The 110,883-nt window shown below is 44.3% G+C and overlaps 1 protein-coding gene and 1 long non-coding RNA gene across 3 annotated transcripts; one reads left to right on the top strand and one right to left on the bottom strand.

Annotated features, from left to right (window-relative positions):
- Nucleotides 1-6,589: 6,589 nt before the first annotated feature.
- Nucleotides 6,590-19,774, bottom strand: LOC126061239 (uncharacterized). Its single transcript, XR_007513719.1, has 3 exons — nucleotides 19,503-19,774; nucleotides 8,130-8,279; nucleotides 6,590-7,667 (listed from the first exon to the last, which is right to left on the bottom strand). It is a non-coding gene; the product is annotated as an uncharacterized LOC126061239 (long non-coding RNA).
- A 381-nt stretch (nucleotides 19,775-20,155) lies between these two features.
- ETS1 (ETS proto-oncogene 1, transcription factor) lies at nucleotides 20,156-93,065 on the top strand. 2 transcript variants are annotated; one of them, XM_049857669.1, is made up of 8 exons: nucleotides 20,156-20,434; nucleotides 59,083-59,202; nucleotides 60,806-61,006; nucleotides 63,929-64,006; nucleotides 65,376-65,624; nucleotides 70,138-70,398; nucleotides 88,585-88,703; nucleotides 89,778-93,065. In XM_049857669.1, the coding sequence occupies exons 1-8, from the start codon at nucleotides 20,353-20,355 to the stop codon at nucleotides 89,991-89,993; spliced, it is 1,326 nt and encodes a 441-aa protein (XP_049713626.1). In that variant the 5' UTR covers nucleotides 20,156-20,352; the 3' UTR covers nucleotides 89,994-93,065. The 2 variants fall into 2 exon arrangements, with proteins under 2 accessions (XP_049713626.1, XP_049713627.1); XM_049857670.1 differs by lacking the exon at nucleotides 70,138-70,398.
- Nucleotides 93,066-110,883: the final 17,818 nt, after the last annotated feature.

Raw genomic sequence — 110,883 nt, 5'->3', positions numbered from 1 at the left:
TTGGTGTTGAATCTAAGAAACCGTTGCCTAATCCAAGGTTATGAAGATTTAGTCCTATGGTTTCCTTTATGAGTTTTATTGCTTTAGCTCTTATATTTAGGTCTATGATCCCTTTTGAGTTAATTTTTGTATATAGTATGAGGTAGGGGTCCAACTTCATTCTTTTGCATGTGGTATCTGATTGTCCCAACAATATTTGTTGAAAAGACTATTTTTTTCCCATTGTCTTGGCACCCTTGTATACAGAGATTTTTAAATATCCACAGAACCAGTTTTCCAGCTGTGACCCCGTGTGTGTCAGAATAGGACTGTGTTTTTTTTTTTTTTTTAATTGTGCTCAAACAAAAGTTTACAATTCAAGTTAGCTTCTCATACAAAAACTTATACACACATTGTTATGTGACCCTAGTTGCTCTCCCTACAGTGTGACAGCACACTCCTTCTCTCCACCCTGTATTTCCTGTGTCCATTCAACCAGCTTCTGTCCCTCTCTGTCTTCTCATCTTGCCTCCAGACAGGAGCTGCCCCCACAGTCTCATATGTCTACTTGAGCTAAGAAGCACACTCCTTACCAGTATCATTTTATGTCTTAGAATCCAGTCTAATCTTTGTCTGAAGAGTTGGCTTCAGGAATGGTTTTAGTTTTTTGCTAACAGAGAGTCTGGGGGCCATGTCCCCTGGGTTCCCTCCAGTCTCAGTCAGACCATTAAGTCTGGTCTTTTCTCCTGCACCATCAGGGACTGTTGTGTTCCCTGTCAGTCATTGTTGGTAGCCGGGCACCATCTAATTCTTCCAGTCTCAGGCTGATGGAGTCTCTGGTTTATGTGGCCTTTTCTTTCTCTTGGGCTCATATTTTCCTTGTGTCTTTGGTGTTCTAGAACTGTGGTTTTCAATGGCTGATTTTTTGGAAGTAGATTGTCAGGCCTTTCTTTTGAGGACCCTCTGGGTGAACTTGACCTTCCGAAAAACTTGTAGTTAACATCCAGGCACATTAACCATTTGCGCCGCCCAGAAATTCCAGCTATCTACATACATAGACCATCTGTATTTATGAGTGTCCTTCTTGATCTATGGCAGAAGTTTAAATTTATATTAAATGATTTTTCATCAGTGCCCATTATGGTAAATGATGATTTTTGGATGTATAGGGGCTTTTTTTTTGGGGGGGGGGCTTTAGTGAATTGAGGATACCTGAGTTCCAAGTCTGGTTCGGCGTGTGCTTTATTTGGAACCTGGGGATGGAGGGTGGGGAGTCGGACCTGCCATTTATTGTTTACCTTGAGCCAGACACTGACAAACATTTATATACATTATTTTACTTCAATCTAACCAAAATTCTTTGTTATTATTAATCTCATTTTACAGATGAGCAAACTGAACTTTACCTAGGTGAGGTAACTTGCCAAAATTTACACTGTTAGTAAGTGACAGACCCCAAATTCAAGCTCGGTCAGCCGGACTGCACAGCCTAGTGCTAAATAAACACTCAGATGGGCCTTGAGCAAGTGACGTGAAAGAACAGTAAACCAGAAAAAATAACAATGTGAAGCCATCACTATGTATATTATTTGTGAAGAATTTTACAAAATCTGGGACTCTAGCTAAGCTAAATGATGATCAATTTCCTCATCTCTAAATAGGAACATTAACATCCTCCCCTGACTGCCTAGGAAACCCTGGTGTCATAGTTGTTAAGAGCTACAGCTGCTTACCAAAAGGTCGGCAGTTCGAATCCACCAGCCGCTCCTTGGAAACTCTACGGGGCAGTTCTACTCTGTCCTATAGGGTCGCTATGAGTCAGAATCGACTTGACATTAGTGGGTTTGGTTTTTGGTTCTGACTGTCTATATTACAATTAAACCAAAACAAAAAGTATTTCGTTTTTAAGTTCCTTCAGCATATTTGAACTACAAGAAAAAGAAAAAAATCAGCTGACTTTTCTAGGATAATTTTATGAATCAATTGTGTAAGTCTCATTTAATGCAAGCTTGTTCACCCAAAATATTAATATTGATATTTCTTTTATACTCTTTTGTCTTATCTTTGAGTGTTTGTTTCAAAGGAAGTCATAAACAATTGTCTGAAAAATACTCCAAAACTATAGATTTTACCACATAAAAAACTTTAAATAAAATTAGTGTATTTGACTTGGGCATCTCAAGGGAATAAGTTCTGTGAATCCAAGCGGAACTACCTCTTCGCTTGAAAGTGTTAATAATATTACACCTGTGATCAAGCCACCACGCCCTCTCCGCCTTCTCTCTCTTCTTGCCGCTGTGTCTTTTCTCCTTTCTTGCAGGTGCTCACTTGGCTCTTTGGTGAAGAATGTGGGGTATGTGACTTTAGAACAATGGAACCTTTCCGAGAGTGTATTGTTTATGCATTTGTAATGCCATGTCCTGCTAGTCTTGATGTCTCTATTGGAACATGTTACTGCAAAATCCCAATATAAATGTATAAATAGGAAAAAAAAATTAAGAGTATGTGTTTTGTGACCAGCTGTTCTGTCTTTCTACTGCTTCCCAACGCTTTCCTGCTGCAGCTGTGAGGGAGATGTGGCACAGACAGTGGACGGTCTGAGCACGGCAGTTTACTTCACGTCAGTTTTCCTTGCCGCTTAGCTCCCATAGAAACGAAGCTGAGTCCTTCCTCTCCTTTTCCCTAATCCCCGACACTAATCACATACCTCCTCTGCTTCAGCTTTGAAGCTGGAATCCTACTCTATCCACCCTGCAGTGACACTCCACTTGTTGCTATTCCTTTGGTACCCCATGGAACATATGGTATTCTAACCACTTTTTATGCCTCTGGAGTTCTTTGGTAGCCCAATTTTAACATGGTTAGCCTCAAGGTGGGGGCATTTTGAAATGAATGAAACTCAAGAACCCTGACTTGGAGCCTCACTTTTGTGTAGGTTGAGCATTGTCTTAGATCATATCTCTAGGACGTGTGAATTTTCTAAACCTTTGACAGGTTTGCATTAATTTCTGTGAGATAAGCCTCCTCACTATGTTTTCCTGTTATTATATTCTCTGAGAATGTACTTATTGTGAGAATAAGCTATTCCCAGTCTTCATCCAGTCATCGTGGCCATGTTCTTCTTGATGCCATTCATTGTTTCCAGGTGTTACTGGCTCCCTGCTTTTCTAGCTTCTGAATGGTAAATAATGCCTTTGCAGAAACACATAATGCATTGCAGTGATACTTTTCAAGAGACTAGAACTGCTCTAAGTTATTCTCACCCTGCATTCAATCATAGGGCCCAGTCATTCCTTCCATATGTGACAGGTGGAATGCACCACTATTAGCAGGTCTGCAGTGTTCCAGGGCAGCTGTTTCTGCTTCTTAGCCGTTAGTACTTCTTTTGTTAGAATGAAAAATACATAGCGGTGGTAATTTTCCTGAAATTCAAATTCCTTTAGTTGTATTTGGCCTGTAAGTACTGCTTTTGCAGGAAGAAAAAATGCATTGTACCATATTTTGAAAAGTTTCGTGAGAAATAAAAAAGCCTAAGAAGAAGGAGGCTAGAATAAAATGTATGTGCAGTCATTGCCAGGTGCCTTCATGTTTTACCTCATGTTTTGCAAATTTTCAAGGAAGAAAAAAGGATTTTTTGTCATTGACGCATATTGGCAGGATTTACGGCGTCTGGGGTCCATTGGGACAGTGGGATCCCAGAAAATGGGTATCAAAATCCACAACTTGTAACAAAAGTTCTGTATTGGTCCTTTAATCAGCATGTTTCCCATTAGTGAAAACACATGGTATCAACAAAGAATTCAAAGCAAAAAATAATTCGGTCACCAATGGGTCATTCTCGATGGAGATTGGTGGGAATTAGTGTATCTTCCACTGCACTGTCTCTCCCCACCCCACCCCCCAACCTTCTTGGTGAGAAAATGATGACTCAGATGGTTTATGGTATATACATGATAAGAGGTTTATTAAGAAATTCAACAAATGATGACAAAAGATTTATCAGGATAGAACCCCCATTTGAAGGTCTTCCTTTGAGTAGCAGGTGAGAGATTTTGGACACATGAGCAATTTGAAGTTGCTGAACTAATGTGTGTCTTTAGTACTCTGCAAAGACGACTTGGATCAGAGTTTTGCAAAACATTGGAGAGAGACTGTAGACTCTGGACAGACACATACGTGCAGAAAGGCTGGGCTGCCTGCCCCTCCTTTTAGCCATTTCTCCGAGGTGCTGTGAGATAATATTGGAAGTGCTCTGGGACTTCCCAAGGTAAGGCATTATTGTTATTTCTGTCAGAGTAAAGGAGTAATGTGTATTCACATTGAGTTATGAGGTTTGGCACATAGAGCACGTAAAATAGCCCAAACTCTATAAAGATAAGGTGAATGGGTGTCTCCTAACTGTAATTCTAAGAGACTCCATTTGCAGAATTAGATGGTGAACTTACTCTGAAGTTGTTGTTTAAATAAGCTGCTGACTGGAATGTATTGACATGAACTATCAACAGGGCTGCTCCCTACAGTCAGTTCTGAGCTTTTTTCCTCCTAATGAGAGGTCTCTTGTGTGTCTTGATTTGTCTATACTATGCCTTTTAATATTGCTCAAAACCTCAACTGAATTTAAAGTAGCTATTTCTATCCCACATAACATATGCTATTCTATAAGACCTTATTCACAATTATTGTATTTACCAGTGTAGCCCTGGTGGTGCAGTGGTTAAGATCTCAGCTGCTAACCAAAAAGTCAGCAGTTCAGATCCACTGGCCGCTCCTTGGAAACCCTATGGGGCAATTCTACTCTGTCTTGTAGGGTTGCTATGAGTCAGAATCGACTCAATGGCAATGGGTTTGGTTCTTTGGTTTTTTAAATTATTGTGCCCAATATTGCCAAGACAGTGCTCACAGTTACAATACATATTTCTTGTCTTATATCCTTACTCTTTGATTAAAGCTCATGTCTAACCATTCTTTTTCTACCATGTTCTGTTTAACTTTCCCGTAAAGGTTCATTTCTGCCATGCAGTTTATTTGATCTGCCCTTGATAAATTAACAGGTGTGATTTTTTTTTTACATGATGGCTGCTTTTATTTATGCCAAGCTGTATCTGGGGGTATCAAATCTATATAAAAATGCAGCTCTATTAGTCTTCATTTATTGGCCTATTGTCCACATATCTTAAAGGTCTTGAATTAGCCTTTCTTAAAGATCTGAGAATGGAGGCCAACTGTGGTAAAGGAGAGTAATAAAGAGCTTATTGCTAGCCAGAGTCTAATTTTATCAGCTTCCAATCCATTATGATCATTAAAAAATGGGCATTCCACATTAGCATGTCGGAGACTTGCCAGAACAAAGTGACTGCTAAATGAATGGCAGTGTTTTCTCTCTTAGTATCATGTTGGAGGTCATGGTCTCTACTGACAGGATTACTTACTGTGGCATGCTCATGGACTCTTTCTCTGTCTCGTTTTTCCTTGACATCTCTGTCTATATGGAAGGTACCCTCAACTAGCTAGGAAAACACATTGTTTTAAGTTGAGATTGTGATGGTAAAAAACACCAAGGAAGAACTGACCCCAAATGTCATCAAGCCCAGCATTGAAATTACACAAGAATCATCAGACAGTGACTTTTGCTACAAGGCTTTATGTTTTAGGGATGGAAATCATTCAGTGACTTTGGCTGCTTGGGGATTTGGCAGAGCTCAAAATCTATTTTGCCAAGTGCCTTAATTTTTTTTTTTTCCCTGCTAATTTTGAAGCCCAAGAGTATTTCGTTGGAAACTTAAATTGTATATGGGATTACTTTATGATTTAGTCATCCACTCATCTGTATGGATGTCCAAGAAGACTGGTGGATCTTTTCAAAAACACTTTGTAGGAGAGGTTTGTATGGTCTAAAGAGTAAATGAACTAGAAACCTCAGACTGGTGTTGGTTGGAAAAGTTATGCTCTAGAACTATTGCATGTATTTAGAAAATGACTGATCTGGTCACCTTCCATTTTTGTTATTAAAAAAAAATTGTATAAGTGTGTGTGTGTATGTGTGTGCGTGTGTATGAAATCTGAAATAATTTTAAATGGAGAAAACCAAATTATAAAATGATAGCCTTTTCTAAGCATTTGAAGCCATCTGTAGTGAAGCTGGAAGCAGACCTGAATGTACCATCCCGGATCACAGTTAATATGAAAGAGTGGTTCCTTTCACTCATTCATTTATTTATTCATACATCCTTTTTCATTCACTTGCTCATTTATTCAGTAGCATATTCTTTTAACACTTATTAAGCGTTTTAAGCTTGAGGTTCTAATTTGAATGGAATATCGTTCCTGCCCTTGAGGAGCCTGAATTATTTCAGCAATGTACTAAGTGCTAGACTAGAAGCCTGTATGTACTGACTTGAAGGGAATGTGTTGTGAGGGCTCAGAGGACGAAGTGCCTGATTTTATCTGGGTTGGTCTGGGAAACCTTCACAGGGAAGGCGATGCTTGCTGCTGAGTTTTGAGGAATGAGTGGCACACGTTGATCAGCCCGTAAAAGTTCCCAAAAGTGTAAACCACTAAAAAAAAAAAACAAACCACTAGGTTTGTTAAACGAATACCAACAAGTCCAGGATGTTGGCGAGCAGGGTGCCTCTGCAGGAAAGAAGGTGAAATGCAGCTGAAAGGTAACCAGCTGTTGTGGAGTCAGATCCGACTGGTGGCAACCTCATGTGTGTCAGAGTAGAACTGCTCCATAAGGTTTTCAATGGCTGTGATCTTCTGGAAGTAAGTCACCAGGCCTTTCTTCCAAGGTACCCCTGGGTGGACTTGAACTTCCAACCTTTTGATTAGCAGCTAAGTGTCTTAACTGTTTGCACCACTGGCTTAAAGGTGGACTGATGCTAATCATTAAAGGTCTTTGCTATAAACTGGATTTTATCTTCTTGAAGGAATTTAACCTGAGGGGTAGCATGATATTTTTGCAACATATTTTAAAAAACTTGCTTGAAATGTTTTATTTTATCTCCGCTTTCCTACATACCGCCCTTCTAAGAAGTTGCACTCCATCTTTCACAGGGGTCTGAGTGCATCTACAAAGAGTGGAGAACTGCCTCTGGCCATCTTGTTTCCCTGGCTCCGCATCCTTTGTGAAAGTCCTTGACAAATGCTCTCAACTGCAGCACTTTCCCACTGTGAGGTGGGTGGATTCCCACCAAAGATTTTCTGTCTTGACAGAAACTTTTGCTTTTCCAAATGACTTATTTTTAAAATAATACAAATTTTATCTGTCCATGTGAACTAGAAGTGACAAGAGGCAGAGCTACTGGTGACTAGTGCATGATGCATGAACAAACTCCACACTATTGATGAGGGTGGCTTTTCAACTAACTGCTTGCAATTGGTGATGGGGGACGCAGGGGACTTGGAACATTGGCCTGTCTATCTCTAGGCTCTTTGCAGAGGTTTTTGGACAGAGGAAAGTTAATCAGGAGACCAGCATGGGGAGAGAGGCGTGTTATTTAATTAGCTTTACAATGGGCTGACTTGAAGGCACGTGGTGGTTTTAATAGAGGGAGATAGATGTCCTTTTTGCAGGGCTAATTGTTGGGAAAAAGCAGGGTCTTTGTTCCGGCCCAGCATGACGGCTCTGATCTCTTGGAGCCTAGGGCTGCCCCTGCTTATAATTTTAGACAGAGCTATTCAAGGCTGCCCTGCAGAGAAAAGAAGAACAAGAACAGTATTGTGAATGCAGGATCAGTGCCCAAACCTCCCCAAAGTCACTGGTTAAAAAAAAAAAAAGAAAAAAAAAGGAGAGCAGAAGACCCAGCCCTGTGCACATTGGAGGAATTCCTCCTTGGAAAGGGCAAAGCTGTACTTTAACCAACTTGGAGATGAGGTGCAGTGACTTAACAAAACACCCCCAGAAAGCCAATTAAGTCTGTTATCCCAACGATATGGCATTTATCTTACCAAAATGGAGTGGGCATCTAGTGAGGAGACTTTGTGCCCCATGCTGCCAGCCAGCCACCCGTGGCCAGGTGCCAGGCTCTGGCAGTGGCAGAATGCAAATTAACGTAGCTGATGCCCCTAAATAGCAACATGTGTGTTGCTAGAGGGCAATACTAAGAGCAACAGTGGTTCTGATGCTCAGGGTAGGGGATAACATGAGATACCTTTCCCAAGGGTGCTTCTGGGCAACTGGTCAGCACATGTATTTGACACCAGCAAGTAAATGCTTCATTTGTTCCAGGTGGCAATGAAAGACTAGCTGCTTTCTGGAGGGATGTCCAAGCTTGGAGGGAGTGCTACACTGGTCCAGAACTCTGTAAGGAAAAGGCATGGACGTGATGGCACGATTAGATATGGCTAGGGGTTCAGGCTTACAGCACTCGTCAAGCTGTTAGAGAACTTGGCTGTCAGAAAAAGAGACAGCCCAGGTGGGATGATATAAGGAAAGAGTTCAGGGAAGCGAATTCAATGCTCTGCAACCCCGTGAGGGTCTGATTGAGGGGATGTCGCAAGAGGCATAGTAACGGGCATGGGTTGAACAGTACATTGGATTATACTAAATTACTGCCCCGCTTGAAAGCCACATGGTCAGGCCCGTTGCTTGAGAAGGTTTTATTTTGCTCAGGTTATACAAAATCATTGAATGAGTACCAAACTGCAACCCGAAGGGAAAAATCCAGTATTGGAAAAGGAGTGCTAAAACCCAAAACCAGACCAAACCCAGTGCCGTCGAGTCGATTCCGACTCATAGCCACCCTATAGGGCAGAGTAGAACTGCTCCATAGAATTTCCAAGGAGCGCCTGGAGGATTCAAACTGCCGACCCTTTGGTTAGCAGCCGTAGCACTTAACCACTACGCCACCAGGGTTCCCGAAGGAGTGATAGAGAGTACATATTTCTGTCTTTGCCCCTAATTTGTAATGTAACTGTGAGCATATGGTTAGCGCTTCTATAACCTTATTTCACGTCTGTACAATGGGAATTGTAGCCTCCTTCATCTGAGGTGGATAGTATCAGGATTTGTGTGATTTTCATATTCAGGTCTAAAATGATCTATTATTATATCATGATTTTAATGGCACACACCAAGAGGGGACCCCATCTCCTAATCTCTTTGTGATAACACCATACACCCCAGCTTTGATTTACTTCCAGGAAAATGTTATGCTCACTAAGGAAATCACAATTCTGATTTTTTTTTTCTAAATTAATAATAATAGCTAAGGGCTGTTGAATGACCATGCTGCATCAAGCATGATGCAAAGCACTTTGCATCATTTCAATTCATACTCCGCTCAACTCTGAACAGGGCACAGTTGTTAGCTCCATTCTAAAAAAAAAGAATCTACAGATGAAGAAATCCAGGTGTTTTGAGGCCGAAGGACTGAAAGCTGGAGGGTGGCTAAGCTCCAAGGTGAACTTAGATGCCAGCTGCCACAGCTTGTGCTCTAACCTACCACTACGTCCTCCCCAGTTGTTTTAGAATTTAAGTGCATTCTGTAACCAAAGCCTGACAGTCCATTTGGTAAGAAACTGCCGGCCTTTGTATGGGCTATTTGGGAGCAGGAACATTTATTTGGGATTGTGTCCTTACTTCTAAATCTTAATTCAATTCAATTCCAAAAAATTCTCTCCACCAGAGAAGAGTGAACTTACTAAAGCCAGGACGTAGGTGGGCCTTGTTACCAGCCATCTGGTCTCTCTCAATGCTGTGGAATTCCCTAAAAGAAAGGACCATAATCTTTTTGATTTTTAAAAATTCTCAACATTATTTAGAATTTTTAATTCCTGGAAAGGGTTCTCTCCTGGGAACCTGCCACAAGAGAGCTGACCTGCCGTTTGTTCTTTCCTCCCACAGTCTACTGCCAGCTCCCCACCCAGCTGCACCTCCCTCCCTTCCCTTCCCAACGGGTCCCTTGTGACTCTTCCACCCAAGGCCTTTTTGTGATGAGGTCTTTCAAGATGGTTTCCCAATCTGGGAAAAAAACACACGTTTCTGTTCAATCTGATGAAATAGATTTCCATTAAGAAAGAGCTTCTCTATTTTCTACTTTCTTAATTCTCCACGTTACCTATCATTTCCAACCCTGAAGACCTGAAAGCATTTCCCTGGCCTAGCTGATTAAATGGTATCTTTTTGCACGTCACACATGTAAGTTTGCTTCTCTCCTCTTCACCAACTCAAAGGAAGAAAAATGGGTTTTATGATGCGGGAACCAGCCCAGACAGAAGAGACGTGAGCTGGGGTCTGTTCCACCTCAGGTGTCATCTCCCGACTGTCCACTATATTCCAGCTTCTCCCCAAGCCATGATACACAACGTGGACGGAGCACAGCTGGCTTTTTGTAAATGAAAAAAAGACTTCATCATTTTTGGGCCTTCAAGAAAAGAGAATTAAATGTGAGCCGAAATCCCAGAGTAGCTGATGGATCCCTTCTAGAGGTTGTCTTCATCTGTCAACTTTACATCAGAGGCGTGTTTGGTTCTCAGTAAATTCTAAATTCTATTGTCCTATGGATTTATGTTCCAACGTATTCACAAAATGGAGATGCTGTGCGTACTTTTCAGGAGAGTGTAAAAAAGAAGAGGTTTGAAATAGCACAGGAATTTACAAAGGGCTGTGTATTTCCAATCCTCTGCTGCTGGACTTAACATTGGCCAAGGTACGATTGATAGTGATTCGTTAGAGCACAGTCATGTTGTTCAGAGAAGCGACCTTAAGGTGAGGCAGGAGTTGATCCCTGACGGGGATGTTTGTAGATAACTGCAATGACGCTCTCCAGGAATGCCGGCTTTACTGGCTCCAGGTAGACGGTAAGGTGTTCTCAAGGTGACGCGCTCAGTTTTTCTTGGAACTGTTACACGGACCCAGTAATGGAGGAAGCGGTGTAAAACGATGCATGTTTGTGCTCCTCACTGCAGCTCAGCAGCAAGGATGGACCCTGACCAAGCCCGTTCTTTCCTGGGGTTCTGCAATTTAAGATCAGCCAGCTTTTCAGTTGCAGTATCTTGGTTATCCATTATCAAATAGAAATAACGAAGTGCAGGGAGTAGTCGTCTAGCACAATCCAGCCGGCAAGAGAGGGTAGGCCTTCTTGTTACGTCTCTGTGCCACCTGCTGAGTCACAGCAGCTCGGTTAACTCTCCCTGCCCTCTTCATTCCCAGCTCCACTCTCGCCCTGTCTCCATCCTCTCACCCATTCCCGCTCCCCACCCATCCCCTTCCTATTGCAGGGGATGCCCCTATGGCAGGAGACATTCCAGGATGCATTGCTTCTGAGGACCTGACCAGTTAATACAAATGGGGAAAGTGGAGCTGACTATAACAGGCACTGGTTTCCCGTGTAATATATTTAAAGTCTATTCTTTACAAAGCTGGTGGAAGTTGGGTTCATTCCATGTCTTTCCCTTATATACTCTCTAATAATATATTTAGAAATTTTACTTCTTTACCTTTATGGCAATCAGTGAAATAAAAGATTAAACTTGAAGTTGAGAAATTCCTGAAGATTACTTCTGAGCAGCAGTCTGAGAAATATAAACTATATTCTGTATAAAATGTTAAGACTAAACAATTTGTTTGCTTTGGAGCACACCAAATGCCAGTTTTCATAAGTAGCTATACCCATATATATTCAGATAAAAAAGAAAATGAATATGCTGACCGTAGGCAACACTTTCCTTCAAGGAGATGGGAGCAGGGAGATGGGAAAAATAGACTAAAACTTTATAAAGACCTTTTCAGTTGGAAAATAGTCACTTGGTTAGCTCTGTAGTCTTAAACTTTGAGAAATTTTTGAGTCTCACGTTAGACCAAAAAAAAAAAAAAATTACTGATATCTGAGTTTTATTTTCCTATGGGTATTCATATTTGGGAAGTTATGAAGTTATATATTTATTAATTAGATTGTTCAACATAATTTACTGAGCCTCCGTTATCTTGAACTAAACACCAGGGGTTATACTAATGACGAACACTTGCTCACTGCCTTCAGGGAGTGGAGGGGACAGATACACATATTCAAATTCATAGTAGGGACGTGTTCAGACTGCCAGGCAGGAAAGAGGTACCTATGGGCAGGGACGGGTTACCCAATAAGCAAGGTACGCATGGGCTTACTTGTGCTTACTTACTACCCCGTAGCGCACAATTTCACCTGCACACTACAGAGTAGTAAAAAAAAAAAAAAAAATAGAGTAGTACGTAAACACAATTAAGCCCGTGCGTACCTTGCTTACTGGTTAATCTGATCCTGCTTGTGCAGATAGGGTGAAAGCTTCTGAGACAGGAAAATTCTCTGCATACGAGTAGTAAATGTCCCTGTAGGGAAGAGGCTGAGAAAGACTCTCTGTGTCTGTGTGGATTTTCAGCTTGACCATCCCTTGCATCTTTTGCGACCTCATGAGACCCTTTCATTTCCCTTCCACCCTGTGTCTTTTGCTGCTCTTCCAGCATGGGGGTCTCCCATTGACTTGTTCTATTGCAGTTCCATGACCATTGGCCAGGGAGGATTATTGAATTGGCTCTGTGAAGATACTAAGTTACTAGGCCTTAATTCCATTTTGGAATCTTGGGGATTTAGGTCCTCTGCATAAGAGGAACATAAAACCACTGTGACTCTTCCTCCCTCTTTTCTCTCCTTCCCTAACTCTTCCATTGTCCTCAGAGGAGGCCCCTTCTCCTGCTTCCTCCTGTACTCCTGTATTATCGTCCCTTTTCCTGCCAGGCTATTTTTTTCTTCTAGTGTTATCTGCTTCCTTTGCTTGACTCTCCACCCATCTCTGCTCCTTTATCTCTAGGGTGGTAAATGCTAGTCCTTTGGGGCAACTGCCTTGGCATTTCAAAATGAAAGAGGGAAGGGGGAGAGGAAAGGTTCCACAATGAAATTATCTTAATTAAAAATTCAAACAACAATTGCAGAGAACATATGTTTTGGAATTGGGTGTTATCTTTGGAACCCAAGAGAAAAGCCAGGTAAAAGTCAGAGGAAGGCCTTAGCTTTCCATCCAGATGCAGCCACCTGTGGCCTGGGGACTGGGCCAGGATGCTGCTCCCCAGGGAACGGCCCTCCTCTATAGAGGCCTGGTCCTCTGTTTCTGCCATGTGATTAAAGCACATTGGTTCTTCTTGCCATCTGTGCTAATGCCATCACTCTGCTACTTCCTCCAGAGGCCAATTTAGGACAACTTAAATTGGAATCCAAATTGCATGATCCCAAAGGCCTGTATGGTAGCCTGCATTCTGCATTATTCAGGGCGAGGCAGGAGCAACAATTCCAGGAAACATGCTCAGGAGGCTTCAGGGAGGCAAACTGACCCTGGACATGGAGGAAGCCTGAGGAACACTGTAGGCTTGAATGGCAGCTCCTGGCCTTTTTCTGTCTGAGCGGAGCCTGATTTGTTGCAGGAAGAATATATGATATCTAAACTAGGGGATTTGAAAATGTCGCTTGGTCTGTGAATTAGGCCAATCCATCCCACATTGTTGGGGCTGCAGATGCAGCTGAATGGTTCATAATTATAGTCTGAAGAAACTGCAGACAGCAATAGATCCAACCCAGACCTTTTTTCTCCTCCCAGTCCATGCCAAGCTGCTTCCCAGAGGGAATGATAGTGTGGTTATCCTGCAGTGTACTTGGCCAAAGACAATACATACAGTACAGGGAACAGCATTAGAGCCCTAGAAGTTGAGTCTGATCACCCAGATTTCCTATGTATGCCGTATCCTGCTTTGCGTTGCAAGGGTGTCTGGTGACACACCAAGCAGAATGGCAGTGACTTCTGCCAAAGTGATACCTGTAAACATGAGAGGCCACCGAAAGTACTGCAACTGGGGGATCTGGTCCTAGTACTGAGCCTGCCTTTCTCCAGCTCTGTGGCCTTGGGGAGAATGACCTTATCTCTCTTGAACTTGGTTTGCTTCACTCCTAAGTGGCAGGGGCTGGACCTGAATGCTTCTCATAGAGTTTTATCCACCTCTAACATGCCTTGGAGACCTAAGATTTGTTGTATCTGTAGAACCAAAAACTCGTCAGTGAGTTGTTTCTGACGCATGGCGACCCTATGTGTTACACAGTAGAGCTGCTCCGTAGGGTTTTCTTGGCTTAATTGACTCCACAGCATCAAACAACAACACTTATGGAGGCAGATCGCCAGGCCTTTCTTCTGGGGCACCAGTGGGGTGCTGCTGGGTGGATTTGAACTGTCAACTTTTAGTTAGTAGTCGAGTGCAAATTGTTCGCACCATCCAGGGACCCGATCTCCAAAGAAGTACCATGAATGTGATCTTCCTTCAGAACTTGAACTGAAGTTTTTCTGTGACTCTTCATACAAATCTGCAGGTTTTTTTTTTTCTAATTGTGGAGCCCTGGAATTCATCAGCAGAGGCCAAAACCAGACAGACTCCCAAATCAGGACCTGAGGAAGAGGCCTGGAGAGATCTTTAAGTTAAACTTGCTAGTTCTCCCTTTCTCTCCCTGGAAGGAGTTCAGGTAAATACAGGGTCCAAGCTACTCTGCAAAGGGATGGCCATAGAGAGATCGGAGTGATTTCCTGCATATTGCACCTACCTGGATCTAATAACAGTAATCATGATTTAACAGTTACCCAGTACTTCCCCTGAGCTAGACACTGCGCTAAAATACTACCCATGCGTTATCTCACTTAATCTTCCCAACAGCTGTCCAAGGTGGGAGCTGTTATCATCCCCACTTTACACAGGGAGGTTCGGGAGAGTTCAAGCGACTTAAAAACCAGGTGCTGTGGAGTTGACTCCAACTCCTGGGGACTTTGTGTATGTCAGGGTAGAACTGTGCTCTATATGATTTTAAATGGCTGATTGTTTTGGAAGTAGATTGGCATACCTTTCTTCCAAGGCGTCTCTGATTGGACTCGAATCTCCAAAGTTTCGGTTAGAAGCTGAGTGTGTTAGCCATTTGCACCACCCAGGGAGTCCTTTAAGTGACTTAAGAAAAAAAAAAAAATCCAAACGCACTGCAGTTGAGTTGATTCCAGCTCATGGTGACTCCATGCATTACAGAGTAGAGCTTCTCCATAGGGTTTTCTTGGCTGTAACCTTTGCAGAAGCAGATCACCAAGGCTTTCTCCTGCAGTGCCCTGGGTGGGTTTGAACTGCCAACCTTTAGGTTAGTAGTCGAGCACAAACCGTCTGCACCACCCGGGACTGGTCATTTGGTAGACGTAGAATTTGAACTTGAAGTCCCTCTGATTACAGAGCCCATGCTCTTTTTTTATAGAGATTTCCAGGTGCAAAGAGGCCCCCAAGTCCTACTCTCTCCCCCTGTCCCCCCCCACTTCCCTCCTCACAGCAGCTTCTCTTACCACTCATTGTTTATTGTACCTTCCAAACAATAAGTAATGAGTCTCTGCTACTTGGTGGGGAGAGCTGGGGCGATTCTATTCCCTGAGACAGCGAGGGGCTGTGACACAGGAAGGTTAAGTGCCTATGGAGAGGTCACAGACCAGCTTGCCGTCAGCAGGAGCGCAGTTCTGAATCCCGATTGGGGTTCTTGAACTCACCCCACGGCCTCCTGCCTTTTGGCAGCCAAATTTAATTAAGAGTTATTTTAATTTTCCTTCCTAGCTCTGATTTTTGACTTTATTGCTGCTTGATAATGGTAGATATAGAAGCCCCAGGTGTTTTTCTTCCCCACTATGCTTTTTACTGACTAAACTCATCACACAGAAATTACTAGCTTTAGAGTTAAGCTTTGGAACCCTGTTTCTGTATGTGACAGGGACTGCTGCTGTTTCTCTGAGAAAGACGACCACAAAGGCAGCTCAAACAGGTTGTTAATTGAGGACCTTTTTTTTTTTTGAAATCTTACATTTATACCAGTAAGTTAACATCTGTGAGTCATAAACTCTTTCTCGATCAGCCGTTAGTGGTCTGGATGTTTTTGCACCTACCTTCAATAAAACATATTCTAGCTTCAAACTCAGAGACTCTTTGGTTTGGAGAAGTTACGTATTTAGGAGTAGACAAAGAACTTACTCTGGTACCCTTCTGGTGGGGGAATCTGTCTTTAATGATTGTTTTAAATTAGGTGTATTTTGGCTTTTTTTTTTTTTTAATTGAGGTTGGAGGAGTTGAGAAAAAAAAGGGGGCAGGGTGTAAATACAGGAGAAAGTTTATGTCATTTACATTCTCCCTGTGTTTGAAGAAATTCATGTATAAAGGCAACTGTTATTAACGTATAGCTCCCCCTCCATAACAGCCTTTTCTTAACCCTTATTGACAGGACATTCTCAGCCTATGGAGTTTAAGCACTTGGCTGGATGTAATTAGCTAAAGTCTAAGGAATGTTTAAAAATACAATTCTGTTTTCTCCCAAGTGCATGAGGACCAGACTTGTGCACTATGAGGAAAAAACAAAAACAAAACAAAACAAAAAACCAAACCCATTGCTGTCCAGTGGATTCCGACTCATAGCGACCTTACAGGACAGAGTAGAACTGCCCCAACGGGTTTCCAAGGGGCAACCGGTGGATTCAAACTGCCGACCTTTTGGTTAGCAGCCGTAGCTCTTAACCACTGCACCACCATAGCTCCACATACTATAAGCAAAATAAAGTAGATTTCCTTGGTTGAATTCCTCCTGATATAGATCTGAAACATCTTGCCTGAGTGGATGGAAGGCAAGGCTAAACTGCTCTTGTTTTGCTGGTGGGGAAACTGAGGCATGAGTGAAGCTGAGTGAACATAAAGGCTGGGGAATGGAGGTTCTATGCTGCCACGAGAGACAAAGGACAGACCTAAAGGCCAAGTCACTGAAGTTTTTGAGTTCAGCTTCCACAGGCCATAGCGTATCAAACTCACTTAACCTTGAATTAGAAAGGATTGGGGGCAAAGTAGGAACCCACAGTGACCAGAAAGCTATGAGTTCATCCGTTCCACACCTACTTATTTAAGCATCTGTTAAGTGTCAGGCACTGGGCTAGGCATTGTTTTCTAGGATACGGTAAGATAGAAACGTCATTTGAAGTCCATAAGCACATTTAGAAATATTAGCTTGTGTCCTAAAGAGAATACAAATTTCATTTATCAAAACTGATTAATGAAGTATGACACTGAAACGCCTGATTGAAATGTTCAATATCCCAAACATCTAAAAGATGTTTAACTTGATTTCTAAATCAAAGTCAAAGGATGTTCAATGACTGTATGGGAACTTAGTCCAGTTTTCTGAGCTAAGCAGCAGTGGTTCAGTGGTAGAATTCTCACCTCCCATGAGGGAGACCTGGGTTCGACTGCTACCAGTGTACCGCTGGCAGAGCCACCGCCCTTTGGTCAGTGGAGGCTTGAGTGTTGCTACAATGCTGAATAGGTTTCAACGGAGCTTCCTGACTACGACAGATGAGGAAGAAAGGCCTGAAGAGCTACTTCCAAAAAGCAGCCGATGGAAAGCCCATGGATCACAATGGTCCGATCCACAATCAAGCACGGGAATGGCACAAGACCAGGCAGCATTTCCTTCTCTTTTAATGCTCTTTCATTTTCAAGTGAATTTCTTAACTCTGCCGACGAGACGTATTCATTCACAGACAATAATTTATCACATCTATCACCATCATCGCATGACCTTCCTCACTCATCATTACTGATGCTCCTTGTCCAAAGTGACGTTTCAAAAGGTCCCAGGTTAGACGCATAACTTCTGGTAGCATAAATACCAATAATTAGTATCGCCTAGAAGCAATTTTCCTGAAGGTCTGTGGTGGCTGCTAGCTCCTCATTCCTCCTCCGTTTAAAAAAAAAAAAAGCAAACTTGTTGCCGTCAAGTCACTTCCCACTCATGGTGACCCTATAGGACAGAATAGAACTGCCCCATCGAGTTTCCAAGGAGCACCTGGTGGATTTGAACTGCTGACCTCGTGGTTAGCAGCTGTAGCACTTAACCACTGCCCGACCTCATTCCTTAATGTAGCCATTGGTACCTTTAAGCTCCTATGCTGGATTAGAAAAAGGATGATTGATTGGTCAAGCTGTAACTGTTAAAGAATTAGAAGGAATAAATCCTCTCATTTCTAGAGTGGAAACTGTTTATGGTTTAATGGTGGTGGGCTCTTTTAGTGTCTGAGTTGGGTGGATGTTAGCAGTAGTGTTGAGACTAGTTGGGGGAGAAAGAGAAAGGATTTACTCTGAGAGGAAGCTTCCTTTGAAAACAGAGAAGTACTAGTACTTGGATTAAAAAATACCAGCATTTTCTTAAAACATCAACAAAACAAAATTTCCCAAAGCAACTCTTGATTTGCTCGCTTCTTCTACTGATGCATTCATGGTAAGACAGGGCTGATTCAAGATCCTTTTCTTTGTTGCTCATTTGGGTGTGTAAATGCACAATTAATTCATCAGCTGTTTCCCCAAGATTTTCCCAGGATCAGAAGTGCCTGTTCTTGTCATCTGGGGGCCAGCATTGTTTTCTCATACCTTTGGGAAACACAGCTGGATTGCAACTGTCTTTGTTCCTTTAAAAATCAGGGCTATCCCATACAATTCTTTTCCTCTGGTCACTGAAGGAGGGGTGTAAGGTGGAGGTTGAACCAGGAGCCGGAGATTGATTTTCTATTCCTGGCTCTTTCCCTGATTTGCTGTGGGGAACCTGCAAGTTAGTAATGCTCCAAGGAGACAAAACTGGGTTTTGATGAAGTTAGAAACCCATTACGGTGGAGTCAATTCTGACTTACAGTGAAGACAAGCAGGTGCATTGAAAGTCATCAGAGGCCATATGGAGAGTTCAACATCAAAACAGACATCAGGAAACTATTAAAAAAGCTTTTTCTGGGATTGTTCAGGAAGACTTACATTAGTCAACCATGGGTCTCAGTGCCTGGCGCTAGCGTATTTATGTCTGTGTATGTCTGTGTACGCACCTCTATACCTACCGGTTCATTAGTTAATTCAAATAAACTATCTCCAGTTATGATAACTCATGTATCAGTGACAAATCCTGAATTATCTGGGATCATGTTGTGTTATCGGAAGTGTCTGGAGTTCCCAAATGGAATGGGGCTATGCACTGGGATTCCATATGGCTGCTGGAAATGCTACTCAAAACCACAGAGCCTCTGCATGACTTTTTTGGTGGCAGTGGGAGGGCTGTTAGCTTTAGTAGAGGAGAGTCTATGAAGGGAAAGATGAAGCTTTGGTAGTTGGTGATATGATTAGAGAAAGAATAATGTGAGAAATATCGGAATGGACTCGACGGCAATGGGTTTTTGCATTCACCCACTGCTGTGGGGTAAACTGGAAACTTACGGAGGCACGTGACTGGGTTCTAGTTTGGGGGCATCGTCCCTGACTCCCAACAGTATTTGGGAATACGGGCCTTCGTTTTGGGGTCTCCAGAAGGCTGCCTTGGACTTGGTCCTGAAGAAGGGCAGTGACACAAAGCTTCTGAATGCGGACGCCCCTGCGGTCATTTCTTAACCACTGCTGTACAGGTGGATGACACGGGTGGGCTCCGAAACCCCGAAGGCTCCCCCAGAAACGCGGTGCCTACTCCAGACTCACTCACCCGCCGGAGTCCAGACTTCGCGGAGCCCTTTGGGGACGCTGGCTGCCGGACCCCGCGCCTCGGCACGCACGCCCCGCGGTCCCCATGCCTCACGTCCTGTGTGTCAGTCTTTGTGAATGAGTGATGGACACGCACTGGGAAAACTATGCCGCCACCGGGAGGGGCTGACCAAGCCCGAAAGAATGCGTGGAGAATCGGACAGCCCTTCCCGAGAGCAGCCGAGGCCGCCTCTCCGCGCCCCAGCCCCGCGCGCTCGGGGCCGTCCCCGCCCGGCCCGCCGGCAGTGGGCTGGGCGCCGGCTCCGCGCGGCTCCCGAGCGACGGCGGGGCGCGGGGGGCGGGGCTCGCCCGCCCTGCCTGTCACCGGGACCGCTGGCGGCGATTGGTCCCGGCCCGGCCCCGCCCCGGCCGCCCCGGCCCCGCCCCGCTCCCGGCCCCGCCCCGCGGATCTCCTCGCCCCGGGCGCGCGGAGCCCGCGCCGAGCCCGCCGCCGAGAAACGCCCTACGGAGGAGGAGAGCGCGGGCGAGGGCGAGTCAGCCAGCCAGCGAGCGAGCGCACTGCCTGCCCGGGGCCGCGGCGGAGAGGGCGCGGGACGGGCCGGGAAGGGGGACGGAGCGCGGCGGGCCGGCCGGAGCGCGCTCGCTGGGCCGCCAAGTGCCAACTTTCCCCGGAGCGAGGGAGGGCGCGCACCGTTAGGGCGCGGGGCAGTTAGTGGGAATTTGAGAATTTAGGGAAGGAAGTCCGATCCCCTTGCCCCCTTGCCCCTGCTCCAAATCCCCATTAAAAAGACAAACACCAGCTGTAACGACAAACTTGCTCTGACTCCGTCTGTCCCGCTCCTGCTGGCACCATGAAGGCGGCCGTCGATCTCAAACCAACTCTCACCATCATCAAGACGGAGAAGGTCGACTTGGAGCTTTTTCCCTCCCCGGGTGAGTGGTGACTGCGAGGCCCCCGCCCCAACTCGCGGCCGGAGCCCGGTCCCCTCCGCTTTCCCCTTTAGCTGCTCCTCTCGGTGGTGGTGCAGGAGCGGGCAGCGTTGGCAGCTGGAGAGGGCGAGACAGGAGGAGGACTGTTGGTGGCCCGGGGCCCTTGGTTTCGGGGGTATTTGTTTTTACAGCTGTGTTTTCGTGGGCAGTGGGAAAAAGCTTATTGAATTTCCAGCAACCTCATCCCAGCTTTTTCACTTTTCCAATTGAGCGAGGAGCCTCTGGCTTTCTTCATATTAAAGGGGATGGATTCTACCACAGGGGGCATCGTTGCCGGACACGGTGTCCCCTGGTCCTGGGCAGTAGCAGAGAGACAGTCTGACTGACCGGCCTCGGAGCAGACTTTCAAACATCGTTTTGCCTCCCCATACTCCTGTAAATCCTCTCTTCTGCATTGAGGGCGAGGCGATGGGAGGTTAACAAATTATCCCTTTAACTTCAGGAAACGTCCTGACCTTATTGATGCAGGTTCCTCGCTTTACCCATGTTTTTAATCTGTCATAAATTTGTCCTCTGGTATCAACGTTAGAAGAGAGGAAACACCCCAGTACCAAATGTGACTTTGGGTCTTTGGCTGCAGTGGTGTCCAAACTCTTTGACTTGTAAGGACTTGAAGAGGAGTGGGATAGGAGAGAAATTTCATTTTGTCTTAGACACATTTTGGCGCTAAGCAGTTTCACAGAGTCCTGTTCTACAGAATTCCTGGAACAAATGCAGTTTGAGAGGGAATGACGCTTTCTTTTAGAATTTGGGAACTGCCAGCCATCCTTACCAAAACCAAACCCTTTGCCATCTAGTTGTTTTTGACTCATAGTGACTCTATACGACACAGTAGAGCTGCCCCATAGGGTTTCCAAGGAGCGGCTGGTGGATTCAAACTGCCGACCTTTGGCTAGAAGCTGAGCTCTTAACCACTGAGCCACCAGGGCTCCTCCAGCTATCCTTAGAGATGAGTGATTTTGGAAGTAAAGAGCTGCAGAGAGAAGAGGATGCATTCTTGAACGTAATTTACTGCAGCAGCATGCTACTCTCTTATATCTGATTGTCAGTAAGTAGCTGCTGCTCCCTGTGGCTACCAGTTCTCTGCCTCTTCTGCCATAATTAGTCACTTATTTTAACCTTTTATTTATTTACTTTGTTTTTGTTACTGTTGAGAATATACACACATCAATTTGACAATTTCTGCGTGTTCAGTTCAGTGATCCTGACTGATTACATTCTGGTTGTGCGACCATTCTCACCCTGGTTTTCTGAGTTGTTCCTCCCCTGTTAACATAAACTCACTGCCCCCTAAGGTTCCTATCTAATCTTTTGCGTTGCTGTTGTCAATTTGATCCCATATAGATAGTTCTTAAAAAAGCACAGTGCTTAGGGCAGGCATTCTTTACTAGTTAAGCTATTGTTTGGCTTTATAAAAACTTCAGGGAACATTTTTAGTTTAAGGTTTATTTTAACTCTTGCTTAAACTGCTTAAGCTTTCCACACAAGCCAAGCTGATGTCTTGTCCTTCAGAGATCCTTTAGAAATGCTAAATAGACATTGGCCTGTCCTGTCCTGGACCCCTGACATTCAGCGCCAGTCTAGCTAAGTATGAAGAAGCTAAGCTTGTTTCTTGTCCCAAGGCTGAAGGCAGAACGGTGGAGACATTTCAGCCACTTACAGCCACAGTTCAGAAATGAGGCTGCTGCAGTGGCTGCGTTTGGGGGTTCAAAGAAGCCAGAATAAGTTCTGTTTGTTACAATTGATTCAAACCTTATATAGGAGAAGCGAAAGGAGGGTTCCCAGCAAAGATATAAACTCAGCTAGTGGGTCCTTTCCTTACAAATGGCTTGTTTATATGTGTGTTTATGGGGGGAGAGACAGACTTGGTCATCTGGGAAATATCTTGGGGATATGTCAGTTTGCACACCTCTGATGTATTGTGCTCGCTGGTAATGAAAAAGAGCCCATGGCAACACGTGTTTTAGATCATGCTAAACGGCTGCAGCCTTTGTGTGTGTGTGTAATTCAGTATTAAGGATTAGAAATTTTGAGTGTATGGTGCTATTACTACAATTATGGATAAAAATAAACCTTGATCAAGTAACTTCCCTTAGTTTTCCCATCTGTAAATTGGGGTCAGTAAGGCCCAATGCCACAGTCCACTTCCATTATAATAAGCACTTTTACAATGGCTCTCTCTTTCAACAAAGGTTTCCAAGCCATAGATCAGGTTTTGTAAGTGACCTTCAATATAACAAAATTTCAACTTGCCAAAAAAAAATTAAACAGTCTTCTGCTATTCATTGTAATGGGATTTGATTACTGGTACTATCTTGGGAAAAATTGAGAAACTAGAAAATATATCTAGAATATGATGACTAAGTTTTCGTTAAATTTTTTTTCCTGGAAGTTTAGTGAATGTTATACCCATACCTCAGAAAGTGACGTGGAGGCACTGAGAGGGCATGCAAGTTACCCAAGATTATCCAGCTAGCCAGGGGCTGAAGTGAGGTGAATCCCTGTTTGTGAAGTTGAGTAATGTTGCAATGTTACTTTTGAGAAGCCTGACAAAGAAACTTCAGTTGAGACTTAAGCTGGCAGGTGCAAAGGAGGAGGAAACATTGGCCGTGTTGCCTGCTTTTTGTTGGTGGAAGGACAGTCTCCTGGCTAAGTAGGGATTTGTTCTGCCCATCAGACCATATAGGGCATATATTTAAAGTTTAACTTTTCACGGCATGGCTTTGTGTCCACAGCTGTGACTTAAATATTTGTCACAATTATTTCTTTGGGTTGTGTTGTTTCTTATGTGTGGAGACAACTAGTTTGGGATCTTATGTGGCTTAAATGATTAAACCAGTGTATCCTATACCCCTACCCCTGTAATACATAAGAGCCAAAGGGAGACAGTGTGGAGGCCGGGTCAGCACTGAGATGCAGAAAAAAAAAAAGTAGAGACCTGAGTTATTTGCCTGTCTTTGTGACTAGGGCCTGACCAATAGCTTTTTTCACCTTTATTCACCACCTCATCTGTATTGAGACCTCACAGGATTTTTGACAGTTTTAAGAACCAAATTAACATATATCCTGAAAGAACATTGGAATTGAATTTTCCTTGTACATGTAACCTGGAGTATACCAGTTTGATAGCGACAGTGCAACGGGGTTTTCAGATCTTAAATAGGCTAACAGCAGTCATAGCCATTGAGCGTCCATCAAGTTCCCTCCTGGTGTGGAGCCTGCTGAGAGGGGCGGAGGCTGGATGCCAAAGCAAATACGTGCATTCCCAAGCCCAAGCCGCTTGGTCTGTCCTCTCCTTCTCTACTACACCTTCTGGGTGAGGTGAGCGTAATGCCCAGAGGAGAGCCCACATTCTCATTCTGGTTGTTTGCTTTTGGTAGAAGAACAAAAACTGGCAGCAGATCTTCCCCCTTTCCCCTGGCCTTCCACCCCAGCAACGGGTGCCTTTCTGGGGACCCATGTTGACCTTAGAGTCGGAAAGACGCTTTGTCTCTTTCCCAGCTTGGTCAGTCTTTGTGTCTTCATCAGTGTGGACAAGAAAGAAGGCAGAGACAGTCCGAGGTTCGATGCTTCCGCTGGTCTTGAGCCCAGGCTGTTAGGATCACTGTGCTTGCAAACTCCTACTGACCGTGCTCCATTAGCGACTGAAGAGCCCCTGGTTACCATCAGGGACTCCAGAGCCGGCCTGCCTGGGTTTGAATCCCAGCTCTGCCACTTCCTAGCTGTGTGACATTGGACAAATGACTCCATCTCTCTGTGTTCCATTTCCTGCATCGGTAAAAGGAGTGTAGTAATAGTTCTACCTTATTGAGTTGGTGTGAGGATTCAATCAAATAATAAGCATGAAATGCTTACAACAGTACCTGGCCCATAATAAATTCTGTTTAATAATTAACTGAAAAACAGACCGACAAAAAAATGATCTAGGGTAGAATTTCCAGGGATCTTTGCAGTGTGTAGAAGGGGAGATGGCTGCATTATGCCTCTCCCATGATTTCTTATTTGAGAAGGAAAGAGGAGTGAAGTTAAATGGCACTTTTTCACCTGCTTCCCTGAGAGCTCATGTCATGCAGCTTCGCTCGGTGCCCTTGAGAACACACAGGGAGCCAGGTACCTGTCAGAGTGTTGGAGTATCTGAGGCCCTGACTGCCACCATGAAGGCACAAGGACTGGTTAGTTATTTTTGGTGATGGAGGATGCCAGTGTGGCTTCAGAGCTGGAAGGCCACCAAGACTAGGGGCAAAGGGGATGTTTGCAGGGCTGATGGAAAAGTTGAGTTTTTCAATTCTGTAGTGTTGAGAAATGCATCTTGTCCAGTTATTATGAGGCATCTCACATTTTATTTATTTACTTGGTTGGCAGAGCTTGCATTCCTTGCATTTTTGGGTGGTTTGTATTGCTGTTTCTTGTCTGTGTAACTTTTTTTTTTTCTTTTTTTAATCTTAAAGAGGCCAGACCACCCTGTAGGAGCATCATATCCCTCTAGGAGACAAAGCTGCCCGTTGTCACCCTCCCAGAGCCTGCAGTGCTCTGGGCTCTATCAAACCCTCTGCAATGCCGAGTGCTGGTTAGTGTAGATCAGGATTTTTCTGGAAAGCTTCCTTCATATCGGAGAACACAGATAACTCTGCAGTGTTACAGTGCCAGTGTAGTTGCAAACGCCTGTCTGGTTTGTGGAGTGAATAACCCCTGGAGAGTCCCATGACCGTGATGGTGTCCCACTGGCTGACACAGCAGGTAGGGTCTCGCCATTCAGAAGTTAGAGGGGTGTTCCTGAGACACGCATTGAGTCTGCAGGGTGTGCAGAGCTTCACACCTGTTCTGGAAGAAAGGTGCTATTTTATCCATTTTTCAGATGAGGAAAATGATATTCCCAGGTGCGCATAATTTGCCTAAAGGCCCCACTTTTAGAAACTTCCTTGCAAACTGGTGAGCTCTGGTTGGCATCTTATACCTCAAACAAAGGTGCTGTGTTACTCTCAGCAACTCTGGAGCAGTGGTGGTTGGTGCTCTGGGGGTTCAGGAGGTGAAGGGGCGCCCCACTGTCCCTGCCTGACACCCATACGACCTGAGTGTTCGGGCCGCCCGGGGGTAGGCCCTCCTCCGTGGGCTGTACTCGGGCCTCCAGCCAGAGGTGTTCCTTTAGGAGAATGCTTAAAGGGGTGAGCAGTGCTTTCGTGCAGTCCTGAAGTGGAGGACCGGGGTTCTTGTTTTCCCAGTGTCTTCCAGATGGCCTTCCCTCTCTCACAGGTGGCAAGGCAATTATGTTCACTTCCAGCATCACATCCTCCCCGAGCCTCCCAGTTCTCCCCATTCCTTGCTGACACTGCTCTGCATGTAATCTCGCAGCCTGAATGATGAGAGACGGAGATCAGCAAGCAGCTAGTTGACTTTCCTCATGCAGTTGCAGTTTAATTTCCCTCTAAGCAGTGCGTCTCTTATATGGTTTACAAAGAGGTCATAGGTAGCTACGTTTGCTGTGTCTGCAGCAAGTAAGTTTTTACTTTTCTAAAATTTAGTTTTTTTAAATCCATTTCATGTGTCAAGGCACATTGTTTGGGGTTAACAAGGCACAAGCTAAGGAAGGAGAGCCCTGGAATTCTACGGGTAGGTCTGTCAGCCACCCACAGCCCTCTAGCCACTTGTCTTGGCTCAGGTGTTGGCTCTTCTATCACTAATTAAGATTCTTGCACACAGACTGATCAGAGAGGAGTTTTTATATTAACAACATAGTCTCCATGTTTTTATCTAACTGCTATGTAATGAAATGTTGGCCTTATCTCCCTGCTTAGATGAAATGTTGGCCTTATCTCCCTGCTTAGATGGAATCTCTGATAGAATTTACCTCTGTGTCCACAATCCTCTAGGTCTACACTGTGCCTCCAGCTGTTAATATTTCTTAACTCAAGGTTAGGAATGTCAAGGCTATTCCCAAATCTGTCATTTTTCCTTGCCATGTGTCTGTAGCTACTTTTTCAGTTGGGTCGAAGATATCTTTTACTTTGGGGGATGTTTTTCAACTAGTATAAAGGGGTTGTTTCTATTTGGCTACTTTCCTGAAGCTCTGTACCTATCTGCTTTCCTTTTTTTAAATTGTGTAGTTTATATCCTCTGTACAGATACAGAAAGAATCAGTCTGTAGTACTGTAGTGTAGGTTGTGATAGATCCAGTTTCATTGGCAGGGAGCCATGCTTACAGTCAATCTCAGAATTTTGTTGTCCAAGCAATAAATATTTATTGATTATTTGACCAACTCCATCTTTCCCAGGTGCGTTCCAGTTTCTGCTGCTTGGATTCAAGCCTGTCACTTGCCACTCCAAATATGGCTTCTTACTGTCCCTTCAAATGTTATTCAGGTGTTCTTTTATGTAGCATTTGGTTTTGTCCCTAAGAATTGTAAAATATTAACCCAGATTGTGCTTTTAGACCCAAAGTAACATTGGAAATTTTTTGGCTAATGGATTTCAGTCTATTAGTAGTTCATGGGTGGGGAGACCCTATAACTCACCATCCAAACGGGGACACTTTTGAGAGTATGAAGGGGCACTATTAATAATTACACCAGGACCACAGACGTCAGTTGGGGCTCTTTCAGCAAATGGGGGCCACTCAACACAGACACTAAATTTGGAAGATTAACACTTTTGGTAAATTCTACTCTCAGTTGCTAATCTATAGGGTTTAGACCATCCAAAGTAAGCTAACAGGACCAGATTAAGAGTTTGAAGCAATTCGAGTTCACTGTGGTTTCCCCAAACCATGAGTTATATTTTTAAGTTTGCTTTTGATGCATAATTTAATATTTCTCAGCGCCTGAGAAACACTTCAGAATCAACCTCAAACATGTTCACTTTAAGCATTTGGAACCTCTCGGTAGCTTTTTAGTAGCTATAAGCTGTTGAGCTTTGCAAGATTCTGCAGGGAAGCTGTAAAGTTTTTGCACTCAGTGTGTTTGCATATGTGTATGTTCTGTGTGTATGCGCGCATGTGCACCCACGCATGAGAAAATGAACTTTTGAGTAGGAGAGAAATGCCATCATTTCATAAATGAAGGCAATTAAAATATTTGTTTTGTTTTCGTGTTTACCCAAGACGAGAAGTTTCTCTCGGAGGGTCAAAAGAGGCAAAAAAAAAAAAAAAAAAAAATTTTTTTTTTTTGGTACCATTAAAGTAGATAAAGTCAAAAACAAAAGTAAAAAACCAAACCCTCGATTCTTTAGGAAGGCAAGGAAGGAGCAATGGATTTAAGTGAAACATCCCTTTTAGCTAAGAAGAATAATGATAGGAAAGAAGCGAGGAAGTGGGAAAGAACCAACGAAAGAATGAAAGAAAGAACAAGGAGAAGGATGAAAAAAGAAATATAAGAATTTAAGTGCTAGTTCATAGACTGGGAAAGTCCTCATATGAATCAAGCGTTGCACTTGGCTAGGAATTCAGTCTCAGTTGCCGGGTGGGTAACCTTGGGTCTGTTATTTTCACTTTTTGTGTGAGCATTTCTAAATACATTTAAACTCCTCATGGATGTATGGTTAGTCAGAATAACTCAAGTGAAATATTCCCTGTTGTTTTAGTTATCTAGTGCTGCTATAACAGAAATACCACAAGTGAATGGCTTTAACAAAGAGAAATTTATTTTCTCACAGTTTAGGAGGCTACAAGTCTAAATTCAGGGTACCGGTTCTAGGGGAAGGCTTTTTGTCTCTGTTGGCTTTAGGGGAAGGTCCTTGTCTCTTCTGAACTCCTGCTCCTGGGTGACCTTCATGAGGGTCGGCTTCTCTCTTCCCCATCTCTGCTTGCTAGCTTTCATTTAATCTGTTTTATATCTCAAAAGAGATTAATTCAAGATATACCCCGCACTGATCCTCCCTCATTACCATAACACAGACAGCTAGTTCCCAAATGTGATTAAAACTTCAGGCATACAGGCTAGAATTTACAGCACATATTTTTGGGGGACACAATTCAATGCATAACATTTTACCCCTTGGCTCCCAAAAATATATGTCCTCGTCACGTGCAAAACACACTCACCCATCACATCATCCCAGAAGTTTTAAATCAACTCCCAGTTCAAAATCTCATCTAAATCAAATATGCATGAGACTTAAGGCATATTACATGCTTGGGCAAAACTTTTCATCTGTGAACCTGTGAAATCTAGAATACAGGTTATCTGCTTCTAAAACACAGGGGTGGCTCAGGCACAGGTATATATTTCCATTACAAATGGGAGAAATTGGAGGGGAAGAAGGGATAACGGGTACCAAAACCCAGCAGAACAGTTTATATTAGCTCTCAGAGGAAAATAATCCTCTGTTCTCTGAGACCATCTAGGCAATAGGCCCTGCCCTCCAGGCTCTGGCCATGCTCTCTGGATTCTGGGTGGAGGCCCCTGGGCTCTGGGCTTCAGCTCTGTCTTCCAGGCCTGCTGGAATGGCAACTCTGCTCCCTCGGCTTTGGGTGGCCCCATTCTCCTCGTCCATCTGAGTTGCAAACCCACTTCTTTGGCCCTGGCAGGCCTTTTTCTTCTGCCCTTTGGGCATGGCAACCCCACCCCCTCAGCTTTGGGCCGTGGCCCCATCCCCTTGGCCAAACTGAATGGCAACCCCACACTCTGGAACTGAGTTGGTGAGGATCTGACTCTTAGAAACCTAGGAGGCCATTACCCCACACTTTGAGACCCCAGAGGCCATGGCCTCGCCCTTTGAGATCCAAGAGACCTTAGCCCCACCCATTGAAATTGAGAAGGCCCTGCTTCCCATGGAAACCCTGGTGGCGAAGTGGTTATCGACGGCACTGGGTTTTCTGCTTCCCCTGCTTCTTCTAGCAGTTCTGCTCATCTCTGAGCTGCTCCAGGATGGTCCTTTTCTTTTCTTGGAGGACAACAGATGTCTCCTTTGACCTGTTTCCTGGCTGTAGAATTCCAGGAGGCATTCTTTCTCTGCCCCCTTCAGTCTAAGCTAATGGTTTTTCTGCTGTGGGACTTGGTTAGATCCATCAGTCACGGGCTTAATCTCTTTAACAAAAGATTGGGTAGCCACATCCTTGATGACCATTCTAGGACACATATTCTTAGTTCGTACAACAGAATTTTCCAAATCTTTTAAGTTCTGTTTTCATTTTGCACAATTCATTTTTAAGCGCATCTCTTTCCTCTCACATTTTACTATCAGTGGTAAGGAGAAACCACACAGCCTCTTTCAGATCTTGCTTAGAAATCTTATCAGCCAGATATCCACATTCATCACTTGCAGGTTCTGCCTTCCACCAAACATTTGAACATAGTTCAGACAAGTTCTTTGCCACTGCATAAAAAGCATCACACTTCCTCCATTGTCCAATTGCATGTTCATCATTTTCTTTTAAAGCCTTATCAGAAGCACATAGTGTCCGCGTTTCTAATAGCATTCTTTCTTTGCAGGCACAGTGTGTTTTCTCCATGGTGATAAGAGACTTTCTCTATAGCTCTTCTCACTTCCTTCTGAGCCCTCCTCAGAATTGCCTGACATCCATTATTTTACCAGCAGTCTCTTCAAGGCAGTCTAGGCTTTTACTGTTGGACACTTTAAGACTCTTCCAATCTCTGCCCATTACCCAATTCCAAAACCACTTCCACATTTTAGGTGTCTGTTAGAGCAGCACCCCACTCTTTCAGTATCAAATTCTGTCTTAGTTATCTAGTATTGCGTAACAGAAATACTGTAAGTGGGTGGCTTTAGCAAACAGGAGTTTATTTTCTCATAGTTCAGGAGCGTGGAAGTCTAAATTCAGAATGCTGGCTCTAGGGGAAGGCTCTCTTTCACTGGGAGCTCTGGAGGAAGGTCTTCGTCTGTTTTGAGCATCTGCCCCTGGGCAGTCTTCATGTGCTTGGCATTTCTCTTCCCCTCTCCCTATTTGCTCACTTGTTTAATCTCTTTTATATCTGAAAAGTGATTGACTTAAAATACAGCTTACACTAATCCTGCCTTAGTAACATAACAAAGACAACCCAGTTCCTAATGGGAATATAACAACAGACATGGAGGTTAGGATTTACAGGGCATATTTTGGCGGTGGGGGGTGGGGGGGTGGGGATGCATAATTCAGTCCATAACACTTGTACTCTAGGCACTTCTGTGGCAAAAAGTGCAGGAGGACCATTGTTTGAATTTATCAAAATATTTGTCGATTAATGATTATATTTCATGTGTCTTTTGGGCCCTTTCTTCCAACAGTCCGAGTCTAGAATGGTTTTCTGGGTAGGCTTCATGGAGGACATGAGCATTTCAGAAACATTTGAAGGAGGCATTCGAACAGGAAACAATTATTTGAGATATAGAGAGCGGCGTGGGAAGATACAGAATGTTTGAGCAAAAGAATGGGTAAAGGAAGTATGAAGATAGAAACAAGAATATAGAGAGGGGAGATAGCAGAAAGTGTGAGGCCAGGAGCTCTTGGAGTGTTTCAAATTTCAGGATGAATTTTGGTTTTGAAAGTAGGGGAATGTTCAGGAAAGGGCAGTTTCATGGCATTGGCTTATGAGAAAGGTGGTTTTTTTTTTTTTTTAAAGCATTATTTTCCCTCCCACTCACACTGTTAGTTGTTAAAACCTCTGTATCAGTTCATCAGAATAAGCGTTAAGCCTCAGAAGAGATGACAAATCAATCAGGTACGTATTTTTAAGGTCTAAATGGAAAATAAAGGTCTTGAGTCAGGCAAGAGAATCTCGTAATCCTAGTGCGTGTTTGTAGGGTTCAGTTTTTTGGGGCACTTAGGAATTCTTATGCCAAGGGCTATACCTGCTCTCAGTTAATTATGTTTTTATGTGATTACAGTCTTGTGCGGGGATAACTCATTATTTATCAATCATGTTAAAAGTAAGCGTATGATTTTAAAATACCATTCAAACCATTCATCTCAGGAAATTTTCGGTGGACGAGTGTGTGTGATTGACATTTACTCTTGTAGTATGTAGACATCTTTCTTATCTATTTGCTTGTCTAAAATTTAAATTAATTCTATACATACGCATAACCAGTGACCAGTTACTGTGGAGTGGATTCCAGCTCATGGCAGCCCCACGTGTGTCGCAGTAGAACTGTGCTTTGTAGGGTTTTCAATGGCTGATTTTTTGGATGTAATTGCCAGGCCTTTCTTCTGACTCATCTCTGGGTGGACTTGAACCTCCAACCTTTGGATTAGCACCTGAGTATCTAACTGTTTGCACCACCCAAGGACTCCACCTTATGCATGGGTTGAAATACTAATTAAATGCCCAGAATATAATCAGGAATCATGAATGATAAAGGGTGACCTGTCAGCACCGTAGGAGTAAATACGGCATACATGATAAGTGGCTTTGTACTCTGGAGGCCCCATCATTGCTGGAGAGCCTGGAGGCCTGGACTGTAGCCATGGCTTTGCAACTGACGGGTTGTGTGACCTTGGACGAGTCATTTTATTTTTCTGGACCTCATTCTCTTTATCAGTCAGATAAATTAATTGGAGAAGATGATCTATGAGTTTCCTCCCAACACTGCCATTCTGTGATGCCAGGTAACATTTACAGTAATTAAGGCTTGGAGAGAACATAGACAAAATGGGGGTGTTGTCATCCTAACCCCCAAATTCTGTTACTGTTGATGCAGTCATCCAGGAATGTTGGATCCCTTCATAAGATTAACTTTCAGAGAGCGATGTTAGGAATTGTGACCTGCCTTGCTTACAGATGGAGAAACTGAGGCACTTTGTCTCGGGGCTGATACGGGGCCATGAGTCCTGTTTTCCTCGCGGTTACCCTCCATGAAACAGCTTCCCTTTTCCATCAACCTTTGCTACAGTTGCAGCGGAAAGCAGCGCCTCGGCTGGGTCTGGTCTGGAGGAAGCAGATGTAGCTGGAGGTCTGGTAGGTGAAGCAGCCAGCTCCAGCTGCATCCTCTGAGCATGTGGGCTGAGTAATGAGCTTCGTTCGTCTGAGCTGCCCAGGCTCGGTGCACCGCCCACTGTAAACAGTTCCCTCCTGCAGCAGGAAGGCATCCCGCTGAAAGCCATCTCAGCGCTGCTCCCTAACCAGCCCAGTGAGCCGGCCGGCCTCTCGCTCGTGCCAGGGGAGGGCCCAGGCCAGGTTACTCCTGGCTGCTCACGGAATGCTGTCGTGGGCAGCAGCCAGCTGACCCTGCAGCGGGCTCGGGCTGCCCGGTGGAGTCGGAGCAGACAAGATGCCACCTGCTTTGGTTTCCCGAGCACACAAGAAGCGACAAGTGTACCTTGGCTTGTAAGCACAGGCCACCTTGCTTCTATAGCGTCAAAGAGCCCAGCTTGTACACGGTTTTTATCTGCAAACTCATTTTTTGATGTTTTTTCCTACACTTTGAGAACGGTCCGTCAGATTTACCCTTTTCTTTGGGAAGCATGATGCCAAGCCATTAGACAGACTTTTAGTAGGGCTGCACGTTCTCTCCTTCTCAAGAAGTGAAAAAAAAAAAAAAAAAAGTGAATTACCCTACAGGCCACTGGACAAATTTATGATTTCCCTCTCAGGTAGGTTGACTTTGGACTTTGAGAAGTACATTTATTTTTAAATCCAGGTAAGATTTGACAAGAATTCTTGTCCAGTCTGTTTTCCTATGTTGAGATATAGGGTATGTTGCTTTTCTCTTCTGTACCTCAGTTTACCCCTTTTAGCAAATGAGGTGCATTTTACTGAGTATCAGGAACTTCCGTTAGCGGAAAGAGCATTTCGGGGGAAATATAAGCCCACCTCCCCCTCCAAAAAAAACAAAAACCCACCTTTGAATTTCATACTGCATGTTATGGGAAAGAATTGCACCAAAGAGGCATGTAAGATTTAATGATATCTGACGAGTGGACTTTTTCCCGTTACGCAAACCAAACCTACTGCCATCGAGTTGATTCTGACTCATAGTGACCCTATGGAACAGAGTAGAACTGCCCCATAGTGTTTCCAAGGAGCGTCTGGCAGATTCGAACTGCTAACTTCTTGGTTAGCAGCCATAGCACTTAACCACTACACCACCAGGGTTTCCTTTTTCCTGTTACTTCCCTTTTAAGGCAGAGGGAATTAGCTGTGGCACCAGGTGTTATACACTCAGAGTTTAGCCAAGTTGTATTAGATGATCCCCCTAATGTAACAGAAGTCAGGCTCTCTGCTGTTCTCCTCCCTTTTTTGGTCATTCTGGAAGCTGGAGCGTTCCAAGGCCAGATGACAGTTTGTTACACTGTTTTTCTAGGAGTGGGTGTAAACCCTAAGGTCCAGCAGGGTCCTGGGACGCCTCTGGATTATTGGAGAAGAGGAGGCGGGGGTGGAATGTAAAAGATGGTACGGCTAATGGTAGGAAAACTGGAGATGATTGTTTTAGGCTTGGAGTTTTAAAACCTGGGCACTAACTTTAATAACTTGCCAGGAAAATTTCATCTTGTAAAGTAAATTCTAGCTTTGTGTGGGTTCAGGCCTCTAGCTTTGCACCCTTTGCTTATGAATAGTTTGGGATCAGGTCTCAGGGGTCTTTGGTCTTACGTTTTCCTGTTTTGAACATTTTCTATGTTATAGACTGGGTAAGACCTATTACCTTTTATTGCCTGGTGTCAGACTCAGGATACCTGGGTCTGTTTTTCACTCTAAGCTGCCAGATTATAGCCACATCTTGCATCGTCTTTGTACGCTCGGAAGAAGAAGGAAGCTGCTAGTGAGTGAGCTGCCCTTCATTGGGAGAGAGTGGGAACATTAATGAGTTACCGCTTAGAAAGTCCTCTGGAGTCACTGGTGATGCAAGGAGTGTTATTAAATTAGTGAGAGATGATACACAGTGGTGATGCTAAGTACATATGTACTCCCTAGGGGTGAGTCATGTGTGTATACGGGAAATGCCTCCTGGATTTTACATAAGATCAAGAGTTCAAACTTACACCTTTCTGGCCTCCTAATGGAAACTAAATGGTCTTCAAAACAGCTGTGTACTTGTTTCTGATCTCTGCATATCAGTGTCTCAGTTGGGAGGAGTAAGAAGTGAACTGAACATTTATGAAGCACCTACTATGTGTCAGGTCCCTTGTATGCTGCTTTACAAGAATAATCTCATCCTCCAGACAACCCTATGAGGTTGGTGTTCTAATCTGTTTTGTAAACAAGAAACTAAGTCTTGGAAAAGCTCAAAAGCCAAACCCATAGCCCTTGAGTCAATTCCGACTCATAGCAACCCTATAGGACACAGTAGAACTGCCCCATGGGTTTTCCCAGGAGTGGCTGCTGGATTCGAACTGCCAGCCCTTTGGTTAGCAGCCAAGCCCTTAACCACTGCACCAGGGCTCCCAGTCTTGGAAAGGTTCACATAATTTGTACAAGGCCATAGGGTTTTTCGAGTCACAAATTTGAATCTAACCAAGCCAAATCAAAGCTACTGTTATCGATTCTGATTCATAGCGACCCTGTAGGACAGAGTAGAACTGCAGAACTGCCGCATAGGGTTTCCTAGGCTGTAAATCTTTATAGAAGCAGACTGCAACATCTTTCTCCCGTGGAGCACCTGGCGGGTGTGAACCACCAACCTTTTGGTTAGCAGCTGAGCACTTAACCACTGTGCCACCAGGACTTCCCAAATTTGAATCTAGATCTTTCTAATTATGAGGTCTTATCTACTTAGAATCTGTTTGGGGAGGACATTTGCAAACATTCTCACAAGAGGCTTTGATTCTTGGGACCTTCTTCTGTGTAGTATGCTTTGTTTTAGGCTCCTTTTTATCACGCTAGAGAAGAAAACTTTTGGCCTATTTATAAATATTTACTATATTTACATATATATAAATATATATTAAACATAAATGTTTACTATATTTACTACTGGGATGTGTAGTAACAAGAAAGCAAAATATATACTTAGGGCTTACCTAATTTCCTCTGTGCATTTTCAAATCCAAAATGGCCAGATGAAAAGTGGCTAATGAAATTTACTCACTGGCATACAGATTGGTGCTTCAGCCCCCATTTTCCAGATTGGGAAAGGGAGGAATGAAGTAAGCACCCCACCCATGCTTGAGAAATCTCCAGGGAGGGGCTGTTCAGAGCACAAGTCTAGGCCTTGAGGCCACTTGATGCAGCAGGCATGTTTGTAGAACAGTAAACACATAGGGAGTGAATCAACGTCTCCAAGGTGGACCTGGAGTTAACCTCTGATTTAATTGAAGTTTTTTTTTTTTTTTTTAATAAAATGTCTATTCTGGGCTTCTGAAGGCTCTCTTGTAGGGACTTTCTGGCTTTCTGTGGCTGTACCCCTACTCTCCTGTGAGGGATGGGCTGAAGGGAGAACTTGGCAATTTCAGGCTGCCTGCAGAGTCTCCCAAGGATCTTGGATGCTAGGCAAACAAAAGAGCCACTTTGTGTCTTACATGAGCTTGGGCCCTGGCGCTGGGCTGCTTGATTCATGCGGCTTTGATCAGCATGTGCTACTTACTGGCAGGGCAGACAGCGAGCGATGAGCAAAGATGAGTCAAGTCTCCCTTGCCCCAATGGCCTCACTTTGTAATAAAATATTATTTTCAGTATCTTTATGGGCGGACCAATTCCAAGGAGTCAATCCGTGTATTTCCACAGGCTGGTGCAAGACACACATGAGGCTCCTTCTACACCAGCTAGCCCCAAATCTGGCTGTGAGTCCTCTCAACATACCTGTGGAAGTGGAGCCTAGAAGTCACCTGACTTAAGTCACTGACATTTGGTGCTTACACCTATCAGATGGATTTATTTTTGTCACGAGTTTCTTAGAGTACAGATAAATTCTCTTTTTCCCACTTGGCAGATGAGACCTCTGAGCCAAAGTGAAGAGATTTACGTTGAGGTTGATCCATAGTAAATAATCTTTGCCCCTAAATCACACAGCCTCTCAGTCCTTAAACCAGTTACCATTGAGTTAATTCCAGTGCACGGCAGCCCCTTGTGTGTCAGAGTAGAGCTGTACTCCATGGGCTTTCCAGTGACTGATTTTTTGGGAAGTAGATTGCCAGGCCTTTCTTTTGCGGTACCTCTGGGTGCACTTGAACCTCCAACCTTTCCGTTAGCAGCCGAGTGCATTTTCTGTTTGTCCTACCCTGGCCTTCTGTTCCTTATGTGGTTATAAGGATATTCCTCATTGAAGATGGCTTGGTATAATGGAAGAACCCTGGGTTTTAGAGTAAGACAGACCTGGGTTTAAAGTCAGGCTTGCTGCTTGCTAACTTAAGGAAATTATATAACTTCCCTAAGTCTTCTATTTCTGACCCTTACAATGGAGATCATAATAAAGAGCTTTTAGGACTATCGTGAGGCTTACTGATCCTTCTTGTAAAAGCCCTTTTCAGTACACGGTAGTTTATCACTATCTTGTAGCGCAGCAGATTCTGTACAAGCGTTCACTGTTGTTGACGCCGTTGTTATTTAGTTGTTAAAACTGTGGTTACCGTTAACCAGGTTACAGAAAATTTCCACTTGACAACCCCATAACCAAGTGGGCCAGAGCAGTCACTGCGGCCGGTGACATTTTTTCATCCTCTCACGCGTGCTTAACCAAACTTGGGCAGGGCTTAGGTCACCTTCCCAACTCTAAAGCTTTATTTTCAGGCATTACCCTTTGCCGCTTGGACAAAACAAGCCTGCTTCCTGAACTGTCGTTACCAGGTTGTGGAATTATTTTAATTGCCGAAGCACTCTGTTGTTCCCTGTGCCATTCTTTTTGGGCTGGGAGGTGACCTAGGTATATCAGGTTTAGGAGAAAAACTCCTGATAGCCCAGCAAACCTGTGGCTGAGCCAGGATTAGAACTTCCCTTCTCTCAGTTGTCACTTCCCAACCCAGGCTGCTTTGCACTTAACGGACTGTGAAGACCCCAGTCAGACTGTGAAGACCCTGGTCGTGAATTCATTTGGCCACCTCCTGAAGATAAGAAGCCTCAGAACTGAAAAGGCCCACTGTCCTCTCTTTCTGCTCTGAACCCCCTTCTCCTTCCCTGCCCGTCCCCCGGCGCGTGCCTGCTTGCTGTTAGACCATCCCAGTTCTAGGAGACTTTCCCTGAAGTGCTTTGCAGCTGAGGGTGCCTGTAGAACTGTGTGCCTCTGGGGCTTGCCAGTTGCCAATTGCCGTGGTTGATTTACAGCCAGGGGAAAAGGGGATCCTGTGTCTTTAAAACAGCTGTGCGCCAGTGTGTGTAATTGTGCCTGTTAATCCAGTGACTAATTCAGTATATTATAAGGCAGCCGTGAGTACGCTGCCAAGTCAGGGCTGTATCCCAGCCCGAGTTGTGTGTAAGGCTTAGAGAATTATTTCTTGAGTTCTGTCACACTGCCCATCTCTGAAATGGACTCCTTCGTCTGGTCTGTCCCAGAAGGTGGAGCCAGGAGTGGCCTTCTCCCTGCTTGGTTCTGCTCCAGCCTGACTTCTCTCTTTTTCCCTCTCTCTCCTTCCATTCCACTGGTCCTGTATTTGTTCCTCTCAGGGTGGAGCCATGCTCAGTTTGAGTCAGGGTAAGGGAACCAATCAGAGCTGCTCTGGGGCATTCCAGGGGACAGAACTCATGACCCATCTTGGGAAGGAATTTTCCCAAAAAGATCCGTTTTCATCACAGCATTGTGACTGCACCTTAGTGGATTCATGCCCAGTGAGCCTGCTCTGGGTTTGTTTGCCTCAAGGCTGTGTTCTGTCCCTCCTCCTTGTACCTCCCCTCAGGGGCTGGGAGTAGAGACTGCCAGCCAAGAGGAAAGGACCAGGTCTTCTTCTGTATTTATGTGGTGTTTGTTTCCCCTGTTAGATGCGAAGCTCTCTTAGCCACCACGGTGTTCCCGCTGCTTGGTGGCCCCTAGCAGATGCACCCAAAATCCATTGTAATCAAGTCGATTCTGACTCACAGCGACCCTATACCAGTAGCTCTTTAAAAAAGAATTTTTTATTGAGATATAATTCACATGCCATAAAGTTGACCGTTTTAAAGTGGTTTTTAGTACATTCCCAGAGTTGTGCAACCATCACCAATATCTAATTCCAGCTCTTTTTAATCCCCCCCCCCCAAAAAAGCCCCTATGTCCCCTAGCTCTTTCTGAATCAGTGAATGCTGGCTTGGCTGCCTAGCAGGGGGCATGAAGAGGCCAGCCGTGTTTCTGGGTGAGAGCCCCCACCCCTGAGCTGCAGGCTCTCTCCTGTTGCTCAGAGCAGACACCTGGCAGGGGGTGCTGTGTCTCCCTCATCTCTAAGGCCCTCTCAGCCCCTCCTCCCTCCCCACACCAGCGCAAACTTGATTGGGAGGGCTCACTTGGTTAGGCTCTGCCATGTATTGAGCAGAGTGTGCGTCTTGGAAGAGATAATGAGCGCCTTCACCAGCTGCAAGCACACATTTCAGTCCTGGGAGCTTGGGCTGTGGTGGCTGCAGTTTCCAAATGGCTTTCTGATAAGATAGAGCCATTTATTAGCAGTGGATGAGGGCTGCACGTCCCAGTCTCTCCTTTCCCACCTGATCCACGCGATGGAGAGAGGCTTCTGTTCCCTCGCCTTTACACTGGGCACCTTTTCTTTGCTTTCCAACGTTGGCCTATCACGTCCATTGATCTGAACATTGGGTCTGCCTGGCGACTTTTCAGTCTCTTGGGTTTGCTGCTGGGAGAGGCATCTGATGCTTTCTGCTCTGGAACAGTGTGGGTGAGACCCCGGGGCAGCAGCGGGATTGTCAGAAGGCAGCGGGATTGTCAGAAGGCTAAAGTCTGAGGTGTTAGTGGCCATTAGGAGAGGCCCAGCCTGAAGCGGGGGGAACAAAACCTTTCGGAACTGAAAGAGGTCACAGCTAGGTGTCTGTCCTTGAACTCCACTCTAAGTGCAGTTGCATTTAGAGCTGGAGCTGCTTGTATTGCTTCCGGCCATGGCCTTTTTGTTAGATATAGGGCCTCATTAATTAGATGCATCAAGTTCAACTTATAGGGCCAGTGCCTCTCAGTTTTTGTCATGGCTTTGTCAGTGGGGTTTGTTGCGTCTCCTTGTCTTAGTCATCAAATGCTGCTATAACAGAAATATACCACAAGCGGGTGGCTTTAACAAATTTATTTTCTCACAGTTTAGGAGGCTAGAAGTTTGAATTCAGGGTGCGGGCTCAAGAGGAAGGCTTTCTGTCTGTTGGCTCTAGAGGAAGGTCTTTGTCTCTTCTGAGTTTCTGCTCCTGAGGAATCTTCATGTGCTTGGCATCTGTCTTCCCCGTCTCTCCTTGCTAGCTTGCATTTGAATTTCTTTTATATCTCAAAAGAGATTGGCTCAAGATTGATCCTATACTAATCCTGTCTCATTAGCATAACAAAGACAGCCCAGTCCCAGATGGGATTATAGCCACAGGAATAGAGGTTATGAGGATTTATAGCACATAGTTTTCGGGGACGTAATTCAATCCATAACATTCTACCCTTTGGCCCCCCAAAATTCGTGTCCTTGCCACATGCAAAACACATTCACCCCATCACATCATCCCCAAAGCCTTAAATTAACTCCAAATCCAAAATCTCATCTGAAATACGCGTGAGACTTGAGGCATATTGCATCCTGGGGCGAAATTCCTCTTCACCCGTGAACCTGTGAAATCTAGAATATGCCTTATCTGTTTGAAGAGTGCAATGGTGGAGCATGCAGAGGGTATATGTTTCCATTACAAATGGGAGAAACTGGAGGGAAAGAAGCAATAACAGGCACCAAGCAAGTCCAAAACCCAGCAGAACAATTTACATTATCTCTCAAGGTTTGAAAATAATGCTCTGTTCTCTGGGATCATTTGGACAGTGGCACTGCCTTCCATACTCTTGGTATTGGCCATGCCTTCAGGATTCTGGGTGTGGGGCCCCTGGGTCCTGGGCTTCAGTTCTGCCTTCCAGGCCCACTGGGATGGCAACTCTGCTCCCTCTGCTTTAGGTGGCCCTATTCTACTAGTTCATCTGCGTGGCAAACCCACCCCCCCTTGGCCCTGGCAGTCCTCGTTCTTCTGCCCCTTGGGCATGGCAGTCCTGCTCCCTCAGCTTTGGGCAACAGTGTCACCCCCCTGGCATACTTTAATGGCAACCCCATACTCCAGAATGGAGTTGGCAAAGATCCAAATCTTTGAAACCTAGGAGGCTATGGCCCCACCCTTTGAGATTTAGGAGACTATAGCCCCATCATTTGAAACCTAGAAGGTCCTGTTTCCTGTGTTCCTTCCAAAAGTGCTTCTGACCTCCAAGCTACTCCAGGGATGGTCCATTTCTTTTCTTGGAGGACAACAGATGTAGCTCCTTTGGCCTGTTTCCTGCCTGTAGAATTCCAACGGGCAGACAGCATTCTTTCCTTTCATTCTTTCTCTGTTCCCTTCAGTCTAAGCTGATGGGTTTACTGACATGGTAGTTGGTTAGATCCATGTCACAGGCTTAATCTCTGTAACAGAAGATTGTGTAGCCACGTCCTTGGTGAACATTCCAGGATATGTGTCCTTATTTTGTACAACAGAATTTTCCAAATCTTTAAGTTCTGTTTTCATTTTGCATAGTTCGTTTTTAAGTCCATCTCTTTCCTCTCACATTTTACTATAAGCAGCAAGGAGAAACCATGTGGCCTCTTAGGATCTTGCTTAGAAGTCTCCTCAGCCAGATATCCCAAGTTCATCACTTACAAGTTCTACCTTCCACCAAACATTTGAACATAATTCAGACAAGCACTTTGCTACTACATCAAAAACATCACCGCTTTTCCATTGTCCAATCACACGTTCATCATTTTCTTTTAAGGCCTCACTGGAAGCACATTTAATGTTCCCATTTCTAGCAGTATTCTCTTGCTGGTGCCATGTGTGTTCTCTGAGATGATAGAGACTTTCTCTGTAGCTCTCCTCACTTCCTTCTCAGCCCTCACCAGAATTACCTTTGACGTCTATAATTCTATCAACAGCCTCTTCAAGAAAATCTAGGCTTTCGCTATTAGGCACCTTAAAACTTGTCCAGCCTCCACCCATTACCCAATTCAAAGACCACTTCCACATCACAGGTATTTGTTAGAGCACCACCCAAACTCTTCTGGTACCAAATTCTTTCTTAGTTGCTTAGTGCTGCTATAACAAAAATACCATCAATGGGTAGCTTTAGCAAACAGGAGTTTATTTTCTCACAGTTTAGGAGGCCAGAAGTCAGAATTCAGGGTGCCAGCCTTGGGGGAAGGCTCTCTTTCTCTGTGAGCTCTGGAGGAAGGTCCTTGTCGCTTCCGAATTTCTACTCCTGGGCAATCTTCATGTGCTTCGGCATCTCTCTTTCCCTATCTCTCCTTTCCAGCTTGCATTTCACTCTCTTTTCTATCTCAAAAGACATTGACTCAAGATACACCCCACATTAATCCTGTCTCATTAACATCACAAAGACAGTCCATTCCCAGATGGGATTATAACCACAGGCATAGAGGTTAGGATTTACAACACATATTTTTCGGGGACACAATTCAATCCATAACACACCTCAACTCTGTCCCTGTGCCTCAGTTGCCTTATTTGGAATAGCAGCAGGACTGGAATTACTTAGAATGACATAAAGGCAATTTTTTTTTTTTCCTCCTTTCAGTGCTTGTCAGAAAAAGGTCAAAAGATTACTGCAGTTAACTGCTGCCTTCCTCTTTCTGGATGGATATTAAAAGCATCCCCAAATTTCAGAGCCATCACACATAGTGGGTCCCTGCAGTTCAAGTTGAGTATTGAAGACTGCTTTATGATCCCTGGTATTCACCTGGAGTCTCTGCTGGAAGGAAGCTCCTCTGCAGTGTAGTTGGGCCGTTGTTACTAAAGACTTGTAACCTGCAGTGAGGATAGATAGTACCATGGGCCCATAAAATCCCCAGTTGTGTGTACTGGGTTTCTGGATGGTTGCTCCTCTGTGGTGCTTAAGAACTTGGGGAAGAGTAGTTTGTGTCTAGAACAATGAACCAGGGCTTTATAGTAGTGAATACCTGTAGAAGACCCTCCCTTTCAATCCACTGCTGTAAGTGAACAGCAATGGCGTAAGGAAAAAAAAAATACTGTCCAGGGAGTCAAGAAATAAAGTACTCAGGTGGCTTAAGGTAAGTTGACATCTCCTTCTTGACCTTCGTTTTCTCCATCAGTAAATGAAGGATTTGAACTTGATGATGTCTGAAGTCCTTTCTAATTCTGTGTTCCAGGAATAGTATAGGACCCCTGACTGGTGACAGAGCTTGGCTCCCTCCCCCTCTTCCCTGCTGGCAGCTTACTTTTCATTCATCTTACTATTATGTAGTGTTGCCAGGAAAGAGAACATCCCTCCAAGAGATGTTAAAGTTTTATAGCAAATTCTGTAAATTCTTCTCTTCTGCTCTTTGGCCCTGGGTGAGGTTTTATGCATCACATAGCCATAGTGAGGGCAGGATGGAGGCGCAGAGACAGGAAAAAGTGTGAATATACAAGTAAAGGACCCAGGGTGATAGTTACTGCCCTAGGGTATAAAAAAGGCCAAAGCTGATGAGCTATAGGGGCTAAAATTATAGATGAGGTAGGTCTAAACATGCCTTGGAGTGGCCTCAGATGATAGGTTTAGCAATGAAACTAATGGTTGAGGGAGAGTACCCATAATCCCATGGAAGGTTATCTCTCTGGGTCCTAAGTACCTCCTTAGCAGCTCAGGAAATTTGGGCTCGGACTCAAATTATTACCTGAATCCCACAAAGTAACAGGAGGATTTCTGACCCTTCATTCAGGACATACATTTAGATTTACTGAACTGAGCAGGGCCTTTATTTTATGAGTTGTTGAACTTATAGAGCCTGGTACACTAACCCCAGAAGTTCTGTGAGGGGATAGAGCATTTTTGAAGACTATGATAGGCTGAGAAAAGGACTATTTCCTTTGCTTGCCAGACATGTTATGGGTGGGAATGTTTGCGTCTTCTTTTATGTCAGCCTAGCTTCAGGGTAGGAATGGGCGGCTCTCTGCCTTTACCCCGCTGGTACCATGTGGTTCCCTTGTGGCTCTCTTGAATTACATAGGGATGATTCAGCAGGGCCCTCCCTTAGAGAAGAAGGAAAGGCTTAGCCTTTTGGGAGCAGAGGGAGGGGGAGAAGTCAGGGAAGCAGTGTTTGAATGAGGCACTGGACCAGGTCAGGTGACCCATCTGCCTATTTAGATCTTCACAGTTTGGTGTGCTTTAGGTGGTCATCTGGTTCATCTGGATTTCAGCCTCCACCATCTGCTTGGAACGAGAGACGTACAGTTTCTGCTAACTCAGGAATGTTTGCTTGCCGCAGCCTTCCATATGTTATCTCAGTTCTCCTGGTCATTCAAGTTTACCCGGGCACCTTGACTCCCTAAAGCCAGTGAAGAGAGGGTGGGGTGGGGAAGGAGCGTCAGTGCATCACTTTTATCCATTCCTTGGTTCCACTGGCCCTGGCAGTGTCCAGCACTTGTCTGCTCTGGGCTTGGGTTTTAAAATTAGAAAACAGTTACGTCCTTGCCTCTGGTTCCCTCCTAGGGTAGTGACATCCTCTAGGATATTCTCAGTGAAATACCCTAAGCTGTTTACATGAAAAGTACCTGGGTGGCAGAAACGGTTTGCACTTAGCCGCTGACCAAAAAGGTTGGTGGTTCAAGCCCACTCAGCGGCCTCACGGGAGAAGGTCTTGTTGATCTGTGTCTGTAAGGACTACAGCCAGGAAAACCCAATGGTGCTCAGTTCTACTGTAACAGACATAAGGTCACCATGAGTTGGAATTGACTCCAAGACAATGTTTTTTTTTTTTTTCTTCAAATTTACATGAAAAGGTGGAAAATGATCTTATTTAGGTTCCTTGGGTAGAGCAGGGAGTTAAGTGCTTGGTTTTTAAGATTGGTGGTTACAGAGGCTTTCTCAGAAGAAAGGCCTGGTAATCTTCTTGTGAAAAGTCAGCCATTGAAAACCCTATGGAGTACAGTTCTGCTCTGGCACACGGGGTTGCCGTGAATTGGAGCCAACTCATCTGCAACTGGTTTGGGTTTTTTCTGGTTTTCTACCTACTTGGGGGTTGATTTTCCAGGAGCAAGGAGGGACGTTAGTAAAGGGAACTTAGAGGCGTTGAGTAGAAAGTTGAAGTTACTCCTCAGGGGATCTGTGTAGTAAACCCAGAATTTCTTGCTTTTGGGTGATCCCAGCTTTGTACATAGGATTCTTAACCTCGGAGGTTGACTGGATCCCTCAGGTGTAGCTGTTCATTAGCGGTTGTCGGTTCCTGCTGAGGGCTGTGTGTGGAATGTCACAGTAAAGGCGGACGCAGAGGGCTGACTTGGGGCTCACTCTGGTGCCCCTTTGCCCAGCCTTTCCTTCCTGACCCGGGCTCGGTTCTCTTTCAGTTTAGAGTCTATCACAGGCTGATCTGACCATCGCTGACCCTTTTCAGTCAGCTTCTAGGAGCATAAAGAATATGAGTAACACAATTAGGAAGGAGTAACATTGATTATCACTTAAAAGTCATGTTAGAGCATAAGATGACATTTCTAGAAAACAGAGAAGCTGTCAAAAGCGGCTGAAATCAAAAGAAAGCAGAGATCATTTTTGAGACATGAAGGCATATATCCGTGAATTCGAGCTCTTGGCCTCTTTAGTCTTGCTCCGGAGAAGTGAAGAAGGGAATTTCCCCTGATAAAGCTCTCCCTAAACATGTGTGAAAGGCCCCTGGGTGGTGCAAACAGTTTGTGCTTGGTTACTAACCTACAGGTTGGTGGATCGAACTTACCTAGCGGCACCACAGAAGAAAGGCCTGGTGATCTTTTTTCCCATAAAGATTACAGCAGAGAAAACCCTTTGGAGAAGTTCTACTCTAACACATGGGATTGCCATGAGTTGGCATTGACTGAGTGGCAGTGGTGTTGGCTTTTTTTTTATGTTGTTTACATGTGTTATTAACAGATATCGTAGGACTATTGTTTCAGGAACCACAGAGTTCATTTCCATCTATTGACTTAGTTTTACCTTGGTATTCCTACCTTCCTGGGACCTTTGTAGAGCGAGGTTGTAATTGCTTTGGACTGGGCTGAGCTGAGGTTACATTTCGTATCTATCCCTTCTCAGCAGTAGCTGCATTTTAGCAGTAGGCAAACACACTTCTTCACTGGGCTAAAGAGATCCCTTAGGCTAAGTAGGAACTGTGTGAACAGAAAAGAAGCTTGAGGATGGCAACCTCATCTTCCTCACAGATTGCTCCAGCTGGAGCTGTGAATACAGGGCAGATTTCCAGTCCCTTCTGTCTGGAACTAACAGTGGAGGATATAAATAGAACAAGACTTTGTAGCCATTGTTCTCTAACTGCCCATTGTTTCTGGAAGCAAAGCGGTGCTGTGGCTCACTCTCGCTCTCTCTGTCATTCTCGGGTTGAGCAGAGCTCTGAGCCTCAGCCCAGCCATTTCTACAGCTGCCTTTGCCCCTGTCTAGTGCTTGGGGGGAAGCTGGCGGGGAGAACTGGCACCACAACAAGTTGATCAACTGAATCTCGTAGCTTCATAGTTTGATTCCAGTAAAGCTTTTGTCTCTGTCTTTCCATGATGCATTTGTGGTCAAGACAAAGATGTGTGGACTCACTGGTAGTAAAGTCAGGAGGATTTGTAGCTGATTGGGTTTTAATTAATGTGTCAGTGTTAATAATGCCTGGTCTCTGGAGTTATGCTGTGGGGCTCAGTACTTGGTCACTGCCATTTCACCATTTTTATCAGGCTCTTAGATTCGAGAAAGATGCAGAAAGTGTACTTAGTAAATTGCAGATGGTGCACCGCTGAGAGGGTAGCTGATAGGTTGAGGATAGACTCATGACATAAAAAAGAACTCTACATGGGGAAAAATGGATGCAGACACGCAAGGGGAAGCTTAATAGAGATACATGTAAAGCTCTACAGTGATTTTAATAACACCCAGTCAGTAGGTCCAAGAAAGGGAAGAACTGACTCAGCATCAGCTCACGTGAAGAAGGCCTGGCAGTGCACTTTGAATGACTTCTGTAGAATGGCTGTTAGAAAAATCAGTGTTGTCTGAGTCTGCAGCCACAGAAGCGTAAGGAGTAAGACGATAATCTCATTGTTCGCGTTTTCCTCCTGAGCATACACTGTTCACTTGTGCGCATTCATGGTGGTCTTCGGGAATGTTGGCATAGGGGAATGCTTCTAGGCAAGGGAGGGCCAGATCCGGGCCATCATCAGTGGGTGAAGGATCCAGTGACTTGGACCTTAAAACCTGGGCAGAAGTGACGACAAAGAGGAGGGGCAAAGCAGTTGAAAAGTTGATACGTGAAGATTAGATTTATACTGTGTCGTTTCAGCCAATAGAACGAAGGCTGGTGGGTAGAACTTATCAGAAGACAGATTTTAATTGAATGTGAAGGATCATTTTCTAATAATAGTTGCAGTTTATAAGTGAAAGTGAATGACTCAAAAATTAGGGGGCCACCAGATGCCATATAAGTGAGGGGTTATCGAAAGGACCCTCTACACACTGTTTGGGGGAAGTGTGGGGAGCTGTGTCCTAGGTCCTGGTCTAACTGGTTGTAATTAGTCACGAGCAGATGTTCACCTACGATGTGGGAAGTGTCCAGTTACGTATGTGGTGGATCGCTTCAGTGCCTGTGCTTGGCGTCTTGAGAATATTCACCTCCTGCAGTGGGAAAGTAAGGTTAAATATTCCTTATTTTTCATCGTGCTTCCCCTGGGTTGGGAGCAGACGGTTGCACTGTGTGAATGTGTATGAGTGTGCTTTTTCCTTCCCTGTCCTGATTTATTTATTAAAAGAAAAACACATCTGCATAAAAAAGCTTTAGAATGCAGGAAGAATGTCCACTTTGTTTTTCTTTCGGCAGCACCAAGACATGTGGGGGTTTCAGCTTCCTCTAAGGGGTTTTTGAAGACTGGCTTTCATCTCAAACAAGACTTTTTCCCATTGGAAAAATGGTCCTTTTTTTGGTTTAAAAAATGTATTTGTATAATGTATAAATAAATAAGAAAGTAGAGAAAAAATTTCCTTTCAAAACTTCTGGAAAACTGTTGCCTCTGACTGTCCTGAACGGGGAGCAAGTTGCTGCCTCTTTCCAGCTTGCCTCTGTACTGCCTCCCTGCCTTTATTCCAGTTTTCAATTTTCCAATATGAGCTTCTGCTTTGCTTTCTCCTTATTTTCTCTTGTCTTCCTTCTCTGCTGGCCTGCCTTCTCCTCACATCTTCCCTGCCTGCCCTTCCCTCCTCCTCCTCTCCTGGCTCCGGCCTACCTTTCTCCCTGTCTGCTGCCCCGGTGGCAGCCACCTGCTCCCCTGTTCTTTCTCCTCTCAGGCTCCCTTCTGCCCTTTTCAGGCTGCTCCAGCTACCAGATCGCTGACTGGAAGAGGTCTGTCTCTGTGTGTGTTTCCTGCGTGGGAGGAAGAGGCAGGCCTTGAGAAAACAGTTCAAAAGTGCAGAAAAACTTCACCTCTTCCAGCCTAAATAAACGGGCTCCACTCTGCTTGCTTGCCCAGATTTTTCTTTGCCCGTGGAGAAAACTCCTCATCCCCTACCTTGGTGATTCTCAGGAGCGCCCCTTCCCCATCACCTGTCTGGCTCCAGACCAGGTACCAAAGTGGACAAGGAGGCACCGTGGGCTTTTGAAGCCTGTAGTGGTGAGAGTGTCTGCGTGGAGGCCCTTCCCTTCTCCAGAAAGAAGTTTTTACATAAGCAAAATGATGGAGAAAATGAAAAGCAGTGTTCTTGTGCCCCGTCATGTCTGTCTCTCCTGCTTTTAACTTTGCAAATCGGTACAGGTGGGAAACACCTGGATTCAGTGTCTGGAGATCTGGGTTTGAGTCCCGGTTATATCATTTCCTGGCTTGGTAATCTAGGTTAAATCACCTAACTCACCTACATGATGGAGATGGAGTCCCTGGGTACCATAAACGGTTAGGCACTCAGCTTCTAACTGAAAGGTTAGTGATTCAGATCCACCTAGAGGCACCTCAGAAGAAAGCCCTGGTGACCTGTTTCCAAAAGATCACAGCCATTGAAAAACCCTATGGAGCACCATTTTACTTTGGAACACATGAGGACCTGAGTCAGAATAAATTTAAGTCGGTATTAACTTGATGGAAGCTGGTTGCTTGGTTGGCTATGATGGAGATAATACTGACCTTAGTATTAGAACATGTGAGAAAATACTTTTGAAAATAGGAAATTCTATTCAGATATCAGTAAGGATAATTATAGGTAAAAACTAAATTAACATAAATTGGTTAGCCCAATTTCTCAATATCTCTCGGATCTCAGAGGATGAGGTACAAAGACTGAAATGTAAACCAGAACTCCTGGAAGCTGGAATAATGGCAAGATGTAGGATGTCAAATATTTTCCTTTTTCTTCCTGACCGAGTTATCCTATGCCATGTTGGTATCAAAAGCCTTAAGACCGTGTATTTAGTTCAAGACAGTACAGGAGTTTGCTGTCCAGTGGGAACCAACAAGGCTATCTGCAAAGCCCTGGGATTGAAAGGACTCCTTCATGCTTTCCTCCTAAGTAATATGGAATCATGGCTCTGTGTTTTCCATGACAAAAAGGTCATGCTGTTTTGGGACATTTAAACCAAAAACCAAACCCATTGCCATCCAGTCGATTTAAACTCACAGCAACCCTGTCAGACAGAGTAGAACTGCCCCACAAGGTTTCCAAGGCTGTATGTCTTTACAGAAGCAGACTGCCACATCTTCCTCCCACGGAGCTGCTGGTGGGTTCAAACCGTTGACCTTTAAGTGAGCAGCTCAATGCTTAACCATTGCACTACCTGGGCTCCTCTGAAATATGTGAAGCACTCTGCACCTGGTTTAAAATGATCCTTTAAGTACTTTGAATTATTTTTTAAAATACTTTATCAAGGTAGTCCTTGTTTGCAGGAATCCTTATCTAAGTAGAAAAAAATATTCATTTCAGTTATGTGAGAGTCATTCCCTTAGAGGCACACAAATGACTCGGGTAAACTGTAGTTTGGGTTTTGGCAAATTCTAAACCTAGAGAAGTTAGTTTTGAGCACACAGTTGCACTTTCAGCTTGTGCCATACTGACTGTAAGATGACATTCTCAGGAAGGTTTGAAAACCAAAAGCCATCTTAGGGCCACTGGAGCCTGGTAGCTTTGAGGGGCTGTCATAGTAAGACATATTTTAGATGATTATTGCTACAAAAAAGATTTTCCCCTTAGCAGACTGGATGATACCGAATAGGTAATTAGTCTGTTCTGTTACAACCAAGAACCAGTTTCAAGGAACGTCAATTTCCATTGTGTGATGGCATCTGATTCTGTGTTTGTTTTCCCATTTTCTGAGTTGCTTAGTTGTACCTGGGGAAATTGCCAGATTCCTCTCCCTTGCTTGGGAAATAACAAAATCTTCCATTTTTTGTTTAGACTGCATTTTGTAAGTTGCTTTTCAGTTAAATTCAAGTTATCACCAGTCTATCGAGCATCTCGTGTGCATTGGTAGGTGGAATTTTCACACGTTTCGTTTAATCCTTAAGCGAGGCAGGTAGAGAGCATCCTATGGAACAAGGAAAGCTTTGTCTTTGTCGTCTTCGAGGCTGGCTTTATTCCCTGTCATTTGCCAGACCTGCTGGAGAAAACTCGCATTTACAAGTCAGTCCAGCAGGACACATTCAGACAAACACTTCCTCTTCTAGGCCATTTGCCCAGCGTTTAAGGTGGGAGATTCGAACTGTTCTAAGGAAAGAGCAAGAAAATGTAGCTCCAGGACCCATGGGGAGTTCGGTTTGCTGGCGTGGATCCTGGAACGGAAGGGCCTCTCTCTTCTGGGTTTCCCTGAACACCTGGAATTGATTTGGATTTTGCTCTGACTCCGAAACATTTGCTGAAGTGGGGGTTGGTGGAAGGAGTAGGAAAGAAATAAATCCAGTGATTAAAAATAGATTTTGCATGTCAGGTGCCTGAATGGATTTGGGAACATGCCTGCAATCCCTTTTGTCTGGCAGGTCTGAACTCGGCGCTGCCGAATTACAACTGCTTTCATTTGTGTTTCCTGCCCCCTACCATGTAATGGCCAAGGGCTCATTGGAACCACGTGTGAGGCTGGTGAGTCACCAGATCCTCAGGGCTCAGTGTAATAATGTGTTAAAACTCCTTTTGGGGGACGGAGCGGGGGCTGGAGGAGGGAAGAAGGGAGAAGACTGAGGTCACTTCCTACAGATGTTCAATGTGGTCAGCTGCCCTGCAGGCTTCTTTCTCAGGCATGGCTGCAGGCCCGGTGTGGCCCTCTGTGCAGCCTGGAGGACCATCTCTTTTGTCCTAGGGCAGCCTCCCTCTGAGAGAGGCATCTCCCTCAGAGTTGGCACGTTGTACCCAAACAGTGTGCGTTCCCTTCCTGGCTGTGTGCATTGATAGCCTAGCCAAGCTGCCGTAATTTGAGACTGGCTTGCATTTTTGGTCAGTCAGGTCATTGGGAGGTGAATTGGGGATTTTCTGTGCAGCTTCTTTCTCCCTGGGGCCCTGGTGGCGCGATGGTTAAGCACTTAGTTGCTAACTGAAAGGTTAGTGGTTCGTAATCCACCAGCTGTTCCACAGGAGAAAGATGTGGCAGCCTGCTTCCATAAAGATTATTCCAACTCATAGTGACCATGAAGATGACATACAGTCTTGGAAACCCTATGAGGCAGTTCTTCTGTGTCCTTTAGGGATGCTGTGAGTATCAGTTGACTAGATGGCAGTGCTACTTTGCAGTGATTTTTTTATTGATGGGTGACTTGGAGGGGTTAGTTAGTAAGAGAAGAGCACAAACCCAGTCTTTTTGTTTCTCTAACTGATAGGACTTTATTTGGGGCCTTGTGGTATCCCATTATTTGGGACAGTGATGAACTGGTTGGTTGGGATGGGGGGCCCCACAAGGGCACTGGGACCGTTACATTTCTCCCATAGCTCTTGCTGGAACCGGAAGTCCTGCTTGCTTCCCATTGCTCCGGCACACCATTAGGTTCATGAGGACTGAGCCGAGGGGCCAAGGAGGGACAGTGTTTCTCTTCATTGCATCTGCTTCATTAAGAGTCTTTGAGGATTCTATCGAGTCTCTCTGTTAGAAGTTTTGCCTGCCAGGTTTCTAGTACCTCTTATGGAATAGTACCCTGAGTCTAGCACCCCGGTTCAGAATCGGGGACTGTAAGGCATCCCTGGGTGCTGCAAACAGTTAAGCACTCAACTACTAGGCAAAAGGTTGGCTGTTTGAACTCACCCAGAGGCACCTCTGAAAACAGACCTGGCGATCTCTTTCTGAAAGGTCACAGCCTTGAGATCTCTGTGGAACGGTTCTGCTCTGCACACACAGGGTCGCCATGAGTTGGAATCAACTCAAGGGCAACGAACAACGAGAGAAAGAAGCCCCTTACCGGTCATTCACATCTACTCCCCACCTACCTTCCGTGAATGAGAGAGGGCAGTAGAGACTGTTCCCGAGAGCCCCTTTTCTTCTTCTAGGTCGTTGGCATCTTTTCTGGGTAAATCCTCCTAGAGGCCAATAATAACTCTCTGGGGACGCTCGATTCTAGAGTCCAAGTTACCGGTCACCTTGGCTGTAGCATTGTTTTCTATTTGTAATGGTCTGAAAGAGAGCACCTGATCTCCCGCTTGGGGACTTGTTCTAGGTGGGTTGGTAGTGGTCTTACCTTTCAAACTGTCCTCTGGTTTCTTGGCAGGAGAATTCCCAGCCTTTTTTTGAATACTTTCCTACTTATAGTTGTAAAATCCCTGAGCTGTGCAAATGATTTGCCCTCATCTCTTAACCTAAAGACTGGTGGTTTGAACCCACACAGCGGCACCGTGGAAGAAAAGCCTGGTGATAAGCTTTCATAAAGATTACAGGGAAGAAAACTGTATGGAGCAGTTCTACTCTATAACACATGGGGTTGAAATGAGTTGGAATCAGCTGGATGGCAGTAGGTTATGGGTGACTTAGAAGTTTGTGAGGACATAAGCGGTTAGGAAGAGCCGTCGTTGCAGTCTTCTACTCGTTGGAAATGGAGTCAAAGGGATTGGTTTATCATCCTAATTTGAAGTGATCCCTCTCCGAGCACTTTGTCACTTCTCAGGTCATGACAGAATCTTCTACGCAGCTTTAAAAGAAGTTCTGTGGTCCAAGTGGATTAAACACTATGGAGAGTAATTTGAAGTCGTTTTTTCTCTTGCCTTGAGTTGACTTACCCCTTGGAAACTTTCATGCTGTGATAGTTTACCTCATAAATATCCTTGGGATAATAAAATATTTGTGAGTGTGATGACATCTTGTTTGGAATTAGCTTTATAATAACTCTTCAGTGAGGGGCAGGGGGTGAGATAAAACTGGTAATGTTGATAAATTTTGAATAGGGGTTCATTTACGAGTCTCTTTACTTTTGTATATGTTTGAAAATGACCGTAATGAAAAATTTAAAACTTGTGATGGAATGTGTTGTTGTTTTGGTGGTTAGTCGCCATAGAGTTGGCTCTGACTCACAGTGACCTTATGTATAACAGAATAAAACCCTGCCCGGTCCTGTGCCATCTACGTTATCATTGCTATGTTTGAGTCAGTTCGTTTCAGCTATTGTGCCAGTTCATCTCATTGAGGCTTTCCCTCATTTTCACTGACCCTCTACTTTACCAAACATGATGTCCATTTCCAGTGATCGGGCTTTCCTGATGACATGTCCAAAGTAAGCGGGCCAAAGTCTCGCAATTTGCACTTCTAAGAGGCATTCCGGTTGTATTTCTTCTAAGACTGGTTTGCTTGTTCTTTTGGCAGTTCATGGTATATTCAATATTCTTCGCCCACACCACAGTTTGAACACATCACTTCTTCTGTCTTCCTTTTAAAAAAAAAAAAATTTAGGGACTACGTATTAGCAGTGCTCTTTTAGAAATGCATTAACTGAGTGACTTGCCCATTGTGGTTACGTTAATGGCAAAACTGAGGTCAGAACCCATATATTTTGACCAATGAGCCCAGCCAAGTCCAGTGCATTTCCCACTTTTCATTAGGATAATTGTGCCCCCAGCCCTACCCCATGAACCAGAAGGTTTCTTTTTACTTTAACAAATATGGTTTCAATGAGCCTTTATGTCATTAATTAACCTTTTTTTATGTGCACAGTTGCCCATCACAGTAATTGAGAAGTGAACACAGACAGGCAAGGAAACCAGGTGGTCCTCTAACCTGTGTTGCTTTGTATGGAAGGAAAGTAGACTCACTACCTTTGGTGCCCAGAAAGGAAAAAGTTATAGTAGTTTCTGTAAAATGGCTTTTAATTATGTCCTTAAGGGGTTAGTCGTAAGAAACTGGGTTTCTTGGATCCAGGAAGGATTTTAAGTTTTTAATTAGTTCCTCAAATTTATCTAATTCTCAAGTAAACTAAGAAATAAAAGTCCTATTTCCTCTCTCTCTGCTCTCAAAATTTTAGTTTTCTTGGGCCTCTGATCTGTTCCTGTTTGCAGCAGCAGTGGAATAGAGTAGACAGACTTTGGATTAAAAGTTGGAAGACCTAGTGTTGAAAGATCAAGAGTTAGAGGGCTTTGTCTGGGACCACTCTAGCCCTGTGACCTTAGGCCAACCTCTTTATATCTCTGAGTCTTGGCTTCCTCATCTTTAAAATGGGGCTCACGTACTACTTTCCTGGGTCACTCAGAAGTTGCATGTTGTGAGAGAATATTGTGGAATAGTATACGTGAAAGGTCTTGGCAAGCTGTTAAGATGTAAAGCGCAGGTGTTTCTTTCATGCTGCTATTGATCGTGACAATACAATCAATATGGCTAGTGTTCTCAGCATCATCCACCAAGATTAGAAGAGGGTCAGGGCCGGCCCAACAGTAGCCAAGACTGGAGCATACACCGTGGATTTCTTGTGCTTGGCTACATCCCTCAACATCTACCTTAGGATCCGAGATGTCCCAAGGTTTCCCAGTCTTTTATTTGAGAATGGTGAGAAAAGAAACTTGTCAGGTCAGTAAGGCCATGTGTCTTCAACTTCTCCATAAACAAAGGCCACCTCAGACTTAGATTCCATGTAACATTGTTGATAATAATTTGAAAGTTATTATTCTGTTTTAAAGAACTCAGAAGAATGGGGCAAAAATAAAACTTCCATGAAGGTTTCTTGGAAACTGAACAGCATTTAATTTTGAGCTACATGTGTAAGTAAACTGAAATCCTCGCTTTATAGCTCGCTTGCAGCATCCATGAGGTGGTATGAGCTTTCATTCGGGGTTAGGCACAATGAAAAATGAGCAGATGTTTCCCTTCATTCAGAGCACCACTGGCTCACTGTGCCCCTGCTGGCTCCAGGAAAGCGACCTCCTCACTTCTGCCGAGATACTGAGCAGTCTTTGGTGAGGTGGAGTTTGGGATGGGCATTTATTCACTGGGTTCTGCACAGCCTTCCTCTCAGAAACCTAGGGTAATGCTTAGACCCATTAACTCAGATACAGGTCCTGAAGGAATAATTAGTGGGTAAGAAACGTAATATGGTTTCATGCGTTTATGTTTTCAATTTCCAGTGATTGTGTTCGGAGTCTCCATTCTGTTGGCATAGTATTTCTCCAGGTCAGGTTCTCAGCATTTTAAGACACATGTGGTATTTGAATTTACTGTGCTATAAATATTATTACAAAGATACTTTCAGCGTTTTTCCATAGAAAAAACATAGAATTAGTTAATTTCTCTGGCAGTATTGATTAATTTCTAGACCCTGTTTCTAAAATTAGAAAACTTGGTCCAGTACCTAATGCAAAAATGGAGCCCTGGTGGCACAGTGGTTAAGAGCTCAGCTGCTAGTCAAAAGGTCAGCAGTTCAAATCCACCAGCCAGTCTTTGGAAACCCTATGGGGCAGCTCTGCTCTGTCCTATAGGGTTGCTATGTCTTGGAATCGCCTCGAAGGCAACACGTTTGATTTTTTTGGTTTAATGCCAAAGTATTTTAATAGGTAATAAGGTAAATGCGGTAAGGGTGATGGAGAGATGTGTGCTTTGGCTAAGCCACCTCAGGCTCTCCACCTGTAGAATGATTTCAGTATTGTTATTGATTCCTGTAATTACCAGAACTGCTACAGTCATAAGCAAGCACTATAGAGGGAATTTTTGCCTTAGTATTTTACATGATTAAGAGTTTAATATTTTATATTAATATCCACTTTTGAAAGTTATTATTCATGATGATTTAAGCGGATGCCCACACCACTTAAAAAGACAACCCTGGCCAATCATTCAGTCACTTATGGAGAAAAGTTTATTTTACTTGAACCCAAAATTCTGCACTTTAGAAAAATGAGTAAAGCTCTTCTTTCCCCATCAAGTTCCTTGGGTTCAAGGGCAGCAAAATGCTTTCTCCGGGGTTCATCAAGTCCAAACATAGGCATCCCAAGTGTGCCTGGATGGCTATCATCTGAGGTTCAACACTTCAGGGTCCGCCAGCCAGAGAGGCAGAGCCCAGCACACAGAGGGGGCCTGTGTGCAGCTGATGGCATGTGGACTGGGATTTGGAGACAGCACTCAGGTGGACAGGCAAGAGTAATCCCAGCTGCTTCCCTGGGAGAGAACAAGTGAGAACCTGGAAATACCGAATCCCCAATAGGAAGCGGAGTCTGTGTGGAGAATTGTTAGCTCAGCAGAACCGTCCAGATCATCAGAGCATGTGGAGTTAAAAGAAGCAAACTCAGGGCAACCTCTTTCAGGGCTTACTGCCCTCATCCTTGGCCTTCATGTTACCCTGGCATCAAACTACCCTGACTTCTGTGTTTAGAAGATGCCTGGAGCCTCCTAGCCCATCTGACCCTCAGCTCCAGTTCACGGCAGAACTACTGCCTGTCCATCTGGCCTGGCTTGTATTTTCCACATGTGTTGTCCTGGCCAATTTCCGCCATCAGCCCTTTTCATCAAGTTATAAATCTAATGGAGGGAGCAAACACACAAAACAAAACCCACACAGTTCAAGTTCAGGGATTTGTGTTGGATACGAGTGAAGGGGTGGAAGTTGATTCAAATTTGGAAAAATTTGATTCACTAAACATTTGATTGACTCACGCAGCAAGCACATGGCAGAATGCCTGAGTCAATCAACAAATGATTAGTGAATTAAATATTCCCCCATTAACTAAAGAGTACTCTTTGCTATGGTAAAATCGACTTCCAGTCCAAGGGGGAGACATTTCTAGACCTGCCACTCAGCTCTTCCTTGGGCACGTAGAGTGGCGAGGAAGGGGGAGCACTGATGTGTTTCTTCATGACTCATCTGATGATTACTCTATTGTTCGAAGGGGTGGGTGTTATGCAATCAACATCCCCCCCCCTTTTTTTTCCCCTAACAATCTGGGATTTTCCATCATTTTGTCAACCTTCCTGGATGCATGTTGATTTTTCCACTACATTTGCTGGCGTGTCCCAGGGTGAGCCATACTCACCACTCCCGAGGACTTCAGAGTCCCCATTGGTGGCAGGGCCTGGGAGGGCAGCCCCAGCAGCTCTCTTGGTCTTCCAGGGCAGAGTCTGGACTCTGAGCAGTTTCCTGAGAGCTCTGCTGAAGGCACGCAGGAGGGGTACTGATGACTGCCCTTCTTTCTTGCAATTTAACTTCCCTACATTTTGACACTCAGAGGCAATCTATTTGTTCCTTTTTTCAGAGACTATCAATTGTCATCTTTTCCCTTTTATGTTTACATTTTGTTCAGCCAGTAACACATGAGGTATGTCCTGGGAATTTTTCAACTAGCCAGAGTTTACAGAAATGGCTCATTGAGGAACTTCTGCAGTAGCCTGTCCTGGAACTCAGCCATTTTGTAACTCAGTTTCCTCTGATACACTTGAAGACTTAATGTGAGGAAGGCAGCTTCTGGAATTCACTGCAGTACAGCGTATTGCTGTCAAAAGATCACAGAAAGGCCAGTAGGAATTCTCAAGCTATTTCTTTACCGATGAGCCTCTTGCGGGAAGTTATGCTCCAGGTGAATTCAGATATTTAGCTTCAGCCCCGTTTATGTGCTTCTGTTTGAACATGGTATACAAGCACAGGAGGACTTGGACAGAACAGAGACCAGGACGCACATGGCACAGCAAATGATGGAATGTTCGCTGATCTGCAGATTTTATACCCTGTTCCTCTTCACTGACTACGCACCCATCCAATCAAGTCTTACTGATTTTCCCTCCTGTACACACCTCAGATATATCCACTTGTATGATCTCCACTGCCACCTTTTTAGTTCAGGCCACGATCATCTCTCACCAGGACTATGTAAGAACTTCTTGACGCGTCTTCCTACATCTATCCATCCTTTCCTCCTAAACCATCCTTTACAGAACAGCTAAGGCCACCTCCTTAGAACAAAACATGGTTGTGTCATTACTCTGCAAACTCTCGGGAGCTTTTTATTTCAGTTAGGATAGACTCGTACATTCCTTCATGGGTGTCCTGCTTACCTCTTCAACTTCACCTCAAGCAACTGTTGTCCTTGATCACATGCTCCAGCCGCACTGACCTTTTGGTGCTAAAACTTAGCAGGCCTCCCCTTGTGTATGACCTTCATTTATTTACGCTCTTCCTTCTGTCTAGGATAGCAAGGATGAGTGAGGAAGGTGGCTCCTGGAAATCACTGTATTAAAGTTTATTGCTGCCAAAAGCTCATGTGGGAAGTTGTGCTCGACATGACCTTTAACCTTAACGGACATCACAGTCATCTGGATTCTGTGTTAAAGCACAGATTGCTAGGCCCCACCCCCAGAGTTACTGATTCAGGAGGCCTGGGGAGGAGCCTGAGGATTTGCATTTAAAACAATTTCCAGGAAATGCCTAATGGGACTGACTGTTCCGGGGACCCCACTTTGAGAACTGCTGGCCTATTCTTTTCTTCCTCTTAAGGGAGACCTCTCCTAACTCTTCTGGACTTGCTAGAGTGCCTATTATATGTTCACCTTAAGTCTTAGGCTTTTTCTTTGAAGCCCTTACTGACATTGTATGAATGTTTAGCCGTGTAAAACCACCAAAAAACCAAACCCAGTGCCCTCGAGTCATTCCGGCTATGAGTAGAAGTGCCCCATAGAGTTGCCAGTGAGCAACTGGCAGATTCGAACTGCCAACCCTTTGGTTTGCAGCCGTAGCACTTAACCACTATACCCCCAGGGTTTCCGTTTAACTGTGAACTGTGTAGATAGTTGTTAATACTGAATCCCCTGCAAAAATAATGATGTAGGGACCATTTCTGTCTTCTTCACCCTGTTTCTCTCATTCCCGTATATAGCAAGTGCTGAATAATTATTTATTGAATGAATGAACATCGGTATTTCCTTGTCATAGATAATTGGCAGTGCCTAGCACTCCCAGTGAGTACAAAAGATAAGCAGAGACTATGGGTAAACTAGCCGAGCTGTAGAGAAAGAATGAATGTATTTTGTTTTGCAGGGATGTGGGGCACTGTAGGCAAGAGTCAGGGTTTTTTCAGGGCCCTATCACATTGTGGAAATCCCCCCCAGATTTTACCTGCTCTGGTACGATGGTTAGCGTGGTTGTTTCTCAGCTTGCTTTCTTCTGCAGCCCTTCTATGCCCCGTTGTGTTTTCTGGGTGGCTAATTATCTATTTACCCTTCGTTATTTTTCTTGTAGATATGGAGTGTGCAGATGTCCCACTGTTAACTCCAAGCAGCAAAGAAATGATGTCTCAAGCACTGAAAGCTACTTTTAGCGGTTTCACTAAAGAACAGCAACGACTGGGAATTCCAAAAGGTATGCTTGGATACTTGGGAAGAGAGAGGCTGGGGCTGGACCCTGGGGAAGGGCCTGTTTTCTCTCCTGTGGTGTTAGGTAGCCATCATTAGCAACCACACTTCAATCAGGAGCTACGGATAGTTACAGGCATCTGTTAGAACAATCATAGACTCACATGCTAAGGTTCCTCCATCTCCTAGGTTTGTCCCCACCATCTTGGTCGTGGCAGTGGTTCCCAACTTGTCTGCACATTAGAATCACCTCATGATCTTTAAAAAATTCCACAGCCTAGGCCCTCTCCCAGACCAATTAAATCACAATCTCTGGTGGCATCAGTATCTACCTATTCAAGCTCCTCAAGTGATTCCAAGTTTGAGAAACAAGTTTAGGAAGCACTGTCTTAGCGCATCACCCTGGGCCACCATTGAACTTACCTGGAAGTAGTTCAGTGACCTGGAGTTCTTGGAATGTGTTCGTGTTTCCTTTCTATTTTACATACAATGTGTTTATACTTGAGAATCTGAAACAGTTTATTCAGTACTGTAAGGGGACTAGATTTGTCAGAAAGGAGAAATGACTAGAGAGCACTTAAGCTTCTACCAAGGACTACTTTATGAACAATCTGAGAACAAAAAGAGCAGTTCTCTATTGAGTAAGAATAATATTGCCTTTAGGTGGGGCCTGTTCTACTGCCCCAGCCTGGTCAAACCAAAGCCTTAGATAGATTCCGTGAATGTGTCTACACATATTTTCCCATGTGTGCTGCTTGACCACAGACCTCAGCTGACAGCAGTGCCCATCCTCTGAGGATCACAAGGAGGAGTAAAGTGACTTCTGACGACTGGATTCTTTAACATCTCATAAAGCAGTCTATCAAATTGAAGGGGATAACTTTGAGGGCAGGTGTGCTGTGTACATCACAGCCTGCCATCATCCCAAATTCTTTAAGGGTCATGGGTTGGTGTAGCCATGTAAAATCCGGGGCCATTCCTGGAGACTATGCATTGTTCTCCAGCAGTGCTGAAAGCAGGACCTGTGATTTGTATATACTGTGTAGGAAATCTGGTGTAATACAGGCACCTAATAACGTTGTTGTTACTAAGTACCATTTCAGTGACTTAAGATTACTAATTGCTATGGTTATTACTAAACATAATTGGCAAAGATAAAAGTCATTAAGAGTCATGGTCGTAAGTGTAATAGTTAAGAGCGGGGGCAAGGCAGGGTGACATCTCCAGAAGACACTTTCCTTTGTTATTACTGCTGTTAGAGAAACCATTCTTTCTCTGGCTCAGGGCTTTAAAAATCTGTAAATCTAAGGGGAATAAGGCAGTGAGGGAGGAGATCCTTGGGAGTCCGAATGGAGGGAAGAGAATACTTGAGTGTTGCTTTGGTTAGCTATCGTAATCTCAGCTGGCAAAATAGAGAAGGTGAAGGTTGAAGGTGAGGATTGAAGGTGGGGAGGAAGGTTATGGAAGGTGCCCAGTGGCATTTATGTACACGTGGGTGTTTCCTAATTCTGTGAACCAAGAGTAACGCTCAGCCTCAGCAGTGCTGCCCTGAGGCTCAGGTAAGAGTTCAGAGCTGACCTGCTGGATCTTCACTTGATCTCTCCCCTCAGATCCCCGGCAGTGGACAGAGACCCACGTTCGGGACTGGGTGATGTGGGCTGTGAATGAGTTCAGCCTGAAGGGTGTGGACTTTCAGAAGTTCTGCATGAACGGAGCGGCCCTCTGTGCCCTAGGAAAAGACTGCTTTCTTGAGCTGGCCCCAGACTTTGTTGGGGACATCTTATGGGAGCATTTAGAGATCCTGCAGAAAGGTAAATGTATGCAAACAAGGTGAGGTGGGGGGTGGCTGTGAGAGGAGGTAGGGAGCGGGGGTCCTCTCCCACTGTACAGAGAAATGCCTAGTACAGTACCTGGCATTTAGCACGTGCTCAAAAAATGTTCATTTCTTTTTCTTCTGTGTACTGGGGGTTCAGGGTCACACCGTGATTTTAAATCTTTAGCAAGACTGGACTCCTAAGTCTTCTTGGTCTGCAAAGTTCTGGTCCCAGTCCTTATTTCAGACCCATGCCCTGTTTGAAGCAGCAGTGCCCATAGCCAGCCCTAAGATGGCTTGTTTTCCTGACAGTCTTAATGCATACACCTTTGATCTGTGGCCGTGGTCATACCTGGTCACATTTGCAAGAAGGCTCAGCCTCTTGGAGCTGATAAATTAGATAGGCTTTTTTGCCCTCCACTGACTTGAAAGTCTAGGAGTGCGGTACCCTTTTTACATCTGGAGCAGCAACGGTGGGGTTATGTCAGGACACCATGTTGCAACCTTGCAATGATATGGTCTCCTCTACCAGGCTCTTCCAACCTTTTTGGACCAAGTGACTCATGTACCACAGCCCTGGCTGAAGACAGAAACAGCAGCAGGCGGCAAACTTGGGTGTTTGCGTGCTTATTTTTCTGAATTTCTTCTTAAAATAAATTTCAGTTACCAGCAGTCAGCAGTGCCCTCCAGCTGACTGTAAGCCTAGAAGCCCGCTGCCCTCTCTAACCCAGGCCCATCCCTTCCCTGTGGTCACCAGCTCCAGCCCTTGGCACAGATGCTGGGGAAAAGGGAGCAAAGCTCAGGATTAGCACTTTTATTCCATACAATACCTTCCTTTGTTTAAGAATATTTTCCACTCTGCGATCCCCAAGAGGGACCCAAATTAGATTGCTCTGGGCACAGAAGTATTATCTTTATCCCTTCTCTCCAGCTTCTGTTGAAAAATAAACAAGCCCAGTGAAGGAATAGGTGAACCTGTGACTGTGATGGCAGGGGACCAGTGGGCGGGCAGCCGCACTGGCTCCCTGAAGCTCCAGCATGTTCTCCGTGGAACTGTACCTACACCCACACGCACGTGTTGACACCAGCGACCTGCTTATAGAGGGGAGAGACATGGCAGGCTCATAAGCTATCTGATTTAACGGTTGACTTACAAGCACAACAGCCGATTCCACCAGACTGTGTCACCCAGATATATTCTGCTAATACAATGTTTCCCCGTCTTTATCAAAATGGAGCTCCCTGGTGTTCTGGAGTGTTGAGGCAGGTCTCTGATCATAGTTACCGATAATACCTACATAGCATGTCCTTGTTTCCCAAGAGCTTGAACATACATTTTCTCTTTTGATTCTCAAAACAACCCCATGAGATAGGACGGGCAAGTTCTATTATTGTCCTCATCTGTAAAATGAGGCTCGGGTTAGGTGATTTCCTCAAGATCACTCATTTCCTTAAACTTGGGGCTTCTTTTTTTACTTAACCTCCTGTCCCATGTTCTTCGTAAGATAATATGGCCTCATGGGGAGCCTCTGGGCCGCTAAGTCCAGTTTGGCCAACCTGACTGCAGAGGAGTAATTTAGGAGAAGTGGACTCAGTATGTTTGAGAACAAAAGTTCTATCACCCCACCCAGTCTCCTATTGAGAGAGGCAGTAAGAATCGTCCCTCTCCAGATCTTTGAAGGGCTGACCAAGGTGTTTGTACTGAGGCTCTGGCTTTTGTTCTGAAATTAAACGAGAACAGCTCATTACCAAAAGAACATAGCTGCTTGGGGCGTGGTGGAAGGCCAAAGGTACAGGGGATGTTTCCATCTGATAAGCTGTTAAAGCAAAGTTTAATCATTTTATCTCAACTGGAAACTGTTTTTCTCTGCAGGCATAAACTTGTTTTCTCTGCAGTCTCTTCTCCCAACCAGCTATCAAGTACCTGGGGGAAAAAACCCAAACCAACACTCTCTCTTTATGTCTGATTCTTAGAGTGAAATGCAATCAGAGCACTCCAAACAAGAATCAGAGACCACACCATTGGATTCTAGACTAATAGAGAATCCCAAAGGTCCTCAGAGCCCAGTGGAGAGCCTTTCTATCCTTAGTTACCCTTTACAGATGTTCCTCTCTCATTCCCAGGGAAGCTGGTATCTGGGCAGCAGTTTGGTTACATTGTTTTCCTCTCCCTGTATATGGACCCAGTCATATTTCATCAAATGGAGTCACCTGCCTGGTGTCCTGCTTCTTGCCTGGGCCTGAACTTGAAACCTGAGTGCAGTTAAAAAACAACAACAACAAAAATCATTTGTTAGAAGAAAAGGAGGGGAGAAACTCTGTCTAACCGAAAAAAAACCAAACCCATGGCCGTCGAGTCGATTCTGACTCATAGTGACCCTATGGGACAGAGTAGAACTGCCCCATAGGGGTTCCAAGGAGCACCTGGTGGATTTGAACTGCCGACCTTCTGGTTAGCAGCCGTAGGACTTAACCACTGTGCCACCAGGGTTTCCCTAAGTGTCTAAAGACTACAATATATTCCGAAAAGTTGTTGGAATTGATAAGCTTGAAGGTTGGGGACTGATCTTGGTAACGCTGGAGATGTCGTCTGGCCTTTGATTCTGGTGTGGTCCACACACATACAACACAGACTCATCTAGAAGGAGAGGCCAAATGCCTTCTCAGCCTTTAGAGATTACTCACTGATCCCCTTTCCAAGATATTAAATCCCATTTTGTAGCAACCGAAACCATGCGCTTAGCCTTCCCTTTGTGATCTCATCCTTAGACAAGGCCCCAGTCAGGGCAGACTCAGACTCCAAGCTCAGTTCAAGAGCATGTGGCTCTTCTCAGAGGCGGGGTCATTGTGCTCCCTGTATCCAGGATCCTTGTTACTCGTGTGTTGACCTTTTGTTCGTTCCTTGCCCTGTCTGTTGCAGAGGATGTGAAGCCGTATCAGGTTAATGGAGTGAACCCCACCTATCCAGAGTCCCGTTATACCTCGGATTACTTTATTAGTAAGTTCATCCTCCACACCACTTTCCTCACCTTGCTCAGGGTAAGGGGAACCTACAGAGGGGTCCCTGTGCCAGCTGGCCTCAGGCTCCTTCATGGTAATTCCACAGAAAATAATAATTGCTGAAATACAGAATCCTCTTTGTTATTTATTTTGTTATTTGCTACAAAGGCGTAAGCTTTCAACCATTTATATGTTTTATTAACCAGCAGGTTCCCACTCTAACTCTCAGATAAGGTACCCTGGTGGTACAATGGGTAAACACTCGACTGCTAACTGAAAGGTTGGCATTTCGAAACCACACAGCTGTGCCACGTGAGAAAGACCTGGCGATCTGTCTCTGTAAAGATTATAACCAAGGAAACCATATGGGGCAGATCTGCTCTGCCACATGGGGTCACTATGAGGTGGAATCCACTCAACAGCACCCAGTAACAACAGAGCTCTCTGACATCTTCCACGTACCAGTCACCCAGTACATCTGCTGTAAGAGAATACCACATGACCCTAAACTTACTTTTAAACCCCTAAATCTTACATGATCTTGTGCACGATGGTGGCCACCAGAAGGTTGGATTAGGGATTTGATCTTGGCTTTTGTTCTTTCCTTTTTTTACCTGTGGGAATAAGAGTACCTGTTGCCGTCATCAATTCTGACTCATAGTGACCCCAAGTGACAGAGTAGAACTGCCCCATAGGGTTTTCTTGATGATAGTTTCTCTGACACTCATCCTCAAGAGTGTGCCAGGAAGTGTTAAACTCTGTTGCAGACACTAAGCCTTCTCCTTCCTAGTGTGAGATTCCTAAAGTATATTGGAGGAAGAAAGGCCTGGCGATGTACTTTCAACAATGAAAATCTTCCGGTTCCTTTGTGCGTGGGGCTGCCATGATTTGGGAGCCGACTCGGCAGCAGCTAACAACAATGACAACAACAAAAGCCTGTTGGAGAGGTGACCAGAGGAAGAGAATTAGTGTAGAACAGTTCTTATCTGATAGGCTAGAAAGGTTGTCTTAAAAAGATTCATTTTTATTTTACTTTAATCCAACAACAGTAATTAACTCCCATGCATCAAGAGTTTATTATGTGCCAGCAATGGTGCGTATATTCTCATTTGATCTTCACCACAGCACTAGGAGGAAGGTTGCTATCCTCCCTATTTATAGCTGAAAAGGCAGAAAAGGGAATTAACTTGCCAAGGACCATAGTTATTAGGTAGTAGAGTGAAGTTAGCGATCGAGGCTCTTCTGATGTAAATATTTTCCTCTTATTCTCTAAGGTAGCCAGCCTGTTCCACATCGTGGGGGTGAAGAACTGCTGGCTTTAATAGAAAGCTCTCCCCTCTCCAGCTGCAAACCCTCTCTGTTTCCAGGCTATGGTATCGAGCACGCCCAGTGCGTCCCTCCGTCGGAGTTCTCTGAGCCCAGCTTCATCACAGAGTCCTACCAGACACTCCATCCCATCAGTTCCGAGGAGCTCCTGTCCCTCAAGTATGAAAATGACTACCCTTCAGTCATTCTCCGGGACCCTCTCCAGACAGACACCTTGCAGACTGACTACTTTGCCATCAAACAAGAAGTCGTCACCTCAGACAACATGTGTGTGGGGAGGACCAGTCGTGGTAGGTTAGATTTCATCTCTAAAAGCTCTTGAGTTCCCAAGAATTACCTAACTTGGTGAGTTTTCTAGATCCCAGGTTTTCTTATGTACTGGCCCTGTACATTGCTTCTTTTCAGCTTGCTTTTTTTTTTGTGTGTGTCTTAGACTGTGTACGTATTACGAACTTTCCATCATGGACTTGTAGCCAAGTCCATCATAATGACAGAAACAATGGGTTCATGGTGGCTTTGAAGTTTGGCAGGAGAAACAATCAGGTTTCTTTTTTTGGGTAAGATATTTTACCCAAATAGTAACTGTAGCTGGATGTAGTGGTTTTTTTGAGGTATGTTTTATTTTCTTCGAGAGGATCTTGCTCGAGGAGGACGCAGTTAAGTAAAAATGGCGCGGGTGACCTTTGGGAACATCACTCAACTTCGCATGCCTCCCAATCATCTGCAGTCACAGTGCACATCCCGGCCGGGGACCTGGCAGGACCTCTGCTGCTCAGCCCGGGAGCCTTAGCCTTCTGTGACTTCTTTGGTTTGGGAAGATACAAGATGGTTAACCAATGGTTCATTTGGAAACAGTCATCAGCAGTGTGGTGAAAGTGTGTATTTAGCTAAAGGACCAGAGAAATAGGTGACCAGAGCTTCCAAAAGAAGAAAATGTTATTGACATGACTATGATGATAATGATAAAATTTTTCACTGATGGCAAAGTAAAATGTTGCAAAGTAGAGCCAGCTGACATAGGCAGAAAGAGGTAAACAAATAGACCCCGTTTTTAGGATCAGGCCTTAGACACTGAAGCAAACAGCACACCTAGGAAAGTGTGCAGATTGTTTTGTTTCTGAGAAAAGTACAGTATCAGAGGGAGGGATTTGTGCCTTCAGGAAGAACCCGCCGGTTTCTAAGAAGTTGAAAAAGATGACTTTTCAGGTGGATAAATGGGAACGAATAACAAACAGAAAAGAAGAAAGCTGATCAAAGTGGCACTCAGAAGCCCTTAGTAAGGGAATACCGGACAGGCATGGGTTGGCCTCTTAGTTCTGCTCACAGGCTGACCCTGATGTCTCTTCTGAGGCTTTCACAGAGGACCCCAAAGGCATTTTTACTTTGAAGAATCACCCCCCTCCCCCAGGCATTATGGGCCCTACACATTGTCACCTTTTCAAGTGTTCAGGCTCACACTTCCTCCCAGCAGGCCCTGCATAGGGAAGGTCCCCGTCAAAATCAGAACTTGTTATCTTCTCTCTCAGGGCCCCAGGGTGTTTGGGTTTCATACAGAAGGGAATGGGTGGGGCCAGCCCCACCTTCCTCTTTCTGACTCTCTTTTTTTAATATTTGGGCGTATGTCTATTTAAATACATATACACATGTGTTTGTACCTGAGTATCTTTTTTCTCAGGATGGTCAGAGCATTTAAAAGACATTCTTTCTTGTGGGGGTTTATATATACATATGTATGTGTGTTGTTATTGGTGCCATCAAGTGGATTTTTAACTCATAGTGAGTCCATATGACAGAGTAGACTTGTTCTATAGGATTTTCTAGGCTGTAATCCTTATGGGAGCAGATCGCCAGGTCTTTCTCCCTAGGAGCCGTTGGGTGGATTTGAACCACCAACCTTTTGTGAGCAGCTGAGCTCTTAATTGTTGTACCACCAGGGCCGCGGGTTTGGTCTCAGCCCGGTTCTAACTTTGGGTAAATTCACTCTCACCGTGTTCGTAAATTATGCCTGGCTTTGATTTTTTTTTTTTTTTTTTTTTTGCAGTTGGTCATTGTCTCTTCTTCTTTCTCTTGGTTCATGTCTTTGGTCCTCACCGTCCTGTCAGCCCCCAACTAATGACTGTAGACCAAACAGTGACCCTTACAAAGGGACATTGAGGCAATTCTCTCTGGCTTCACTCCTCCTTTCTCATTCCAAGTTTCAGGCCACACAGGGAAGGACCATTTTGTGCAGGGCTGCTTTTTGCATGTTGGGAGTGCTGTAAACAGGACCTATTCCAAGGGCCGATTGAATCTGAGATGGTCTGATTTGTCTAGACTGAAAGCATTACTGTTGGCTGATGATTACTAATAATAACCATAGTGTTCATATAGTGCATTATAGCACACAACGTGCCTCTGTATCCCGCTTACTTGAACTCTAAGAGCTGTCTTTGTGCTGGTTGCTCAGCGAGTGAGTGTGAGGCTACCCCATCTATTGCTTTGAGTGCTGGAGGTCTGCTCGCCAGAGCCAGATGGCTTTGGAAAGATCTTGCTGAGGCATTTCTCAGAAAAGTTGGTCATTGGACGTCTTAGAGGATACATGCTGCCCTGCATGAACACAGTAGCATAACCAAGTGTCTAATCCAGTTGGATTCAACCCATTTTTTGGGAGAAAATACCCATAAATGAAGGTTCCCAGCTCCAGGATTGTGAAATAGAGCTAAAATGAAAGCAGCCTGCTGCTCTAAACCGCAACTCTCAACAGACTTGCATTTGGCTTATGTTTGAGGGGTTGCCAGAGAGGAGTTATGGCCTAGTTCAGTGTTCTTGCTTATTGGGACTCCTTGGAAACTCAGCAGTCTTGCTTGTGGAAATTCTGGTCTCCATGCCTCCAAAAATAAAAACGGCTTATAGAGAGAGAATTCTTTCAGAGAGGCTCCAGTATAACAACTGCCTAAATATCAATGACCTGGTGGGGTGTTCTTCATGAAAATATAAATCTTCTCTCTTAGGCTTTTGGCATGTTTGCTTTGTAGAGAAATTGAATGACTGTTAAGATCAATAGCTGGTATGAGCAAACACCTTTTTATGAGATGCCACAAAATTTCCTGTGCTGTTAAAAAGAGGCTATGACATTCTTCTTGTGGGCTGTTTTCCTGAGTCATTGAATGTGAATTTCTGGAAAGGACAGTTCCTTCATTTTTAATCACAAGAAAGAGTTGCACATGTGACCCATGGACTGCATAGGCGAGGCTCATAACTCCGTGAAGCTCTTCCATATGCTTCTGGAGATGACCTTCCTTCAAATGGATGATTCGAAGAAGGAATGAGATGAAGCTTTTAAACAGCCACCTTTCTGTTACAACCAGTGATGGAGGGGCCAAGAGGTCCAGAAAATCTGAAACAGTGGATTATTTAAAAAAAAAAACAAACAATGGAATTCATTTTATTTGGGATTATCTTCTTATTTAGGGACAATTTCCTAATTGCTGCATATTTGGGCACCTGTTCATACTTGACTTTCATCGTTTTGAGCAAATCCCCATCGTTACGTAGGGGAGAATACACTGGAAGCTCACCAGTCTGAGGATGGACAGGCCAGCCTTACTCTGGGATTTGAAATTTATAGTAGACCAGCCACCCATGAACCACTGAGAGTTGACTTACAGGCATTTCTACACAAACTTGGTCACTTCATTTAGTCTCCTGACTTGTAATGAATTGAGGTGGTCGTCTAGTCTCATGATTTAACTTAGGTTGCCTGAAAGGCATCTAAAAGTAGAACATGGAAAACATTCCTGTGAAACGTTTCGGCTCTTAGATGCATTTATTTTCCTCTAGAATTTTGTGTTAGCCTCCTTTTTAATGGGCAGTTTTGCCAATGGAAATTTCTCCAGGAGCTATTGTGCAATCGCAGCAGCTGTTTATAACCTGGTTTGGGAAATTAATGAACTTGCGTGATCCTGTGGTCAGCTAAGAATGACTTAAAGCAACTCACAGAGTGAAGAGTTTCTGACATTGCCTTGGACGTTAACCCTTTACTTGACTCTTGTTTTTTATCACCTGCCATTCTCCAAAGAAGTTTATTTTCAAGTCCAGCGTTGTACATGGACAGGACAAAGAATAAAGATTTCTGTTTAGAAAAGCGACAGTATTTTTTTTTATCACCTGGATAACATATTTTGTAACTTTTTTCTCTACTTGAGAAGGAATAGAGGCAGGGCTTATATCTCATTTTAAAATAGTATTTGGGAAAAATGCTAAAAAAATAACACTTTAGTTCCAAGGCCAAGGAAGGTCAGTCTGCTCTTAGTCTAATGGAATTTTTTTCTTATGACCAAAACATTTTGCCCAATTGGGCCTTTTGAAATCACCTCATTGGCTTGAGTTGGAATAGGGAATTCAGCCTAACGCTGCTCTGATTTCTTCCAGTTTTCACTGGGTCTAAAATATTAGCCAGAAATTCCATAATAACGTGTGTGCTTCTCAGCTTTTTGATGTCTGGCTTTAGAATTCTTGAGGTCCTAAATTTTCCTGTCTGTTCCTGACAGATATGAGCTGTATTCAACTGTGAATCTCTGAACTCAGAGCTGGAAAACAGGGCACAGAGTGGGAGTGGACCCTCATATTGTGGCCCAGGGCAGCTGCTTTCCCCAGAGCAAACCCACAGCCCTGAAGCTTCCATTCCCTCTGGCCCCCTCCCTTCTTCCATCCCTCCTGTGGATCTGATTAGCAGTCTGTCCTCTGATAAGAGGGTTTTTACAGCTGTTGTTTTTCCCAATCCCTCCTCCCCTGTCCTCTTCCTACCTCCTCCTTTACCTCTAGGTAAACTCGGGGGCCAGGACTCTTTTGAGAGCATAGAGAGCTACGATAGTTGTGACCGCCTGACCCAGTCCTGGAGCAGCCAGTCATCTTTCAACAGCCTGCAGCGTGTCCCCTCCTATGACAGCTTCGACTCAGAGGACTATCCAGCTGCCCTGCCCAACCACAAGCCCAAGGGCACCTTCAAGGACTATGTGCGTGACCGTGCTGACCTCAACAAGGACAAGCCTGTCATTCCTGCTGCTGCTCTGGCTGGCTACACAGGTAGGCACCCTACAGCTACCTAGGCAGCCTCGGTGGGTGTGCATGTTTCTGTGTGCATATACCCAGGGACTATGGCGAGAAGGAGACTCAAAGAAGTCAGTGCAATTTCTTTAGCCATTCTGCTTGGGAATAGCCAATAGAATAGTAGTATTCTGCTCCCAGGGGCCATTTCTAAGAGTGGTAGGAAAAACCTAGATTTTTTATATTTTCCCATATCTGGGGAAAGGGAACTGTCATAATTTGGTGCCCCTGGAAACTCTGCCCAGTGGCCTAGTGTCAGGGGACTTTTCCTGGCCTGCTCTTGGCCGGTATTTCTAAACATAAAACACAGCAGCCTCTTTCAAAGGCCTAAGAATGTCTTAGACTCTAAGTCCTTCTATAGTATAGTACTTATTAGGCCTGCTGTTCAAATGTCAGCAAAGTGTCCTTCGTCACCCTAATCTCTGTCTAGATCCATCCTGCCCTACGTAGGAAACCTGTTTTCCTTACTGAGCTGTAATATCCTATTTAGAGTAAAGATCTCAGACTGAAGGAACAAAAGCAGTGGTAGTGGTGCGTGAAGGAAGATCCTAGAGAAAGGAGGATGTAGGTTGAGAGCTTGGCTTCTCATTGAAAATCTAGTAGTAGAGCAAACCAATTCATTCTCCAAATGGGGTGTGGCATATATGTTGCGTAAATTTGGAAACATTTGAAGAGTAGATCAGAAATATCCATGAAGTATTGAAGTGTTAACTATCAGATTCTTTCTGTAAAGCTGTAGCATCTTCTAAAAATCAGAAAGTGTGTTGTGAGTGGAACTTACTTTAAGCTTTGATCATTCAGATGTGAGCTTGGCCTCTATTGGCTTAAATTTCCTCCACCCTAGACGGGCTACTTTTTGGGGACTCTGTGTGGGTTACGAACTGACCTGGCTGAAGACAAACAACAGAAGCTGTGTTTCTTCTGAGCTGTCTGATCTTTAGCGTGTGCTAGACCCTTATTCTTGCATTTAGGGCAGCCTTGTTTTTCTCTAGGAGAACCAGCTGCCCTTAGAAAACAATTCAAATGCTTAGACAAATTATTCTCCCTTCAAAGTGAAGGAATGTGCCTTTTTGTTGCATTCCACCCAGCCTCTAGTGCAGCTCATTGAATGAAGTAAGTACTCAAGAGTTATGTTTATGTTTTGGGGAGCGACAAAGTCTCTATATGAAACAGGACTCACATTTCATAGAACCATACGCCAGGAAAAGACCTTAAGATCACCTACTCTATTCTGTCGACAACATGCCTGTGATGTTTGCTCGAGTATCTCTAGTATGTGGGTACTTGCTACTTTTCGAGGAAATTCTTTTCCAACTGTGAACAGCAGATTACTGGAAAATTTACCCATTTCCATTAAAGACGTCTGGAATGAGGGAAAGCATATTAAGTCTCTCAGGATATACAGAGTGCTGGCTCTCTAGGTATTTTAAGAGCTACACCTTAGTTGGATATACTGATGAAGGAGGGGGAAGTGCTTCTTAATTAGGAAGAGAAAGAAAAGGCCAAGGTAGCTCTACAATGACTCCATGGACTTGGGAGGCAGCAGTGTATCTCTGAATGATGGTGCCCTTCCGGTTCTTGCGGTGCAGGGCAGACAGTGTCCTGTTAGTCGCTCAAGTGCAATAGTCAGCCCTTCTATAGCTCTTCCACCCTCACTTCTAATAACAAATCTTCCACTTAGTTTCTCTCTTTGTTAAGTATATTCCTTTCTTCTCCCTAGCGCAGTTGCCACCATCACCACCATCAACATTCTCAATGATAATTCCCCAGTTACAGCTTTCATGAATCTCTCTTAGCATCTAGGCCGGGGATACTGAAAATACAGCTAGCTAGGGCAGTTTAGTGGATACTGAAGTTAAATGAACTGACTTAAGTTCTAAAGATTGAGTTTTGTTCAAAGAAAGCTGTGAAGTTTATGATTCAGGGTCAACTATCAATGGGTGAGATTCTGGTAAGGATCCACAGACACACTGAGAAGTCTTTCTACAAGTGGCTAAAGCCTGGTCTCCACCTAGATGTGAACTCCTCTGGAAGTGTTAACTGTGTTAGTTATTGGGTTTTCTAAACGGGGGCAAGTAATGAAGCCTGCAGAGCTAATAGTCTGCAAGAATGACTGAAAGGGTTTTGGCTAAGATGGCCATAGTACCATGACAAGGATTATCCAAGACTTGAGGAATCTTTCCCAGACTGTACCAGTTTCTTGGAGCTCTTACTAAGGAGAAGAGGGAAGGGATAAGTTGGAAATTCTGCGAACTAAGAATGAGTGTGCGATACGAATTAGGGACATGAAACTGTCATCAAGATAACCAACGCTAAAATGCTGCCTAAGGGGCTTCTCTGCAGTCTGAAGGCAGAGCCAAACAGATCAGAGCATCAAATGCGCCTTTAAGCACACACCCAGGACGTCTGGAACTGTGAGTTACGTGTGATGTCACCCTTTTTCTTGGACAGATTGTTTAATAGGTATTCTTTCTTTTTTGTTCTATCTTGCTTTTTCCTTTTTTTTTTTCTCTCCAAAAACCTGTTGCCATCAAGCCAGTTCCAACTGACAGCGACCCCACACGTGTCAGAGTAGAACTGTATCCCATTGGGTTTTCAGTGGCTGTAATGTTATAGAAATGGATCTCCAGCTTTCCTTCTGTGGCCCCACTGGGTGGATTTGAACTGCAGACCTTTTGTTCAACAGCCTAGCGTAAACTGTTTACACCCCTTGAGGACTTGTTTTCACGCCAAACACAGAAAAGGGAATAAAACATTGATTGAGTTGAGGCAAAGGGGGAGGGTAACTATCAAAGAACTCGAAGATGATGGACATAGTCATTCGAATTAAAAAACATTTTTTAAAGCATCTCACCGTGTTTCTTCGTCATAATTGAGGATTTAACTTTTCATGCACCTCACATGGTGCCGAGAACAATAGCCCAGAAAACAGAAGTCCTCTGTGCTGCCTCCCAGCTCTAACACATGGTATGATTTTGGGTGAAGTTACCTTGTACTTTTTCTGCTTTTAGTGAGGTAGCTGTGTTCATCCTGATCTTGGTGGGAGGCGATCTGTGAAAACATAATGGAGCCAAACATATTAATTAAAGAAATGAGTGCTAGACTTTGCGTGAGATGTAGAAGAAAAAACTCAATTGTGACAAATCAATTAATTCAGCATATTGTTCCTGTGCACATATTGAGTATAGATAAGTGCTAGTAGCCCATGAGGGTTCACTGTCTTGTTGAGTTCCAGATGTTATACATGTCGTTAGACTTGAACTGGATTTCCTTCTTGTTGCTAGCCCGAATGAAGGTCAGGCTTGTTAGGCATGTGAGGGGTGGCCCAAATGTTGGTGACTTTTGTTCTCTGCACCATGCCTGGTAGCCATCTCCTCCCAGCAGTGCCGCCGATCTGATATGGGAGTTCCCTGACTCTTGCACCCCGGTACGGCCCCTCCTCATTTCAGACACAGTGCTAGGGCATGGAGAAGGGAATGGACCATATCCACCCAGCTCCTCTACCACCTGAGGAGCAGGCAGTGACTGCAGAGCCCTTAAACGGGTCTTTGCTTTATGCAGACATGTTAAGGTGAGTCAAAGTTTGGAAAAGTACTTTGGAAAGTGGAAATCTTTGTACAAGTGTTAGGAATACTTTTTTATTGCTCGTGAAAGTGGCATCTATTTTCTCTCTCAAGGTCTCTTCTCCTTCTCTGACTGTTCCCTTAAAATTAATGGCTCCAGGGTACGTGTGGCCACACAGTATGAGCACTTGTATCTTTACGTTGCTGCTACTTGGCGTGAACAACGGGTGTGTGCTTGGGTTCTCTGAGCTGGGAAGAGAATCCGTCTTTTGGACATTACACTAGGAGCCTAGGTCTTTGTCCCTGTCACCTTCAGAGGAATGCATTTTATTTCTTCATATGATGTCTTAGTTACTGCACTGTAAGTGTGGAAATCAGTTACAAACTGAATTTTCACATTCTCTTGCACAGTTACATTCTTCCTTCAAAGATAAGAAAATTGCATCAACCTTCTCTGGGCTCCCATGGCAACTTGTTAAATTAGGTCAAGATGTGGGGGCAGATAACATGGCTTGAAAGCCTGCCTGTGAGCTGAGTTAAGAATATATCAAACGTAATGCTGGCTTCCGCCAAAATGTACCTTCTTACCTTGCTATGAACTGCTTATGGTTATCAAACTGATAAAATCAGAAAGCTCTATTTTCTCTTGTTCAAAGATACATCCTGAAACCCTTCTAATTACAAAACAATCTGAGAGGAGTGGCCCAGTGTCGTCTATATATTTTATAGACCTGAGCAGAATGCTTTCTAGATCCTTGAAAAACAGAGACATCTCTGGTTGGTTGGTTCGTTTTTTTTTTTTTTTTTTTTTCCAATTTTAGTAGGTATAGGCTAATATATCCAGATTATCAAAAATGTACTCTTCCTTCCTTCCCCATTTTATAGATAATGAAATTGAGGCACAGAAAAAGTAAATTATGCAAGGCAATGTACAGAGATGGTAGCTTCTGAATGAATCATAAATGCCAGCTATCTCTCCTGACGGAAGTTTCTTTGCTCCACCTTAGGGATGGTGATGCTCATGGGTTATCTCACTTGTCCCTCGTGAATGATTAGGGACCTTGTCTCCACTTGTCACTAATTAACACCCTACATGTGGGTTAGGGGCGTGTGGGAGAGGGACCTTTGGCTTTAGCCCTGAGTTATTGGCCTGTAAATCACCTTTACTGAACTTCATTCCAGATTGCCAGCCAAATCCACAGGTAAAGAGTCCAATTCCTATCCCTTGTATGGTTGTTACTGGGCTGGTCTGTTGGTAGATTATGAATGAAGTGGTTAGGGTCTTCTTTTTTTAGGGAGTCTGAAAAAAGGCTAAGGCCAAAGCCATTTATTAACTGTAACAAAATTTTGTTTTATAATTATGTGCACATTTGTAAATATACAGACCCTCAGTTGCCTTAAAGCTAAATTTGGGACTATCTGGAATTCAGATTCCAAATATTTATGTATGAGACACCACAAGAGAGGCACGCATCTTAAAAAAAAAAAAAAAAAAAACGCATCTTAGAGAAGGAGAATTCTGGTGTGTGAGAATTCTCCTCACCACTTCATAGATGGCACTAGAGCCAGTTTACATCACACAGTAAGAAAGCCCCTGAGCTGGACAGAGAACCTTGGCGTTCTGGCTCCTAGTTCATTTTAGGGTTCAATAACCCAAAAAAAAAAAAAAAAAAAATTTTTTTTTTTTTTTTTAACCCAAAGCTACTGCTAAAACATGTTTTGGAAAACAAATAGCTTTACTGTAAAAGAGAGTGCTTCAGAGTGCTCTAATTCAGAATGAAACCTGAGATTTGGCAGCATGACCTGAGATCATCGTTTTCTGAAGGAAAGCTGAATTGCAAAATCATCTCAGTGTAGTCAGGTACAGACAACTACTGAGGGAACGTTTGGTATGAGCCTAAGCTAGTGATAAAGAAAGGGGCCAGCAGAGCCAGTGAGTAGTGCAATATGAATCTGTGCAGAAGATTCTTAAAATTCTAAGTCCAGGTAGGTACGTTATTAGAATACTTTTGTTGTTGTTGTTAGTTCCTGTTGAGGGGGACCCAGACTCATGGTGATCCCGTGCACAACAGAATGAAACACTGCCCAGTCCTGCACCATTCCCATGATTGGTTGCCGACCAGACTGTTGTGATCCGTAGGGTTTTCACTGGCTGAATAGGGACACTTTAGAGCTTTTCGATTTGGAGGGATTAACTGGGCAAAGCTCTGGAATATCTCTTTCATGACCATTGGGATACACGGTTGCCCACCCACTTTTTCTGCCCCTCAGGTTCGTTGAGAAGCTGCTTGCCCAATGACAGTACATGCTGCCTCAAGGAGGGGGCCTTTATGACTGTTTGAAACTGAAAAAATGGGCGCGTGCTGCAGATTACTATTTCTACAGGGTGTTGTTTGAGGTCTGTGCATTTTGGGCAGGAAACACAGAAATTTTGAAAATGTTTCTTCGGGGGAGCATCTGGGGGTAGAATTAGTGGGACAGGGTATGCCCCTTGGAACTTGGAGGGTAGGATGGTTGGTGGGGGCAAAAAAAAAAAAATACTACCTACCAAAAATTCAACAACACCGAATGATTCAGCATGCTTCCATTAATGAAACACATAGTATCAACAAAAATTCAAAGCAGAAAATAATCAGGTCTTGAAAGATAAAAGCTTCTCAGCCTCCATAGAAATGCTGTTGATAAAAGACAGTTTGCATGATGAAAATCAGGAAGAATCAACTTGTTGACAAGAGCATTAGTCTCATAGAACTCTGGTGCCCACTCTGCACAGTTGCCACCTTTCACAGGGAGGCCCAGGGAATTGATATGTCTAAATGAGGTTCTTGGCTGGGCAAAGACAGGATGGGCTTGCAGGCAGATGTCATAGTCTCAACATAGAGTATCCCTGGGCTTCCTGGATGGAGAGGAAGAGAAGATCTTGGCGCCGTGATTCACAGTGCAGGAAGCCAGGCAGATCCCTCAGCCATAATGGAGCTTTCCTCCCAGAAGCATCTCAGGAGCTGGGAAGGACTCTCCTATGTTTGGTGGTGGGCCCTAGGGAGTCCCTGGTCTGGACTTTGTGATCTCCATGGAGTGATGGGGTAACATGTCGTTGAGTTATTGATGGGAAATTGATGAGAGATACTTTGGAGAACTGGAATGGAAAATTCCCTGAAAGATCTGAACCTGCCTGGAGCAGAAGCCTGTTTGTATTGCCTGCATGTCATTGTCACTGTCTTTGCTTTCTAACGCATTAGCTTCGTGACAGGTTTTCTTAATCATCTGCCACCCATAGAAAATGGCCGCATAGTAGGACGATTATCTTCTCTCTTAATTTCCTTAAAAAAAATTTTTTTTTTTTCTTTAAAAAATGTGACAAGCAGAGGCTCTGTTTCCACTGGTTTCCTTTGAAAGTAGCAGCTGGCTGAACCACCTCAGCGTTTTGACCCAGATATGGTAGTAATTTTCAGGCTGCCTTTGGGGCACATGAAGTTCGCTTATACTTTAAATATACCTCTCCCCTTGATGCTGTTTACAGCTATTTGAAGCCTAGTGGGTGCCTGGGTTTGGGAGAACAAGAAAGGGTCACAAGTTGACCCATGTTTTCTGGGCACAGCCCCCATGCCTGTTTTCAAGGAGGACCACATTTTTTGTCACTGTTTCTCTAAATCTAACTGCAAGTGGTGGAACTGGGTGGCAACTGCTCTAAAATTCCACCCTGTCTCCAGTTTGAAGCTCCACTTCTTTTGCCTTTGAAATAAAATGTTTCCACGGGGCTGAATTCGGCCAGGGTGCCGCCGAGGCATCCACACAAGTCCCTGTTGCCTTTAAACAACAGCCTTGGAAAGTCCCCACAGCCTCTGTTGGGAAAGGCCCTGCCAGAATGTCCCAGATATTCCTGCTTTCACCCTTTGGCATCTCTTCCCTGGATGGCCTTCCCTGTTTACGGAGAGTGAGGTTGGGTCCTCCATGTAGAGACTCGATTCAGGAGAAGCCATGTTCGTCCTTGTCCTCCCTCAGATGAATTTCATGTGACCCTGGAGGTTGGCAGGCCCATCAGCACCTCCTGGCCTGCACTTTGTGTGCCCTTAAGGTGTGAAGCCCAGGTTAAACATGCAAGAAGGCTGTCCTTCCATGCTGTGTAGCTTTGGTTATGTTTGGTGATGTGGAGGTTAAGAGCACCAGATGGGGAGCCAGCCAGCCAGAGTTTGCCTTCGCTCTGCCGCTAACCAACTGTGTGACCTTAGGCAAGCTCTTTAGCATCTCTGTGCTTCAGTTTTTTCCTCTGAAAAATGGTAATAATAATTGCTCCTGCATCATATGGTTGTTGTGAGAATTAAGTCAATCAGTTTATACAAAACACCCAGAAAAGCACTAGGTACATACTAAGTACTCTATAAATTGTAACTGCTACTACTGTTTCATCTTCCAAACTTTTATGTCTTTCCAGTACAATTCTAAGTTTCTTGAGATCAGGGAAGTGTATTTTACTTAGGGAATTATAGTAATTGCTGGCAGTGTCGTGGGGCACAGCGCATATTTAGTACCTGATTAGCTCACTTGAGCTATTCAGCTCAGCTCACATGTATTAAGCTCCTTCTGGGTGCTAGACTCTTTCGTATACTTTATTTTCTTTTAACCATCACCAACAACCACACAAGGAAGGTACTGTTATCCCTATTTTACAAGCAAAAGAATTGAGGTTCAGAAGCGGAAAGGAGTCCAGCCTGAAGGCATAGAGCAGACAACAAAGAAGATGCCTTCACAGTTTTTCACGATGTCAGACAGTTAGTAGGAAAATGCCTGATATGAATAAATGTGTTAGTTTGAGTCTGTGGAGAAGCAGATGCCAAGGCAGGGTTAGGCCTGCAAGCAAGACATTTACTGGGGGAAACATCTGCAAAGGACACAGGGAGGGAGCAGAAGAAGGTAGGCAGAACTTCAGTCCATGATGCAGGTCTGACACCTGTAAAAGGAGAGCTGGAAGGAGAGCCATTTTGGTATGAAGGGTCTCCAGCTGCAGCTCAGTTCCACGTCAGTTCTGGTCAGGCGGATGGGGCGTCCTCGGGCCCAAGTTGCCCAGTGGAGAAGTTTTGCATCCCACAGGCCTGGCCTCTGTGCCTCCACCATGCCCACTCAGGAAACCTGGCCTTGGTGTGGACATGGGGTCAACCCAGTTATGCTCCCAGCAGCAGGAGACCTGAGCGCCACAGGTAATTTGATGACCACATGAGATGCGACCGAAGAGCGTGCCTGTTTGATTACCCAACTCAGCTTCTCCATCTGACCAGTTGTGTAGCAGGACTCCAGACCATAGGTCTCGATGCTCTCCGGGCCCATGACAGGCTTTCGTGCGTATTGTTGACCCTAATGAACCCAGTCACATTGTCTTATGTCTGACTCACCTCTCCCTGAGAGATGATGAGAGTGAAAGTTCTCCTGAGGTAACTGAATGCGAAAGTTTAAACTCTGAAACTAGGATGGGACTTGGTTTGCCGGAGAAATTCTTATAGGGCACAGCTCTGAGGAGGCGTTTGACATTCAAAGCCGAGGTGGGAGCAGTTTCTCATGAAGGCCTCCCAAGGCTATTTGTCCTGCCACCATCGATGGCGGTGTTAATATTCAACTCAACCTGGCTACAATGCCTTTTCCATTGAAGGAGTGTTCAGAAATGGTTTGCTTCAAAAATTCAGTGCTCAAGTGATCACTTAGGATCTGGTTCTCTTCCCCAAGAGTTCTCATATGCTGAAAAAATAAGTTCTGTCATTCTTGGTATGCTGGGGAGACGTCACCCCAGGATACAATACAATACAGAAATTGCATTGAAAATCCTACTAAGACACACACAGGCCTTAGACTTCGGAAGCTTTATTCTCTAACCCTAGTCAGTGAACACATCTTTAGTTCTTCACGTCACCTACTCGGGAAAGCATTTTCTTTACAAATTTACATGGGCCAGAAAAAACATTGCTTTGGTTTATAACAAAATTCTTCTCTACCCCCAAATCCAAACCTAACCCATCTCTGGTGACTTCTTAAAAGAATCAGTTACCTAGAAAACATCAGGAGGAAAAAGCTATAAAGAAACCCACTTCCTGATTTGAGCTTAGCTGCCTCGCTGTCCAAGTTTGTGTCTGTTAGGTTTAGCCTGGTTAAAAAGAATTATTTGTGGGTTTACTTAGAGGAAAGAGGTGACTACATTTGAATACATGCTGTCCCTTTAAGAGAGGAACATCTTCCTCTCGCTGCCACCCCCACACATGTGTACTTGAACACATGCAGGTGTGAGGAGCTAGAGCACAAACGTTTTTCCTCTTACATTGAAATTGTGTAACTGTCTCGTTCTCAGGCTCAAGCCAAACTTGCCAAACGAATCTCACTTGCGCCTGTCCCAGATGGGGCAGCCCAGCTGGCCGTGAGCCAACCAACCAGTCTTACTATTGGACCTATTTGAAGTGCTCATGGCTGGGCAAAGGCTTTTTGGTCTACCTTCAGTTAATGCAGCTAGGGTCTGGCTCTTTAGGCCCAAACTACCAACATTTGTGGGGAACATTGCTGAACTGTCTCCAGGCTAGCCCTACATAAAAATTAGGTGGAGGTTACTTGGCGAGGAGCATGAATGATTAGGGAAAAAAGAGCACATTTGGGGGAAAGAGGATCTAAGTCCGTCTGTGGCCAAGATTTCCCCAAACCGTAAGTGTCTGTGATACTTTCACTTGCAAAGCAATTTGCATCTCTTATATCTTTTTGAGCGGTACCTACTTTTAATTAGAGCAAGAATTTCACAGAGTTATCCTCACTATAAAAATCTTGAATGGTTTTTCTTACAATATTTTCTACATTTTGCTTTTATATACATTAACTTTTTTTTTCTTTTTTTAATATTCACCATTCCACTTTTTCCAAGTTGCCACGTAAAAGACCAATTTAACCATTAGGAGGATAATTTAATTTTATTTAGTACGTTCACTATCTTTTTATTCCATCTGTTTTCTTTCTCATCATTCTTTGAGAATTCTGTTTTTAAAAATAATCTGCTGTTATTTCATTCTTCTATTCAATTCCACTGTTGAATTTTATGTTGCTCCTAAACTGTTCTGGGCTATGGTTTCCTCTTTAAGTCTGAAATTCCTTTGGATTATAGGGACTTCATTTGCATCTCTGTAAAGTAGGGAGGAACAGCAGCGACTGCTATTTCCATTTTAGGAATGGGAAAACCAAAGCCCAGAGAGGTTAAATGAGTTGCATGAGATTGCACAGTGAATCAGGGAAGAGTTAAGATCAAAGTCCTGGATTCTAAACTTCCCTTTTTGGACTTTCCCATGAGCTCTCATACTTCAATTTTATAGGATGGTGTCATTGCTCAGCCCTCTACTGCCTGACATGTTTTTTTCTTTTTTTCATTTAAATGCTTCCTGCTTACTTTTGGTCTGATATGTCTGAGACATTGACCTGACAGTCAAAGGCTGGTTTTAATTGATTTGAGAGCTGTTTTCGAACTGGTTTCCATTCTTAGTATTGGCTATCTCAGTAATTAAAGAAAAAAAAAAAAACACGGTTCATAAAGTTGTCCATTGTGTTCATCAAATGTATTTTTAAGCACCTGTTAGAATGTTCTTTGCTGTTATGAGTTGAATTATTGAAACTCACTAATCACATATAATTGCTGCCCTTGAGTTACTAGCCATTGATACAGGAACACATTTATAGAACATCCTGACTGTACAAGAATTCATTAAACCAAGGTGGTGGTGGCCAGTTATAGATTGCATCATATATGGACCATCTTAGAGATGAGCTGGGTCAGGGTAGGGGGAAAAGAAAGTGCGGAAGTCAAGAATGGGAGAGAGCACTCCAGTGAATAAAGCCAGGCCAAAATATTAGGCAGTCCCTGCTGTTCCTTTCATTTCAGAAGCCTTCCTGGTGCCTTGGTTGCCAAACGCTCCAGCAGCTGCATCTCTTGAATTACTCATCCTTCAGCCAGAAGACTTGGTGTCATTGTAGGTTGGGCTTGGTCCAGAGGACAAGAAACTGTCGGGATGTTTTCTGTTCGATTCGTCACTCAACTTCATAGAAATAGGGAGATTTTGGAATCTTTTGAGAATGATAGTTTAGAAGGGGCTTGGTAGAAAGGAGATGATGCTTAGACCCCGGGGTCTCCCACCCAACCCCGAGAGGTAGATTCTCTTACTGTATCTGAAACGAAGATACATTTGTGAACAGATGGGTCCTTTCTGGATTTGAATGTTCTGTTTTTGTCAGCATCGTTTGGCTGTGGGTAGAGACACCTGGCTGGAAGGGAGGAGCCAGCCGGGCCCATTCCTCTGTTTGAGGGCCACCTGCCAGATGTATGCGATCAGAGCCGAGTCGGCCCTGCTGCAAGGGTGACCAACCATGAGAGTTTCATAGGTTAAAATAAAACGTGGTGCCCTGCCCACACTGAGGTATTTGACTTGACTTTTAGAGCAGAGCTAAAGAGATTAGCTTCTCAGAGTAGCAAATTAAGCCCCAGAGGACAGCAAGGTGTGGTCATTTTTATTTTGGGGAGCATGTTGATGAAACGTAGCCTTGGAGTCACCCATGTTGTTTGGCCCCAAATATAGTTTAGTAATGAGAGACAGTTTGGGGTAGCTTTTTAAATCCTTATACCGTTCTTTACAGGAGGATTGTTTCAGTAAAGCAATCAAGTAAACGTTTACCGAACACCTGCCAAAGGTCTGCTGCCATATGTGGCACTGAGACCAGAAGGATCACTAAGATGCAGTGCTTGCTGTCCGGGAGCTGACAGCTAGAGTCACCAAATAGCAAAGTGTTGGTGTCAGGCCCTGTTCTAGGCTTTGGGATAAAGCAGTGAACAAACAATGAAACATATAATCTAATGGTGAGAGACATACTGACTTGAGAGCAAACCATCAGGGTTGGTCTTGGGAGCAGAGAGGAGGTTGCCCAGGGAAGTCATACCCTGGGGTGACCTCCATCTATATGGAAGTCAACTCTTACATGTCAGCCTGTTACTAGGGCACAGGTGACAGAGTGAGAACTTGTGGCTGAAATGGAAATGAGGAAGGAGCAGAAGGAAAAGGCTCAAGTCGGGCCCCAACCCCTGTTTGCTAACCGTGAGGAGGCCATTGCCAGTGACACGCAAAATCCAAACCTGGAAAAGGAGAAGAACGTGATGACAAATGTGTAAACAGAAAGGCTTGATCATCAAGAGCGTCTTCACTACAATCTCGCCTAGTGCACGGCCATGTATTTATTTAAGTTGCTCATTCCTTAGCCTCGTGGTGACACAAAAAACAACCCAGTTGCCTTGGAGTCAGTTCCGACTCATGACAACCTCGTGTGTGTCCGAGTAGAACTGTGCTCCGTGAGGTTTTCAGTGGCTGATTTTTCAGAAGTAAATTATCAGGCCTTTCTTCTGAGGCGTCTCTGCGTGGATTCGAACCTTCAACATTTGGTTAGCAGCTGAGCTCATTAACCATTTGCACCATCCAGGGACTTGAGCCTTAGGGTAAAGGACCAAAAGAGCAGGGACTTTTTAATAACCAGTTCTCATCAAGACACAGGGTTGGCTTCCTGTTCCTGGTCCAGAAGAAGGGACTTACAACGTGGCCAGAATGTGTGGATACTTACTTGAAGTTTTGTAAAGCAATGAGATTGCAGCGTTAGATTTGAGGTACCTTAAGGGTCCCCTAGAGGGACATGTCCTCAGCAAGATTTGCACTGCTGGTCTCCTGTCTTCTCAGGTACCCACTTGGTATTCCTTCCGAGGCTGCATTATGTTCTTCACGTCAGGATCCTCAGTGTTGTACAGAAGCTGAGAAGAAGAAAGCAGTGGGAGGGCATCCCCGCTTTGCGGCCTGGGGGATAGCATGGAGGGAGCAGCCTGCAGGGGCGGGGTTCAGTGAGGCGGCTGTGAGTGTGTGGTGCCTTCCCGGCCTCCCACCCTTCTTTGGAGAGGCCTGCCTTCTAACAGGGACCCCTCTGTTGCTGTGGCTCCCAGCTCCGACTTGAGAAGCATAGTTTCCCAGTGATGCCACTGGATTCCTGATGTGTGACACTCCGGGGCGGCGTGGTGAAGGCCGCCGTTGAGTGCCTGGGGGCCCCAGACAGGCACACCATTGTGAGCCACTTTTAGCATGTGAGCTTCCCTTTCCATGACTGGCACTATTCTTAGTACTCGTCTCTGCTCCCGAGGACAAAGGTCACTGGGACCACAGTCCAGTTTGGTGGTTGGGTGGGTGGATGGGGCTGGACTGTGGGGGTGCAGGAAAGTGGAGACAGAGCCTTTACAATTTTAGGGTATGCTGGAACAAGGTCACGGGATGGGGCCCTGGGACTTGGGCAGACCTACACCAAGCAAGACGCAAACATCTTTGGGGAGTTTGTAACTGGGGACATTGGACTCATCCATTGTTTCCACAAGTTTGGGGACTAAGAGCTTTTGATGGGCCTGGGTTTGATGTTGCCTTAGATCTGTGTAGCCGAGCATGCGTTCCACCGTGGGTCTCAAAGCGGCCCCGATTTTCCTTCCCAGATCTGAAGTGAGGGTAACACCCTGTGGAAACAGACTTCTGGGTTCCATTGTCCCCCAGTGAAGCCAGGAGAACAGCCCACCAGGAGCCAGCATTCCTGCCCTGACCCAGTGTCGCTGGCTGGGGGAGTAATCCTGGTCCTTCCTCTTTGTGTAGCAAGGGCTGTTGAGGAATCAGTGACAGGATGGTAGAGAGGAACCTCTGGGAGGAGTCGGGTCTGCTCCTTTGACAGGAAAACGAGGGCTTTCTGCAGAGCCAGCAGCGGCTCCCAGCTCACCCAGGGGAGACACCGAGTAGCCATCTAGCCCTGGGGACAGGCTGAGGGGATTCTTTTTCTGCAGGAACTGGGGGGAGAGGGGCTTGAGCTGGCAGCCCCATGCTTTTGACTTCCCTGTTCTGAAGCTACACAGAGACGTTTCTCCCTGTTCAAGTTCAAATGCTTTCTCAGGAATCTGATGTTCTGTTGACTTGTCTTCTTCCTTAGGTGCATGTAGAAACAAGAGTAAGAACACAGCACCTAGGGCCTGGGTGGCAGGTTCCCAGATTTAATGTTTTTAGGGTCCCTTTGAACAAAGGAAAGCTTACAATGAAAAAAATAAAAACCCCTAGACAGGGACTTGCTCACCCTGCACCCCTTCCCGCAGCCATATACACAGACATGGGGTCAAATATACAGAGGGAGACGGGTTGAGGCCGACGGCTGAAGCCTGCAACTCTGACGTTTCAGTTTAGGGATGGCATCGGCAGGGAAAACAGCAGGAATAGCTCTGAGTTTTCTTCCTCTGTGAGCTGGTGTCAGTTACGTGAATTCGAGTCTCCTTCTCTGCTTCATGGTTGTAGAAGACTGGTGTATGCTTTTGAGTCTTCCTCTCCAGAAATTCGGAATCCCTGGGTGGCACAAACAGTTAACCGAAAGGTTGGTAGGTTGAGCCCACCCAGAGGCACCTCAGAAGAAAGACCTGGCAATCTGCTTGTGAAAGGGCACAGATAGAATAGCCTCTGGAGCATATTTCCACTCTGATACTCATGAGGTTGCTGTGAGGTGAAGCTGACTTGATGGCAACTGGTTTGGTTTGGTGTTTTGGTCTCCAGGAATTGGAGGTGTGTTGAGGCTCTACCTGGGTAGAAGGACCCCCATCCTTCCATCCCTTTCCGCAGTCCTCCCGAAAGAGGTTTCAAGATAAACCGTGGGAAAGAGGTTTTCAGTTAAATAGTTTGAGAGAGAAATAATGAAGTAACATCACCTCGCAGCTGCTACGAGGGGACATGTTTAAATGGCCTGGAATGTCACCACGGAAGTGGGATCTGAGACTCAGGGATAGCACCCTCACTAGCAGCAGAGGGTCAGGAGAACTGTTGACAGTCCGCCAAGAAGTGGGGAGGATTTTTTTTTCAAGTCAGGCCCTTTGTTCCCTTGGATCACTGCAACCAGGTGGGAAGTCTTCTACAGTTTTAACAAAAGAATCAAGCACTACGCAGGATGTGTTCCTGACAGCCCTTTGCAGAGCATTTATAAGTATGATTTTAGGACATAGGCTGTGAGAGTTCTGATAGATATCATCACTCCCAGTAGTCATATGCAGGTGTTGGGGTCAACAAGGTAGATGCAACGGGCCCAGGGTGGCACTGAGCAACCTTAGTGTCAGGAGGAGCAGCAAGGGTACAGTTCCTAGTCCTGACCATCCGCTAACAGGTGCCCAATGGTAGCATCTTCCCCACAGAGGTGCGTGAGGGATAGATGCGCTGGTGGCAACGTCCAGTGCATAGTAGATGCATGGTAAATCGTAGCTCTCGTTGGTGTTTTTCTCTCAGAGGTCTTAAAACAACCTCTCTGTCTTACCTTCAGGGACTCCATCCAGACACAAGAGACTTGACAGCATAGCGGTGGGGCGCCGGGCTCCTTCGCGTAGTTGGCTTTTCTCTGCCTGTCTCTCTTCAGGGGTCCCAATAGATGTTGTAGTCATTGAGAACTTTGTCAGAAAACCTGTTATGTCACAAGGTGCTTTGCAAGCTTTGTCTTTGCAGTTTTGTCTCCTCCTTCTCCTCTTTTTCCTCATTTTATTTGCCACCAGAAATGCCAAGGTGTTTCTTTGAGAGACTAGCTTTCCTACCTCCTCCTGCCCACTGGGTTGGCTTCTCAGTGGGTTCCTCATATAATGTCATGTTCAGTGTTGTGAGCCAGGCAGGAAGCATCACCTGGTGACTTTGCTTGACTTCCTAGAAACCTACGGATGTGTCTGAGTTATACACTGAATAGTCTTTTAACCAGGAGTAGAAACAAGGCGGTTAAGACTTCAGCAGTGTAGCCCTCTGGGCAGCTTTTTCAAATGTTAGTTTATTTTGTCAGTGTTTTTGGAAGCATTTTATTCTAGCATTTGTGTAAGGTATTTCTTGCAAGATGGATTTAAACTGCTAAAGATGCATTCTTAGAACGATGAGGTGGAGATACTGCATTTCCCATATTTGGCATGGGGGTTGCTGAGGAGGAGTGCTGGAAACCAGCATGAGAAGCTGTTGGTGAAGGCCAGCTCCCTTTGGCTGGGCGGGGGCGGGATGATGATGCCTGTCAGTAGCTGCTGCCTCCTGTGGCGTCGGCGGAGGTTGCTCTGGGGCTGGGGGGTCTGAAGGCCAGGGTACTAGACCCAGCACCGCCATTTACTAACTGTGTCTGGGAGCAAAGTCAGATCGCTTTTCTGAACACCTTCTTCTGCACCAGTGGGATAGACATAGTTAGCCCACCTGGGCCTACCGTACAGAAGAGGGGTGGGCAGTAGATTTTAGGAACAAGTAAAATGGTGTTTGTAAATATACCTCGTTAGAAGTGTGAGATATAACAAGAGATACCTCTTATGGACTGTAAAGGGCATTTCTATTTTTAGATTGAGAGTGAACCTAGGCTGTTTTCTATTGAATCTCACTTTTCTTTGGACAGGACACATTTGAAACTCAGGTTCAGGGTTAGAGCTAGAGAATCAAGGTTTCCTGTCTGAGCAGAGATGAGTCCCGGGCTTCCACACGGACTCGGTCTTTCCTAGGACAGTCCTACTGTGCCCTGATTGTTTCCGAGATGCTGTTACAAGGCACAGTGTAGACGTGGAAGGACTATTGGACACCATATTGTCTCTTCAACCACACCTACACATGGATAGGAATCACCGGCAGCGGTACAATTTTTTAATAGAAAGTTAACCGAAAAGGAAATCTATGTGGCTTAAATCCTTATCAGAGATAAATTGACAGCCAGGGTATACCAGGTTTCTAGAGTTAAGATCTTGGAAGCATTGATGGCTAAAACAAGAGAATAGTGTGCGTGTGTGTGTTTGTGTGCGCATGTGTGTTTGCCCGCATGTGTGTGTGTTTAAGTTAGAATATACTTTGTCCGTGAAGAATTTCTGAGACAGCCCTCATCTAGCTTCTGAGAATTTCGTGGGTGGCAAGTTAATTCCTCAAATAGCAATGATACTTTCTTAGCTTGGGCGTTTGCCTCGCAGTGGTCTAGGAAGGGTAAGGGGAGGAGTGTTCTAGCTGAAAGGACATCCAGCTTCTGAGTTCTTGTGAAGAGACTTGAGGAGGGGATAGTGACCGTTCCTGCCTTGCAGATTAGGGCCAAGGCTCGTACTGTAAAGGAGCACTTACCAGCATTGGCTTCTGCTGAGAACCCACAAAGACGTTCCTTAGTAAACACCCTTCTTACTTCTTCAGGCAAAAATAATGACTTAGTTTCTGAAAGTACAAAAAGTTATGTTGCCTTAGAATATCTCAGAAGATAGACCCAGTATTTTTTTTCTAGATTTTGCTTAAAAAAACCCAATGTTGAAATTGACCCATAAGTCAATCAAAACAAGGCAATTAGATATGTTGTCTTAAACACTTTTTGGGGGTGGGGGGGGAGGTTAAGAAGTTCTTCACCTCTCTATCTGTTCAAGCTCGTGGTATCCCATGTGACAGTTATACTGTGTGTTGCCTTCAGCTTCCCCTGGCTAGATGGACTGAGCCAGGAGGGGAGAGGGTGGCTGCACAGTTAGATTAGTTGCTGAGGGTGCTGGGCATCTGGTGTAATGATTCACACTCACTTGTGTTTCCAGGCAGTGGACCGATCCAGCTGTGGCAGTTTCTTCTGGAATTACTCACTGATAAATCCTGTCAGTCTTTTATCAGCTGGACAGGAGATGGCTGGGAATTCAAGCTTTCTGACCCAGATGAGGTAAGAAAGGAGTGACTTGTGAGGGCTGGGTTGAGGGACGATGAGAGAAAAACCCTGGCAAGGGGTTTCGTGGATGGGTCTGGATGACATTCTCTAGGATTTGAACCCCAGCTCTGCCACTTGCCCCTTGTGTGACCTTAAGCAAGTTACATAACCTTCATGAGCCTCACTGTCCTCTTGGAAAATACAGTAGCTATGTCAGCCATTTGCTTTCCAAGATTAACTGCATGGAAGGTGCCAGGCACACACAGTAGGCCCCTCCTAATTAGGAGTTGCCGCCTCTTCCTGGTCCTATGGCTCTGTCAGTTCAAGAGGCCTTGGGAGATTGGTACCATTTGTTCACTAATTCCTTCTTTCATTCCACAAATGCTTATCGAGGGGTTGCTCTGTGCCATGCCCAATTTTGAGGATTAAAAGCAATGAACAAGAGAGACGACATCTCCCTCCTGATAGCTATGAGAAGTTACTTTGCCTCAGTATAGACAGATTGCTTCCTGTTAAGGAGAAGCAGGGATGGTTGCAACTTAGATTCTACTTCCTCAAATTAGAGTTCATGTCTCCAAGGCAAGCACATTCGACTCGTAATATGGGGGAAAAGGGAGTCTGTATTGTTGCTTTGGAAACCCTGGTGGCGTAGCGGTTAAGTGCTACAGCTGCTAACCGAAAGGTCGGAAGTTCAAATCCACCAGGCGCTCCTTGGAAACTCTACCGGGCAGTTCTACTCTGTCCTATAGGGTCGCTATGAGTCGGAATCGACTCGACAGCAGTGGGCCTGGTTTTGGGGATTGTTGCTTTACAAAATCAAACACTTTATCCTTGTTACGTCCAAGTCCAGGGTCATTGCATTTCCATTGACTTAAAGAACCAACTTGACCACCATTCTTGTCCGACCCTTGAGAAATAGAATTCCTCCAAGATAGGTCAGAAAAACATGAACCTCTAACCCTCCTTCAGCATGGGTTGCCATGAACGGGTATATGCCTGTAAACACATATACTTGAGTTACACTAAAGATTTTTTATCCCCTCCTCCGTTTTTAACTGAATTTGGTTGATTCCTCTATTTTTATTTCAGGTGGCCAGGAGGTGGGGAAAGAGAAAAAACAAGCCTAAGATGAATTACGAGAAACTGAGCCGTGGCTTGCGCTACTATTACGACAAGAACATCATCCACAAGACAGCCGGGAAACGCTATGTGTACCGCTTTGTGTGCGACCTGCAGAGCCTGCTGGGGTACACACCCGAGGAGCTCCACGCCATGCTGGATGTCAAACCCGATGCCGATGAGTGATGGACACAGACGCAGCTGGGGACACTGCCAAGACGTTTCACAGAACAACCGCGTCAGCCAGACTCTCGATTTTTAATTGTTATTCTATTTTTAATTTTCCAGAACTCATTTTTTACATTCAGGGGTGGGAGCTAAGTGAGCTGCAGCTGTAATCATTGTGCACGGTTGGAAAAGGAAAACCAGGACTTCTGGGGTGGGTGGGACAAGAAATTCTGGAGCAAATTTTCAGGAGAGAGAGAGAGAGAAGGATCTTCTTAGAAGCCTGAAGAATCTGGCTTAAGGGAGGAAAAGATTAACGTGTCCAATCGCTTTTTAAAATTGTCCATGAAAAAATGTGTCTTGAGTTATGGACCCATTAGCAAGAGAAATCGACACGTTGGGAGTCATGAGACTGGTGAAAGGCAATTCATTTGCTTTCATTTTTAGGTCGGGGAGGGCAAAAAAGGGAGGTGGGATAAAACGTTTTGTTTGGGGCTGCACAAAACAACCAAGAACTATTGACCTTTATTCTACTTCTGCAACAAAAATGGACTTCCGCGGGGAGGGGCCGAAACTGTTTTTGTGTTAAAATTTATTTTATTAAATTTTGTGCCAGTATTTTTTTCTTAAAAATCGTCTTAAGCTCTAAGGTGGTCTCAGTATTGCAGTATCATGCAAGTGTGTGTTTATTTGTCGGCTGAGGATTCTGTCACAGTGAAAGAAAACTGTTTATATAGACCCCACTGGAAAAGCAAAGCCCTGTCACTGAGATCGGGATCCCCAGTTTATGTGAGACCTTATATGAAGGAAGAACTAATGCTGATTTGAGTATAAGGGCATTGTGCATGGGAATTTCATCAGTAATTTAAAAAACGATCATCACACCCCTTTACTTATTTGTCATTAGTGGATTCTCGGGGCTCGGACTTAATGTAGAGCTGAGAAACATGAAGTCTTTGAACTGAATGTATTTGCAGGCCTGTATTTGGACTACATACAATATAGGGCGCTGTTGAGGTGTGGGAAGGAAATGGAAGGAGGAAGAATGACTTGGTACTTGACTGGAATAAAGCTATGTGCGTGAGCATTCGCCCTCAGGTCTGAAGGAGTAAGTCCAGAATGCTGGTAGTTCCCTACTCACCTCACGCTTTCTCCCCTATGCCATCTTATTCCAGCGCCCCACATCTGTCGCTTCCCCCTCCTCACTTACTCAGTAGAGAGAAAAGCACAGCTTTCTGAGCAGTGAGTGGAAGAGTAGCTGCCGACTTGCCAGGAGTCGAAGTGTTTAAAGCCGTTTAGACTTGCTGGGTTTTAGAAGAAGCAGTGGGCATTAAGAGAGCCTGTAAGTAAAATGTGACTTGCTGTCTCCAGGAGAAGTGCAAGACATTCCTTTGAAGAGTTTCAAATAGTTGAGATTTGGAATGTTAGGCGAGACTGGGTGTGCCGGGAGAACAGTACGGATGATCTTAGGGCCTGGTGCCTGGATCTCTTATCCTGGCACGGGGGAGGTGAAAAGAGTAATAACTGCAGGAGAGGAATGGCTTGAAGGCAAAGGAAACACAAAGGAAGGAACTTGAGTGAAGAAAATAAGGTGGTCTGTGGCATCTGAATGTTTTTAGTACCCCCAAAGTTTAAACATGATCAACTGAACTGGTCGGCTGGTTTGTGAGAGGTGATCTGAAACTGGGTTATTTGGGAGAAGCAGTGGGCATTAAGAGAGCCTGTAAGTAAATTACATCTAATTAGTGAGAAGCGCCTCATGTGATTAGAATCCAGCCCAACATATAGATGCCTGATCAATAATAGCATGATGGAAGCAGGAAGGCTTTACAGATTTCAGTCAGAGAGGTGAAGAAGCATTTTAGATGGGCTTCTCAAGGCTAGTCCGTTTTGACCTTTAGCTGAGGAACTGGAAGTACTATCTTCTGGCTTATCTTCAAGAACATTCATGGTTTCCTCCCAGGTCCTTTTGCAGACCTTGAATGATCAGGAACCTGGCTATGTGATTCATGAGTCTCCTCATACTTGTAGACTAGTGAAGCCACGTGACAAGCAAAGGCAGAGTATATCCCAGCTGTCTATTTTAATCTCCTTTCAGATGCAGGTGCCTTAATAAAGCTCTCAAAGTATTTTAGGAGCTGCTCAGGGAGTGTTAGGGGAAACTGTTTGGACCACATTGTCTTCTCTATGATGAGGTGATCTTCGTTGGGCACTGGCAAAGGTGTGTGTGTGTGTGTTTATGTGTGTTTGTGTCTGAGATCATACCTGAGTTACCTAGTTAAGTCTTTTCACATTTCAGCAATGGGCAAGAGTAGAACCTTGGTCAGGCATAGATCATTGCTTGCTGTTTGCAACCAGGCATAAAATCACCTTCTCGACTCATCAACCTTCCTATTAAATTTATGCAGAAAACTCCCCTTCTGTTTGTCTAACTTGGGCAACTCCATAGCAGATAAGAGATCAGAAAGTGCCTCCTAGTGCTCCTAATCCCACTTGTGTTTTAAGATGCCCTTTCTCCCTAGGTCCACCCTTTTCAGTGTTTGTAGATAGCGTGTTAGTTAAGACAGCTTTGTTGATCTGGTCAGATGCTTTTTCCTGTCTGAAGGCCAGAGACCATCCCAGGAAGAGTGGTGGGTGGTTTATACACTGGAAATGTAGCAGAATTGTTGCATTTGTGCTTTTTCAAAACACATGTTAACTTCAGAGGAAGGATGAGCCAATCCGGTTTAACTGAATGGAAGCCTTACTGTCCTGGAGATGCCTTACCGATGTCGGTTTTGGCTTTGGGGTTCAGAGTCACTTTTGTTCCCTTCTCCATTCAGGGGAGGGACTTCCTGCTATATAGCCGCGACTGGTGGCTATGGGGGTTGGAGGGAGCATTCAGAGATCAGATGGGCTTATCCTTACTCTGGAGATGAACACTCTGGGTTTTAGAGCATTAACCTGCCTGACCTTCGTGGTGAAAAATACACCTTGTCTGTCTTGGTCATGCTGTGCGTGCGGCTTTCTCTGTTGGGGTCTATATAAATGTGTTCAACTCTTACGTACATTCCAAAGACGTTTCAAGGAACAATAAATATATGTATACATATACATATACATATATAAACTATATATATTCAAATGGTCATTATCTCTTTCAGGAATACTGCCTCAGTTATTGAACTTTGGTTAAGAATACTTTTGTTTTTTTTAAGCTGAGACATATAGGGGTGAAAAAGATGTTATATTATGTTTGACTATTTTCCAACTTGTATTTTCATATAATTTATATTTTTTAAAAGCTGAAAATTTAAAAGCAAGATTTAAAAAAAAAAGGAAAAGCAGGTGCTTTTAAAAATCAGAACTGAGGTAGCTTTAGAGATGTAGCGATATGTCTTTTTTTTTTTTTACTGCAAAAAAATTTTCTTATGGGGGAGTTTTTGGTTTGTTTATTTTAGTAGCTGATGCTGGCACATCGTTTTGCTGGAGAGTTTTTTATATACTGTAGTCTGATTTCATATTGTATTTTAAACTGTGTGAGATTAAAAACAAAGACATTCATTCATAACGATGTGGGTTTGGCTTGGTTCTTTCCTGTCTGGGTCATGGATGAAAGCAGGACAAATGAACCATCAGAGACAAGCGTAAGAAAGAATGTGACGGACTCTCTGACCTCACTAGCTCAGGACCATCTTAGAGAAAGATTTCCCAATAAAGTGAAAACTGTATCAGCAGTAGGGCAAAGTCGTATTGCATTTTATTCAGGTCTGAAGGACTGAGAGCTACACATGACGAACATTCTTAATGACTCAACAGATACACATTTGATTTTAACGAGGCACACTTCCCGATATTAACACAAAGTTAAACATCTGTTAGTGGACACTCTGGACTAGGAACTGTACACTCGTTGCTCCTCCTGATGCTAAGGTTGCTCAGTGCCCCTTCCGGCCCATTGCATCTATCTTGTTGACCCCAACACTTGCCGACGAATACTGGGAGTGATAATATCTATTAGTCCCCTCAGCAACCCATGTCATAAAATTCTAAGTGCTTTGCAGAGGGGTGCTTAGGAACACATCCTGCGTCGTGCTTTATTCCTGTTGTTGAAACCGTAGAAGGGGGGATGTTTTTAATTAACACCAACATTTGCTACATGAATCCTAGCTCACAGCTGGAAAGAGAATTTTTGCTGAATTGTTCACAAAGAGAGCTCTGTTTTTGGAAAATCTGCTTCTCCAGGCCTGGAACTTGAGGTTTGCTGAGCCTACGTTAAACATGGACTATGTGGTCTAGTGGTTAGGGAGCTGGACTGGCAGCAAGGAAGGTTCTTGGCCCTAAATCCCAGTGGGGCCAGCGCTACTCCCTGGAAGACTGGGAAAATTGCCTGAGCTCCTTTTAGTTTTTAGTTTTCAGCTGTAAACCTGGGTGGAACCACTGCCCCTGAGCCAACCTGGGGCCACATCTGGGCTGTTCATCCTCTGAATAAGCAGTGCACAGAGAATAGTTTGCTGCTTGGTCAAGGATACGGTCAGAGAGCTTGCCTTCAGTGCCAAGTTGCTGTTAGGCCTCAAAGTATCTGATTTAATGCTGACCAGCTTAAAAGACACAAGATGGGCTTGAAGGAGGTCAGCTTAGGCCTCTGTTTCTCAAACTAGGGGCTCGAGTTTTAGACTGGGAACACTCAGACAAAGGAGCTCTGGTGATCTCTTAATCACGCTGTTAACGCCTCCATAAAGCTGCGGTGTTAACCATAGCACCTAGGCAGAGACAGGAAAGATAAAAAAAAAAAAGAGCAATAGAGCTTTCCAGTATAATGAGACTATTTTAGGCTAAAAACGAAAGGAATTGTCATTTGTGCTTTGGGTAAAATGAGGCAGGCAGTGTACACTACAGGTAATTGATAGGCAGACTGTAGACTGCTTCCCTGTCATGGAGATGTTTAGCCTGCCCTTTACAGTATGGAAACCTACCTACGCAGCTTAAGTGAATAATGAATTGGAGTGTGGTTATGGGATGCTCTTTGAATTCTGGTATTTCTTTATGGCAACCACCCCCAGACCCTGAGTGGAAGCTGCCACCTCTAGCTGAGCATGGAGCTCCTATTTTGTCTACTAGGTCAACTTTACATTCTGACCTAATCCCTGCAATGTTTGAGTTTGTGACCCCTGTGTAGATAATTATCTATACCCCATGCTGACTTGGCATAAAGCTGATTTTATTCTAGAACCTACAGTGGAAGAGAGTACAAGAAGTCATCAGTTCATCAGAGCCATCTGACTTTTAAGCCCTTGCTCTTTCCGTTATACCACACTGCCACTGAAGAACTCTAAAGGTCTCGTTTGCAGATGCTGGCCGATGGCTCACTGTCCATGGAAGCCACAGCCCTGGTAACTAAGAGGTTTGCTTCATACACCAAATATGGGACAAGGGAAAAGTCTTTGAGCAAGGAAGCTTTTTCACTTCCACAAATTTTTCCAACTTCTGCTTTTCTCCAGTGACATTTGTGATGTGGTTCTAATTATAGAGAGGCCTTCTCTAGCTCAGATGTAGGAATCCTTGACCCTACTAGTAGCTGGCTTAAGGACCTGCCTTTGGCATTAATATATGGCCATGTTGGCTCAGTGTGCCGCTAGTTGTTCACTGCTCTTTGGGATCCCTCCAGTCGGTGAGCATCCCCACCTGAGAAGTATAAATAACAGGGGAGAAGAGGAGGACTTTCCTAGTACCTCGAGGAAAGAGGAGAAATTTAAGTAGTCTGATAAAAGCAGGTGTTGAACCATTGGTCAAAAATTTCTAAAGGCTCAAAGTTAAGGAAATAAACATTTATTGAGAATTTAGAACCCTGGGCTAGGGGGTGAGGAGGCTGTGACCTCTCTGCCCTTGGTCACTGTCATTCCTGGTTTCCTCGGTGTCGGTGTCCCAGCCCCTTTCCCTTTTTGCCTTTCCCTGGCAAATAGTTCTGTCCTGCAAAAGCCAGGTAGACCTCCATGTACTGACGTCCAAAGTAACGATAGGGGTGATCTCCCCATAGCAACACTAGGAAATCAACAATGACCAGGTCTCATGACCGACTACACAATTCCCAAGGCCCTTTTAGAGTTTCCAGTTCTTTCCCTAATCTCTCATCCCTGTCATTCAGGCTTGAGTGCTCTCAGCCACAGCAGTTTTACAGGACTTTGATGTCAAGTCAGCTCTGGTCACTCCACGCGATAGGATGCAGAGGGAGCAAGAAGCTTTTCAGCAGCCACTTGTGGGAATTACTGAAGGTCAGGAGATAGCCAGTACCTTCTCCCTGTCCACTCCCCACCAACAGCCTGAGCCATTGGCCCTGGGCAGTAGCAGGTGATTATTAACCTTTTTTACAGGCAAACCCTGTAAAAAGTATTTACTAGGGAAATGGAAAGAGAGAAGGAGCTGGAACATTGAGGAAAAACTTCAGCTCTGACTCTTCCTACACCTTTTCAAGGGCTTCCTTCTAGATGTGCTTGGAAATAGTATGTCCAAAGATAGCTGAAGAGGTGACAATAGTCTTCATGAGCCTGGAAAATTAAAAAAAAAATTAGTCATTGGCCTTCCAGATCTAAAGCAAGCTCAAAACCCTTAAGAGTGATAGAACTGGAGAGTCCTGTTTATCTGTCTACTTCTTGGGCAGGTCAATTTTGTCCCGTTTTCTTTGGCTTCAACGGGAGTAAGAAAGTTTATAAAGTATAGTGTAGCCGAGTGCACCTTTGATCTGGCACATTGTGTACACATTAGAGGAAAGGTAAGAGTGATGTTAGAGACAATGACCAGTGTTTAAGAAATAACAGATATTTCATTCAGGTTATCTGTTTTCTCCATAGTCAAGTTTTCATGATGGTGATGGGAGTGTGGACTCAGCAAGGTGTGGTTGAGAGGTGGCATTAACTCTGGGCTCAGGCTTCTTGTCCAGGAGCAGGTAGGGGAGTCAAGAGTGCCACCTGGATGGTGGTCGGGTATGTTAGCTACTCTAGGCACCCATGAACGGAGCTGCGACCACAAATTCCAAGTAACTTCTCTTCAGTGACCACACATTCCAACCCAAAACTTGAAGCCCGACTACCAAAGACTGAATTCAAACAAAGGTGACAACACCTTCCTGTTTGCCTGGGACAATTCCACCCATTGTTCTGGCATAATTATTCACAGCACTTCCTTCCACTCCACAAAATTTGATGTGGTCTCCTTAATTAAACCAAATAATGCCCTAAAAGATGATGAGAGGAAGAAGAAACACCAGAATTCTAAGTTTTAGAGTCAAATGGGATTTTAAAAATGATCTAGTTCAACCAGTTGTCAACTCGAGGTGCAGAGAAGACAAATGACTTGCTCAAAGTCATGCATCAGTGACGGTACTAGTACTAGAATGTAGCTCTCACTCACCCCCTCTCATCCCAGCTCTATCAGCCGTTCTTATGCTATACTGAATCTCATCCAATATCTAAGCAACATATCCTGGTTTAAAGCTGACATTTGTTGATTCAGTATTGACTGTGATAATTATTTCTGTTAGCCCTGATGGACTCTGAGAATCTGGTAAATGCTAATGTTTGTGTTGGCAATGGGAGCAAAGAAAGAAAGACTTGGGAATAGGGAGAGGTGTTACATCGCTTAGTTCGCAGAATTGGAAAATACAGGATCTCTGCAATCTCAGTTCATGGGACCCTAGGATATTACAGCTAGAATGGGCTCCATATAATGACCCTGCCAAACACATTTTATTCAGATAACAAACATTCATTGAGCACCTGCTATGTGGTTGGCATTGGGCCAAGTGCTAAGGAAACCATGATGAACAAGATAAACACAAGCTTTTCCATTACTCTGCTTTTAGTAAAATAAGGGTTATAGACAAGTCAATGGAGAACTGCCATCCAGTGTACTAACAATACGGCTTGGCACCTAAGAAGAACACCTAACCTGGTGGAATTTATGTCCTAAAGGTGAGTATCAGTTTGCTTGGTGAGGGTGGGAAAGAGGTCTGGATGGAGCAGAAGGCCTGTGCAAAGGCCCAGAGACGAGAGGCTGAACGGGCTGACGGAGGAGCTGGGACAGTTCCGTGGAGTCAGAACACTGGATGCAAAGGAGTGGTGGTGTGAGGTGAGGAGAGAAAGATGAAGAGAAGGTCCTTCAGCCTCGTGGGCCGTGTTAGAAGTAACGTGGAGCCACTAAGGATCTTCCAGCAGGTGAAGTCACGTGCTTCCATCTGTGCTTAGAAGAATCATCTGACTGTAGAGTACAGAAGTAACCAAAAGAGACACTGTATACCTACAATGGAATATTACTCAGAGAGAGCAATGAAGCTCTGACACGTTACAACATGGATGAACCTTGGAAACATTATGTTAAATGAAATGGCAGCCAAATGTTATACGATCCCAGAAATATCCAGAAGAGGCAAATGCATAGAGACCAAAGTTCATCAGAGATTACCTGGGGCATGGGGGGCGGGGGGCGAGGGGGAAATGAGGGAATATTGCTTAAGTGGCGTATCTTGTTAAGGGTGATGAAAAACTTGAAAATGGTTAATGGTGATGGTCCCACAACGTGGTGAATGTAGTCAGTGTCACTTGTTTTGCCACATGTATTTCACCACAGTAAAACTTTAAAAATTAAAATAGAGAGAGAACAAGGAAGGAGGCAGGGAGACCAATTGGAAAACTGTTTCATTTGTTCAGAAGAGATGCCTACAAGAGAAGCAACAGTGGGGATGGAGACAAGTGGGCAGATCAGAAAGATATTTAGGAGATGGAATGGATGGGACTGGGTGATTGATTGGTGTGGATGGCTGGTAGGGCACCAGCTAGGGCCAGGGACTTTGGGTGGTATACAAAGATGACTATGACAGCCTTGATCATAATATAATCTGAGTATGGAGTTTAGGGAAACCCTGCTGGCATAGTGGTTAAGAGCTGTGGCTGCTAACCAAAAGCTCGGCAGTTTGAATCTACCAGGCGCTCCTTGGAAACTCTATGGGGCAGTTCTACTCTGTCCTACAGGGTCACTATCAGTCGGAATCGACTCGACAGCAGTGGGTTTATGCAGCATAGAGCTGGAAAGGACCTTAGAGATAAAGCCCAATCCCTCACTGTACAGATAAAGAATTTAAAGGTAAGAAGATTCAGGTGACTTGCCTGAGATCACATTAATAACTGTCGACAAAGGCAAAATTACGACTCAGGTGTACTGATTCTAAGGGCAATGTTGTGCATCTGATGAGGGCCGGGGGCTTCTCCCTCCAAACACAGGCCTGCATGCCCGCCTGCTCACCTCCCCTGCCGCCCTCCCCACCCCCCCTTCCTTTTCCTCCCCCTACCTCCTCTTCTTAGGACAAGAGCTATTTAGCTTACAAAGGGTTGTGACAAGCCTCCCTGCATGACTGACTTGGCTGCCTCTTCTCACCAGGGTGCTAATCTGTCCCTGGAGCTCTGGGCACCTGCCTCTACCCCAGCTGTAATTGGAAGGGAAGAGAAAGTATTAATTTCTCTGCCCCAGCTGCCAGTTCCTCAGTATCGGAGGATTGAGGTCCGAGGGTCGTCTCAGCCCATTTGCTAAGTGATCTCTGAGCGTTATTCTCAGAATCCTGTTTGAAGTGGAGGAAAGAACAGGGGTGCGTTTGACCAGTACCGTTGCGTCTTTCATTCCTGACTTGGCGTTTCCTGCCACTCTGTATCTTGGTCTCAGATCCCTTCCTTCTCCTTGGCTGACAACCCCCTGCTTTTTACAAAGTTTTTATACCATTCTAGTCCTTGGTGATTCTTCCTCTTTTTTTTTCCCTCATGTATTCCCTTTTCTCCATCTTGTATTCCCTCTCTTTGTCTCTCGCACCTTGTATTCCCAGAACTGAAATTTGACAAGCCGAAGAGAAGAGCCAGTGACGTTTGAGAGTATGGACTCTGAAGCTAAACTGCATGGTTTTACATTCTGGGCCGGCCACTTTTAGAGCTGTGTGATTTGAGGCAAGTTGTTTAACCTTTTTTGCCTCAGTCCCTTCGTCTGTGAAATGGGGATAACAGTACCAGCCTCACAGTGTTGACATGGTGACGGCAAATGAAAATATCTTAGCACTAAGAAAACTGCCTGACACAGAGTGTTATGTAACTGGGAGCTATTAGTAAATCTGAAACTATAGCTCAGGAAAGTTTTTTTCTCCGCTCTTGGAGAACTATTTTCTTCTGGATTTTCAGACACAGAAAGGAATCAGCATTGAGTGTAAGGACTCCGGCGCCTGCTTGGAGAGAGGGGTGTCTGTCCTCCGTGCCCCCGGGCCTCTGGACGGAGCCTTGAGTGCCAAGGCCTCCTGGCCTGCTGTGGCTCTTGTTGCTTTTGCAGCTGCAGGTGGGCAGAGCGGCTGGCTCCGAGCGTGGAAAGGCAAATGTGCCGGCCAGCTCAGGACTCAGCATTTTCCGCTACTCCGCGCTCTGTTTGTTTTCCTCTTTGGGCTCCCCCCGCTGAGCGGGGACTTCTGAATGACGTCCAACAGCAACGCTGGGCCTGGCCCTAGTCCTCTCTCACCACTGAGCTGCGAGCCCTCCTCTCCTCTCCTCCTGTTGGCAGGCGGAAGGCCCGGGGCCTGGCTGGCCCACGCAGAGACGTTCACACAAAGTGCCGTTGTATGGGGCTGGGTTGTGGGAGACAAATGAAGGGGAGCTCAAAATCAACGGCGGGTTATTTTTATCTGTGGAGAGGCTGAAACGCCTCTATTTTCCATCTTGGAAAACAAATCTCAAGAAATCATCGTGCTGGGGAGTGTGTTTCATTTACTCTGGCATTCAAGCATTTAGGAGGGAGACTTCTGAAAAACCTGGGCCCAGAAAGGACGAAATCTAGAACACCAGGTGCTGCCGCCGATTGTGTTTCCCCTAGGGGAGGGGTCCACCAGGGATGTCCCAGAACTGTTGGCCTTCCAGACCTCTACTCTTCTCTCAGCCCCAGAGCAGGAGCCTTCCTCTTCCTGCCTCCTACCCTCTGGCCCCCAGCTCTTTACTGGCCTTCTTTTCTCATCCAGACCCTCAGGCCTCAGCCTCTGGCATTCGAGTGGGAACTGGGACCACCAGTAGGGTCCAACTCAGGACTGCCCTGCCCCTTCCTCTAGGGTATGGGTCTCCAAAGGAGGGGAGGCACACCCCAGGGTGGCACAGAACATGGAATAATCATATACAATACATATTCATACAATGTTTACATACAATATCCCATATTGGGATATGGGAGGAAAACATTAGGACTTCTAGCTACATCTGTTTATAATCTAAAAATATGAATTGTACTTTCATTTAGTGACATTGACTATGCAGATTGGTCCTGGAGCCCTCAGCCAAGATGCCTTGAGTCATTTGCATATATGCAAAGTGTTGTGAGGAAAAAATGGGAATTAAGCAATGTAGAAAACCCACTGCTGAGTCCATACCAACCTATAGTGACCCTATAGAACAGAATAGAACTGCCCTATAGGGTTTCCAAGGAGCAGCTGGTGGATATGAACTGTCAACCTTTTGGTTAATAGCCTAGTTCTTAACCACTATGCCACCAGGGCGCCATACAATGTAGAGGTGGCCTTGTTTATACAGTGCTGCCCTTATTTCTCTTTTCACTTTCAGGGTATTATGGGATTTTTAGGTTTACGTATACATGGTGAACAGATTTACAGACCAGATCATCTCATTTTAACCAAGTAAGCCTCACAAAATGGACACTGGCTTTACATGTTTCCTGCAATCAAATTATGGACTGTAGAAAATAGGAATAATTCAGGCATAAGAAGACAAGAAGAAAGCTGGATTACTTTTATTGCAGGGAAAAAGTATTTGTTGGCCATATATTGAGGTTAAAACAATGATTTAATTAAGTTTGATAAGATTCGACCGTAGGATTTGCCATATTATTAAGGCTATTTAAACATAGACTGTCATTAACATTGATTAGTGCCCTGGGGTATTATATTATCAATCAATGCTAATGGATATTAGCCAGTGAATCCAATTTATAGAAAAATAAACACATGCATATGGGAAATGGTACTGAGAGATATTTACTGGGAAGGGGGGTGGCAGATAATGGTCAGCAAAGTTTGGAGGCTACTCTCTAAAGGAGTGTCTGCTGAGGGTCAGCAAGATTTCTGCTTGTGGTGGAGAAAGCCTAAGATTTGCAGTCAGTTAAAACTGTGTTTTAATTCTTACTTCCCCACTTAATAAACTATGTGACTTTGGGAATATATGTAATTTTTCTGAACTTCAATTTCCTCAAAATCCCGACAATGACAATTGCCTCACAGGCCTATTTTGAGGCTCAGGGAAATAATTCATGTCAAGTGCAGAGAACTGAACTTGATGTATAGTAAGAGTTCAGCAAAAGCCTTGCCCTTCCCGTGCTGTCTTTGCTTCTGCTGGAAAACAAGGGAAGATCAGAGGGCTCAGGATGAATCTCATTCTCTACAAAATCCTACAACTGACCCTCAGGGAGCATCCCTCATGACTACGAAGGTAAGCCTCTCATTGGCTCTAAGAGGACAGGCTATTTGAGTATGTGTCTGTGTGTGTTTAAAAACCACTTTTTTAGGCCTTCCTGATGGCTTCTTAACAAGTGTGCAATGAGTGGTTGCCTGTTGTCACTAGGAGTCGGAATGACTCAATGGCTATGGGTTTGGTTAGTTTTTTTTTTTTTTTTTTGCTGGTTTTAATCCAGTTTGCAGCAGACAGTTTTTTCATGTCAGAAGATGTATAATACATGAGGGCCACAATTGGCAGTCATTACCCCTCACCCCCACCCCCAACTCCCTTGCTGTGCAACTGAGCCAAAGATCTCAGAAGTGAGTAAGTCATGGAACCTAAGGTGACCTCCCCACTGGGCCTGGGGCCTGGCCCTTTGGCAGAGCATTTAGCACGGTCAAGCTATGTTATTAAAAAAAAAGCAGTGGGGGTAAGGGGGCAACTAAGTTCTTTTCCCCAGCTTCCATTTTGTATACAAGGATACAAGATAAGGGAGAGTGAAGTCACTGAAGGATGAGAGAAAATCTTCTGCTCTACCAACTCACAGGTATAACTCTTGCTCAAATAAGGATTCAGATTTTCTGATGGAAAATCAGAAATATGCTAGCTTTGAGAACATACCAAAGCCCCCTTAACCCATCAGATCTTCATTCTAAACAGAGCTCCAGGCCTAAGTCTTAATCCAAGATCCCCCAGCCCCTTGTGATTGCACCTGGGAAACTTTTTGAGAGTCAGAGACTCCCTTACAATCTTCAAGAAAACGATCAGTGAATCCACCATCCACAGTTCTAACTGTAAGGGAAACAATAAGGCCTTTGGAGCCCAGCCTCAAAGTGTGTTGTAGATACTAAAAGACAGTCTCTTCACAGAAGAACAGCCTCCAACCGAGGGTGGGAGTGAGCAGGTGCAGCTGGAAGATTTGATCTGAACACAGTTTGCAGGAAAAGTGCTCTGGCCCATCAACCCCTGGGTGACCTCACTGGAATGCTTTCCCGCAGTCCATTCCAGACAGGTGACCCGACTTGTGAGTCAGGCCTGTTAGGCAAGGAGGCAGCTGATGCAGAGAATACGCCCATTCCCCGTAACCTGACAGGCTTGACCCCTGGCCTGTGAGAGTGCTCCAGGGAAGACAAGGCACCCTTTGTCCCTGTAACCTGCCCACATGTTGTAAGGAATGACACATTCCTCCCCTTTCCCACAAACAGCCATGCGGACTTCTGGAGCTTGTGGATTTTCTCTGAGCCACCCACTTCTCTTCTTGTCTCAGGTCACACTTCCGTGAGTTTCAGATTAAATAGAATGAATGTGTGATTCAGCTGTCTGGGTAATTCACTTTGCTTTTTCAGGAGTGGAGCCCCAGAGTAAAAGTGGCAATTTCTAAGCCTGTAGACAGTGATATGTTTCTGAATCTCTTCTATTTTGCCAAGTACTCTTTACTCGCTGCATTTCAAAAATCCATCCTGGGGCTTAATTCTCCTTCTAGGACAAAAACATGGACTTCAGAAGCAGGCACACCTAAGATCACTTTGGAGGACCTTGGACACATGAACACCTGTCTTAATCACTAGTTCCTCTTGTTGGAAATGGGATCATACTTCCTAGAGTTTTTATGAAGATCAATGGGATAACATAAGGAAATATCTTTTGAAGGACCTGATAGCAAATGCCTAATAGATGTTTCTTGCACTTCATCCAGTATACAAGGTAGAGAGTCCCCCCCAAATAGACTTATTCTGTATTTTTTACTAGTTCTTCGTAGTTTTAAAAAGGCTTTATATTTATTGAAAATTTAGATAACACTAAAAAATATTCAGAAAATAGTAAAAATAATACCTGATAGTCTTCATTATTGAAAATTTGGTATAAATCCCTTCAGACACACATAATTGATGCTAAACATCTTTTTATTGAGGTAAAATTTACATATGAGTCCCTGGGTGGTGCAAACAGTTAAACACTTGACTATTAGCCTAAAGGTTGGCTGTGCATCTCCACCCAGAGGTACCTTTGAAGACAGGCCTGGTGAACTGCTTCCTAAAGGTCACAGTCTTGAAAACTCTATGGAGGGGTTCTATTCTGCACATGTAAGGTCACTATGAATCAGAATCCACTCAACTGCAGCTAACAACAGCAACAACAAAATTTACACGTAATATTCAGAAGCTGCTACACAGCTACCATAACCAAAACAGCCTGGTACTGGTACAAGGATAGACACATTGACAGGATCGAGAACCCAGATGTAAATCCATCTACCCCCGGCCAACTGATCTTTGATGAAGGCCCAAAGTCCATTAATTGGGGAAAAGACAGCCTTTTTTTAACAAACGGTGCTGGCAAAACTGGTTGTCCACCTGCAAAAAAAATGAAATAGGACCCATATCTCACGCCATACACAAAAACTAATTCAAAATGGATCAAAGACCTAAATAGAAAACCAAAGACTATAAGGATCATGGAAGAAATAATAGGGCCGACACTAGGGACCCTAATACATGGCATAAACAGCATACAAACCATAATTTAACAATACACAGACACCAGAAGATAAGCTAGATAAATGGGATCTTCTAAAAATTAAACACTTATGCTCATCAAAAGACTTCACCAAAAGAGAAAAAACAAAACTTACTTACTGGGAAAAAATTCTGGGCTATGATATATCTGACAATGTTCTAATCTCCCCAAGGATCTGTAGGAAAATCCAACACCTCTGCAATAAAATAATAATAATAATAATCTGTCATAGCTTTAATTAGGTCCCCCCAAAAATGTGTGTTATCAACTTTTGGGCCATGATTCCAGGTCCTGTGCGATTTTCCAATATGTCGTAAATTCTGCCTCTGTGATGTTAATTAGGGAGGATGGGTAGCAGTTGTGTTAGTGAGGCAGGACTCAATCTACAAGATTGGATTTTATCTTGAGGCAATCTCTTGAAATACAAAAGAGAGAAGGGAGCAGAGAGACAGGGGGACCTCATACCACCATGAAAGCAGTTCCGGGAGCAAAGCGCATCCTTTGGACTAGGGGCCCTGTGCAGAGAAGCTCCTAGTCTGGGGCAAGGTTAGTGAGAAGGCCTACAGAGAGAAAAAGCCTTCCCCTGGAGCTGACAACCGGAATTTGGACTTTTAGCCTACTTTAGTGTGAGGAAATAAATTTCTGTTAAAGCTATCCATTTGTGGTATTTCTGTTATAGCAGCACTAGATAACTAAGACATAATCCAAGTAAAAAATAAGCAAATGATATGAAAGACACTTCACCAAAGAAGACGTTCAGACAGCTAACAGAAACATGACAAAATGCTCATGATCACTAGCCATTAGAGAAATGCAAATCAAAACTACCATGAGATACTATCTCACCTCTACCTTACTGGCATGAATCAAAAAAACAGAAAATAACCAATGTTGGAGAGGTTGCAGGGAGATTGGAACTCTTATACACTGCTGGTGGGAAAGCAAAATGGTACAACCATTTTGGAAAACAATATGGCGTTTCCTTGAAAAGCTGGAAATAGAGACTAATGGATCACAACTACCACAGCCTCCACCAGACTGAGTTCAGCACAACTAGGTGGTGCCCAGCTACCACCACGGACTGCTCTGATAGGGATCACAATAGAGGGTCCCAGATAGAGCTGGAGAAAAATGTAAAACAATATTCTAACTCACAAAAGAAGACCAGACTTACTGGCCTGACAGAGACTGGAGAAACCCAGAGAGTATGGCCCCCGGACACCCTTTTAGGTCAGTAATGAAGTCACTCCTGAGGTTCACCCTTCATCCAGAGATTAGACAGTCGCACAGAGCAAAACAAGACTGAAGGGCCACACCGGCCCAGGGGCAAGGACTGGAAGGCAGTAGGGGACAGGAAAGCTGGTTATAGGGAACCCAAGCTTGAGAAGGGAGAGTGTTAACATGTTGTGGAGTTGTTAACCAATGTCATAAAACAATGTATATGTACTAATTGTTTAATAGAAGCTTGTTTGTTTGGTAAACCTTCATCTAAAGAACAACTGAAAAAAAAAAGCTGGAAATAGAAATATCATACCATCTAGCAATCCCACTCCTTGGAATATATCCTAGAGAAATAAGAGCCGTCACGGGAATAGACATATCCACACCCATGTTCACTGAAGCATTATTCACAATAGCAAAAAGATGGAAACAACCTAAGTGCCCATCAACAGATGAATGGATAAACATTCATGGTACATACACAATGGAATACTATGAAACAATGAAGAACAAAGATGAATCTGTGAAATATCTCACAACATGCATGAATCTGGAGGGCATTATGTTGAGTGAAAGAAATCAATCATAAAAGAACAAATACTGTTTGAGACCACTATTATAAAAACACATGAAAATGTTTTGACACAGAAACAATCTTTGGTGGTTATGAGGTAGGGGATGGGTGGCAGGGAAAAACACTAACTAGATAGTAGGCAAGTGTTAACTTTGGTGAAGGGTAAGACAGTACAAAATACTGGGGAAGTCAGCACAACTTGAGCAGGGCAAAGTCGTAGGAGCTTCACAGACACATCCAAATGCTCCGAGAGACCGGGCTACTGGGCTGAGGAATGGGGACCATGATCTCGGGGAACATCTAGCTCAATTTGGGTAACATGGTCTATAAAGAAAACGTTCTGTTCTACATTTGACTGTAATGAGTAGCGACTGAGGTCTTAAAAGCCTGTAAGCAGCTATCTGAGATACATCTACTGATCCCATCCCAGCTGGAGCAAAGGAAAATAAAGAAGACCAAAGACACAAGGACAATATTAGTCCAAAGAACAAATAGACTACAACTACCACAACCTTCACCAGACTGAGCCCAGAACAACCAAATGATGTCTGGTTACTACCACTGACTGGTCTGGCAGGGATCACAATAGAGGTCCTGGACAGAGTGGGAGGAAAATATGGAACAAAATTCAAACTCATACACACATACAAAAGATCAGGCTTGCTGGTCTGACAAAGACTGCAGAAACCCCAAGAGTATGGCCCCTGAGTGCTCTTTTAACTCAGTACTGAAATCACTCCTTAGATTCATCCTTCAGTCAAAGACTGGACAAGTCTATAAGTTTATGATAACATACATGAGGGTTGTGCTTCTTAGTTCAATTATATATACGAGACTAAGGGGCACATCAGCCCAAGAGCAAAGATAAGAAGGCAGGAAGGGACAGGAAAACTGGACGAAAAAAGAATGACATATAGTGATATTCAGTGATCTTAGTTATTTAATTTGATGAATTTTTGCAAATGTATACATCTGTGTAAACGACAACTGAGAAAGTTCCCTATCTAATCCTCACAGTCCAATATTACTCTGATATCCACTTCTCCAGGTAAGTTTTGCCTGTCCTTGAACTTCATAATTGTTGGGGCATCAAGCAGAGTACTTAGAAGGGTTTTCCATCAGTAGTCAAGCAAATTAGCTCTTGACTAACTAAATGCTGCTCTGATATCACCTAGTAAAGCCTAAAAGCAAGACTTGCAAGGATCAAACTATTTTCAAGTAATTTAGCTCATTAATATTTTTAGAAATGCAGGAATATCCAGAAAGTTTACAATTCTGGCACTCAATAAAAAATCAGTCGATTGAAAATCAATTGAAAATTTCCCAGCAATGACAAAATGATACAGTTCACTGAGATGATATAATAATTCTAAACACTTTTGTACATAATAGCTAAGCTTCAATGGTTTAAATCAAAAGCCAATAAACTGAAAGGAAAAACAGTCAAATCCACTGTTACAGGTATAAAATCCAGAAAGCCAGTGCCTAACAAAGGGTTATAGGTATAGATGTTGATAATTGTTAGAACAGGTACTGAAAATCAGTATATATCTAGAAGATTTGAACAGCACCATTAACCAGATTGACTTGAATGACAATTATAGAACACGCTACCTAACAACAGCAGAATATAATTTCAAGTGTAGAGAAAACATGTACTAAGACATACCATATGCTGGTTCATAAAACAAACTCTAATACATTTAAATGGAGTCCAATCATAGAAAGTCTGTTCCGTAGCCACAATGGAATTTAATTGGAAATCAGTAACAGAAAGATATTTGGACAATTCCTAAAAAGTTGGAAGCTAACATTCATAAATAACTTACAGGTCAAGGAAAAAATCAAAAGGGAAATTAGAAAATATTTTGAACTGAATGAAAATGAAAACACAACATAACAAAATGTGTGGGATGTAGCTAAAACAGTACTTAGGGGAAGATTTACAGAACCAAATTCTACATTAAACCTTTTGCTGTCAAGCTGATTTTATATTAGGAAAGACAAAAAAAAAAAAAAAACCCTCAAATTAACGAACTTAGCATCTACCTGAGGAAGCTAGAAAAATAAAAGCATATGAAATCCAAATCAGGAAGGAGAAATGACACAATAGCAACCAGATCTCAAATTAAAGAACTAGAAACCAGAAAACGATACAGGAAGTCAATGAAACCAAGAGCTGACTCTCCCAGAATATCATTCTAGTCAAGAATATTCTAGCCAGATTGATCAGGAAAAAAAAAAAAAAAAGACACAAATTACCAATATCAAGAACGATAAAGGTCACATAGCTGGCTTCTAAAGATTTAAAAAATGATATGAGATAATAATTTAAGAATACGTGCTACGTGATTCCATTTGTATAAAATTCTAGAAAATACAAATTATTCAGTACTGAGAGAAAGGAAATCAGTAGTTCCTGGCATGGAGATGGAGGGAGGAATGGATTACACCGGGCACAAGGAAACTTTTGCAGTTGATGAAATATTTGATATCTTGATTGTGGTAATAATAGTTTCATATTTTATATACATATATATGAGAATATACATATTTTAAAAATGATCAAATTATACATATTAAACTTGTGCAGTTTAGTGAATTTTACTTATATCTCAATTTTTTTTAATGTTATCAGTGACTAATTAGCTCAGTTGGTTGATGTTCATTGTTAATAAGGACAAAACCATGAACTTCAGTGATTCATCACCATTACATTCTCTATTTCCAGTAGCAACAAAATGCACCTTATTTTTTTCTAAATTATAAGGTCATTGAATTGAAGTAGAAATGGCTCAAGCACACCCATAAACACTATATGGAAAAAAAAATTTATTTATTTTTATTGCTTCTTAAGTGTAAGTTTACAATTCATGTCAGTTTCTCATACAAAAACTTAAACACACATGATTATGTGACCCTAGTTGTCCTCCCTATAATGTGACAGCACACTTTGTCTCCTCACTCTGTTTCCTGTGTCCATTCAACCAGCTCCTGTCCCCCTCTACCTTCTCATCTTGCCTCCAGACAGGAGCTGCCCACACAGTCTCATGTGTCTACTTGAGCTAAGAAGCACACACCTCACGAATATCATTTTATGTCTTATAGTTCAGTCTAATCTTTGTCTGAAGAGTTGCCTTCAGGAATGGTTTAGTTTTGGGCTAATAGTAAGTCCAGGGGCCATGTCCTCTGGGGTCTCTCCAGTCTCTGTCAGACTGTTAAGTCTGGTCTTTTTAGTAGATTTGAGGTCTGCACACCACTTTTCTCCTACACCATCAGGGACTCTCTGTTGTATTCCCTGTCTGGGCAGTCATTGGTTTAGCTGGGCACCATCTAGTTCTTCCAGTTCCAGACTGATGAAGTCTGAGGTTTATGTGGTCCTTTCTGTCTCCTGGGCTCATATTTTCCTTGTGTCTTTAGTGTTCTTCATCCTCCTTTGCTCCCGGTGGGTTGGGACCAATTGATGCATCTTAGATGGCCACTTGCTAGGTTTTAAGACCCCAGATGCCTCTCACCAAAGTGGGATGCAGAACATTTTCTTAATAAACTTTATTATGTCAATCGACCTAGATGTCCCCTGAAACCATAGTCCCCAGAACCCCTGCCCCTCCTACTCTGTCCCTTGAAGTGTTTGGTTGTGTTCAGGAAACTTCTTAGCTTTTGGCTTAGTCCAGTTGTGCTGACTTCCCCTGTATTGTGTGTTGCCCTTCCCTTCACCTAAAATAATCATTGTCTGCTACCTAGTTAGTGAATACCCCTCTCTCTGCCTCCCTCTGCACCCTTATAACCATCAAAGAATGTTTTCTTCTGTGTTTAAACCTTTTCTTGAGTTCTTATAATAATGGTCTCGTAAAATATTTGTCCTTTTGTGACTAATTTCATGGTGACTCTACTTGTGGACCTTGCCAAATGGAATACACAGGAATCAAATGAACTACATCTGTGGAAAGAGACGATGGAAAAGCTCAGCATCATCAGTTAGAACAAGGCCAAAGGCTGACTGCGGAACAGACCATTAATTGCTCATATGCAAGTTCAAGATGAAACTGAAAAAAAAATTAGAACACGTCCACGAGAGCCAAAGTAAAACCTTGAGCATATTCCACCT

Source organism: Elephas maximus, chromosome 17 (genome assembly GCF_024166365.1).
Source record: "Elephas maximus indicus isolate mEleMax1 chromosome 17, mEleMax1 primary haplotype, whole genome shotgun sequence".
In the NCBI taxonomy this organism is placed as follows: Eukaryota; Metazoa; Chordata; class Mammalia; order Proboscidea; family Elephantidae; genus Elephas; species Elephas maximus.
Note: the sequence above shows the minus strand (reverse complement) of the source record. Positions and strands in the feature narration are given on the sequence as shown.

Coding starts and splice junctions, on each gene's coding strand:
- ETS1 (XM_049857669.1), top strand. CDS start 20,353: ATGAAGGCGGCCGTCGATCTCAAACCAACTCTCACCATCATCAAGACG. Junction 20,435..59,082: donor GGAGCTTTTTCCCTCCCCGG/GTGAGTGGTGAC, acceptor TTTTTCTTGTAG/ATATGGAGTGTGCAGATGTC. Junction 70,399..88,584: donor TGCTCTGGCTGGCTACACAG/GTAGGCACCCTA, acceptor TTGTGTTTCCAG/GCAGTGGACCGATCCAGCTG.